At 47.4% G+C, this 144,179-nt stretch overlaps 4 protein-coding genes across 6 annotated transcripts in view; all 4 read right to left on the bottom strand.

The window, feature by feature from the left end:
* The window catches only part of LOC145337106 (GRB10-interacting GYF protein 2-like), a 137,597-nt gene extending 131,651 nt beyond the window's left edge, over positions 1 to 5,946 (bottom strand). The window contains 1 exon segment of the mRNA XM_080181863.1: positions 5,926 to 5,946. The gene's annotated coding sequence lies outside the window, so the exon portion shown is untranslated.
* A 35,719-nt stretch (positions 5,947 to 41,665) lies between these two features.
* On the bottom strand, positions 41,666 to 47,321 carry ufsp1 (UFM1-specific peptidase 1). Of its 2 annotated transcripts, none has more exons than XM_080181815.1 (3): positions 47,251 to 47,321; positions 44,038 to 44,124; positions 41,666 to 42,489 (listed from the first exon to the last, which is right to left on the bottom strand). In XM_080181815.1, the coding sequence occupies exon 3, from the start codon at positions 42,472 to 42,474 to the stop codon at positions 41,824 to 41,826; it is 651 nt and encodes a 216-aa protein (XP_080037941.1). In that variant the 5' UTR covers positions 42,475 to 42,489; positions 44,038 to 44,124; positions 47,251 to 47,321; the 3' UTR covers positions 41,666 to 41,823. The 2 variants fall into 2 exon arrangements, with proteins under 2 accessions (XP_080037941.1, XP_080037942.1); XM_080181816.1 differs by lacking the exon at positions 47,251 to 47,321 and adding an exon at positions 45,545 to 46,330.
* A 12,810-nt stretch (positions 47,322 to 60,131) lies between these two features.
* Positions 60,132 to 133,554, bottom strand: LOC145337098 (chloride channel protein ClC-Kb-like). Its single transcript, XM_080181851.1, has 23 exons — positions 133,266 to 133,554; positions 131,200 to 131,328; positions 124,626 to 124,754; positions 119,843 to 119,982; positions 116,020 to 116,097; positions 114,097 to 114,175; positions 109,635 to 109,760; positions 106,007 to 106,091; positions 104,908 to 105,009; positions 101,083 to 101,167; positions 99,751 to 99,930; positions 97,811 to 97,880; positions 89,012 to 89,122; positions 88,044 to 88,257; positions 84,885 to 85,018; positions 81,262 to 81,398; positions 79,216 to 79,249; positions 77,845 to 77,909; positions 74,122 to 74,190; positions 70,806 to 70,844; positions 65,319 to 65,423; positions 61,735 to 61,821; positions 60,132 to 60,251 (listed from the first exon to the last, which is right to left on the bottom strand). The coding sequence occupies exons 1-23, from the start codon at positions 133,498 to 133,500 to the stop codon at positions 60,132 to 60,134; spliced, it is 2,553 nt and encodes an 850-aa protein (XP_080037977.1). The 5' UTR covers positions 133,501 to 133,554.
* A 9,695-nt stretch (positions 133,555 to 143,249) lies between these two features.
* pop7 (POP7 homolog, ribonuclease P/MRP subunit) overlaps positions 143,250 to 144,179 on the bottom strand; it is a 7,493-nt gene continuing 6,563 nt past the window's right edge. Inside the window, exon 3 of one of the 2 annotated variants that reach the window (XM_080181849.1) lies at positions 143,250 to 143,727. The gene's annotated coding sequence lies outside the window, so the exon portion shown is untranslated. The remainder of the gene's footprint in view (positions 143,728 to 144,179) is intronic. The other variant, XM_080181850.1, reaches the window with a different exon arrangement.

Raw genomic sequence — 144,179 nt, 5'->3', positions numbered from 1 at the left:
ACTGCATACTATCGCTTGGCCCCTACTTTAGGGAGCAATGGTTTTGATAAAATAAAACAAGTGTTTCACAAGTCTTAGATTGCTATGTGATTGCATGTGGTTCCATAGTGGCTAGGGAAAACTCTCAAAGAACAAACAACATTATAGCACAGGAACAGGCCCTTCAGCCCTCCAAGCCTGCACCAACCATGCTGCACGAATGAACTAAAACCCACTCCTCTTCTGGGAACAGAGTCCCTCTACTCCCATGCTATTCAAAGGGCGGCATGGACAAGTTGGGCCGAAGGGCCTGTTTCCATGCCGTAAACCTCTATGACTCTATTTGTGTATTTGTCGAGATGCCCCTTAAATGTCATATCATATCTGTTTCGTCGACCTCCCCCGGCAGTGAGTTCCAGGCACTCACCACCCTCTGTGTAAAGAACTTTCCTCATACATCTCCTTGCCCCATGCACCTTAAACCTGTGCCCCCCTAGTAATTGACTCTTCCACCCCGGGGAAAAAGCTTCTGACTATGCGGTCTATCCATGCCCCTCATAATCTTGTAGACTTCTATAAGATCACCCCCGCCCTGCCAACCTCTGTCATTCCAGTGAGAACAAACCAAGTTTCTCCAACCTCTCCCCATAGCTAATGCCCTCCATACCAGGGCAACATCCTGGTAAACCTTTTCTGTACCCTCTCCAAAGCCTCCACATTCTTCTGGTAGTGTGGTGACCAGAATTGAACACTATATTCTAAGTGTGGCTTAACTAAGGTTCTATAAAGCTGCAACATGACTTGCCAATTTTTAAACTCAATGCCCTGGCCGAGGAAGGCAAGCATGCCGTATGCCTTCTTGACTACCTTCTCCACCTGCGTTTCCGCTTTCAGTGACCTGTGTACCTGTACACCCAGATCACTCTGCCTATCAGTACTCTTAAAGGTTCTGCCATTTACTGTATATTTCCTATCTGCATTAGACCTTTCAGAATACATTACCTCACATTGTTCGGATTAAACTCCATCTGCCATCTCTCCGCCCAAATCTCCAGCCGATCTCTATGCTCTGATGGTCCACATCATTATCTGCAAATCCACCAACTTTTGTGTCGTCCGCAAACTTACTAATCAAACCAGCAAGAATTTAACAGCCGGGTGGCGTAATTGGTTTTAAAGGGAAGTTGAAGATTGTTTTTATTCCATTCGGGTTGGAAAATGCTTGAAGGAGTGGCAGAGGCTGAACTCCTCAACGCTTTTATAAAAGACTTTGATATGCACTTGAAGTGCAGGGCTACCGACTTAAGAGCTGAAAGTAAAGTTTATTTATTAGTCACAAGTAAGGCTTGCATTAACACTGCAATGAAGTTAGGTCTCAAATGGCCTCTCCTCTGCTGTACTGATTCTAATTGGAGTTACCCTCCCTCTGTTGATTTCCTACCTTATCCAATCATAGGATCATAGGCATCTAGAGCACAGGGGGTAGGCCATTCTGCCCATTAGGTCCAGGCCAGTTCTACATGGAACTATCAGTCCCATTCCCCCATCTGCAGCTCTAAAGCTTATTTATTTTGCGTCATGGGTCAGCTTACATTAACACTGCACTGAAGTTACTGTGAAAATCCCCTAGTCGCCACACTCCGGCGCCTGTTCGGGTAACACTGAGGGAGAATTTAGCCTGGCCAATGCATCTAACCAGAATGTCTTTGGGACTGTGTGAAGAAACCAGAACGCCCAGAGGAAACCCACACAGACAGGGGGGAGAACACGTAGACTCTTCACAGACAAGTGACCCAAGCCAAGAATCGAACCTGGGCCCTGGCACTGTGAGACAGCAGTGTTAACCACTGTGCCACCAAGCCACCCAAGAACTGAACAGTGAAATTGGGCTGGATAACTTTTGGCCGGCATGGTCTCAAAATAGCCTCTCCTATGCCATAATGATTTTAATTCTCTTCGAATTGTCCGCCCTCTGATTTTGAATCATAGGATCCCAGGCATTTAGAGCACAGGAAGAAGCCATTTTGCCAATTAGGTCCAGGCCAGCTATAAATGGAACCATTAGTCCCATTCCCCACCCTCAAGTTTAAAGCTTATTTATTTTGTGTAATGTCGATGAGCCAAATGGCCTATCCTGAGGTATAATAATCCTACCTCTATTGGAGTTGCTGCCCCTCTGAACTATCATAGGATCATAGGCATTGAGAGCACAGGAGGAGACTTTTCTACCCATCCAGGGCGGCTCTACCATCAGTCTCATTGACCTGCCTGTAGCCCATAGATAAGCATTCTTTCTGGTTGTATCACAGCTTGGTATGGGCTCCTGCTCTGACCAAGAATGCAAGAAACTACAAAAAAGTCATGAATGTAGCCCAATCCATCACGCAAACCAGCCTCCCATCCATTGACTCTGTCTACGCTTCCCACTGCCTTGACAAAGCAGCCAGCATAATCAAGGACCCCATGCACCCCAGACATTCTCCCTTCCACCTTCTTCTGTTGGGAAAAAGCTGCAAAAGTCTGAGGTCATGTACCAACTGACTCAAGAACAGCTTCTTCCCTGCTGCCATCAGACTTTTGAATGGACCTACCTCGCGCTAAATTGATCTTTCTCTGCACACTAGCTATGATTCTAACACTATTATAGAAAGGATATTAAATTAGAAAAAGTGCAGAAAATATTTACTAGGATGCTACCAGGACTTGATGGATTGAGTTATAAGGAGAGGCTGGATAGACTGGGACTTTTTTCTCTGGAGTGTAGGAGGCTGAGGGGTGATCTTATAGAGGTTAATAAATAATGAGGGGCATAGATCAACTAGATAGTCAATATCTTTTCCCAAAGGGAGGGGAGCCTAAAATTAGAGGGCATAGGTTTAAGGTGAGAGGGGAGAGGTACAAAAGTGTCCAGAGGGGCACTTTTTTCACACAGAGGGTGGTATGTGGAACAAGCTGTGTGGAATAAGAGGTAGTAGTAGAGGCTAGTACAATATTGTCTTTTAAAAAGCAATTAGATAGTTACATGGGCACGATGGGTATAGAGAGAGATATGGGCCAAATGCAAGTAATTGGGACTAGCTTAGGGGTTTTAAAAAAGAAAGGGCGGCATGGACAAGTTGGGCCAAAGAGCCTATTTCCACGTTGTAAACCTCTAAGACTCTATGACTACATTCTGCACTTTCTCCTTTCCTACTCTACAAACGGTATGCTTTGTCTGTATAGCACGTAAGATACAATAATTTTCACTGTGTGCCAATACATGTGACAATAATAAATCAAACCCTTCACCCCTATGTACTCTATGAATGGTATGCTTTGTCTGTAGAGCACTCAAGAAACAATACTTTTCATTGTATCCCAATACATGTGACAATAATAAATCAAATCCTTCTCCCCTGTATACTCTATTAACAGTATGCATTGTCTGTATAGCACTCAGGAAACAATACTTTTCACTGTATCCCAATATATGTGACAATAATAAATCAATTCAAACCCTTCTCCCCTATGCACTCTATGAATGGTATGCTTTCTCTGTATAGCGTGCAAGAAACAGTACTGTATCCCAATAATGTGACAATAATAAATCAAATCCTTCTCCCCTATGTACTCTATGAACAGTATGCTTTGTTTGTATAGCACACAAAAAACAACACTTTTCACTGTATCTCAATACTGTGACAATAATAAATCATCAGGTGAGCTCTGACTGTAGCATACCAGTCCAGCGCTGGCATTTTCACATCAATAATAAATCAAAAATAACAAATGGAACAAGTTTGATGGGCCGAATGGGCTCTACTTCTGTTTAAGTTCTATGTTCAGTGTTTTATTTGGGTGAGGGGGAACTTGGCAGAATTATAATGCTCCCAAATGTTGTTCAAGAGGGTGAGGTGACCACACCAAACTGCCTCAAGACTTTTCCCAGGTGACCGAGACAGATACACAGGGTGGGGGTTGGGGGATAAGCATTGCCCATCAGGGTCACGGGGCTTCTGACGAAAATAAAATATAAGGACTTAATTTGCTCCAGTGTTTGTGTTGATTTAGAGTGCTGGGGGAAGGAAGAGTTTTGCAGCTTCTCTGAGCGGCTTGGGGAAAATGGGGTGCGGGGGGGGAACCATCTGCAGCTGAAGGAACAAGCCTTGGCGATTGCTGGTGAGGAAGGAGAGGGTTAATGAGGACAGCTTAAGGTAGATATATATCTATAAGGGTGGGGGAGGCTTGGTTTCGGCACCGTGAGCCAGGCCAGTGGACGAAGGCAAGGTGCTTAGACTTGCGACATCTTTTCTACACGGTCCGCCTTCTCCCCGTCTCTACGCGGTCCGCCTTTTCTCTCTCTCTCTCTCTACGCGGTCCGCTCCTTCACCTTACACGGTCCGCCTTCCCAGCGCACGCGCACATTTGAAAGCTGCGCGAGGCGGCTGGCTCAACGGCCGTTGCCGTGCGCGGGGGGTGGGGGGAGGGGCTGGCGGCGCCCAATGCAGGCCCTTCCTCTCAGATAGCCCAGTGATCCCAACCACTTGACCTTTGACCGCCCTCCCTCCCTCTCTCTCCTCTTGACCGCCTTCCCTGGACCGCCCTCCCTCGACTGCCCACCCTTGACCACCCTCTCTCGACTGTCCTCCCTCCTCTGGGCCGCCTTCCCTTGACTGCGCTCCCTGGACCATGCTCCCTTGACTGTGCTCCCTCAACCACCCTTCCTCGACTGCCCACCCTTGACCGCCGTCTCTCGACTGCCCTCCCTCCTCTGGGCCGCCCTCCCTCTGCCGCCCTCCCTCACCACCCTTCCTCCACCGCCCTCCCTCGACATCCTCTTGACCACCCTCTCTCAATTGAATTCCCTTGACCACCCTGCCTTGACCTCCTTCTCTTCACTGCTGTCCCTTGACTTCCCTCTCTTGACCACATTCTCTTGATCTCCTTTCAACCAGCCTCCTTTCAACTGCCTTCCCTTGACCTCCTCTTGAACTCCTTCTCCCGACCGTCCTCACTTGACTGGACTTTTGTCACTTGACTTCCTCCTGACTGCCCTCTCTCTCTCAATTGAATTCCCTTGGCTGCGCTCCCTTCACCATCCTCCCTTTAACTCCTTCTCTTGACCACTGTCCCTTGACCTCGTTCTCTCGACTGCCCTCCCTCAACAACCCTTCCTTGACTTCGTCTTGACCGCACTCTCTCAACTAAATTCCCTTGACCACCCTCCCTTGACCACATTCTCTTGACCCCCTTCTCTCGACTGACCTCCCTCGACCGCCATCCCTTGACCTCCTTCTCTTGGACTCCTCCCGACCGCCTCTCTCGACCACCCTCTCTTGACTGGACTCTTGTCACTCTGCCGGAGGGTACCTCTCTTTCTATCCACCTGGGTGTGTAACCATCACATGCATGTCCAACCCCCTCCTCCCCACCAACCCCTCACTGTGTGGGGTTATCACTCTGTGTGAGTCCCCCAACCCCACCTTCCCTCACGCGAGGCCACTGCTTACGTTTGGTTCTCCGGCTCAGGCTGTGATTGTGGTGGTGACCATTTTTCTTGAGTGACCCATGGTGGATGGACCTTCCCCCACATTAGAATATAATATTACCAATTAACAGTCTCTAAGAAGCACCCCAACCGAACCTACTCCCCGTTTTCGCAGAACATCCAAACACTTGTGAACTTATAGTGGTGGAAAGGGTGGAGGGGAAATTGCCCCATAGCTACAGGGGTCAGTGTCTATTAAATCAGGGTTGGATCCTAATGTTGACATGGTTGATGAGATGGATGGCTTAACTTTGTACAGATCAGAATTTAAACCCTCCTGTCCCTGTGACCTCACATTGAGTGCTACACTCACTCATCTGAGCTATTCTTGTCACCTTTTATAATAAATAAAATACGCTTGCTTAAAAAAAAACCCTCAGGAGTTGATCCAAAGCCAACTTTGATCCAGCTGGTCCTACCTGCAGATTACTGTACCATGTGCGACTTGGCAAGCAAGTTTAGGATGTGGGTGGAGATTGGTAACTTGCCATTGTCCTTTAGACTCCTGGTGCTGGTACCTCCTCTCATGATGCAACTCCTCGCCTTGCCGACTTTTTGACCAAGAGATGGAAGGCACCGATCGTGTCGCCGAGACCGACGTTAGGGCTTCTGACAGTGTCCCGGCCAACAGTGCCAGTCCAAGCCAAGGCAGTTGTAGCCCACCTGAGAAAGAAGCCAGCCTCGCTTGTGCACGGGCTGGAGGCAAGTAATTCCACTTATTTTTTTTTGATCCGCAACAGACTGTCCACGGAGATCTTGTGACATGAGCAACAAACTGGAGCGTGACAGCTGGAAAAAATAGTTCCTTTTTTAAAAAAAATACTTCCTGAAGTGTTTGTCCTCTCCTAATGGTTATGGCTCATGTCGTTTCCATGGGCACCAGTAACTTGGCCATTCTTCAAGAATGAGTTTAAGAGTGAGTGTTGCCAGCCTATTCAACTGTAGAGGGCATCGCACCTGAGCATACCCTTAGCTGCACTTATCAGCAGGGACTGAGGTGAGGACCCTCGTTACTTGGGCACCGACTCCTAATTGTATCAATGATTGCTGATATCAAGCAACTCAGTACAGCCAAGGGCGTTCAACCCTGGTCCATATTGTTCAGTATCGCAGCAGCGGGTGCTTTGGCCCTTAGGGCTGCCCTGCGAGTTAATGGACAACTTTGTGTCTGTTTTGACACGGTCGTACACGAAGAGGTGTTTACCAGGGGAGGCAAGGTGGCACAGTGGGTTAGCACTATTGCCTCACAGCGCCAGGGGCCCAGGTTCGATTCCCAACTTGGGTCACTGTCTGTGCCAGGTCATAGAAGGCCTGGAAACAGGCCCTTCGGCTCAATTTTGGCTAATCCCAATTGCCCACATTTATACCCATATCCCTCTATACCCATTGTGTCCCTGTAAGTATCTAAATGCTTTTTAAAAGGCAATATTGTACCTGCCTCTACTACTACCTTTGGCAGCTCGTTCCAGACACTCACCACCCTCTGTGTGAAAATATTGCCCCTCTGGACACTTTTCTGTGTCTCCTCTCTCACCTTAAACTTATCCCTCTAGTTTTAGACTCTCCTACCTTTGGGAAAAGATATTGACTAGCTAGCTGATCTGTGCCCCTCATTATTTTATAGACCTCTATAACATCACCCTTCAGCCTCCTACGCTCCAGAGAAACAAGTCCTAGTTTATCCAGCCTCTCCTTATATCTCAAACCATCAAGCCCCGGTAGCATCCTAGTAAACCTTTTCTGCACTCTTACTAGTTTAATAATATCCTTTCTATAAGTCTGCATGTTCTCCCTCCCTTGTCTGCACGGGTTTCCTCCGGGTGCTTCTGTTTCCTCCCATAGTCCGAAAGACGTGCTGCCCGTGTTAAATACTCCCTCAGTGTTACCTGAAAGGTGCCAGAGTGTGGCCATTAGGGGGATTTGACAGTGAGTTCATTGCAGTGTTCGTAACTAATAAATTTACTTTAAACTATTTCCAAAAGAGAAAATGCTGGAAAATCTCAGCAGGTTTGGCAGCATCTGATAGGGAGTGGGATAGCTTGACCTTGGGTTTGGACATAGCTTGGCACAACTTCAAGGGCTGAAGGGCCTGTACTGTACTATACTGTTCTATGTTTTATAAGAGAAAAGAGCTCATGTTTCAAGTCCAGCTGACCCTTTGTCAATGCTGAATTTTCTTAAGTCGCTTCAATGTTTCCAACATGTCAGGGAGCCCCTTATCGGAAAGCATTGTGATTTTTGGTGCGCCTGTTTTGAATGAATGGTATGTCAGAATTGGAACTATCTGGTATAGAATCAAGAGATCACCCCTTTTGTAATTTCTAGCTGAACTGCATCACTCAATGCTTTTTTTTAATTTTGAATTTCTGCCCACAGTTTTGAGCGCAAGTTAATTTGGAATTGAAATTTCTCTGTCTGCATTACTGTAGCGGAGGAAAGTCTGTGGAATCGTGAGCTGGCAATGGAAGACGGAAGTTGCAATCGTACCGGGAGCGCAGGGGTTCGAAGCTGGGATTGTCCAGATTCTGCGTCCTCCGAGTCGGATGAATACGTTTCTGATTTGGACAGCGTACTGTCTGACGAAGAACTGAGAGAGGGACATGACTATCTCAGGTATGCCCCCCACTTTCCCCCCTGCAAGACACATCATTCCACCTTCTGCTGTCTTCTAAAGTGCTCTCTGAATCCATACTAGAGAGTGTAAGTTGAGTCAAATATTGGACTGGTTTTGATAGCTATTGTGTGCAACACGCAAGGCATCGCACTGTGTAGATTACTGCCTGATCCATCCCCAGTCTATGGACTGGATTATCTGGACCCGGGAGTTAGTGAGAATCTAAAGACTCAGTGACGGCACCAGAGTTATGCCAACCTGGCATCTGATTTCTGAATGTTTCTCCATTTGTTGCCATACCAACTCATCATTTCAGCTGCGTCCGGACACACAACTTCTTCTGCCGCAGTGAAACTATTTTCCTACCTGTTGCTGATGTGGGAATTGCCAACACTGTACTAATGTTCCAGCGTAATATTCATATTGGACAGCACACACTGGTTAACACTGCTGTCTCACGGTGCCAGGGATCAGATTCGATTCTGGTCTTGGGTCTGTGTAGAGTTTACACACTCTCCTCGTGTCTTGCGTGGGTTTCCTCCAGGTGCTTTGGTTTCCTCCCACAGTCAAGACGTGCAGCTTAGGTGGATTGATCATGCTAAATTGTTCCCTAGTGTCCAAAGAAGTGTAGGTTAGGCGGATTGGCCATGCTAAATTGTTCGTTAGTGTCCAAAGATGTGCAGGATAGGTGGATTGACCATGCTAAGTTGCACCTTAATGCCCAAAGAAGTGCAGGTTAGATTTATGGGCCATGCTAAATTGTCTCTTAGTGTCCAAAGCCATGCCGGTTAGGTGGATTGGCCATGATAAATTGTCCCCTAGTGTCCAAAGATGTGTAGGTTAAGTGGATTGGCCATGCTAAATTGTCCCTTAGTGTCCAAAGATGTATAGGTTAGATTTATTGGCCATGCTAAATTGTCTCTTAGTGTCCAAAGACATGCCGGTTAGGTGGATTGGCCATGCTAAATTGCCTCTTAGTGTCTAAAGATGTGTAGGTTAGATGCTTTAGCCATGCTAAGTTTTTCCTTAGTATCTGTAGATGGGTAGATTAGGTGGATTGGCCGTGTTAAATTGTCCCTTAGGGACTAAAGATGTGCAGGTTAGATTTATTGGTCATTATAAATGCATGTGGTTATGGGGATAGGGCATGCTGTGGGCCTGAATAAAATGCTCTTTTCGAGAGTTGGTGCAAACCTGATGGGCTGAATGGCCTTCTTCTGCACGGTAGGGATTCTGTGGTTCTATGGGATGATATTTTGAAATCTGGTCTTCAGTAGTTGGTCCAGTTACAGGAAAGCATGCATGTTCCATACTGAGGGTGAACGGAAAATATAATGTGGTTCCAACCCTTCGAATATCGCAGTACCCTGGTGAGGCAAAGCATACTCTTCAGCCGCTTGCCAGCACCCAATTTGCCATTCTAGAGGTGAAGAATTGACGTATAGCAATATCCTGGTGATCTGAGAAATTATAATCCACCATTTTCAGGAAAGCAGAGGACCAAATCATAAATTTCCATTGGATATCAATTATTATCCATAGAAACCTTTTGACCTGTAGATTAACAGTGCCTAATGGCTTCACTGCAAAGTAGTTAAATTTGCAGATGGCACCAAGCTTGGGGTGAGGAGAGGATGTAGGAGGAGGGGGAGCATTGGATTTGGAGATCACAGACAGGCTAATATAAAGAAGCTTTGCGTTGCACTGGGAAGTAAAAAAATTGAAGTTTAATATAGACAAACCCGAAAGAAAGCTGGAAAGCATCTGCACTCCATGAACAAAGAGTGAATCAGCTGCAATTCTGAAAATTGTTTACTACATAGAATGTGCAGCACAGAAACAGGCTATTTGGCTCATCTGGTCTGTGCTGGTATCTATGCAGCAGTCGAACCTTCACATCCTCTTCCTCTCATCCCAACAACATAACTCTCTATTCCTTTCTCCAGCTTCCCCTGAATTGTACCTACACTACTCCCCCTAACTGTATCGACACTATTCACCTCAACCACTCCCTGTGGGAGCAAGTTCATCATTCTCAGCACTCTCATAGAGTCATAGAGCTTTACAGCACAGAAACAGGCCCTTCAGTCCAACTTGTCCATGCCATCCCTTTTTTTTAACCCACTAAGCTAGTCCCAATTGCCTGCATTTGGCCCATATCGCTCTATACCCATCACCCATGTAACTGTCTAATGCTTTTAAAAAGACAAAATTGTACCTGTCTCCACTATTACCTCTGGTAGCTCATTCCAGATACTCACCACCCTCTGTGTGAAAAAAATTGTCCGTCTGAACCCTTTAATAACTCCCCCCTCTCCGGCTAATGGAATTTCTTCGGAATTCATAGTACAGTGCAGAAGGAGGCCATACAGCCCATTGAGTCTGCACCGACCCACCTTTATATTTTACCCAGTCCCAATCCCCATAACTCCACATATATACCCCACGAATCTTCAAACCTACACATCTTGGACACTAGGGCAATTTAACATGGCCAATCCACCAAACAGCACATTTTGGGACACCAAGGGGAAATTTAGCATGGCCAATCCGCCTAACCTGCACATCTTTAGACAACAAGGGATAATTTAGCATGGGCTAATCCACCTAACCCGCACACCTTTGGACACTAAGGGGCAATTTAGCATGGCCAATTCACCTAACCTGTATATCTTTGGACGCTAAGGGACAATTTAGCATGGCCAATCCATCTAACCGACACATCTTTGGACTTTGGGAGGAAACCGGAGCACCCGGAGGAAACCCACGCAGATGCGGAGAGAATGTGCAAACTCCACAAAAACAGTCATCCAAGGCTGGAATTGAAATTGGGTTCCTGGCGCTGTGAGGCTGTAGGGCTAACCATTTTGCCGCCGTGCCGCACCAATTCCCAATTGGAATCATTAGTAATGGTCTTTGAGAGAAACAGGAAATGCTGGAATCACTCAGTTGAGTCCAGCAGATCCTATGTTGAGAACCCTTTTGGGAGCAGACTCATTATTACTCTACATGTGTGATAGAGCTAACCAAGTGGTGAGACAGAAGAAACTTGTGGCTGTAGCTTCCTGGTGTCTAGCTATGCCTAAACAATGACGCACAGTAAGAAGCCTCACAACACCGGGTTAAAATCCAACAGGTTTATTTGGAATCACGAGCTTTCGGAGCGCTGCTCCTTCATCAGGCGAGTAGGTTCACAAACACAGCATATATCGACAGAGACACAATTGCAAGACCGTGGTTGGAATGCAAGTCTTTACAGGTAATCAAGTCTTTACAGGTACAGACAGTGCAAGGGGAGAGAGAGATAATCACAGGTTAAAGAGGGGTGAATTGTCTCAAGCCAGGACAGTTCGTAGGATTTTACAAACCCAAGCCAAGTGGTGGGGGTTACAAGTAGCATGGCATGAACCCCAAAATCCTGGTTGAGGCAGTACTCATGTGTGCTGAACTCAGCTATCTGCTTCTGCTCGGCGATTCTGCATTATGAAGCATCTTGAAGACTGCCTTTATTTGATTTGATTTATTATTGTCACATGTATTGGGATACGGTGAAAAGTATTGTTTCTTGCGTGCTGTTCATTGCATACTGTTCATTGAGAAGGAAATGAGAGGGTGCAAAATGTAGTGTTACAGTCATAGCTAGAGAAAGATCAACTTAATGCAAGTTGGGTTCATTCAAAAGTCTGTCAGTAGCAGGGAAGAAGCTGTTCTTGAGTCAGTTGGTACCTGACCTTAGACTTTTTCCTGAAGGAAGAAGTTGGAAGAGAGAATGCCCGGGTTGCGTGGGGTACTTAATTATGCCGGCTGCTTTTCCTGAGGCAGTGGGAAGTGTAGACAGAGTCAATGGATGGGAGGCTGGTTTGCGTGATGGATTTGGCCTACATTTACGATCTTCTGTAGTTCCTTGCGGCCTTGGGCACAGCAGGAGTCCATACCAAGTGTGATACAACCAGAAAGAATGCTTTCTATGGTGCATCTATAAAAGTTGTTGAGAGTCGTAGCTGACATGCCAAATTTCCTTAGTCTTCTGAGAAAGTAGAGGTGTTGGTGGGCTTTCTTAACTATAGTGTCAGCAATGGGGGGACCAGGACAGGTTGTTGGTGATCTGGACACCTAAACTCGTGAAGCTCTTGACCCTTTCAACTTTGATGTAGATGTTGACGTAGACAGGCACATGTTCTCCTCTACACTTCCTAAAGTTGATGACAATCTTGTTTGTTTTGTTTGTTTGTTAATAAGGTTGAAAGAGTGCAGAGAAGGTTTACAAGGATGTTGCTGGGACTTGAGTTATAGAGAAAGGTTGAATAGGTTAGGACTTTATTCCCTGAAGCGTAGAAGAATGAGGGGAGATCTGATAGAGGTGTATAAAATTATGATGGGTATAGATAGAGTGAATGCATGCAGGCTTTTTCCACTGAGGCTAGGGGAGAAAAAAACTAGAGGGCATGGGCTAAGGGTGAAGAGGGAAATGTTTAAAGGGAATATTAGTGGGAGGGGGCACTTCTTCACACAGAGAGTGGTGGGAGTGTGGAATGAGCTGCCAGATGAAAGTGGGCTCACTTATAACATTTAAGAAAAACTTGGGCAGGTACATGGATGAGAGGGGTGTGGAGGGATATGGTCCAGGTGCAGGTCAGTGGGACTGAGCAGAAAAATGGTTTGGCACAGACAAGAAGGGCCAAAATGCCTGTTTCTGTGCTGTAATGTTCTATGGTTGTATAAACACTGATGAGCGATGTGACGGGTACACTGGATTGCTGGATGGGTCTAGGTAGGGAGAGATGAAACCAGGTATTCTGGTGATTTGATTGTTGTCCTTTCTTTCTTTGCTGTAGGTCTCTGTTGCGGATCATTGGAGAACCTCCCCCCTTTCAATACTACACCGAGTTTGAGAATGTTATGAATGGCCCTGGAGAAGGAAGTTCTTTCTCATTCCTGCATGCCGGGGGTAAGAGAATTGATTAGGTCTGAGGGAGGTAGCAACGTGTTTCCTCATCACATATTTATTATCGTTTATATTACTTTTAATCTTGACAAGTGTCACATTTCTTTCTCGCAGGTTGAGTGGGTTGCCAGGGAGGCTATGTTTCTTGTCTATCTCTGGTTAGCCTGACAATATCTCTGTAGTTACTACAGGTGGATTGGCCATGCTAAATTGCCCCTTAGTGTCCAAAGATGTGGAGGTTATGTGGATTGGTCATACTAAATTGCCCCTTAGTTTCCAAAGATGTGGAGGTTAGGTGGATTGACCATACTAAATTGCCCCTTAGTGTCTAAAGATGTGCAGGTTATGTGGATTGGCTGTGCTAAGTTCCTACTTTAGCATCAGGGGGACTAGCTAGGAAGATACATGGAGCCACCGGGTTAGAGACAGGGTGGGATTATGGTTGGTGTAGGCTTGATGGGCCGAATGGCCTCTTCCTGCACTGTGGAGTTTCTATGATTCTTTGAACTCACTCGACTCAGATGCATTCTCAACCCATCGAAGTTGGCTTTCCCCCAGTTGATTATCCCTGTTTTGGATTGTCCCTTGTTCATTTTCACGGCCTATTTAAACCTTATGTTACAATGGTCACCGTCCTCTAAGTGCTCTCTTTGTTCCATATCGGTCAGCGTATTCCCCAGAACCAGGTCCAACAAATCCCAGTTAGATAGCTGGTAGAATTTGAATTCGATAGAAAGAAATCTGGAATTAAGAATCTACTGATAAATCCATTGTCGATTTTCGGAAAAGCCCATCTGGTTCACTAATGTTCTTAAGGGAAGGAAATCTGCCATCCTTACCTGGTCTAGCTGACATCTGACTCCAGAGCTACAGCAACTCTGAACTATCCTCGGGCAAAGTTACGGTTTATTTGTTAGTCATAAGTAAGGCTGACATTAACACTGCAATGAAGTTACTGTGAAAATCCCCCCAGTCGCCACACTGCGGCGCCTGTTCGTGTAACACTGAGGGAGAATTTAGCACGGCCAATGCACCTGAACCAGCCCGTCTTTCGGACTGTTGGAGGAAACCGGAGCACCCGGAGGAAACCCACGCAGACATGGGGAGAATGTGCAGACTCCACACAGAAATTGACCCAAGCTGGGAATAGAACCTGGGTCCCTGGCTCAGTGAGGCAGCAGTGCTAACCCTGTACCTCATTGGTTGTAAAGCGTATTGGGATGTTTGGTGTTGAGAAAGACTATATTTATTTGAGTCTTTCTTTTATCACAAGTTACACTCTTTCAGATCCACATTGGGAGTCATAATTGTTATAGAACTCCTATAGTGCAGAAAGAGGCCATTCGGCCCATCGAGCCTGCACTGACCATGCTGCCCAACTGAACTAAAACCCCCTACCCTTCCGAGGACCATATTCCTCCATTCCCATCCTGTTCATGTATTTGTCCAGACGCCCCTTAAAAGTCACTACCATATCCGCTTCCACTACCCAGCAGCGAGTTCCAGGCACCCACCACCCCCTGTGTATAAAAAACTTTTCTCGTACATTTCCTGCTGCAGAAGATGATCTCAAACACTTGCTGTGCCTCAGTTGGGGTGGGGGGGTTGCTGAGGAGGGCACAGACTCCTGCAGTGTTTCCCTACAGGAATGATAATTTGTGATCCGATATTCTTCGCGGGGGTGGGGGAGGGGTTGATGGGTTCAGGAATGCATTTCGAAGGATTTGCTGAGAAGTTGATTTGATTTATTATTGTCACATGTATTGGGATACAGTGAAAAGTATTGTTTCTTGCGTGCTATACATTCAAAGCATACCATTCATAGAGTACACAGGGGAGAAGGATTTGATTTGATTTATTATTGTCACATGCATTAGGGTACTGTGAAAAGTATTGTTTCTTGCGCGCTATACTGACAAAGCATACCGTTCATAGAGTACATAGGGGAGAAGGATTTGATTTGATTTATTATTGTCACATGTATTGGGATACAGTGAAAAGTATTGCGCTATACAGACAGCATACCGTTCATAGGGAAGGAAAGGAGGGGGTGCAGTTTGTAATGTTACAGTCACAGCTAGGGTGTAGAGAAGGACCTGCTTAATGTGAGGCACTAACTAGGCGTTAGGCCGCAGTGACTCAGCAGCCACAGTCCTTTGAGCCGGCAAATTCCAAAGATTCACAACACTCTAATTGGAGAAATTTCTACTCAGATGCAAACGCTCCACACGGTCACAGCTTTCAGTCCCATAATATATTTTACCTTAAAACAGGAAATCAGAATTTCAAAAGAAGCTGGACTAGATCAGTCAACCTGTAGGATAGACAGTTTATCTCTATTTATTTATTAGTGTCATAAATATGTTTACATTAACATTGGAATGAAGTTACTGTGAAAATTGCCTAGTCGCCACACTCTGGTGCCTGAACAGGCACCACTGAGGGAGAATTTAGCACGGCCAATGCACCCTAACCAGCACATCTTTTGGATTGTGGGAGGAAACCGGTGAACCCAGAGCAGGATGGGTAGCACACTGGTTAGCGCCACTACCTCACAGCACCACAGACCTGGGTTCGATTTCCGGCTTGGGTCACTGTCTGTATAGAATCTGCACGGTCTCTTCCCCCGCTGCCCCACCAACTCCGTGTCTGCATGGGTTTCCTCTGGAAGGCTCCAATTGTGTCATGTTTAACTATTGTTCAATTGTGAAAGGTTAAGCTAATTCATTTGCTATAATTAAACTGTGTTGTTAAATAAAATCTGCTTTAAGTTTATTATTAGTGTCACAACTAGACTTACATTAACACTGTGAAATGTGAAAATCCTCTAGTCGCCACATTGAGGGAGAATTTAGCACGGCTAATGCATCCTAACCAGCACATCTTTTAAACTGTGGAAGGAAACCAGGGCACCTAATGTGGAAAAGTGTGAGATTATGCACTTTGGAAGAAGGAATGGAGGCATAAACTATTTTCTAAATGGGAAAATGCTTAGGAAATCGGAAACACAGAGGGAGTTGGGAGTCATTCTTCAAGATTCTGTTGAGGTTAACGTGCAGGTTCTGTCAGCAGTTAGGAAGGCAACTGCAATGTTAGCATTCATGTCAAAAGGGCTAGAATACAAGAGCAGGGATGTACTTCTGAGGCTGTATAAGGCTCTGGTCAGACCCCCATTTGGAGTATTATGAGTAGTTTTGGGCCGCCCCGTATCTAAGGAAGGATGTGCTGGTCTTGGAAAGAGTCCAGAGGAGGTTCGCAAGAATGACCCCTGTAATGAAGGGCTTGTCGTATCAGGAATGGCTGAAAACTCTGGGTCTGTACTCGTTGGAGTTTAAAGGATGAGAGAGATCTTATTGAAACTTACAGGATACTGCGAGGCCTTGGATAGACTGGATATGGAGAGGATGTTTTCCCTAGTAGGAAAAACTAGAACCAGAAGGCACAACCTCTGGCTAAAGGGACGATCCTTTAAAACAGAGATGAGGAGGAATGAATCTGTGGAACTCTTTGCCGCAGAAGGCTGTGGAGGCCAGGTCATTGAGTGTCTTTAAGACAGAGGTAGATAGGTTCTTGATTAATAAGGGAATCAGAGATTATGGAGAAGAGGGCAGGAGAATGGGATGAGAAACATATCAGCCAGATTGAATGGCAGAGCAGACTATAGAAATGTAGAAAAGACAATATAGAAATGGTGCCTGGAACAAGCTGCCAGAGGTTGTAGTAGAGGTGCATACAATTTTATCTTTTAAAAAGCATTTAGATAGTTACATGGGTAAGATGGGTATAGAGGGATATGGGCCAAATGCGGGCAATTAGAATTTGCTTTGGGGTTTTAAAAAAAAAGGGTGGCATGGATAAGTTGGGCCGAAGGACCTGTTTCCATGCTGTAAACCTCTGACGCTATGACACTAGATGGGCCGAGTGGCCTAATTCTGTTCCGACGTCTTATGGTCTTATTAAGGATATGGGCAAAGGCCTATGATGTTAGGTTGCAGGATCCCAGTGAGTGGTAGAACAGGTTCTGAGGGACTGAATGGCCTCCTCCTGAGCTATATATTTTCTTCAGACTCTGGGGCCTGACAGACCCACTGCATATTGCCTAACGCTTTTCTTATCCTATACCCAAATGCTATGCAGAACCCAGGTAACAATGCTTCCCTTTTTAACCAGGAGAATCCAGCCACGCTGCACTGCCATTGAACAAAGATAAATCCTCAACGTATAGCAGCTTTGAAGAGGCAGGAACATCCAGTTCAGCAAATGCTTCCCAGTATAGAAAGGTTTGAAATTTATTTCTTTCCCTCCCATTTCAATGTTTCCAGCCCAGACCACGGGCTTTCAGAAAAAGGCAAAATATTGCGGATGCTGGAATCTGAAAGAAAAGATTGGTTTGATTTGATTTATTATTGTCACATGTATTGGGATACAGTGAAAAGTATTGTTTCTTGCGCACTATATCGACAAAGCATACCATTCATAGAGAAGTAAAGGAAAGACTGCAGAAGGTAGTATTGCAGTCATAGCTAGGGTGTAGTAAAAGATCAATTTCGTGCGAGGTAGGTCCATTCAAAAGTCTGACGCTAGCAAGAAAGAAGCTGTTCTTGAGTCAGTTGGTACGTGACCTCAGACTTTTGTATCTTTTTCCTGATGGAAAAAGGTGGAAGAGAGAATGTCCGGGGTGCGTGGGGTCCTTGATTATGCTGGTTGCTTTTCCTGAGGCAGTGGGAAGTGTAGACAGAGTCAGTGGATGGGAGGCTGGTTTGCGTGATGGATTGGGCTACATTCATGACCCTTTGTAGTTTCTTGCGGTCTTGGGCAGAGCAGGAACCCAAACCAAGCTGTGATACAAGCGGATAGAATGCTTTCTATGGTGCATCTGTAAAAGTTGGTGAGAGTCATAGCTGACATGCCAAATTTCCTTAGCCTCCAGAGAAAGTAGAAACGGAAAACGCTGGAAATAAGAACATAAGGAGTAGGCCATCTAGCCCTTTGAGCCTGCCCCGCCATTCAATAAGATCATGGCTGATCTGAAGTGGATCAGTTCCACTTTCCCACTTTCTCCCCATAACCCTTAATTCCCCTGTCCATCAGAAACCTATCTACGTGACTTAAATATATTTAGCGAGGTAGCCTCCACCACTTCAACGGGCAGAGAATTCCAGAGATTCACCACCCTTTGAGTGAAGAAGTTCCTCCTCAACTCTGATCTAAACTGCCCCCCCTCCTTATTTTGAGGCTGTGCCCTCTAGTTCTGTTTTCCTTTCTAAGTGGGAAGAATCTCTCTACCTCTACCCTATCCATCCCCTTCATTATCTTATACGTCTCTATAAGATCCCCCCTCATCCTTCTAAACTCCAACAAGTACAGACCTAGCCTATTTAGTCTCTCTTCATAGTCCAACCCCCTCATCTCTGGTATTAGCCTAGTGAACCTCCTCTGCACTCCCTCCAAGGCCAATATATCCTTCCTCAAGTGCGGCAACCAAAACTGCACACAGTACTCCAGCTACGGCCTCACCAGTACCCTGTACAGTTGCAGCAAGACCTCCCTGCTTTTATACTCTATCCCCCTCGCTACAAAGGCCAGCATCCCATTCGCCTTCTTGATCACCTGCTGCACCTGCAGACTGGGTTTTTGCAACTCATGCACCAGGACCCCCAGGTTCCTCTGCAACCTAGCATGCTGCAGCTTTTCGCCTTTTAAATAATAATCCCTCCTACTATTATTTCTGCCAAAGTGGATAACCTCACACTTGCTAACATTATAGTCCATCTGCCAGGCCCTCGCCCACTCGCTCAGCCTACCCAGATCTCTCTGCAGACTTTCCACACCCTCCACGCAATTTGCTTTTCCACTCATCTTCGTGTCATCAGCAAATTTTGTCACCCTACACTCAGCCCCCTCCTCCAGATCATCTATATAAATGGTAAATCGCTGAGACCCCAGCACTGATCCCTGTGGCACTCCACTAGTCACCAACTGCCAACCAGAATAGCACCCATTGATATCAACTCTCTGCTTCCTATTTGACAGCCAATCCTCTATCCACCTTACCCCCAACTCTGTGCACCCTAACCTTGTGTAGCAACCTTTTTTGAGGCACCTTATCAAACGCCTTTTGGAAATCTAAACATTCACCGGTTCCCCTCTGTCTACCGCACTAGTCACATCCTCATAGAGATCCAATAAATTCGTCAAACACGACTTCCCCTTAACGAATCCGTGCTGCGTCTGCTTGATCAAACCATTCTTTTCTACGTGACTCGCTATTTCTTCTTTGATGATGGATTCTTGCATTTTTTCCAACGACAGATGTTATGCTAACCGGCCTATAATTCCCTGCCTTTTGCCTGTTACCTTTTTTAAACAGCGGCGTAACATTAGCCGTTTTCCAATCTTCTGGCACTTCCCTGGAGTCCAGCGAATTTTGATAAATAATTACTAAGGCATCCACTATCACCTCTGCCATGTCTTTCAGAACCCTGGGATGCATTCCATCTGGTTCTGGGGACTTGTCCACTTTCAGTCCCATTAGTCTATCAAGCACTACCTCTCTAGTGACAGTAATCACATTCAGGCCCTCAACTCCTACCATCCTTCTATCTTTAATATCCGGCAAACTATTCGTGTCCTTCTCCGTGAAGACCGAGGCAAAAAACTTACTTAAAGCCTCAGCTATTTCCTCATCGCCCACTGTTAAATCCCCCCTCTCATCCTCCAAGGGTCCAACATTCACTCCAGCCAGCCTCCTCTTCTTTATATATTTAGTGCTAGTTTAGCTTCATACTCTATCTTTCCTTTCTTAATCACCTTCTTAGTCATTCTTTGTTGATTTTTAAATCTTTCCCAATCTTCTAATCGCCCACTATTTTTAGCCACTCTGAACACATCAGCTTTTAACTTGATACTTTCCTTTATTTCCTTCGATAACCACGGCTGGTTATCCCTTCTCCTACAGTCCTTCTTTACCATCGGAATATATTTCTGCTGAGTACCGAAAAAGATCTCCTTAAAAATCCTCCACTGTTCCTCAGCCATCCTACCAACCAATCTGCGCCTCCAATCTACATTCGCCAATTCCACTCTCATCCTATCATACTCCCCTCTGCTCAAACAGAGGACACAGGTTCGGGACCCTACTTTCTCATCCTCCATCTGCATCAAAAATTCAACCATACTATGATCCCTCGTCTCAAGAGGATCCCTCAGAAGAAGATCCCTAATTCTACCTGCCTCGTTACAAAACACCAGATCTAAGATAGCTTGCTCCCTCGTAGGTTCTGTCACATACTGTTCAAGGAAACTATCCCAACAGCATTCCAAGAACTCTTCCTCAAGCCCACCGCGTCTGACTTGGGTCATCCAATCAATATGCAGATTAATATTCCCCATAATTATCGCTGTTCCGTTTCTGCATGCCTCAATTATTTGCTCGTTTATAGCCCGCCCCACCTCCAAGTTATTATTTGGGGGCCTATACGCCACACCCACCAATGTCTTCCCCCCCTTACTATTCCTCATCTCCACTCACAACGATTCCACGTTTTGCTCTTTGGAGCCTATATCTTACCTTACTACCGCCCTAATATTATCCTTAATTAATAGAGCTACCCCACCCCCTTTTTCCTCCCGTTTATCCTTCCTAAACACTTGATACCCCTGGACATTCAGCTCCCATTCCCTGTCACCTTACAACCACGTTTCAGTAATGGCCACCAGATCATATCCATTTGTGCTGATCTGTGCCACGAGCTCATTCACTTTGTTTCGAATGCTTCGTGCCTTTATACCAGCCTTTATCTGGACCTTATTTATAGAAACGCTACTAACCTCCCTCATGCCACCTCCTCCTTTTTATTATTGGGACATCCTCAACATTTTCCTGCACCAGTACCCTCTCCTTCACTTTACATTTTGTAATTTCCCCCACCCCTGCACCCTCTCTCTCTCTCTCTCTCTCTCTCTCTCTCTCTCTCCCCTCCCAGCCCCCTAATTAGTTTAAAGCCCTATCCACAGTCCTAGTTATACGATTCGCCAGGACTCTGGTCCCGGCACGATTCAGACTAAGACCATCCCATCTGAACAGGTCCCATCTGCCTCAATACTGGTGCCAATGCCCTATAAATTCAAACCCATTCCTCCCACACCAATCCCTGAGCCACCCATTCATCTCCTTAATCCTATTTACCCTGCTCCAATTTGCATGTGGTTCAGGTAGTAATCCAGAGATAACCACCTTGTCGGTTCTGCTTTTTAATTTGATTCCCAGCTTTGCACACTCCCTCTGCAGATCCTTAGTTCCTATTTTGCCTATGTCGTTGGCACCCACATGAATCACAATGACTGGATTCTCACCCTCCCACTCCAGGTTCCTCTGCAGCCCAGATGAGACATCCTGGACCCGAGCACCAGGCAGACAACACACCTTTTGGTATTCTTTATCCTTGTCACAAAGGACAGTGTCTATGCCCCTCACTACACTATCCCCAATTACCACTACGTTCCTCTTTACCTCTTCCTCTTTGACCTGTGTCTGCACCACTGTACTGTGGGCAGTTTGCTCGTCAACCTTGCAGCCCTCATTCTTGTCCACACTGGGAGCAAGAATCTCAAACCCGTTGTGCAGATTCAGGGGCTGAGGCTCTTGGGTTCCTCTCACCCTTCCTCCCCACACCCCCCCTCCTTCCTCTCGCCCTTCCTCCCCACACCCCCCCCCCTTCCTCTCGCCCTTCCTCCCCACACCCTCCCTCCTTCCTCCTCCCCTCAGCAACACCCTCCTGTTCCTGACCCTCAGAGTTAGCCAGATTAGGGGGTTTGACTTTGTGTTGTAACCCATTATCCAGGTTACACTCCCTCTCCCTGATGAGCCTCAGTGTCTGAAGCTCAAAGGTCAGCTCATCTACTTTGATCTGGAGCTCCTCAAGCAACGAGCACTTACTGCAGACATGGTCACTGGGAAGGACCTTGGGGTCCACCAGCTCCCACATCATACAGAAACAGCATGTCACATGTCCCTCCATCTCAGTCTCCCAGTGAATTCTAAGCACAGTTAAGAGTTTAGACTTACCTTGCCCTTTTCTCCAAAGCCCTGTGATCCAAAGCCCTTGCAGCTCACTCTGCTTCCCTCTCACCCTGCTGCCCGCTCCCGACACTGCCCGCTGTCTACTGCAAGTCTCAGCAGGTCTGACAACATCTGTGGAAAGAGAGTAGAGCCAACATTTTGAGTCTGGATAACTCTTCGTCAGAGTTCCAGAGTGTTTTTTTTTGCACAACATTCTTTTTCATGCCTCTCTAATTATCACTTTGTAATTAACCCCCAAAGCATATGAAGATAGTTGGATGGTTGTCCCTGGTTCCCATTCTGGGAAGAATCCTGTCTCAGCCCAGTAATTTTTCCTTTAAGAATGGAAACTGATTGTAAAAAAGCATAGACAAAGCCCAGTGTAGTATGTAGTACTTCATGGCAAAAAAAAACTCTGAACAAAGTTGGGGAAGGTGATGGCCTCGTGGTATTACCGCTAGACTATTAATCCAGAAACTGTAATGTTCGACTCCCACCGCAGCAGTTGATGGCATTTGAATTCAATAAAAAAGTATCTGGAATTAAGAATCTACTGGTGACCCATTGTTGGAAAAACCATTTGGTTCCTTTAAGGAAGGAAATCTGCCATCCTTACCCAGTCTGGCCTATATGTGACACCAGAGCCACAGCCAATGTGACTGACTCTGAAATTGCCTTCAGACAACTAGGGATGGGCAAAAGATGCTGGCCAGCCAGCGACATGGTGGCACAGTGGTTTGCGCTGTTGCCTCATGGTGCCACGGACCTGGGTTCAATTCCTGGCCTCGGGTGACTGCCTGTGTGGAGTTTGCATATTCTCCCCATGTCTGCGTGGGTTTCCTCCGGGAGCTCTGGTTTCCTCCCACATTTCAAAGATGTGCAGGTTAGGTTGATTGGCCATGGGACATTGTCCCTTTGTGTCGGGTGACTAGCTAGGGTAAATGTGTGGTGTTGCGGGGATAGGGTCTGGATGGGATTGTTGTTGGTGCAGACTCAATGGGCTGAATGGACTCCTTCTGCACTGTAGGGATTCATTAAAGCCTAGTATAATGTACATTGCTTCGTGGTAAAAAAAAATCTCCGAACAAAGTTGGGAGGGTTGATGGCCTAGTGGTATTATCACTAGACTGTTAATCCAGAAACTCTAATGTTCTGGGGGACCTGGGTTCAAATCCTGCCACGCAGATGGTGGAATTTGAATTCAGTTTAAAAAAAAAAAATCTGGAATTAAGAATCTACTGATGACTATGAAACCATTCTCAGTGAAACTTACCTGGTCCACTGACGTCCTTTGGGGAAGGAAATCTGCTGTCCTTACCCAGTCTGGCCTATATGTGACTCGAGAGCCAAAGCAATGTGGTTGACTCTCAAATTGCCTTCAGACAACTAGGGATGGGCGATAAATGCTGGCCAGCCAGCAACACGGTGGCACAGTGGTTAGCACTGCTGCCTCAGAGCGCCAGGAACCTGGGTTCGATTCCTGGCCCCGGGCGACTAGAAATGTTACATCAAAGAATTCGAGCAAATTATTCAAACGTGATTTATCTTTCATAAAACCATGTTGACTTATAAAGTTTATTTATTCGTCACAAGTAAGACTTATATTAACACTGCAATGAAGTTACTGTGAAATGTCCCTAGTTGCAATACTTTGGCACATGTTCGGTCAACGCACCCTAACCAGCACGTCTTACAGACTGTGGAAGAAACTGGAACTCCAGGAGGAAACCCACGCAGACACGGGGAGAACATGCAAACTCCTCACAGACAATGACCCAGGCTGGGAATCGAACCCAGGTCCCTGGTGCTGTGAGGCAACAGTGCTACCTGCTGTGCCACTGTGTCACCCCCTCGCCCATGTGCGCACGTTCTCCCTGTGTCTGCATGGGTTTCCTCTGGGTGCTCCGGTTTCCTCCCACAGTCCAAAGATATGCAGGTTATGTGCATTGGCCATGGGAAATTGCCCCTTAGTGCCAGGGGGATTAGCTAGGGTAAATATGTGGGGTTACGGGGATAGGGTCTGGGTGGGATTGTGGTTGGTGCAGGCTCGATGGGCGGAGTGGCCTCCTTCTGCACTGTGAGGATCTATGACACCCATGCCCCACAAATGAATTAAAAAAGGATGATGATCCCAGATTTTGTCTTCCATAGAGATTCATTCCCGTGCAGTGTGTGCAATCAGTGCCGGATCCCATTGTTTAATTTTCCATGTCCGGCAGCTGAAGTATCATGAATAATCTTTCTTCCTGATGGTACAGGTACAACTGTATCCCTGGTAGGTGCAACTGTTAAAATGCCAAGTTAGGGCTTTAATCTTTCCCCCCTGTGACTGCACTGCCACCCAATTAGTCTCTGGACAAGGAGGCTTAAACTAACCAACCTTCCCAGAGCCGGACTTTGTGGCTGTTACCATGCTGGAACTCCAGCCTTGAACCAGCGGTTCTGCAAAACAACCAGTTTTATCCAGGCTAACTCCGGGGAGAGACTGTCCGAAGACAACCGTCAATTGTCCTTGTGGAATGCACCCCAAAAAGAAATCCGGGTGAGACAGTCATCCCTTTCTTATCTGATATCCAGTTCATAAAATTCCTACAGGGCAGAAGAGGCTGTTCAGCCCATCAAGCCTGCACCCACTCTTTCCCAGAACCTCTCTACCGTCCTATCCCTGTAACCCCGCACGATTCCCATGGCCAATCCCCCTAACCTACACATCTTTGGCCACTAAGGGGCAATTTAGCATGGCCAATCCACCTAATCTGCACATCTTTGGACAATAAGGGGTGATATAGCATGGCCAATCCACCTAACCCACACACGTTTGGACTGTGAGGGGCAATTAACATGGCTAATCAACCTAACCTGCTCATCCTTGGACACTAAGAGGCAATTTAGCAATACCAATCCACACCACTGCACATCTTTGGACACTAAGGGGCAGTTTAGCATGGCCAGTTCTCCTAACCTGCACATCTTTGGATGAAGCCAGAGGAAACCTACGTAGACACGGGGAGAATTTGCAAACTCCACACAGATGGTCACCCGAGGCTAGAATTGAACCTGAGTCCCTGGCGCTGTGAGGCTGCAGTGCTAACCACTGTGCAGTCCTTTGAATAATTGGGTGGTCTATCTGCAAACAGTCAATGCAATCCTTCGCCGCAAATCATTTTCCCGGTTCAGTTTTGTGTCAGACCTTGGTACTTACAGGTGTGTCTCTTTCTTGCGTTCAGGTGCAGGATTCAGGTGTGGCCGCTCCATTCTCCAACAGAACTCTGTCACATCCCTCGTTCCACTCCTTTTATGCTGCAGTCTCCTCTCAGCAGTCACAGACCTTCCCCGCCGAAGCTGATGACTCAAGATTCGAGGACCAAGATTCTGACTCCAAGGCTGGGCTCACGGTGAAGTCTGAAGCCAGCATCCTCCGTTCCCAGGACATTCACAGTAAGAACAAGTGAAGAACTATGCAATAATGCGATCAAACATGGCAATATCAATTGTATCAGTCGGAGCTGCTGGTATTTAGATTTTATTCCCCAGTATAAGATGTGGCTGAGTGAAATCCTATTTTCCGTTTGGAGATCTCTAGTCTACAACTTCTTGCTTTTTCTTTTCATCTCAATCCTTCTTCACCAGAAAGGAGAAATAGTATTCTTATCCTAACCCTAACCATAACCCTAACCCTAACCCTATCTTATAGAGGTCTATAAAGTAGTGAGGGGCACAGATCAGCTGGATCGTCAACATCTTTTCCCAAAGGTAGGGGAGTCTAAAACTAGAGGGCATAGGTTTAAGGTGAGAGGGGAGGGATACAAAAGTGTCGAGAGGAGCAGTGTGTCTTCAGTAAGAAGTCTCACAACACCAGGTTAAAGACCAACAGGTTTATTTGGTAGGAAATGCCACTAGCTTTCGGACCGCTGCTCCTTTGTCAGGTGAGTGGGGAGTTCTGATCACAAACAGGGCATATAAAGGCACACACTCAGTATTCTCACCCTACGAAGGAGCAGCGCTCCAAAAGCTAGTGCCGTTTCCTACCAAATAAACCTGTTGGACTTTAACCTGATGTTGTGAGACTTCTTACTGTGTTTACCCCAGTCCAACGCCAGCATCTCCACATCAATTTTTTTTCACACAGAGGGGTGGTGAGTGTCTGGAACGAGCTGCCAAAGGTAGTAGTAGAGGCGGGTACAATTTTGTCTTTTAAAAAGCACTTAGACAGTTACATGGGTACGATGGGTATAGAGGGATATGGGCCAAATGCGGGCAATTGGGACTAGCTTAGGGGTTTAAAAAAGAGAAGGGCAGCATGGACAAGTTGGGCTGAAAGGCCTGTTTCCGTGCTGTAAACCTCTATGAATCTGCTCACTTGGGGCTTTTCTATGAGGCATCGCCATCAAAGTTCAGAAACCACAGATTGCTTTTGAATTGCTCTGTAGGTGGACACCAGAATTTTTTTCTTTTAAGTTTGAAGTTTATTAGTGCTGCAGGTAGGTTTACATTAACACTGCAATTAAGTTACTGCGGCACTAGAAGCAAGCGTAGGCTCACCAGGCCCTTCAAGCCTGCCCCGCCATTCAATACAAGCATGGCTGGTCTATACCGGCCTCAACTTCTTTTCTGGGCCATTTTCCCCTCTATTCCTTGATCGATCAAATATTCATCCACCTCCACCTTAAATACTTCTAATAATCCAGCCTCCACCACCCTTTGGGGTGGAGAATTCTGGAGATTCACCACTCTCTGTGAGAAGAATTTTCTACACATCTCAGAATTAAATGGTTAGCCCTTTATCTTGTGGCTGTGTCCCCTTGTTGGAGAGTCTCTCACTAGTGAAAACATCTCAGCCAGCTACCCTACCAAGCCCCCTCCCCTCTCAGGATCTTTGATTAAGGGCGCTCCTCACTCTTCTAATCTCCAAGGAATACAGACCCAGACTATTTAATCTCTCTTGATAGGACAACCCACTCATCCCAGGAATTAGCCTGGCGAATCACCTTTGGACTGTTTCCAATATTGTTATAACTGTTTTTTAGCTAAGGGGAACAAAACTCTATGCAGTATTCCCAGGTGAGGCCTCACCATCGCCCTGTACAATTGCAACAAAACCTCCCCATTTGTGAACTCCAACCCCTTCACAATAAAGGTCAAGTTGCCGATTGCCTCTTTACCACTCGTTGGACCTGCCTGTGAGCTTCTTGTGATTGATGTACTAGAACACCCAGATCCCTCTGTACTTCACTCACCTGCGGTCTCTCGCTCTCCATTTAGATAATAATCTAATAAAACCTGCATGCAAGTTTTCTCTCAAAATTCATTCTCTTCCTTCTTATCAGCTCTGTAGTCCTTTGCTGGTGGATCTTAAAATCCTCCCAGCCCTCTGGCCCACCGCTACCCCTTGCCACTTTGTATATCCTGCTTTTCAGTATAACATCATCCTTAACCTCCGTAAACCATGGATTTTGCCACCTTCTTGTGGAAGCCCTCTTTTTTGATTGGGATAAACTCCTGCTGAACATTTTGGACCAGCTGTTGGACTATCTGCCACTGTTCATCCACTGAACTGTACCTTAGCTTGTTTACCCAGTTCACAGATCCTCCCTCATACCATTATAATTGCCCTTATTTAAGTTGAAGACACTGGTTATGGATCCATGGCGTTCACCCCTCAAAGTGCATCTGGAATTCTATCATATTGTAGTCACAGAGGTTTACAGCATGGAAACAGGCCCATCAGTCTAACTTGTCCATGCCATCCTTTTTTTTAAAACCCCTAAGCTAGTCCCAATTGCCTGTGTTTGGCCCATATCCCTCTATATCCATCTTACCCATGTAACTATCTAAATGCTTTTCAAAAGACAAATTTGTACCCGCCTCTACTAGTGCCTCTGGCAGTTCATTCCAGACACTCACCACTCTCTGTGTGAAAAAATTGCTCCTCTGGACACTTTTGTATCTCTCCCCTCTCCCCTCTTTTTCTGACAACGAAGGATAGTCACCGTTACTGAGACTGGTTTTCAATTCCAGATTTTATGAATTGGATTTAAGTTCCACTAGCTGCCATGGTGGGATTCGAACCCTCTGAAGTCCCCATTCAATGGAAGTGCCACAACATCACCAACTAGCCCTAAATATGAATATTGAAAAAAGACCATAAGACATAGGGACAGAATTAGGCCACTTGGCCCATCAAGTTTGTTTTGCCATTCAATCACGGTTGATATTTTTCTCATCCCCATTCTCCTGCCTTTTCCCCATAATCCCTGATCCCCTTATTAATCAAGAACCTATCTATCTCTGGCTTAAAGACACTCAGTGACCTGGCCTCTGCAACCTTCTGCAGCAAAGAGTTCCACAGATTCCCCACTCTCTGGCTGAAGAAATTCCTCCTCATCTCTGTTTTAAAGGATCGTCCCTTTAGCCTGAGGTTGTGCCCTCTGGTTCTAGTTTTTCCCACTAGTGGAAACATCCTCTTCACGTCCACTCTATCTGGGCCTCGCAGTATCCTGTAAGTTTCAATTAGACTCCCCCCTCACTCCCCCATCCTTGTAAACTCCAACGAGTACAGACCCAGAGTCCTCAACCGTTCCTCATACGACAAACCCTTCATTCCAGGGATCATTCTTGTGAACCTCCTCTGGACCCATTCCAAGGCCAGCACATCCTTCCTTAGATACGGGGCCCAAAACTGCCCACGATATTCAGAGCCTTATACAGCCTCAGAAGTACATCCCTGCTCTTGTATTCTAGCCCTCTCGATGTGAATGCTAACATTGCATTTGCCTTCCTAACTGCTGACAGAACTTGGACATTAACCTTAAGAGAATCTCGAACAAGGACTCCCTTGTTGTGAAAAAAAAACTCCACATTTTGGGTTTTCTTTGATTCTCTTTGAATTTTATCTGACACAAAAGATGTTGTTTAAATTCTAGGCCAGCTCTAGACAAAGAAAAAGTCTAAAGACATCACCTGTCCACTTTTCTGTTTCAGTGCCAGCCATCCACCAAAGTGAGTTCTTCTACACGGACCCGGCGCTGCCATCTGGTTACCGTGTTTACAATCACCTTTCGCTTCCCACACGCCAGGTAATGAGCTAAAGGTTGGAGAGTGTAGGTGGCTCGGATTTAGCCTTTTCATCAAGTGTCTTCATGGGTTCCCACTCGGCACAACCCTGCCATCTTTACCATGTTCAAGAATCTATCCAATTCCTTTTTGAAAATTCCGAATCAATCTGCTTTCACCACCCTGTCAGGCAAAATCACAATTCATAGAATCACAGAATCCTTACAACGCTGCAGGAGGCCATTCAGCCCATCAGGTCTGCACCAATGTCACAACTAGTCCAATCCTGCAACCTATCTCCGTAACCCCATGCATTTTATCCCACTAATTCCTGAATCTACGCACTAAGGAGCAGTTTAGCTTGGCCAATCCACCTAACCTGCACTTCTATGGGCACTAGGGGACAATTTAGCATGGCCAATCCACCTAACCTACACATCTTTGGACACTAAGGGACAATTTAGCATGGCCAATTCCCCTAACCTACAGATCTTTGGACACTAAGGGGCAATTTAGCATGGCCAATCCACCTAACCTGCACATCTTTGGGCGCTAAGGGGCAATTTACTAGTGCTTGGGCAAATGGGATCAAAGCTTGTGGGGAGAAAGCAGGCTATTGAGTTAAATGGGTGGGACAGTGGCACAGCGGTTAGCACTGCTGCCTCGCTGCACTAGGGACCTGGGTTCGATTTCCAGCCTTGGTCACTGCCTATATGGAGTCTGCACGTTCTCCCACCGTGTCTGCGTGGGTTTCCTCCGGATGCTCCGGTTTCCTCCCACAGTCCAAAAATGTGCGGGATAGGTGCATTGGCCATGCTAGATTGCCCTTTAGTGCCCTGGGATGTATAGGTTAGAGGGATTAGAGGGGTAAATTTGTGGGATTTGGGGATAGAGCCTGAGTGGAATTGTGATTGGTGCAGGCTCAATGGGCTGAATGGCCTCCTTCTGCACTGTTGGGTTCTATGATTTCTATGAATAGTTGATGTCAGCTCACCGAGCACAGCTCAGGAAAGATGAATTTTATTAGTGGCACAAGTAGGCTTACATTAACACCGCAATGAAATTACTGTGAAAATCTCCGAATCGCCACACTCTGGCGCCTGTTCAGGTATCACTGAGGGAGAATTTAGCATGGCCAATGCACCCTAACCAGCACATCTTTCAGATTGTGGAAGGAAACCCATGCAGACATGGGGAGGATGTACAGACTCCACAATGACCCAAGCTGGGAATTGAATCCGGGTCCCTGGCGCTGTGAGGCAGCAGTGCTAACCACTGTGCCACCCTGTCACCCCCAACATAACTCTGCTTATGTTAGCACTGCAGCAAAGTTACTGTGCAAATCCCCTTGTCGCCACACTCTGCTGCATGTTTGGGTAACACTGAGTGAGAATTTAGCACAGCTAGTCGAGACACAGAGTCGCCACAGTGCAGAAGGAAGCCATGCGGCCTATCAAGCTTGCACCAACCACAATCCCACCCAGGCTCGAACTCCATGGCCCCACTTAATTACCTAGCTAGTCCCCTGACACTAAAGGAGCAATTTAGCATCTTTGGAGTGTGGGAGGAAACTGGAGCACCCAGAGGAAAGCCACGCAGACACGGGGAGAATGTGCAAACTCCACACAGACAGTGACCCGAGGCTGGGAATCGAACCCAGGTCCCTGGCACCGCAAGGCAGCAGCCCTAACCCACTGCGCCACCGTGTCGCCCTATGCCAACTTCTGCGGATGTGTGGTTCCGTTCTTTCAACAGTTGTCACCTGCTAAGGGGTGTGGATCTAAGTGGGGTTTGTCACAAAGAACGAGAACAAAGAACAAAACAGCACGGGAAACAGGCCCTTCAGCCCAACAAGCCTGCGCCGCCATTTTAACATTGTGAGTGCCCTCCCCTAATGACCTTTGTCTACGCCTATTGGGGAAGATTGAGGGAAGACTAATTTAGGGATAATTTGTTACACCAATCAGCCTAAGAGCACGTTTTTGGGGTGTGGGAGGAAACAGGAACACCCGGAGAAAACCCACGCAATCACAGGGAGAATGCGCAAACTCCTGCAGAACTGGCCCAAATCCATGTATCTACACAGCAAACAGTGATAGTCACTGAGCTGTCATGTTGCCCGTCAGATGATCCAGTTTAAGTGTAACTAATGACATGAAGCACTAGGCAAGTCCCGAACCCGAGTGAAAGTTCTTTGTAATTGGGTTTGATTTATCTTGGGTTATTTCATGGCTACTTGGTAAATCCATGTGACTAACAACCCTACTGATTCTGCAGGTGCTCCAAGGTTTAAGACTCAATACTCCTCCTCCCATCATGTCTGCATGCGTGGCTCCAAGCATTCAGCGAGAGAATCGCACTCCCTCCAGTCACGCTCCTCGCGCTTTGACTAGTTGCCAGGAGCAAAGCGATCGTGTATCTAAAGCAGAGGGCGATGCCATCAGCAGTTTGCTGGAGCTTAGCCAGTCGGACAGCAGGGGGGCAGAAGCCCTGCAGCCTGCGCACAGCAGCAGTTATCTACACCAGCAATCAGGAGATCTCCAGGGAAGGAACGGCATGAGCTTATCAGCTGGCTCAGGAGACTGGAGTGTAAAGGACACCAATCAAAGGCACATCCCGCTTCTTAACAATCCCTCGTCCGAGCCTCCTCCAAACACCGAGCTCTATAAAACCTGCTGCAGGGTCGAGCCTGAACATGAACACTCTGCTTGGCAGCACCATCCTACTCAAACATCTGCAACGTCGCCCGAAGGTAGACCATCGAACGCTCCCTCGGACCCCGAGATTCAAACACACGACTCTGCAAGGCCGTGTGCTGGGGCAGAGTGTGTAGCCCCTGCGGATATTGTGCCCGAGACTGAAGTCAGCAGTTACGGTTTTCCGACTTAATTTTGGATATTATGGGAAAGGCTTTGGAAGAAGAAATGAAACAGCATAATTGTACACGGAGCAGGGGCAGGGACGGGAGCAAGGGTCAACAGCTAAAGGCTCCATCTGCTGTTGAAATAGTTTCAGAAATTCAACGTTGATCTCTTCCCTTGTCAAGTTGTGTCCCTCAAAGCTGCCCCCCCATCTCCCTAGTGATTATTGGGGTGAAGTGGAACAGTTACGCTTAGAGTTGACGTAACACAGCCAAGAAACTTCGAGGGTGCTCAGAGTTGTGACCCTTCTTTCTGAAGGGGGACTGAGCCACACCAGAGACCTACAACTGGGGAATCGGCTCGTAAATGTCGGTCGTGGCACTGAATCGAATTCTACCGGTTAAATTCTCCGAGAATTCACTCTCCAAGTCAGAAAGTTGATCAGTAAGTGACCAGATAGAAATGTTTCTACTCATGTGTTTGCACGATAGAGGTCGGGGACTTTTGGTGCAAGGTTTTAACATGTTGAAGAATTCAGATTGGTTTATAAATCACCTCTGAAATCGGGGACAACGCAAACTGGGAAATATCTCCGAGGTTAACCTTTTAACGGAGGAAGCATCAAAATATGTTTGAGTTTGAAACAATAACTCCTTCTGCTTTGAGTGTCTCCAGTTGGTACGGTGCGGAGGTTATCCATGATGTGGAGATGCCGGCATTGGATTGGGGTGGGCACAGTAAGAAGTCTCACAACACACCAGGTTAAAGTCCAACAGGTTTATTTGGTAGCACAAGCTTTCGGAGTGTCACTCCTTCAGGTGAGCGCGGAGCTGTGTTCACAAACAGGTCATATATAGACACAAACTCAATTTACAAGATAATGGATGACCTCTAATCAGGACTTAAAGGTACAGACAATGTGAGTGGAGAGAGGGTTAAGCACAGGTTAGAGAGATGTCTGTTGTCTCCAGCCAGGACAGTTAGTAAGATTTTGGGCTTGCAAAATCTCACTAACTAACTCCTGGCTGGAGACAATACACACCCCTTTTAATCTCACAGAAACCCTGCAGTACAGAAAAAGGCCATTTGGCCCATTGAGTCTGTATTGACCACAATCCCACCCAGGCCCTATTCCCATATCCCTGCATATATTTTACCCACTAATCCCTCTAACCTATGCATCTCAGGACACTAAAGGGCAATTTTACACGGCCAATCAACCAAACCCGCACATCTTTGGACTGTGGGAGGAAACCCATGCAGACATGGGGAGAATGTGCAAACTCCACACAGACAGTGACCCAAGCCGGGAATTGAACCTGGGTCCCTGGAGCTGTGAAGCAGCAGTGCTAACCGCTGTGCTACCCTGTGCTTAACCCTCTCCCCACTCACACTGTCTGTACCTTTAAGACCTGATTATCTGTAAAGACTTGCATTCCAACAATATTTTGTAAATTGAGTCTGTGTCTATGTATGCCCTGTTTGTGAACACAACTCCCACCCACCTGAAGAAGGAGCTGAACTCCGAAAGCTCATGCTACCAAATAAACCCGTTGGACTTTAACCTGGTGTTGTGAGACGTGTTACTGTGGAGGTTGTCGGCAGGGCAAACCATTCCCCCACCCCCACCATTCGACAGCACTGAATCACGTCTTCTGTTTAAAAAAAAGATTGGGACACGTTTCTCAAAATACCAGCTGCCCTGCGAAATCTTGTTGGAACTTATTCAGCTGTGGCAAAAACCAAATGGCATTACTGATGAGGCTTAATTTTTGTGATAAGCGCAAAAAAAAAGCACTTTTTATGCAGTTTACAGAAAGCACCGCACCCTTCAGACTGAAGTGAGGATGGTGGAGGTGGTTTTTTTTTTGTTAAGGTTTGGGTTGGGCTTTTCATTCACGTCAGGCAGTTAAGTCCACACTCGAATGATAGCACCATGAGATTCACTGCCTGGAGATGTTTAGTTATGTTCAAAAGGAGAATTTATTTATTTTCTTGTCGAGTACAATGTTTACATTAGGTTAGAGACACACAGGCCATCAATCCCGATGGGTTGCGTAGCCAACAACGAGAGGTGAAGGAAACCATCTTACGCCATGGCAGCGCCATGATGGACTGTGATAAGCAGCTCCCAACTCGTGACCTGAAAATAAAAGGATATTTGACCACAGTTTATTTATTAGTCACAAGTTGCCTTACATTAACACTGCAATGAAGTTACTGTGAAAAATCCCCTAGTTGCCACACTCCGGCGCCTGTTCAGGTAAAAATGAGGGAGAATTTAGCACGGCCAATCCACCCTAACCAGCACGTCTTTCGGACTGTGAGAGGAAACTGGAGCACCCGGAGGAAACCCACGCAGACACGGGGAGAACGTGCAAACTCCACACAGTGACCCAAGCTGGGAATCGAACCCGGGTCCCTGTGAGGCAGCATTGCTAACCCACTGTGCTGTCCCCAAACTTTCTCTTTTGGCTTTTTTCGTTATTACATGGGACCAGCTCACAGATGGTTGATCAGTCTTCATATCGTCCATCCTTTGTTGAATTTGGCTGGTGCTACCACAGCCCAGTGTGCTTCCCTGCCACTAAAACCCACCATTTATCCAGGCTGGGGACTGGCACTGATAACACACTGACGATGGGGTGGCACAGCAATGAGCACTGCTGCCTCACAGCTCCAGGAACCCGGGTTCGATTCCTGGCTTGGGGTCACTGTTTGTGCGGAGTTTGCACGTTCTCCCCATGTCTGCGTGGGTTTCCTCCCACATTCTGAAAGACGTGTTGGCTAGGTGTATTGACCCGAACAGGTGCCGGAGTGTGGCAACGAGGGGATTTTCACAGTAACTTTGTTGCAGTGTTATTGTCATGATGCGGAGATGCCGGGGTTGAACTGGGGTAAACACGGTAAGAAGTCTCACAACACCAGGTTAAAGTCCAACAGGTTTATTTGGTAGCAAAAGCCACTAGCTTTCAGAACAATGCTCCTTTGTCAGGTGAGTGGAGAGTTCTGATCACAAAAGGGGATGTACAGAGACACACGCAGTTTACAGAATACTGATGCAAGAATGCACTGATTACAGAATGCAAGTCCTTACTACTAATTAAGTCTTAAAGGTGCAGACAATGTGAGTGGAGATAGCATTAAGCATAGGTTAAAGAGATGTGTACAAACAGGACAGTTAGTGAGATTTTGCAAGCCCAGGCAAGTTGTGGGGGTTACAGATAGTGTGACATGAACCCAAGATCCTGGTTGAGGCCGTCCTCATGTGTGCAGAACTTGGCTATCAGTTTGTGATCAGAACTCTCCACTCACCTGACGAAGGTTCAGAGGCCTGAAAGCCAGTAGCTTTCGCTACCAAATAAACCTGTTGGACTTTAACCTGGTGTTGTGAGACTTCTTACTGTGTAAATGTAAGCCATACCTGTGACACTAATAAATAAACTTTTACTTTATTTTTCTGTGTCCTGGAGTGGTACACATCCACGGTCTTCCATCATAAAGCCAGGAGCACAACTAACTGTGCAGTTCGAGCTCCCAGACATGGTACTTTACAAACAAAATTTGAATATATTTTGTTAATTTCTAGCTCTTAAAACGGGAGAGAAAGTTCAACTCTCGTATCTGGCTACGCAAAACAGTTTGTATCTTCAAGATGAACAGGTCAAATGAAAGTTGAGGCCCGGTGTCAACAAATAAACACCTTTAAAGTTATTGTCAACTTTAGTTTGTGTCTCTGGTTCTTCTCAGCTGGGCTGACTCATGCTAGATCAAGTTTTGGTCTCCTTGTGATTTTAGAATCCCTACAGTGCAGAAGGATGCCATTTGGCCCATCGAGACTGCACCAACCACAATCCCACCCAGGCCCTATCCCGTACCCCACACATTAACCCTGCTAATCCCTCTAACCTACAACGATCTGAGGTCACAAACCAACCGACTCAAGAACAGCTTCTTCCCTGCTGCTGTCAGACTTTTGACTGGACCTACCTCACAGTACGTTGATCTTTCTCTACATCCTAACTATGACTGTAACACTACATTCTGCACCCTCTCCTTTCCTTCTCTACGAACGGTATGCTTTGTCTGTACAGTACACAAGAAATAATACTTTTCACTATATCCCAATTCATGTGACAATAATAAATCAAATCAAATCCTTTGCCCCTGTGTACTCTACAAATGGTATGCTTTGTATAGTGCGCATAAAACAATACTTTTCACTGTATCCCAATACATGTGATAATAATAAATCAAATCATCCTGGGACACTAAGAGGCAATTTACAAGGCCAATCCATCTAACCTGCACATTGTTGGACTGTGGGAGGAAACCAGAGCACCCGGAGGAAACCCATGCAAACACACGGAGAATGTGCAGACTCCACACAGACAGTGACCCTAGCCAGGAATCGAACCTGGGTCCCTGGCATTGTGAGGCAGCAGCACTAACCACTGTGCTGCCCAACAGGGTAAACACATGGGCCTGCAGGGATAGGGCTTAGGTGGGATTATTGTCAGTGCAAACTCAATGGGCTGAATGGCCTCCTCCTGCACAGTTGGGATTCTGTAATTCTATCAGAATGTGCAAACTCCACACAGACAGTGACCCAAACTGGGAATCAAACCCAGGTTTTAAGCCTCAATTCCCCTCACTGATTGAGAGTACGCTTACCCTCTTATTCTTCCCAATCTAAATGGATAAAGGCCCAATCTTTCATCAGAAGATAATCTCTTTATCCCAGAAATCAGTTGAATGGACCTTCCCTGCACTGCTTCTAATATAATCATTTCTTAGGGTGGCACAGTGGTTAGCACTGCTGTCTATTGAATTCAAATTCCACCGTCTGCTGCAGCAGGATTTGAACTTAGGACATTAATCAGCTCTGATGAAGGGTCATCTGGACTCGAAACGTCCAGCTTTTTCTGTTTTTGTTTCTCAGAACATTAACTGAATTGTTGGATTAATAGTCTAGCAACAATAACACCAGACCATTGCCTTCTCTAATATTTTTAAGGCGAAGTTAGGTAGATGCTTGTCCGGACAAGGGTGTCAGGACTTTAGGGAAGAACATAAGAACTAGGAGCAGGAGTAGGCCATCTGGCCCTTTGAGCCTGCTCCGCCATTCAATAAAATCATGGCTGATCTTTTCGTGGACTCAGCTCCACTTACCTGCCCGCTCACCATAACCCTTAATTCCTTTACTGTTCAAAAATCTATCTATCCTTGCCTTAAAAACATTCAATGAGGTAGCCTCACTGGGCAGGGCAGATTCACAACCCTTTGGGTGAAGCAATTCCTCCTCAACTCAGTCCAAAATCTGCTCCCCTTTATTTTGAGGCCATGCCCCCTAGTTCTAGTTTCACCTGCTATTCTAAACAACCTCCCTGCTTCTATCTGTTCCCTTCATCATGATCTTATACGTTTCGATAAGATTACCCCAAGTAAAGAGCACAATCAGACAAGCCACAATCTGACCATGACGGCAGAGCAGGTTTGAATGGCCTGCCTCTAATTCTTTTGAGGCACAGTTCTATCGATCCAGGGCATCTTCCAGAATGTCAACTTTTCCTGTCCAGGCTAGCGAGTGTTTATGTGCACCTAATGAAAGGGACAAGTACAGCTGACATCCAGGGAACACCTTGTTCCGAAATTCCTAGGCCCCGGCACTTCAAGGATAAAGGTATTGACTCAGGGTCAGATTAAGCGAAGCAAGTATTCACAGGACACATTTAACAATGAGTACAAGATAGGGGGAAACAAGACGACCAGAACGAATATTGATTTCTTTGGAGAGTTTGGAATTCAATCGAAATGCTGTCACAGTATCTTACAGCACAAAAGAGACCCTTCAGCCCATTGAGTCTGCACTTACACATGAAAGGCCCTGATCTGCTCACCTAATCCCACTTGCCAGCACTTGACCCATAGCTTTGAATGTTATGGCGTGCCAAGTGCCAATCCAGCTACTTTTTAAAGGATGTGAGGCATCCCGCTCCACCACTCTCCCAGGCAATGCATTCCAGACCCTCACTACCCTCTGGGTAAAAATGTTTTTCCTCAAATAAACCTCCCACTCCCTCACTTCTAACTTGTGTCCCCTTGTAACTTCTCTTTTATTCATTTGTGAGAGATGGGTGTCTCTGGCTGGGCCAGCACTTATTGCCCATCCCTAGTTACCCTTGGAGGGCCTTGGCAGGCTTGTCCTCCATGCCCGTCCTGAGTTACCTGTGGACTCCCTACCAAAGACCAATAAAATGATATCTCCAGTTACCCTGTGATCTCTGCAACCTCTCTCCAGTAATGTTAAACAAGGGAAGGCACGGTGGCACAGTGGTTAGTACTGCTGCTTCACAGCACTAGGGACCCAGGTTTGATTCTTGGCTTGTCTGTGTGGAGCCTGCACATTCTCTCCCAGTGTATTTCCTCCGATGCTCCAGTTTCCCCTCACTGTCAGAAAGATGTGCCAATTAGGTGGATTGGCTATGCTAAATTGCCCCTTAGTGTCTAAAGATGTGCCGGTTAGGTGGATTGGCCATGCTAAATTGTTCCTTGGTGTCTAAAGATGTGCAGGTTAGATGAATTGGCCATGCTAAATTGTCCCTTAGTGTCTAAAGATGTGCAGGTTAGGCAGATTAATTATTGTAAATTCGCAGGGTTTAGGGAATAGGACGGAGGGGAGGGCCTGGATGGAACGCATTTTCGGAGAGTCTGAGTAGACCTGATGGGACTGTCTTCACCCATGGTGATTGTGTGTGGAATTATAGTGGGGGAAATATGTGAAGTCAACCTCAAGTTACTGACAGGTCCAAGTGACAATTCACAACAGAACCTCTTTACAAGTAGAAGAATGTGCGCTATTTTGTGCTCCAATTGCATCTCTCCCACTCAGCAGTCAGAACAGTGAACATTTTTTGAGGTGTCCAGATCACCAACAACCTGCCCTGGTCCCCGCCATGCCGACACTACAGCTAAGAAAGCCCCACCAACTTTGTCGGAAGACGAAGGAAATTTGGCATGTCAGCTACGACTCTCGCCAAATTTTACAGCTTGTGAACAAAACCCAGCCCATCACGCAAATCAGCCTCCCATCCATTGACTCACTTCCCGCTGCCTCGGGAAAAGCAGCCAGCATAATCAAGGACCCCACGCACCCTGGACATTCTCTCTTGCTGCGGCTGTATAGGGCATTGGTGAGGCCGCAGCTGGAGTACTGTGTGCAGTTTTGGGCACCGTACTTACGCAAGGATATTTTGGCCTTGGAGGGAGTGCAGAGGAGGTTTACTAGGCTGATGCCGGAGTTGAGGGGGTTGAGCTATGAGGAGAGGCTGAATAAACTAGGCTTGTACTCGTTAGAGTTTAGAAGAATGAGGGGAGATCTCATTGAGACGTATAAGATGATGAATGGGATGGATAGGATAAAGGTGGAGAGACTCTTCCCGCTCAGAAAGGACAGTAGGACTAGGGGGCACAGCCTCAAGATAAAGGGGGGGCAGTTTAGAACAGAGTTGAGGAAGAACTTCTTCACTCAAAGGGTGGTGAATCTCTGGAATTCTCTGCCAGTTGAAGTGGTGGAGACTACCTTGCTAAATATTTTTAAGACACGGGTTGATGGGTTTGATGAGAGGGGATTAAAGGTTATGGGGAGAGGGCGGGAATGTGGAACTGAGCCACAACAGATCAGCCATGATCTTATTGAATGGCGGGGCAGGCTCGAAGGGCTAGATGGCCTACTCCTGCTCCTAATTCTTGTGTCTGATTGTGGACAAGTCCTCAGGACCGGATGGAATGCATCCAAGGGTTCTGAAAGAAATGGCGGAGGTGATAGTGGATGCCTTGGTGATTATTTTCCAAACGTCGCTGGATTCCGGAGAAGTGCTGGAAGATTGGAAAACGGCTAATGTTACGCCGTTGTTTAAGAAGGGTGGCAGGCAAAAGGCAGGGAATTATAGGCCGGTTAGTTTTAACGTCTGTTGTAGGTAAAATGTTAGAATCCGTGATCAAGGAGAAAATAGCGAGACATCTTGAGGAGAATTGTTTGATCGAGCAGACGCAACACGGTTTCGTTAAGGGGAAGTCGTGTCTGACGAATTTATTGGAGTTCTATGAGGATGTGTCTAGGGCGGTGGATAGAGGAGAGCCGGTGGATGTGGTGTTTCTTGATTTTCAGAAGCGTTTGATAAGGTGCCTCACAAGGGGTTATTACAGAAGGTCGGGGGCATGGAGTTAGGGGTAGGATGTTAGCGTGGATAGGGGATTGGCTGTCAAATAGGAGGCAGAGTGTGGGGGTCAATGGGTGCTATTCGGATTGGCGGTTGGTGACTAGTGGAGTGCCCCAGGGGTCGGTGCTGGGGCCTCAGCTATTTACCATTTATATAGATGATCTGGAGGAGGGAACCGAGTGTATGGTGTCGAAATTTGCTGATGACACCAAGATTGGTGGAACAGCAAATTGCGCGGAGGGTGTGGAGAGTCTGCAGAAGGATCTAGATAGGCTGGGCGAATGGGCCAGGAACTGGCAAATGGAATTTAACGTTGGCAAGTGTGAAGTTGTCCATTTTGGTAGGAATAATGGTAGGAAGGACTATTACTTACATGGTGAAAAACTGCAGCATGTGACGGTGCAGAGAAACCTCAGGGTCCTTGTGCATGAGTCGCAAAAACCCAGCCTGCAGGTGCAGCAGGTGGTCAGGAAGGCAAATGGGATGCTGGCCTTCATAGCGAGGGGGACTGAATATAAAAGTAGGGAGGTCTTGCTGCAGCTATATAGGGCACTGGTGAGGCCGCAGCTGGAGTACGGTGTGCAGTTTTGGTCGCTGCACTCATGCAAGGATATTTTGGCCTTGGAGGGAGTGCAGAGGAGGTTTACTAGGCTGATGCCGGAGTTGAGGGGGTTGAGCCATGAGGAGAGGCTGAATAAACTAGGCTTGTACTCGTTAAGAGTTTAGAAGAATGAGGGGAGATCTCATTGAGACATATAAGATGATGAATGGGATGGATAGGATAGAGGTGGAGAGGCTCTTCCCGGTCAAAAAGGACAGTAGGACTAGGGGGCACAGCCTCAAGATAAAGGGGGGGGCGGTTTAGAACGGAGTTGAGGAGGAACTTCTTCACTCAAAGGGTGGTGAATCTCTGGAATTCTCTGCCCGAAGTGGTGGACGCTGTCTCGTTAAATATATTTAAGACGCGGGTTGATAGGTTTTTGATAGGCAAGGGGATTAAGGGTTATGGGGAGAGGGCGGGAATGTGGAACTGAGACACAACAGATCAGCCATGATCTTATTGAATGGCGGGGCAGGCTCGAGGGGCTAGATGGCCTACTCCTGCTCCTATTTCTTATGTTATGTTCTTCCACCTTCTTCCATCGGGGAAAAGCCACAGAAGTCTGAGGTAACATACCAAACAGCTCAAGAACAGCTTCTTCCCTGCTGCTGTCAGACTTTTGAATGGACCTACCTCGCATTAAGTTGATCTTTCTCTACATCCTCGCTATGACTGTAACACTACATTCTGCACTCTCTCGTTTCTTTCCCTATGAACGATATGCTTTGTCTGTGCGTAAGAAACAATACTTTTCACTGTATCCCAATACATGTGACAATAATAAATCAAAGGAATGATCATGTTATAATAAACCTTGCAGTTGGTGTATATTTCACCAGCTCTTTGTTTTAATTCAAGCATCGATTGTGTGATAAATAAATGACAATACAAGGGAGGGGCAGACACACAAGGGGGGTGGCTTTGGTCCACAATTACAGTGTGCTCTGTCGGGTGGTAGGCTCACACACCCTTCCACTGAGGGAGGCAGAAGTTATAGAACGAATTTTGGTCAAACAGGTCCAGTCTCTTCCAGGCCACCCAGCCTTGCCTCTGGGCGCATTCCTTGTCCAGGGTCTTCCCGGAATAGTGGGGATCCAGGACGAGGAGGTAGTGGTTCTCCGAGCCTGTGCACATGCCCAGGATCCCCTTGGAGGCATTGTCACTGTCACCCCCCATCATGGCGGGGGAGCCCAAGGTGTCAAAGTGCAGGTAAAGCTCCTCCACCTTCTGCAGCAGTTCCCCCCCGCGCCGCACATGGACCAGCTTGCACGGCACGTCGTAGAACTTGTCCACGCACAGCGAGATCTCGAAGGAGCCTATCCAGGTCTTGGAACCGACAAAGTTTGCGGGCTTGTCCTCCATGGCCACCAGCGCCTCCTGCACCTCACGCAGGGTGGGCACCCGCCGCTGCTTTACGTTGGCCTGCTGCAGGATGAGCCAGGAGCAGAGGGTCTGCAGGGTCCGGTAGCCACAGCCCCACCCGCAGTCGTCCGTGCCGTCGCAGCCGTAATGGTAGTAGAGGTAATCGCCCCGCACCAGCGACAGCCGGAGGATGTCTGACTCCGGTTCAGGCAAGGGAAGGCCAGAGTGCACGTTCTTCACCAGCTCCATACCTGACCCCACCACCTGGAATGGAAAGAACCAGTCTATTACGCACAATTCTCCCCCAGTGTTACCCTGAGTATGGCGCCTGTTTGGGTCCATCCAGGGCATGCACGCGAGCACTACACAGCTTTGAGAATCAAATCCAGCTGGCACCAGAACTCCACATGCAACATCTCTCATTCTATCTGCAAAGGATTCTGACTGACCCTCAATGTAACTCTGCCGTCGACAACAATCATGGGGGAAAGGACGAGGCAACAGGATCAGAGAGTAGTTTTTAAGGCAGAGGTAGATTGGCACAGTGGTTAGCACTGTTACCTCACAGCGCCAGGGACCCGGGTTCGATTCCCAATGGCACAGTGGGTTAGCACTGCTACCTCACAGCACCAGGGACCCGAATTCGATCCCCGATGGCACAGTGATTAGCACTGCTACCTCACAGCGCCAGGGATCCGGGTTTGATTCCCGATGGCACAGTGGTTAGCACTGCGACCTCACAGCGCCAGGGACCCGGGTTCAATTCCCAGTGGCGCAGTGGTTAGCACTGCTACCTCACAGCACTAGAGACCCAGGTTAGATTCCCGGTGGCACAGTGGTTAGCACTGCTGCCTCACAGTGCCAGGGACCCGGGTTCGATTCCCGATGGCACAGTGGTCAGCACTGTTGCCTCACAGCGCCAGGGACCTGGGTTCAATTCCCGGCCTTGGGTCACTGTCTGTGTGGAGTTTGCACATTCTCCCCGTGTCTGTGTGGGTTTCCTCCCAGTCTGAAAGATGTGCTGGTTAGGGTGCACTAACCGTGCTAATTCCTCCCTCTGCACCTAAACAGTAGCCAGATTGTGGAGACTGGGAGATTGTTTTTTTACAGTAACTTCATTTGCAGTGTTAATGTAAGCCGTCTTGTGACTGATAAATAAACTTTAAACTTTTTCTGTTACTTTAAATTATTGACAGACAAGGGCGCCAAAGGAAATGGGGCAGGTTTATCCTGAGGGAAATCAGCTGAGAAAAGGGTTGGAGAGTCAAAGTGACTACAGGGAAGTGTGAGGATGGGGTGATGGGGAAAGGCGCAAGTGAGGGATTGAACGCATAGGGACAGCGCACACCAGTGTGTGCTAGAAAGACTGAGTGTGCTGAGTGGGCGAGAGGAGAGCTCCGAATTAGGAGTTCCCCTTTCAGAAAGGAATGATCCAATTTCCTTTTTGAAGGGTTCCATCAAATCCAGTGCTGTCTGGAGCAACCCAGGGCCAAAATATCTTCCCGCTCGCACTCCCCAGATCATCCATTCCTTCCCCAGCTTCACCTACCTAGCACCGAACGGGAAGAGCAAGCACCCTCTTGATTGTGGGTCCCTCCCGCTAACTGTCCTCTGTCGCTGTGCCACGATAACCCGCTCGATGGCACTGCAGAACGAGGTGGCTGCCGTGCACCGTGCTAACATCCAGAGCACTGGACTGAAGCTGCTGTAACTGGAGATTTCGGTCTCTCCATCACGTTATCCCCTCCTCCCTCCCTTCATCGTCATTCAACTCTGACAAAGACAACCGTTTAACGCGATACGTTTACTCACGTCCGCTTGTGACTCAGCAGCACTCGTTCTAGATTCCTTTTCCGGGAGCCATGGGTCTTGTTTCCGCTAACGCCCAGGATGAACGCACTGTTAAAGGGGGAGATCAAACACATACACTGCACATCATTAATGATGAAGCACACCCTCTTCAGATTACAGGATGTACACAGCAGTCAATATTTAATATCCTGGCACCAATCTGACCGAGGGACAGTGACGTGGCTTTTTGAGCTGCTGAGTTTATGTGGCAAATCAGGGGTCCCAAATATCACCTGCACCCTCTGCAATTGGTAAACCAAGCAGCAGCGACAGACGTTACCTTCTTAGTACTTATTGGTGAAAGACAGAGAGAGAGAGATGAAGATTTTATTTCTTGAGGGCTCTACTTTCTCAGGGTGGCACAGTGGTTAAGCCAGGGCTCCAGGTTCGATTCCCGGCCTTGGGTCTGTGTATGGAGTTTGCACATTCTCCCCCATGTCTGAGTGGGTTTCTGACTGGAAAAATCGCATGGAGTTTCTGATTGGGTCCTTAACACAGGGTGAGTAACAACAGCTCCTTCACCCTGGCCGTTGGAAAGCGCATTTGTTCTCTCAGGCCATGTGGGCAGTGAGTGCACTCCTCAATCCCATACCCCATATCACACACATGCACACCATGTCCGCTACGACTCTCACCAACTTTTACAGATGCAGCACAGAAAGTATCCTTTCTGGTTGTATCACAGCTTGGTATGGGCTCCTGCTCTGCCCAAGACCGCAAGGAACTACAAAAGGTCGTGAATGTAACCCAATCTATCACACAAACCAGCCTCCCATCCATTGACTCTGTCTACACTTCCCACTGCCTCGGGAAAAGCAGCCAGCATAATCAAGGACCCCACACACCCCGGACGTTCTCTCTTCTACCTTCTTCTTTCGGGAAAAAGATACAGAAGTCTGAGATTATGTACCAACCGATTTGAGAACAGCTTCTTCCCTGCTGCTGTCAGACTTTTGAATGGACCTACTTCACATTAAGTTGATCTTTCTCCACACCCTAGCTATGACTGTAACACTACATTCTGCACCCTCTCCTTTCCTTATGAATGGTATGCTTTGTCTGTATAGCACAAGAAACAATACTTTTCACTGTATCCCAATACATGTGACAAAAATAAATCAAATCCTTCTCCCCTATGTACTCTATGAACAGTATGCTTTGTCTGTATAGCACGCAAGAAACAATACTTTTCACTGTGTCCCAATACATGTGACAATAATAAATCAAATATGCACATTCTCTCTCACACACGCCAATCCAAGGATGTGCAGGTTTTGATGGATTGGCCGAGCTAAATTGCCCCTTAGTGCTGGGGGATGAGCAATGTAAATATGTGAAGTTAAGGGGATGGGGCCTGGGTTGGATTGTTGTCGGTACAGACTTGATGGGCTGAATGGCCTCCTTCTGCACTGTAGGGAATCTATGAACAGACACACAGGCACATACTTGCGCACACACTCCAAGCTACCTGTCTTTTGTTCTCAAGGTTGCCAATCTCTCACTGCTCCAGTTTCATACCCAACACATTTCTCCCTCCCTTCAGTTCTGATGAAGAATCAACTGGGTGACACAGTGGTTAGCACTGCTGCCTCACAGCGCCAGGGACCCGGGTTCGATTCCCAGCTTGGGTCCACCATCTGTGTGGAGTCTGCACATTCTCCCCGTGTCTGCGTGAGTTTCCTCCGGGTGCTCCGATTTCCTCCCACAGTCCGAAAGACGTGCTGGTTCGGGTGCATCGTCTGTGCTAAATTCTCCCTCAGTGTTACCCGAACAGGCGCCGGAGTGTGGTGACTGGGGGATTTTCACAGCAACTTCATTGCAGTGTTAATGTAAGCCGACTTGTGACAACTTTAAACTGGAAACGTTAACTCTGTCTCTCTCCCTCTCCCCCACCAGATGCTGCCAGACCCTCAGGAATTTTTCCAGTATCCTCTAGTCTCCAAACCATTGCTGAGTGAGTTTAAACAAAGATTATTGAGCTGAAAAAGATGGCAGATTGGTGTAAATTCTGGAAATAAACAAGCAAGAGACAGAGGGAGACGAGGACTGCTGGATGTTAAAAAGGAAATCCCAGCAGGAAGACTAAGTTAATTTAGTTCAATGTAAACACAAACACCATCCCACTGACAGGCTTTAAAAAAAACATAAGGCACTAAGTTAGAAACAAGGGAGAAAAATCCCAAACATATTCAACTCCATGGTTTTATTTAACCAACTAAAGCATTAGGGGATCAACTGGAACTCCCCCTGCTCCCCAGCTCGGAGCTCTCTCTCTGTCCCCCTGCTCCCCAGCTTGGAGCTCTCTCTCTCTCTCTGTCCCCCTGGTCCCCAGCTCGGAGCTCTCTCTCTCTCTGTCCCCCTGGTCCCCAGCTCGGAGCTCTCTCTCTCTCTCTGTCCCCAGCTCGGAACTCTGTCCCCCCCGGTCCCTAGCTCGGAGCTCGCTCTCTGTCCCCCTGGTCCCCAGCTCGGAGCTCTCTCTCTCTCTCTGTCCCCCTGGTCCCCAGCTCGGAGCTCTCTCTCTCTCTCTCTGTCCCCCTGGTCCCCAGCTCGGAGCTCTCTCTCTCTCTCTGTCCCCCTGGTCCCCAGCTCGGAGCTCTCTCTCTCTCTCTCTGTCCCCCTGGTCCCCAGCTCGGAGCTCTCTCTCTCTCTCTCTGTCCCCCTGGTCCCCAGCTCGGAGCTCTCTCTCTCTCTCTCTGTCCCCCTGGTCCCCAGCTCGGAGCTCTCTCTCTCTCTCTGTCCCCCTGGTCCCCAGCTCGGAGCTCTCTCTCTCTGTCCCCCTGGTCCCCAGCTCGGAGCTCTCTCTCTCTGTCCCCCTGGTCCCCAGCTCGGAGCTCTCTCTCTCTCTCTCTCTCTGTCCCCCTGGTCCCCAGCTCGGAGCTCTCGCTCTCTCTCTCTCTCTGTCCCCCTGGTCCCCAGCTCGGAGCTCGCTCTCTCTCTCTCAGTCCCCCTGGTCCCCAGCTCGGAGCTCTCTCTCTCTCTGTCCCCCTGGTCCCCCATCTCTCCCCTCCCACCACCCCCCGGTCCCCATCTCTCCCCTCCCTCCACCCCCCTCATCTCTCCCCTCCCTCCTCCACCCCATCTCTCTCTCTCTCCACCCCCCAATCTCTCTCTCTCTCTCTCTCTCCCCCACGCTCCCCAGCTCGGAGCTCTGTCTCTCTATTTCTGGATTTTTACCTTCTCTCTCTCTGGTCTCTTCACAAAATGGCGGCCGATGGCAGCCACGTCACCGCTGTAACCCCGCCTCTCCTGACGTCACCCAGTGGACCCGCCCTCCGACGTAACCCTCTGTCGCTGCCCCTTCCTGACGTCACCTTTCCTCGCCCCCTCCTGACGTCACACTCTCTCCCCGCCCCCTCCTGACGTCAACTCGTCTCCAGCCGCCCCGGGGGCGGCTCCATCCTATGAGCCCGCCCACTATACGTCTGCCGTACTAACCCTGACCGTTCTTTACGTGACTCTCCCGCTCCGCCCCCCCCCCGTGAATGTCTTCCACCCTCATATGTCACGACACCCCTCTGACCCCGCCCATCTAACGTCACCATGCTGACCCCGCCCCTTCTGACGTCTCCCGCCCGTTGGCCCCGCCTCCTCTATGGCCCCGCCCCTTTCTCCGATCACCCCCTTGGCCCCCGCCCCTTTAAGACGTCACCCTCCTCTGGCCCCTCCCCCTCACCCCGTCACTGAGACTCTCCCCTCACTACCCCCCTCACAACCTGCTCCACCCCCCTCTCCGACCCCCTCCTCACCAACCCCACTGCCCCTCTCACTGACTGCACCTCACTGGCCTACCCCCACAGCCCCTACCTCACTGCCTTCCCGCTCACTGCCCCCCCACAGCGCCTCCTCACCGCACTCCCCTCACCACTGCCCCCCACTCAATGAGCCCCCCCTCACCACCCCCCTCCTGAGCCCCCCTCACCACCCCCTCACTGCCCCCCAGCAACCCCCTCACTGACCCCCCACCACCCCCTCACTGCCCCTCCTCACCGCCCCTCACCAACGACCCTCACTGCCCCCCCCACCGCCTCCCCCCTCACTGCTCCCCTCACAACACCCCCTCACCGCCCACCCCACTGCCTCCCTTCACTGTCCCGTACTGTCCCCCCACCACCCCTTTCACTGACACCCCCCTCACTACCCCCTCATCGCCCACCCCCACCGCCCTCCCCTTGCCGACCTCTCCTTACCGGACCCCCCACCAACCCCCCTCACTGTACCCCCACCCCTTCCACTCACTTCCTGCCCCCTCTCACCACCACCCCCCTCACCAACCTCCTCTCACCACCCCCTTCTCACTGCACCCCCCCCTCACCATGCCCTCTCACCGCCCCCCCTCACTGACCCCATCACCGACCCGCTTACCAGTCACCCTCCCCATCGCCTCCCTCTCCCCTGTTACCGCCCCTCCATAGCTCCCCTCCCCCCTCACCACCTCCCCCCATTCTCCTTCACAGCTCCCCCCTCACTGCCCTCCCCACTCACTGCCTCCCTTCACTGACCTCCCTCAGATCCCCCTCACTGTCCCCCCATCATCTCTCACCGACCTCCCCTCACTGTCGCACCTCACTGCCCCTCCTCACCACCCCCACCAACCCCCACACTAATGAATGAATATTTACTATAAGTCAGGCATCTGGCCATGAAGGCATGACTGAATCTACAATCAAGTTGGGATGGTAAGGATGATTTGTAATGATGATCATTTAGATCAGCTAAGCTTTACACTGATCGGATGTTAGATCTGCACGCATTGAGATTGGTTTTTAACATTTGTATCCTATGCATGATATAAACCTAATCAATAGTTGTGAGTGGACATAGATAGCTCTGATGCCAATGTACGTCCTCTGATTGGTATATGATAATTACTTGTAATCCAATCCAGAAATATATCTGCTTGTGCAAATCTGTGCTGGCGGATCTGGCTCACCACTCCGTTTTATTCATTTGTGGGACATAGGCATCGCTGGCAATTTATTGCCCATCCCTTGAGGGGCAGTTGAGAGACAACCACATTGTTGTGGTTCTGGAGTCACCAGCTCAACAGCAAATGCCACAACCTGGAAACCAAGATAGAGTTTATGTTCTCAACTTGTGCTCAGGCCGCAGACCAGCTAAGGAACGCTGCCATGCGGGTGAGACAATGGAACTACGCTATCTACATCTACACGATGAACAGGAAACTTGGCATCACCACCAGCAGCAACCAAGCCTCCCCCGGTACCACAGTAGAAAACAGTACCACTGCAGGGAAGTCCATTGTCAACTTGTCAGACTATACACTTCAACCAGAAGGAATCGAAGTTCTCAGCCGAGGGCTCAATTTCTGCCACCACCAAAATGGACCCCATCAGTCTCGCAGCGGACACAGAGAAGGCATCTCCACATCACGGCCTCATGTAGGCCAGACCAGGGTAAGGAGGGCAGATTTCCTTCCCTAAAGGGAACCAGATGGGTTTTTTCCGACAAGGGGTCATCAGTAGATCCTTAATTCCAGATTTTTTTTATTGAATTCAAATTCCACCATCTGCCATGGTGGGATTTGAACCCGGGTCCCCCAGAAAATGAGCAGTGTTTCTGGATCAGTAGTCTAGCGATGATACTTCGAGGCCATTGCCTCACCTGACGTACTAGGCTCCCTGCTATTGTGAGTAATAAACAGCTGATTTAAAACTCCAAAACTGGGTCTGGTTACTTGAAGGAACAAATTCTAAAACAAGCGAAAAGGCTGAACACCCACAGCCCTCATCACTCTGTCCTCATCTCTACCTTTCCCTCTCTGTCCATCTCCAACTCTGATGGAAATATGGACACTAATAGAGATGGAAACACACCCAATATCTGGATTGTTCTGCTATCTGTCGATTCCTTTCCTAATCTCAGGAATACTCCCAGTGCTATGTGCCACTGAGGCTAGAAATAGAAAAATAGTGCAGCTCAACACATGACTAAACAGCTGGTGTAGGAGGGAGGGTCTCAGACATCTGGGCCATTGAGATCTCTTACGGGATGGGTAGGACCTGTATAAGAAGGAAGGGTTGCACCTAAAGTGGAAGGGCATAAATATTCTGGCCAGGAGGTTTGCTATTGACACGTGGGAGGATTTAGACAAGTTTGGCTGGCGGGGTTTGGGGGGGAGGGGGTGGATTCAGAAAACCATAAGACTATAAGACATAGGAGCAGAATTAGGCCACTCGGCCCATCAAATCTGCTCCACCATTCAATCATGGCTGATATTTTTCTCATCCCCATTCTCCTGCCTTTTCCCCATAACCCCCTGATCCCCTTATTAATCAAGAAACTATCTATCTCTGGCTTAGACACTATATGACTTGGCCTCCACATTCTTCTGTAGCGAAGAGTTCCACAGATTCCCCACGCTCTGGCTGAAGAAATTCCTCCTCATCTCTGTTTTAAGGGATTATCCCTTTAGCCTGAGGTTGTGCCCTCTGGTTCTAGTTTTTCCCACTAGTGGAAACATCCTCTCCACGTCCACTCTATCCAGGCCTCGCAGTGTCCTGTAAGTTTCCATAAGATCCCCTGTCATAACATAAGAACATAAGAAATAGGAGCAGGAGTAGGCCATCCAGCCCTTCGAGCCTGCCCCGCCATTCAATAAGATCATGGCTGATCTGTCGTGGCTCAGTTCCACATTTCCGCCCTCTCCCCATAACCCTTAATCCCCTCTCTTATCAAAAACCCATCAACCCGCGTCTTAAAAATATTTAGCGAGGCAGCCCCCACCACTTCAACGGGCAGAGAATTCCAGAGATTCACCACCCTTTGAGTGAAGAAGTTCCTCCTCAACTCCGTTCTAAACCGCCCCCCCCCTTTATCTTGAGGCTGTGCCCCCTAGTCCTATTATCCTTTCTGAGTGGGAAGAGTCTCTCCACCTCTATCCTATCCATCCCATTCATCATCTTATACGTCTCAATGAGATCTCCCCTCATTCTTCTAAACTCTAACGAGTACAAGCCTAGTTTATTCAGCCTCTCCTCATAGCTCAACCCCCTCAACTCCGGCATCAGCCTAGTAAACCTCCTCTGCACTCACAGACCCAGAGTCCTCAACCGTTCCTCATACGACAGGCTCTTCATTCCAGGGATCATTCTTGTGAACCTCCTCTGGATCCTTTCCAAGGCCGGCACATCCTTCCTTAGATACGGGGCCCAAAACTGCTCACAATATTCCAAATGGGGGTCTGACCAGACCCTTATACAGCCTCAGAAGCTCATCCCTGCTCTTGTATTCTAGCCCTCTCGACGTGAATGCTCACATTGCATTTGCCTTCCTAACTGCCGACTGAACCTGCATGTTAACCTTAGGAGAAACTTGAACAAGGACTCCCAAATCTGATGTCCAAAGAATTTCCCCATTTGGAAAATAGTCTATGTCTCCATTCTTCCTTCCAAAATGCATAACGTCACATTTTTCCACATTGTATTCTATCTGCCATTTCTTTGCCCACTGTCCTAACCTGTCCAAGTCCTTCTACAGCCCCCCTGCTTCCTCAATATTACCTGAACCTCTACTAAAGTAAAGGTGAATTAACTGAATGGGAACTAGAGAGTAAGACCGGTAAGACTCAGAGGAAGAGCAGGCAGGGTGGGGTTACAAATCAAAGAGGGTCTGGTGGACTGAAGTACATTTGTTTCAATGAGAGAAGTGTAACAGGTAAGGCAGATGAACTTAGAGCTTGGATTGGTACTTGGAACTATGGTTGTAGCTATTATTGAGACTTGGTTGAAAGGTGGACAGGATTGGCAGCTTAACGTTCCAGGATACAGATGTTTCAGGCAGGATAGAGGGGGATGTAAAAGGGATGGGGGATTTGCACTACTGGTTAAGGAGAATATCACAGCTGTTGTGCGGGAGGACACCTCGGAGGGCTCATACAGTGAGGCAATATGGGTAGAGCTCAGGAATAGAAAGGGTGTAGTCACAATGTTGGGGTTTAACTATAAACCTCTCAACAGCCAGCAAGAAATAGAGGAACAGGTACATAGACAGATTTTCGCAAGATGTAAAAGTAACAGTTGTTGTGGTGGGAGATTTTAACTTCTCCTATATTCACTTAGTGCTAGGGGTGTGGATGGGGTAGAGTTTGTAAACAGCATCCAGGAGGGCTTCTTGAAACACTATGTCGACAGTCCGTCTAGGGAAGGGGCCATACTGGACTTGGTATCGGAGAACGAGCCTGGCCAGGTGGTTGATGTTTCAGTAGGGGAGCAGCTCAGGAACAGTGATCACAACTCAATAAGCTTTAAGGTACTGATGGATAAAGATAAGTGTAGTCCTCAAGGGAAGGTGCTAAGTTGGGGGAAAACTAATTACAATATTAGGCAGCAACTGAAGAATGTACATTCGGGGCAGATGTTTGAGGGTAAATCAACATCTGGCATGTGGGAGGCTTTGAAGTATAAGTTGATAAGGATTCAGGACGGACACATTCCTGTAAGGACGAAGGATAAGTATGGCAAGTTTCGAGAACCTAGGATAACGAGGGATATTGTGAGCCCAGTCAAAGAGAAAAAGGAAGCATTTGTTAAAGCTAGGAGGCTGGGAACACACAAAGCAAGTGTGGAATCCAAGGAAAATAGAAAGAAACTTAAGGAGTAAGAAGAGCTAAAAGGGGTCACGAAAAGTCATTGACCAGTGGGGTTAAGGAAAATCCCAAAGCTTTTTATACACATATAAAGAGCAAGAGGGTAGCCATGGAGAGTGTTGGCCCACTCAAAGACAGGGGAGGGAATCTATGCTTGGAGCCAGAGGAAATGGGCGAGGTATTAAATGAGTTATTTGCGTCAGTATTCACCAAAGAGAAGGACTTAGTAGATGATGACCCTGGGGAAGGGGGTGTAGATAGTTTGAGTCATGTTGAGATCAAAAAAAGGAGGAAAGTATTGGGGTTCTTGAGAAACATTAAGGTTGACAAATTCCCCAGGGCCTGATGGGATATACTCCAGAATACCGAGAGAGGCAAGGGAGGAAAATTGCTTGAGGGAAATCTTGATATCCTCATTAGCTACAGGGGAGGTTCCAGAGGATTGGAGAATAGCCAATGTTGTTCCTTTGTTTAAGAAGAGTAGCAAGAATAATTCAAGTAATTACAGGCCAGTGAGACTTACATCAGAGGTAGCGAAATTACTGGAGAGGATTCTTCCAGATAGGATCTACTCCCACTTGGAAATAAGTGGACGTATTAGTGAGAGGCAACATGGTTTTGTGAAGGGGAGGTCGTGTCTCACTAACTTGAGCAAATGTTTTGAGGAAGTGACGAAGATGATTGACGAGGATAAGGCAGCGGATGTTGTTTATATGGACTTCAGTAAATCTTTGACAAGGTCCCTCATGGCAGACTGGTACAGAAAGTGAAGTTGTGTGGCATCAGAGGTGAGCTGGCAAGATGGATACAAAACAGGCTCGGTCATGGAAGACAGAGGGTAGTAGTGGAAGGGTGTGTTTCTGAATGAAGGGCTGTGACAAGTCGTGTTCTTCGGGGATCAGTGCTGGGACCTTTACTGCTTGTAATATATATAAATGATTTGGAGGAAAATGTGGCTGGTTTGATTAGTAAGATTGGTGGATTTGCAGATAGTGATGAGACCATTAGAGGATACAGCAAGATATAGATCAATTGGAGACTTGAGAGATGGAAGATGGAGTTTAATCTGGAGGTAATTTTGGAAGGATTAATACAGATAGCAAATATATAGTGAATGGCAGAACCCTTAAGAGTATTGATAGGCAGAGGGATGTGTGTGTGTATGGGTCACTGAAAGTGGCAATGCAGGTGGAGAAGGTAGTCAAGAAGGCATACGGCATGCTTACTTTCATTGGCCAGGTCACTGAGTTTAAAAATTGGCAAGTCATGTTGAAGCTTTGTAGAACTTTAGTTAAGCCACGCTTGGAATATAGTGTTCAATTCTGGTTGCCGCACTACAGAAGGATGCGGAGGCTTTGGAAAGGGTACAGAAAAGATTTACCAGGATGTTGCCTGGTATGAAGGGCATTAGCTATAAGGAGAGGTTGGAGAAACTTGGTTTGTTCTCACTGGAACGATGGAGGTTGGGGGTGGGGGGGTGGGGCGACCTGATAGAAGTGTACAAGATTATAAGAGGCACGGACAGAATGGATAGTCAGAAGCTTTTGATCCAGGGTGGAAGAGTCAATTACTGGGGAGGGGGGCACAGGTTTAAGATGCGAGGACCAAAGTATAAAGGAGGTGTACAAGGCTAGTTTTTTTTACACAGAGGCTGGTGGGTACCTGGAACTCGCCGCTGGGGGAGGTAGTGGAAGTGGATATGATAGTGACTTTTAAGGAGCATCTGGATAAATACATGAATAGGATGGGACTGGAAGGGTATTGTCCTCGGGAATGCAGGGGATTTTACTTCAGTCGGGCAGCAGGGTCGGTGCAGGCTTGGAGGGATCGAAGTACCTGTTCCTGTGCTGTAATTTTCTTTGTTCTTTGTTCACACTGGGACGACACAGTGGTTAGCCCTGCTGTCTCACAGCGCCAGGGCCCCAAGTTCATTGCCAGGCTCGGGGAGGGGCGGGGGTCACTGTCTGTGTGAGTTTCCTCCGGGTGCTCTGGTTTCCTCCCACAGTCTGAAAGACGTGCTGGTTAGGGTGCATTGGCTGTGCTAAATTCTCCCTCAGTGTTACTGGAACAGGCACCAGAGTGTGGTGACTAGGCGATTTTCACAGTAACTTCATTGCAGTGTTAATGTAAGCCAACTTGTGACACTCAGAAATAAACTAATCACAGCTGGTAATCCTATATTCCCTGTAATCCTTCAACTAGTGATTTTAAATCTCTGCCCCCTGGACACTAACCTCACTTCTAAGGGAAAGAAATTATTTTCATCCAGTCAATTTTCCATTGACTCTGTCTACGCTTCCTGCTGCCTCGGGAAAAGCAGCCGGCATAATCAAGGACCCCACACACCCCGGACATTCTCTCTTCCACCTTCTTCCATTGGAAAAAAGACACATAAGTCTGAGGTCACGTACCAACTGGCTCAATAACAGCTTCTTCCCTGCTGCTGTCAGACTTTTGAATGGACCCACCTCGCATTAAGTTGATCTTTCTCTACACCCTAGCTATGACTGTAACACTACATTCTGTGCCCTCTCCTTTCCTTCTCTATGAGCAGTATGCGCAAGAAACAATGCTTTTCACTGTATCCCAATACAAGTGACAATAATAAATCAAATCAAATCCTTCTCCCCTATGTACTCTATGAACAGTATGCTTTATGTGTATAGTGCACAAGAAACAATACTTTTCACTGTATCCCATACATATGACAATAATAAACCAAATCAAATGTATTAAGTTGATCTTTCTCTACACCCTAGCTATGACTGTAACACTACATTCTGCAGTCTCCTTTTCTTCTCGATAAACGGTATGCTTTGTCTGTATAGTGCGCAAGAAACAATACTTTTCACTGTATCCCAATACATGTGACAATAATAAATCAAATCAGAATTGTAGATTTCCACGTTTTTAAATCCAGTACTTCATTATTCAGTGGAAAATTAAACAGCTGTCCATTTCCTTTCATGTCTGCTGCAACATAATCATTTTTCACATTTAAATATAATTTTTATTAACTGGTCAGGATTTTGTACATCTCAGGTTTGCAAAACGAGCTTAAAATCAGAATGACAGGTCGAACTTAGAAGCAGCCATCATTTCTGTTCATCGTGTCTGGAGACTCTGAGGCTGTAAGTGATTGTGTTTTTGTTGTATTAAGGATCTACTTTCCATTTTGCACTGAGCTGGGCAGCACAGTGGTTAGCATTGCTGCCTCACAGTGCCAGGGAACAAGGTTCGATTCCTGGCTTGGGTCACTGTCTGTGCAGAGTCTGCACATTCTCCCCGTGTCTGCATGGTTTCCTCCGGGTGCTCTGGTTTCCTCCCACAATGTGAAAGACGTGCTGGTTAGGGTGCATTGGTCGTGTTAAGTTCTCCCTGTTACCCAAACAGATGCCGGAGTGTGGCAACTGGGGAGATTTTCGCAGTAACTTCATTGCAATGTTAATCTTACTTGTGACTAAAAATAAACTTTCCTTTTGCTGCAGAACTCTCCCTGCATTTACCAGGAGCCCTTGCTGTGGCTTTATTTATTGGTGCATTGGTGTCTTTTAAATAGACTCTGGAGACAAGGGAGAAACTAACCACTTCCCTTTCAAAATTCAATGGTGTAACCGCTGCTGAATGCTACACCATCAACATCTTGGTGCAGGTGGGGGGAAGGGGTAGTCACGTTCAACCAGAAACCTAACTGGAGTAGCCATATGGGCAGCACGGTGGCACAGTGGGTTAGTACTGCCGCCTCACAGCACCAAGGACCTGGGTTCAATTCCCGGCTTGAGTCACTGTCTGTTTGCACATTCTCCCCGTGTCTGCATGGGTTTCCTCTGGATGCTCCGGTTTCCTCCCACAGTCCAAAGGTGTGCAGGTTAGGTGGATTGGTCATGCCAAATTGTACCCTTAGTGTCCAAAGAAGTGTAGGTGAGGTGGACTGGCCATGCTAAGTTGCTCCTTAGTGTTCAAAGATGTATAGGTTAGCTGGATTCGCTATGCTAAAGTTGCCCCTTAGCGTCCAAAGATGTGCAGGTTAGGTGGATTGGCTATGCTAAATTGCCCCTTAGTAGCCCAAGCTGTGCAGGTTAGGGGAATTAGTAGGGCAAATGCTGGGGTGGTTCTGATCGAAACAGGCCTGATGGGCCGAATGGCCTCTGTCTTCACTGTAGGGATTCTATGATTCAATTGAGGAACGCACAGTGGGCGAGCACTGCTGCCTCACTGTGCCAGGGACCCGCGTACGATTCCCAGCTTGGATCACTGTCTGTTAGGAGTCTACACTGTGTCAGCGTGGGTTTCCTCCGGGTGCTCCGGTTTCCTCCCATATTCCAAAGATGTGTGGGTTAGGTGGATTGGCCATGCTAAATTGCACCTTAGTGTCCAAAGATGCGCAGGTTAGGTGGATTGGCCATGCTAAATTGCCCCTTAGTGTCCAAAGATGCGCAGGTTAGGTGGATTGGCCATGCTAAATTGCCCCTTAGTGTCCAAAGATGCGCAGGTTAGGTGGATTGGCCATGCTAAATTGTCCCTTAGTGTCCAAAGATGTGCGGGTTAGGTGGATTGGCCATGCTAAATTGCCCCTTAGTGTCCAAAGATGCGCAGGTTAGGTGGATTGGCCATGCTAAATTGTCCCTTAGTGTCCAAAGATGTGCAGGTTAGGTGGATTGGCCATGCTAAATTGTCCGTTCGTGTCCAAAGATGTGCGGGTTAGGTGGATTGGCCACGCTAAATTCTCCCCTAGTGTCAGGGGGAACTCGTAAATGAGCATCATGGGATTGTGGTCACTCCAGACTCGATAGGCTGAATGGCCTCCTTCTGCTTTGCAGGATTCTACGAGGACAGTAGATTTCCTTCCCTAAAGGGAACCAGGTGGGTTTTTCCGACAATGGGATTCTTAACTCCAGATTTTTTTTATTGAATTCAAATCCCACCATTTGTTAACGGCAGCCTACTTGTGACCCAAATAAATAATTATTAAACTTTATGTGGCCACAGAAGCAGGTCAAAGACTGGGAACAGAGTAACTATGGGAAGATGGTGGATTAGTCCTAATGTCACTGGACCCGTCATCCAGAGGCCCCAGTTAATTCCCTGGGGAAGTAAGTTCGAATCCCACCACAGCAGCTGGTGGAATTTAAATGCAATTAATAGATCTGGAATTATAAATCTAGTCTCAGACAATCGACTGTCATTAAAAGCCCGCTTGGTTTCACTAATGGGCCCTTTGGAGATGCAAACCAGCCTCCCATCCATTGACTCCATCTACATTCCCGCTGTCTTGGGAAAAGCAAACAAGGCACCCCGGACATTCTCTCTTCCACCTTCTTCCATCGGGAGAAAGATACAAAAGTCTGAGGTCACACACCAACCCACTCAAGTACAGCTTCCTCCCTGTTGCCGTCAGACTTTTGAATGAGCCTGCCCTGCACAAGAGGAACTGTGGCCCTCCCCCCTCATTCTTGACTCCCCCACGAGGGGTGGGGAAACATTCTCTTGGTATCGAACCTGCCAAACACCTCTTGGAATTCTGCAAGACAATAAAGAATGCTCTCGCAAAGAGCTGGCACCGATATGATGAACCAATTGGCCTCCCATGCTGCATGATTAGTTTATTCCCAGTTCGCACTGGCATCATTTGGAAGATCAGAGTTGGCAGAAAGAAATAGCCCACCCAAAAATAACATTCAAATGATAAATGCCCACCATTTTAATGTGATGTTTTTCATCTACAGAAAAAGTTGCTTGTTTCCATCACACTCCTGACTTGTGTCCTTGTGGATGGTGGACAGGCTTTGGGGAGGGGGGGGGGGAAAAAAAATCAGGAAGTGAGTTACTCTCCACAGGATTCCTAGCCTCTGACTTGCTCTGGTAGCCACGGTACGTATACGGCTGGGTCCAATTTAGTTTCGGGTCAATGGTAATCCCCAGGGGGATTCAGCCATTAAATGTCATGGGACGTTGGTTAGATTCTGTATTATTTGGGGTGGTCATTGCCTGGAACTTGTGTGGCACGAATGTTACTCGCCACTTGTCAGCCTAAACCTGGATACTGTCCAGTTCTTGCTGCATTTGGACATGGCCTGCTTCAGCACCTGAGGAGTCGCGGGTGATGCTGAACATTGTGCAGTCATCAGCAAACATCCCCACTTCTGACCTTATGTTGGAGGGAAGGACATTGGTGAAGCAGCTGAAGATGATTGGGTCCCAGACACTAACCCTGAGGAACTCCTGCAGTGATGTCCCAGATCTGCACGGCGGCACAGTAGTGAGCACTGCTGCCTCACAGTGCCAGGGACCTGGGTTCGATTCCCGGCTTGGGTCACTGTCTGTGCGAAGTCTGCATGTTCTCCCCGTGTCTGCGTGGGTTTCCTCTGGGTGCTCCAATTTCCTCCCACAATCTGAAAGACGTGCTGGTTAGAGTGCATTGACCATGCAAAATTGCACCTCAATGTCTAAAGACATGTAGGTTAGGGGAATTAGCCATGGTAAATGTGCAGAGTTATGGAGATAAGGCAGGGGGTAGACCCTGGGTACCCTACTCTTTCAGAGAGTCAGTTACCTCCCGCACTCCAAAGATGTGCAGGTTAGATGGATTGGCCAGACTAAATTGCCCTTTAGTATCTAAAGATATGCAGGTTAGGCGGATTGGCCATGCCAAATTGCCTGTTTGGGTCCAAGGATGTGCAGGCTAGGGGGTAAATACAGGGTATTACGGGGATAGAGCCTGGGTGAGACACTGTCAAGAGTCGGTGCGGATCCGGGAGTCTGAATGGCCTCCTTCTGCACCTTCGGGGTTCGATGTTCGATCTGGAGAATTAGGGATCCTGTTGCAGTGCTTTGGAGGGAACAGTGCCACCATGTGGATGGAGTAAGAATGGCAGGCCACTACAACAACAACCTACACCTCACAAATATCTCAGAGCAATTCAAAACAATCTCAGGGCATTTAGCACTCTCAGATGGCTGAAGGCACAACTGTCGGGCCCAGGGTTAGATAGGTCTTTGGCAGGGGGAAGGTGGGGGGGTGGAGGGGAGAGGAGGTGGGGAGATCTGCGCTGTAATGTTCTATGTTCTATGATCAAAATGAATGGTGGAGCAGGATGGAACGGCTGAATGGCCCACCCCGTTTCTAATTTCTTTGAGGGGAGGGTTGGGGGGGGGTGCAGAGGAGGAAGGGGATGTTTAGGCGGGAGGGTGGCTGTCTCCAATTTGGAAGAGAATACAGACATGGGGTTTGAAATGAGCAGTGCTGAAGAGCGAAGCTATCCAAAGGTGAGCTACAGATCCATCACAAGATGGTTTGTCTCTGGCTTTTTTGCCAGTTGCTCGTGCCAAAGAGAGGGCTCATTGATGTTGAGGCAGTGGGGGCACCGAGGGCAGACTGCCAGGCAGATTCCAGCCTCCGGTAACCTCCGCATTCACCCCCAACTCCAGCGCCCCCCCCCCCCCACCGGCTTCAGTTCTCCTTGGCCCCTTCGTTGTGCATCAGGGTGATGTTCTGAGAGAGGTCCTCATCCCTCGCTGAGCTCCCCCTGGTGGAAGTCCCCTTCACACAACTCTCAACTGCCGCCTTGAGCTGCCGAGGGAAAAGAAGGCAGGTGACAAAATGCCAGGCCCTCTGGTACACGGCGCTTTAAAACATTGGGGTACAGTACTGGTGGGGACGGGTCTGTCACTGTATAACACTGGGGTACAGTACTGGTGGGGACGGGTCTGTCACTGTATAACACTGGGGTACAGTACTGGTGGGGACGGGTCTGTCACTGTATAACACTGGGGTACAGTACTGGTGGGGGTGGGTCCGTCACTGTATAACACTGGGGTACAGTACTGGTGGAGATGGGTCTGTCACTGTATAACACTGGGGTACAGTACTGGTGGGGGCGGGTCTGTCACTGTATAACACTGGGGTACAGTACTGGTGGGGGCAGGTCTGTCAGTGTATAACACTGGGATACAGTACTGGTGGGGATGGGTCTGGCACTGTATAACACTGGGGTACAGTACTGGTGGGGGCGGGTCTGTCGCTGTATAACACTGGGGTACAGTACTGGTGGGGACGGGTCTGTCACTGTATAACACTGGGGTACGGTACTGGTGGGGACGGGTCTGTCACTGTATAACACTGGGGTACAGTACTGGTGGGGACGGGTCTGTCGCTGTATAACACTGGGGTACAGTACTGGTGGGGGCAGGTCTGTCGCTGTATAACACTGGGGTACAGTACTGGTGGGGACGGGTCTGTCGCTGTATAACACTGGGGTACAGTACTGGTGGGGACGGGTCTGTCGCTGTATAACACTGGGGTACAGTACTGGTGGGGATGGGTCTGTCACTGTATAACACTGGGGTACAGTACTGGTGGGGATGGGTCTGTCGCTGTATAACACTGGGGTACAGTACTGGTGGGGGCGGGTCCGTCACTATAACACTGGGGTACAGTACTGGTGGGAACGGGTCTGTCACTGTATAACACTGGGGTACAGTACTGGTGGGGGCAGGTCTGTCGCTGTATAACACTGGGGTACAGTACTGGTGGGGATGGGTCTGTCACTGTATAACACTGGGGTACAGTACTGGTGGGGATGGGTCTGTCGTTGTATAACACTGGGGTACAGTACTGGTGGGGGCGGGTCCGTCACTGTATAACACTGGGGTACAGTACTGGTGGGAACGGGTCTGTCACTGTATAACACTGGGGTACAGTACTGGTGGGGACGGGTCTGTCACTGTATAACACTGGGGTACAGTACTGGTGGGGACGTGTCTGTCACTGTATAACACTGGGATACAGTACTGGTGGGGATGGGTCTGGCACTGTATAACACTGGGGTACAGTACTGGTGGGGATGGGTCTGGCACTGTATAACACTGGGGTACAGTACTAGTGGGGACGGGTCTGTCACTATAACACTGGGATACAGTACTGGTGGGGACAGCACTGTGGCTGTATAACACTGGGATACAGGCTTTCTGGCTCTTTAACACATAGGGCTCAAAGCAGACCCTCTGTGAGAGTCACAGGCTGGCAAGGGATACAGAAGGTGGACTCCCCGTACCTCTTTCAGTGCGACCACACCAACCAATCTTCCAGTGGAGGTCACATACGCAATCCGCAGTCCCAGGAGATTGAAGAGGTCATAACACTGGAATGAAAGAAGTCCTCTTATATTTACTTATTCTGTTTTTAAAAATAGTTTGGACTATTCAGAATCTGTGCGTGACACGAATTGACTCTTGTAGACTACCTCTGGGACTGTGCCGAAAAGTACTTGGCTAGTCTTCCATCTACAACCCAACCCATCAGTCTGGCTCATCCAGGACTCTGCTGCCTTTTCCTGGCACCACCACCCCCCCCCCCACCCCAACCATTGACTCATCACCCGTTTACTGACCCCGCACCCCCTCCCCTCGTCTCCTGATCTGGGAGCATTCTCATACTTGCTTCCAAATCCCTCCTTGGCCTGTCCTCGCTCCCAATCTCTGTAACCTACTCAATCCCATCTCTGCGACTATATCCTGAACTTCCAAACCCACAGACCACGATCAGGAGGGATAGGCAACAACACCTCCTCCACAATCATCCTCAACACGTTATGGTGTCCCATAAGGCTGTGTCCTTAGCCCCCTACTACACTCCTTATACACCTACGACTGTGCGGCCAAATTCCGCTCCAACTCAAGTTTGCCGATGACACCAACGTAATGGGTCGGATCTCAAACAACGACGAGACAGAGTCCAGGAATGAGATCGAGAATCTGGTGAACTGGTGCAACAATAATCTCCCCCTCAAGGTCAATAAAACGAAGGAGATTGTTATCGACTTCAGGAAGTCGAAAGGAGAACATGCCCCTGTCTACATCAATGGGGTAGAAATGAAGTAGAAATGGTCGAGAACTTCAAGTTTTTAGGTGTCCAGATCACCAACAACCTGTTCTGGATCCCCCCCATGCCGACACTATAGTTAAGAAAGCCCACCAATGTCTCTACTTTCTCAGAAGACGAAGGAAATTTGGCAGGTCAGCTACGACTCTCACCAACTTTTAGAGATGCACCATAGAAAGCTTGGTATGGTTCCTGCTCTGGCCAAGAATTCAAGGAGCTACAAAAAGTGGTGAATGTAGCCCAATCCATCACGCAAACCAGCCTCCCATCCATTGACTCTGTCTACACTTCCTGCTGCCTCAGCAAAGCATTCAGCATAACGAAGGACTCCAGGCACCTCATATTCTCTCTTCCACATTTTTCCGTTGGGAAAAAGGTACAAAAGTCTGGGGTCACGTACCAATTGACTCAAGAACAGCTTCTTCCCTGCTGCCGTCAGACTTTTGAATGGACCTACCTCGCATTAAGTTGATCTTTCTCTACACCTGAGCAATGACAGTAACACTATATTCTGCACTCATTTTCTTCTCTATGAACAATATGCTCTGTCTTTATAACACACAAGAAACAATACTTTTCACTGTATCCCAATACATGTGAAAAAAATAAATCAAATAAAAAAGGTCAGGTCAGTGAAACTCAGCAGAGAGGGGAGAATATCAAACCTCTCAGATCCTGAAATTGTACAGTAGGTGAAAGCAGTGTACAGTTGATGTACCCTGAGCAAGCTGTCTGCTGCATTGCCAGACATACTGTTATATCTTTTGGTTAAAGTGACCAGGAGGTACTGAGGTTAACCCAGTCTCTCGAAATGCAAAAGCATTAAAGAAAGATAAGCTCCACTCCTCCGGGTGCTCTGAGTTCCTCCCACAGTCCAAATATATGCAAGTTAGGTGCATTGGCCGTGCTAAATTCTCCCTCAGTGTTACCAACAGGTGCTGGAATGTGGCGACTGGGGGATTTTCACAGTAACTTCATTGCAGTGTTAATGTAATGTGATGAATAAATAAAACTTAACCCAGCTTGCAGGTGCAGCAGGTGGTCAGGAAGGCGAATGGGATGCTGGCCTTCATAGCGAGGGGGATTGAATATAAAAGTAGGGAGGTCTTGCTGCGGCTGTATAGGGCATTGGTGAGGCCGCAGCTGGAGTACTGTGTGCAGTTTTGGGTGCCGTACTTACGCAAGGATATTTTGGCCTTGGAGGGAGTGCAGAGGAGGTTTACTAGGCTGATACCGGAGTTGAGGGGGTTGAGCTATGAGGAGAGGCTGAATAAACTAGGCTTGTACTCATTAGAGTTTAGAAGAATGAGGGGAGATCTCATTGAGACGTATAAGATGATGAATGGGATGGATAGGATAGAGGTGGAGAGACTCTTCCCGCTCAGAAAGGACAGTAGGACTAGGGGGCACAGCCTCAAGATAAAGGGGGGGTGGTTTAGAACGGAGTTGAGGAGGAACTTCTTCACTCAAAGGGTGGTGAATCTCTGGAATTCTCTGCCCGTTGAAGTGGTGGAGGCTGCCTCGCTAAATATTTTTAAGACGCGGGTTGATGAGTTTTTGATAAGAGAGGGGATTAAGGGTTATGGGGAGAGGGCGGGAATGTGGGACTGAGCCACGACAGATCAGCCATGATGTTATTGAATGGCGGGGCAGGCTCGAAGGGCTAGATGGCCTACTCCTGCTATTTCTTATGTTCTTAACATTAACTTTCTTTTCCTAAGATAGGAGAGTCTAAAACTAGAGGGCATAGGTTTAAGGTGAGAGGGGAGAAATACAAAAAATGATCCAGAGGGGCAATTTTTTCACACAGAGGATGGTGAGTGTCTGGAACAAGCTGCCAGAGGTAGTTGTAGAGGCAGGTACAATATTGTCTTTTAAAAAGCGTTTAGACAGTTACAATGGTACAGAACGCCTGCAGCACAGAAGCAGGCCATTTGGCCCATCAGGCCTGCACCAATTCTCCAACAGAGCACCCCACCCAGACCCTATCCAATGTAACCCTATGTATTTACCCCACTAATCCCCCTAACCAACACATCTTTGGACACTAAAGGGAAATTTAGCATGGTCAATCCACATAACCCACACATCTTTGGACTGTGGGAGGAAACCAGAGCACCCGCGGAAACCCACGCAGACACGGGGGAGAATGTGCAGACTCCGCACAGACAGGGACCCAAGCCGGGTATCGAACCTGGGTCCCTGGCGCCGCGAGGCAGTTTTATTTATTCATCACATTACATTAACGCTGCAATGAAATGACTGTGAAAATCCCCTATTGCCACACTCCGGTGCCTGTTCGGTTAACACTGAGGGAGAATTTAGTGCAACCAATGCACCCTAACCTGCATATCTTTGGACTGTGGGAGGAAACCGGAGCACCTGGAGGGAACCCACACAGACAGGGGGAGAACATGCAGACTCCACACAGACAGTGACCCAAGCCGAGAATTGAACCCAGGTCCCTGGCGCTGTGAGGCAGCAGTGCTAACCCACTGTGCTGAACAGAACAGGTAAAATGGGTATAGAGGGATGTGGGCCAAATACGGACAATTGGGACTAGCTTAGTGATTAAAAGAAAAAGGGTGACATGGACAAGTTGGACCGAAGGGCCTGTTTCCATGCAGTAAACCTCTATGACTGTACGAGTCCAATGCCGGTAGCTCCACCTGTTCAGTCAGCCAGAGGAAAGTGTGACGTTGGGAGGAGAGGCAGATGATCATTACCACCCAGCTGGAACAAGACCCAACACGTTACCTCGTGCAGTGTTTCCTTCTCCACTAGTCTGAAGGGAGCTGGGTCAATCACACACTCATCCAGGTTAATCACCTCTTGGAGCTGGGCGTACTCCCAATCATCCACCTGCAGCCAAAAGAACAAAGCAATAAACACAGCCTTATTTCAGTCTCAGGACAAAGGCAATCACGGACAGTGGAGTCTCCAACCTGCACTCGATAGACAGGGTGATCACACACCAATTACAGCAACCTTCAGTAAAACATTTTCATCTGAATTTTATTCCCAAGCTGAGGCTTGCAACAGTTCCCATTTTACACAACACACGGTTTGGATACAGATCCATCAAACACTCCCAGGACAGGTACAGCACGGGGTTAGATACAGAGTAAAGCTCCGTCTACACTGTCCCCCCATCAAACACTCCCAGGACAGGTACAACACGGGGTTAGATACAGAGTAAAGCTCCCTTTGCACTGTCCCCCCATCAAACACTCCCAGGACAGGTACAGCACGGGGTTAGATACAGAGTAAAGCTCCCTCTACACTGTCCCCCCATCAAACACTCCCAGGACAGGTACAGCACGGGGTTAGATACAGAGTAAAGCTCCCTCTGCACTGTCCCCCATCAAACACTCCCAGGACAGGTACAGCACGGGGTTAGATACAGAGTAAAGCTCCCTCTACACTGTTCCCATCAAACACTCCCAGGACAGGTACAGCACGGCGTCTGGTACAGAGTAAAGCTCCCTCTATAAAAGCAGCTGGGACAGGACAAAACAAAACATAATTAAAAAGGTCACTGGAATCTTAGTTTTTATCTCCTGTGGGTTGGAATACAAAGGGGTAAAAGAGATTTTCAGTTTCCATTAAAGCTTTGGACAGACCCTATCTGGAGAAATGGGTTCCATTCGGAAAACCGTAAGCAAGGAAGGACAAGTAGGCCTTAGGCAGTGGGGGAGTTGGGGGGGGGGGACACTGCAGCACACGTTCATCAGAATTACCCTGCATTATTAGGGCCACATTATGAGGCTGGGCTCATCATAGAATCCTTACAGTGTAGAAGGCGGCCATTCGGCCCATTGAGCCTGTACTGACAACAATCCCATCCAGACCCCATTCCCATAACCCCACATATTTTCAGTGCATCACAGAATCCCTACAGTGTAGAAGGAGGTTGTATTCCCCTGCGTGTGGAACATTAAAGGGGAACCACAGATCGCTGTGGGGTTTAATGGGGTTAAAGGATTTCATTTAGTGATTTTTGATGTTGACAGATTCATTGACAAGATATGGGCATTGCTGGCTAGGGCCAGCATTATTTGTCAATTCTGAGAGGGGCAGCACAGTGGTTAACACTGCTGCGTCACAGCGCCAGGGACCCGAGTTTGATTCCCTGCCTTGGGTCATCGTCCGTGTGGAGTCTGCATATTCTCTCCGTGTCTGTGTGGGTTTCCTCCGGGTGCTCCGGTTTCCTCCCACAGTCCAAAGAAGTGCGGGTTAGGTGGATTGGCCATTCTAAATTACCCCTTAGTGTCAGGAGGCTAGCTAGGGGTTAAGGGGATAGAGCCTCAGTGGGATTGTGGTAGGTGTAGAGTTGATGGAACAAATGGCCTCCTTCTGCACTGTAGGGACTCTATGATTCGATAATTCTAATTGCCCCCTTGAGAAAAAGTTAAAGTTTATTTGTTAGTCACAAGTTGGCTTACATTAACACTGCAATGAAAATACTGTGAAAATCCCCTCATAGCCACAGTCCGTTGCCTGTTCGGGTAACACTGAGGGAGAATGTAGCATGGCTAATGCACCCTAACCAGCACGTCTTTCGGACTGTGGGAGGAAACCCGAGCACCCAGAGGAAACCCACACAGACACAGGGAGAACGTGCAAACTCTGCACAACAGTGACCCAAGCCGGGAATTGAACCCAGGTCCCTGGCGCTGTGAGGCAGCAGTGCTAACCACTGTACCATTGTGTCACCCTAAAACGTACTGAAGGCAGCGGGTGAGCTGCCTTCCTGAATCCGCTGCTGTCCCCCTTGTATAGGTTCTTCTTGTGTAGTGCTGTTAGGGAGTGAGTTCCAGGATTTTGACCCATTGGCAGTGAAGGAACAGCCGATATATTTCCAAAACAGGATGGCGCGTGACTCAGAGGAGGAACCTCCCGGTGGTGGTGTTCCCAGATATCGACTGCCTTGTTGTTCTAGTCAGGAGTCTCACAACACCAGGTGAAAGTCCAACAGGTTTATTTAGAATTACAAGCTTCAGAAGCGCTGCTCCTTCCTCAGGTGAGTGGAGAGGTAGATTCACAAGCACAGCACATATAGAGGCCAACACACAATTGCAAGATCATTGCAAGGTGCTTGAAGGAATAAAGTTAAATCTTGTGTTAGTTTTCAGTATTGTACTTATGGGTCCCCAAACCTCAGCTTTTATTCACCCAGACCTAAATTCTCTCTAGTTTTTGACAGAGTGTTCTGTTGCGGACTGTGTCTGCAGCAGCAGAGTCTGCCCTAGTTTAAATTCACACTATCTTGTGATTCATAACACACAGTGACAAATTTCCTTGTGGATTGGGTCTGGATATGGAGACAAAAAGGTTCCTTCAGACATGGTGGCAGAGTGGTTTGTCCTGCTGCCTCACAGCATCAGACACCCAGGCTCAATTCTGGCCTCGGGTCTCTGTGGAGTCTGCACATTCTCCCCCATGTCCATGTGGGTTTCCTCTGGGTGCTCAGGTTTCTTCCCACAGTCCAAAGATGTGCAGATTAGGTGGATTGGCCGAGCTAAATTGCTTCTTAGTGTCAGGTGGTTTAGCAGGTTAAATACATAGAGTCACAGATTGCCCACAGTGCAGAAGGAGGCCATTCAGCCATCGAGTCTGCACCAACCACAATCCCACCCAGGCCCTACTTTCATAAACCCACGTATTTACCGTGTGTTAACCACCTAACATTAGGGTCAATTTACCATGGCCAAAGATGTGCGCGTTAGGTTGATGGGAGTGAGGGAGGAAACCAGCAGACTCGGAGGAAACCCTTGCAGACACGGGGAGAACAGGGGAGCTTCTACTTTCTCAAAAGACTCAGGAAATTTGGCATGTCCGCTGTGACTCTCACCAACATTTACAGATGCATCACAGAAAGCATCCTTTCTGGTTGTATCACAGCTTGGTATGGGCTCCTGCTCTGCCCAAGACTGCAAGGAACTACAGAAGGTCACGAATGTAGCCCAATCCATCACGCAAACCAGCCTCCCATCCATTGACTCTGTCTACACTTCCCGCTGCCTCGGGAAAAGCAGCCAGCATAATTAAGGACCCTATGCACCCCGGACATTTTCTGTTCCACCTTCTTCCATCGGGAAAAAGATACAAAAGTCTGAGGTCACGTACCAACCAACTCAAGAACAACTTCTTCCCTGCTGCCGTCAGACTTTTGAATGGACCTACCTCGCATTAAGTTGATCTTTCTCTACACCTTAGCTATGTCTGTAACACTACATTCTGCACTCTGTCCTTTCCTTCTCTATGAATGGAATGCTTTGTCTGTATAGCTCACAAGAAACAATACTTTTTACTGTATCCCAATACATGACAATAATAAATCAAATCCTTCTCCCCTATGTGCTCTGTGAACAGTATGCTTTGTATAGCATGCAAGAAACAATACTTTTCACTGTATCTCAACACATGTGACAATAATAAATCAAATCAAATCAAAAACATGCAAACGCCACACAGATAGTGACTTGAGACCAGAATTGAACCTGGGTCCCTGGCACTGTGAGGCAGGAGTGCTATCCACCGTTTACCGCACTGCTAAATAGGTGGGATTACGGGAAAGGTCGTGGTGGGATTGTTGTTGGTGCAATTTTGATGGGCCAAATGGTCTTCTTCTGAATTGTAGGCATTCTAGGAATTGGAGGAAGAGGAGGGGAGTTTGTCTTGTTCCCCCTCTCTTGGCCAGTATTCCTCCCTCAACCCAAGAGACAATGAGTTATTGTGGGATCTTTACTATGCACAACTTTAGGTGTCAAAGTAACCCCCATGACAAAAAATTAGTAGGTTGTGAAGTGCTGAGGGGGACGCAAGCCACAGAGCGCCACTTTGTTCTTTTGCGATAATACTGTTGTGTTTTGATATATTTTGTGTTGAGATGGGGCTGCTCAAAGTGCTGGTGTTTTGTCACAAGAGTTCCACCAGCAGGAGCTAAAGATGCAGGCAAATTTTAGCCAAGGCACGTGTAACCTTGTAGAGTTAGAACCATAGAAAATTACAGCACGAAAACAGGCCTTTTCCTGTCTGTGCCGAACCATTTTTCTGCCTAGTCCCACTGACCTGCACTTAGACCATATCCCTCCACACCCCTCTCGTCCGTGTACCTGTCCAAGTTTTTCTTAAATGTTAAAAGTGAGCCCGCATTTACCACTTTATCCGGCAGCTCATTCCACACTCCCACCACTCTCTGTGTGAAGAAGTCCCCCCACAACATTCCCTTTAAACTTTTCCCCCTTAACCCGTGTCTTCTAGTTTTTTTTCTCCCCTAGCCTCTGGAAAAAGCTTGCTTGCATTCGCTCTATCTACACCCATCATAATTTTATACACCTCTATCAAATCTCTCCTCATTCTTCTATGCTCCAGGGAATAAAGTCCTAACCTATTCAACCTATCTCTGTAACTCAGTTTCTCAAGTCCCGGCAACATCCTTGTAAACCTTCTCTGCACTCTTTCAACCTTATTGATATCCTTCCTGTAATTAGGTGACCAAAATTGCACACAATACTCTAAATTCGGCCTCACCAATGTCTTATACAACCTCACCATAACTTTCCAACTCTTATACTCAATACTTTGATTTATAAAGGCCAATGTTACAAAAGCACTCTTTATGACCTTATCTACCTGTGACGCCACTTTTAGGAAATTATTTATCTGTATTCCTAGATCCCTCTGTTCTACTGCACTCTTTAGCATCCTACCATTTACCCTGTACGTTCTACTTTAGTTTGTCCTTCCAAAGTGCAATACCTCACACTTGTCTGCATTAAACTCCATCTGCCATTTTGCAGCCCATTTTTCTAGTTGGTTCAAATCCGTCTGCAAGCTTTGAAAACCTTCCTCACTGTCCACTACACCTCCAATCTTTGTATCATCAGCAAATTTGCTGATCCAATTTACCACATTATCGTCCAGATCATTGATATAGATGACAAACAACAAAAGACCCAGCACTGATCCCTATGGCACACCACTAAGTCACAGGCCTCCACTCAGAGAAGCAATCTTCCACTACCACTCTCTGGCTTCTTCCATTGAACCAATGTCTAAACCAATTTACTACCTCCCCATGTATACCTAGCAACTGAACTTCCTAACTAACTTCAAATACAGCAGTGCATGAAAATTTTGTTTATTTAGGTTCTCCTGGGTCTCCCTTTACAATTATACCCTGGAGTTTCTGACCCTGTACCTTAACGCTTTACAATTGATTAAAAAAAACACCATTACCTCCCATGTCGTCATCGTGTCAAAGACTTCCTCTCCATCCTGTAACAGAAGTCAAATGAAGAGTATTTACTGAGACAATCAGTATCATTCAGTTTGAGATTGGGACTTTGGACAACATTCCTCATCTCTCCTTTGCAATGGGTGCCAGGCTTGGTTGGAAAGATTGACATAACCACACTGGAACCCCTTCTTTTCTCCCACTGTTGATCGGTTACCCTGGGGTCCTACTTAGGTCATTTCATTTGCTCGTTCCATGGGATGTGATTATGACTGGCTAGGCTAATGTTGATTGCCCACTCTTAACAGCTCCTTGAGAAGGTAGTGGTGAGCTGTCTTCTTGAGCCATAAGACCATAAGACATAGGAGCAGAATTGGGCCACTCGGCCCATCGAGTCTGCTCCGCCATTCAATCATGGCTGATATTTTTCTCATCCCCGTTCTCATGCCTTTTCCCCACAACCCCTGATCCCCTTAATAATCAAGAACCTATCTATGTCTGTCTTAAAGACACTCAAATGACCTGGCCTCCAGAACCACTGCAATCCATGTGATGTAGGCACATCCACAGTGATGTTCGTTAAAGTTTATTTATTAGTGTCACAAATAGGCTTACATTAACATTGCAATGAAGTTACTGTGAAAATCCCCTATTTGCCACGCTCTGGCGTCTGTTCAGGTAACACTGAGGGAAAATTTAGCACGGCCAATCCATCTAACCAGCACATATTTGGACTACAGGAGGAAACCGGAGCACCCGGAGGAAACCCACACAGACACAGGGAGAACATGCAAACTCCATACAGACAGTGACCCGAGGCCGGGAATCGAACCCAGGTCCCTGGCACTGTGAGGCAGCAGTGCTAACCACTGTGCCACCGTGCCGCCCAACAACAAACAGACGGTAGTGGGTGAGCCGCTTTCTTGAACCCGCTGCCATCCTTGTGTAGGTACACCCACAGTGCTGTTAGGAAGGGTATTCCAGGATTTTGACCCAGCCACAATGAAGGAACGGCTGATATATTTCCAAGTCAGGATGGTGAGTGGCTCAGAGGGGAACTTTCAGGTTCTCCAGGTATCTGCTGCCCTTGTCCTTCTAGGTGGTAGAGGTGGCGGGTTTGGAAGGTGCTGCCTAAGGAGCCTTGGTGAGTTGCTGCAGTGCACCTTGTAGATGGTACACATGGCTGCGAGGGTGGTGGAGGGAGTGAGTGTTTGTGGATGGGTTGCCAGTTAAGCAGGGCTGCTTTGTCCTGGATGGTGTTGAGCTTCTTGAATGTTGTTGGGAGCCGCACCCATCCAGGCAAGTGGAGAATATTCCACCACACTCCTGACTTGTGGACAGGCTTTGGGGAGACAGGAGGGGAGTTACTCACTGCAGAATTCCCAGCCTCTGTCCTGCTCTTCTGGCCACAGTATTTATATGGCTGGACCAGTTCAGTTTATATTTTGTTTATTAGCATCACAAGTCGCTTTCTATTAACACTGCAACGAGGTTACTGTGGACTGGGATGGGGACAGTAAGAAGTCTCACAACACCATGTTAAAGTCCAATGCGTTTATTTGGTAGCATGAACTTTCGGAGCGCCGCTCCTTCCTCAGGTGAGTGATGAAGGAGCAGCACTCCTAAAGCTCATGCTACCAAATAAACCTTTGGACTTTAATCTGGTGTTGTGAGAGTTCTTACTGTGAAGTTACTGTGAGAATCCCCTCGTCACCACACTCTGGCGCCTGTTCGGGTAAGGGAGAATTTACCACGGCCAATCCAACTAACCAACACATCTTTCGGACTGTGGGAGGAAATCGGAGCACCCAGAGGAAACCCACGGGGGAAAATGTGCAAACTCCAGTATCTTCTCATCCTATGTATTTATCCTGCTAATCCCCCTGATACTAAGAGGAAATTTAGCATGGCCAATTCACCTAACCTACACATCTTTGGATTCTGGGAGGAAACTGGAGCACCCAGAGGAAACCCACGCAGACATGGGGAGAACATGCAAACCCCACACAGACAGTGACCCAAGCCAGAAATTGAGGCCGGGTCACTGGCTTTGTGAGGCAGCAGTGCTAACCACTGTGCCACCCAATGGTAACCACCAGGATGGGGTATCCAGTTGATAAAGGGAGAATGAGTAATGTTTTGAATGTTAGACTTTCTTTCGTTGGAGATAGTCTTTGCTTGGCACATGTGTGATGGCAGCAAACCTTGTCCCAGGTTCCAACTTGCTCAAACCCGGCTAGTTCCAGTCTAGGTCCTGATGATCTGTGCTGATGGTATACCCCATGTCCATAATCCCGTGAGCTGTGTTCCATCCCAAACCTCACTGTCTTATCACCTCCTGGAAAAGGAACCATACCATCAGGCAGAAGTTAAAGCTTCCTGAACAGTAAGGAAGCCAAAAGCAATGTTAGCATTCATGTCGAGAGGGCTAGAATACAAGAGCATGGATGTACTTCTGAGGCTGTAGAAGGCTCTGGTCAGACCCCCATTTGGAATATTGTGAGCAGTTTTGGGCCCCGTATCTAAGGGAGGATGTGCTGACTTCAGAAGGGGTCCAGAGGAGGTTCACAACAATGATCTCTGGAACAAACCCTGTTAATAAACGCCAGCACACTATAAACCTTCTTCCCTGCTCTATCCACTTGAGTGGCAGCCTTCAGAGATCTGTGGATATGAACCCCAAGATCTCTCTGTTCCTCCACATTCCTCAGAACCCTGCCGTTGACCCTGTAATCCACATTCAGGTTTGTCCTACCAAAATGAATCATCTCGCACTTATCAGGGTTAAACCGACACTTTTCGGCCCAGCTCTGCAACCTATCGATGTCTCTTTGCACCGTATGGGGAACGGTTGAGGACTCTGGGTCTGTGTTCATTGGAGTTTAGAAGGATGAGGGGGGTATCTTATTGAAACTTAGAGGATACTGTGAGGCCCTGGATAGAGTGGACGTAGACAGGATGTTTCCATGAGTAAGAAAAACTAGAACCAGAGGGCACAACCTCAGGCTAAAGGGACAATACTTTAAAACAGAGATGAGGAGGAATTTCTTCAGCCAGAGAGTGGGGAATCTGTGGAACTCTTTGCTGCAGAAGGCTGTGGAGGCCAGGTCATTGAGTGTCTTTAAGACAGAGTTAGATGGGTTCCTGATTAATAAGGGGATCAGGGGTTACGGGGAAAAGGCAGGAGAATGGGGATGAGAAACGTATCAGCCATGATTGAATAGCAGAGCAGACTCGATGGGCCGAGTGGCCTAATTCTGTTCCTATTGGTCTTATATAATCGGAGCATCAGGTTTAATGAACATCGGTCCTCGTTACCAGAGTATAACAACGAAATCGCTTCTGCTTGCCAGATTTGGATGGGCGACTTTCTTGTACCACCTTAGTCTGTCAGGAAGGAAAAAAAAAACACACGTGAGAACATTTTTCTTTCAACAGAAACATAGAAGAGAGGAGCAGGAGGAGGCTATTCGGCCCTTCGAGCCTGCTCTGCCATTCGTAGAAACATAGGAGCAGGAGGAGGCCATTCGGCCCTTCGAATCTGCCCCATGATTCATCACGATCATGGCTAATCATCCAACTCAATAGCCTCATCCGACTTTCTCCCCATAACTTTTTATCCCATTCACCCCAAGTGCTATATCCAGCCGCCTCTCTAATACATTCAATGTTTTGGCATCAACTACTTCCTGTGGTAATGAATTCCACAGGCTCACTGGCTGAAGAAATGTCCTAAATGGTCTACCCTGAATCTTCAGACTGTGACCCCTGGTTCTGGACTTCCCCCACCATCGGGAACATCCTCCCTGCATCTACCCTGTCTAGTCCTGTTAGAATTTTATAAGTCTCTATGAGATTCCCCCGCCTCTGAACTCCAGGGAAAACAATCCTAACCTACCTAGTCAATCTCTCCTCGTACATCAGTCCCGCCATCTCCGAAATAAACCTTCGCTGCAGTCCCTCCAGAGCAAGAACATCTTTCCTCAGAAAATGAGACCAAAACTGCAAACAATACTCTTGGTGTGGCCAAGTTGCAATAACACATCCCATCAATTGACTCCTTAATCAGGGAGCTCATACTCCAATAGGCCAACCCCAATGTCCCGACTGAAGCCTCCTGTGCCCCCCCCCCCAGCCTCTGCAGGGAAAGGAAAGTAGGTTAGAGAATATCCAGTAGTGTTTAAGCCACCAACAGAGCTACCAGCATTGAGTGAAATGATTCCAACTCAACTTATAAGCTAACAAAAGGAATACTTAACATGTATCTGAATGCAGTAAAAGATTTAAAATGAGCGATTATGATTTGAATGCACATTTTGAAAATTTTAAATATATTACCTGTATTTTGATGAAGTGATTTAGCCAAGAGCAAGTTATTGCAAGGCCTGATGGAATGGGGACTTATGAGTCAGAACCACATTCTTAGGGAACAATGAAACCTTGGAACATGCAAGTTCTTATTATTTGAGTATTCCCTATTTAAGGGGGAATTGCGAGCAGTGAGTAGAATAAAGTAAAAAAGTAAAGTTTATTTATCAGTACGGCTTACATTAACACTGCAATGAACTTACTGTGAAATTTCCTCACTCTGGCGCCTGTTCAGGTCAATGCACGTAACCAGCACGTCATTCAGACTGTGGGAGGAAACTGGAGCACCCAGAGGAAACCCACGCACACACAGGGAGAACGTGACCCAAGTCGGAAATCAGACCAGCGTCCCTATCACCGTGAGGCAGCAGTGCCGACCACTGCGCCACCGTGCCGCTGAACAGAGTTATTCACTATCTGCATAAGACGATGCCTTCTCAGACCCGAGAATGTGCATTGGTCTGACAATGGGCGACACAGTGGCACAATGCTTAGCACTGCTGCCTCACAGCGCCAGGGATCCAGGTTCGATTCCTGGTTTGGGTCACCGTCTGTATAGAGTTTGCACAAGCCCCCCATGTCTGCGTGAGTTTCTTCCGGGTGCTCCAGTTTCCTCCCACAGTCCAAAAGATGTGCGGGTTAAGTGGATTGACCATGCTAAATTGCCCCTTAGTGTCAGGGGGACTAGCTAGGGTAAATACATGGGGTTATGGAGATAGGGCTTGGGTGGGATTGTGGTCAGTGTAGACTCGATGGGCCGAATGGCCTCCTTCTGCACTGTAGGGATTCTATGACCCAGCCGGTGATGCGGAGAAAACTGGTGGGACTGTTAACTTCAGCGTCTGGGGTGGCTAAGCAACAGAGGAAATTGAGTCAGCGATAGGGGGAGGAAGCATCTGGATTCCACGGACCAATGGAAACCCATCAAGTCAGAGGGTAAAATGCAACTGGCCGAAGTGTATGACAGATGTTATTAATGATTTAAGTGCTTTGAAGTTGATTGATGCAAAGCGAATGAAAGACAGGAGAATTTGATCAGAAAAATGTAAAATTGATCGATTTTAAACTGTATACAAGGAACAGTACGGCACAGGAACAGGCCTTTCGGCCCGCCAAGCCTGTGCCGTTCATGATGCCTGCCTAAACTCAAACGGGATGCACTTAGAGAATCCATTCCCATCCTATTCATGTATTGGTCTAATTGTCCCTTCAATGCCACTATCGTACCTGCTCACACCACCTCCCTGGGCAGCGACTTCCAGACACTCACTACCCTCTGTTTAAAAAAAAACTTGCCTCGCACATCTCCTCTAAAGATGTAAAGATCTCCTCTCTGACAATCAGTATCACAGGCCTGGCTGGGTTCACTGTGTCCTTTGGGATTCAGAGTTACATCTCCTCTAAACTTTTCCCCACACACCTTAAACTCCTAGTTCTTGACTTTTCTACTATTATCCACACTGTCCATGCCTCTCATAATCTTGTGTAAATTAAAAACTTGACTTGTACATCTCCTTTAAACCTTGTCCCTCGCACCTTAAACCTGTGCCCCCGAGTAATTGACTCTTCCGCCCTGGGGAAAAAGCTTCTGACTATCCACTCTGTTCCATGCCTCTCATAATCTTGTAGACTTCGAGCAGGTTGCCCCTTCGTTCCAATGAGAACAAACCAAGTTTCTCCAATCTCTCCTCATAGTTAATATCCTCCAGACCAGGCAACATCCTGGTAAACTTCTTCTGTACCCTCTCCAAAGCCTCCACATCTTTCTTGCAGTGTGGTGACCAGAATTGTACACAATATTACTTGAGAAAGGATATACAAACATGCATCAGAGTTTATTATAGACACCAGGCTGCTCTATGTCTGCAGGGGCCTAGGACTTGTCGATATTCTCTCCCTGTGACTCACGGGTCAAATAATAGTTACGTCTCTAAAATGGGAAGCTGGCTTTCACAGAATCGTAGGATCACAGAATCCCTGCAGAAGGAAGCCATTCAGCCCATTGAATCTGCACTGACCACAATCCCACCCAGGCCCTATCCCCGTAACCCCATGCATTTATCCTAGCTAGTCCCCCTGACACTAGGGTCAATTTAGCATGGCCTATCCACCTAACCCTTTGGACTGTGGGAGGAAACCCACTCAGACATGGGAAGAACATGCGGACTCTGCACAGACAATGACCCAAGCTGGGAATTGAACCCAAGCTTTGAAGAAGTTTATTTATTTGTCACAAGTAGGTTTACATTAACACTACAATGAAGTTACTGTGAAAATTCCCGAATAGCTACACTCCTGCGCCTGTTCGGGCAACACTGAGGGAGAATTTAGCAAGGCCAATGCACCCTAACCAGCATGTCTTTTGGACTGTGGGAGGAAACCAGACCAACCAGAGGAAACGCACGTAGACACGGGGAGAACGTGCAAACTCCACACAGTGACCCAAGCCGGGAATTGAACCCGGGTCCCTGGCGCTGTGAGGCAGCAGTGCTAACCACTGTGCCACCGTGCTGGCCCCTGAATCTTTGTAAAGGCCGAAGTTTAGGCAATAGCTGGGTGCCACGCAAACCCCGCTAACACCCTCCATCTACTGAGGTGGTGTAGCCGGGATGAGTGAACAATAAGCTCCATGCTTTCAGCAACCGCGGGAGAAGCAGCTAAGGCCCGACCTACCTCTTCGTTCTCAAAGTAGATGTTGTCTTCTTGGTAGAATTGTTGGTTTTCAGGAGGATGAGAGTCTGCAACAAAATCCCAATGAGATGGAGGGGGTGAGTGGGCTTTGCAAACATTTCCTGTGTTACATTTCAGTCACCAAGACAGAAGGGAGCATTCAAAAGCAGGCCCCAGAATGACACTGGGATGAAAAGGGTTAAATTAAGAGGCTTGTATGCCTTCGCGTGTACAAGATTCTTAAGGGGCTTGACAGGGTAAATATTAAGAGGATGTTTCCCTTCAGAGGAGATCGAGGACCGTGGGACATAGTCTCAGAATAAAGGGACGCCAATGAAAAATTAAGATGAGGAGGAATTTCTTTCACAGAATCTTAGAATCCCTACAGTGCAAAAGGAGGCCATTTGGCCCATCACTGACAACAATGCCACCCAGGCCCTATCCTCTTAATCCCACGTATTCACCCTGCCAATCCCTCTGGCACGAAGGGGCAATTTGGCATGTCCAATCCATCTAACCTGCACATCTTTGGACACTAAGGGGTAATTTAGCATGGCCAATCCACCTAACCTACACATCTTTAGACACTAAGGGACAATTTGGCATGGCCAATCCACCTAACCTGCACATCTTTTTAAATGTCCACCTGATCAAGGCCTTCCATACCGCTGGGCACCGCAGGGACTAGGATATTTTAAGTTTAAGCTTACTTATGAGTGTCACAAGTAAGGCTTACCTTAACACTGCAATGAAGTACCGACAGCACTGAAACACATAGGACACCATGTTGGTTCGGAAATGTAGTTGGGTCCGTGGTGGCTCCTTTAAGAGGGGCTAGGCCCCTTTGGTAAGCTGATTCATACCACGCCCCCCCCCCCACCACACCCCTCCACCCCATCCCCTGAGCTGGCATCACCTCATCCACACTGGGTCCAAAGAGGAAGCCCTCGAGGCCTTCTTCATGACCGATGCAGGGTGGTGGTTGAGGCGGGGGGGGGGGGGGGGGGGGGGGGAGGAACGAGGGGATCCAACCAGCCTCCACAGCACAGCTTGCCCGCATCCCACCTCTTCCCCAAGTTCCCAGTGTACTTGCTGACCGGAGATGAGATGTGGGCCTCCCGACCTGAGCGGGCAGGTTATGTGTCATTGGCCGGGCTCAGGCAGTAAAAAAGATCACAGCACAGGAACAGGCCCTTCTACCCCGAGACTAAAACTGCACACAACACACCAGCTGTGACCTCATCAACGCCCTGTACAATTGCGGCAAAACATCCCGATCCCAATAATAAATCAGATCAAATCTGTGGGCACAACTAGCACACGGAATGGATTCCCAGGTATGCATGCATGTATGCACAAACACACGTTACTTACCATCAGAGGCAATCCTGTCAGAGTATGGGTTATCCTGGATTAATTAAAACATGAACATAAGTTAATACAACTCTTGGGAGCGACACACATCCTCTTCCAGAACTCACAGGTACACACTGATGTCCTTTTACTTGTGAGGTCTCCAGTTGCTTATGAATGATAAAATAAACTTCGCATTTCACCAAACTCACAACTTTGTCCTGCACGTTTTTCAAATTAACCTTCCCCCACCCCCGATTCACGCAAAAAAACTTTTTATAGTTAGTCGCTATTGCAGCTGCATTGGACAAACAATGTCTTTTAAAGTTTATTTATTGGTGTCACAAGTAAGGCTCATGTTAACACCGTAATGAAGTTACTGTGAAAGTCTCCTGGTCGCCACACTCCTACGCCTGTTCGGGTAACATGGAGGGAGAATTTAGCATGGCCAATGCACCCTGACCATCACGTCTTTCAGACTAGTGGGAAGAAAAGGGAGCACCTGGAGGAAACCCACACAGACACGGGGAGAACATGCAGACTCCCCACAGACAGTGACCCGAGCCGGGAATCGAACCCGGGTCCCTGGCGCTGTGAGGCAGCAGTGCTAATCCACTGTGTCGCCCAAGGAAGGGAGTTCTAGGATTTTGACCCAACGACTGTGAAGGAAAGCCAGGTGATGAAGGAGCAGCGCTCTGAAAGCTCGTGATCCCAAATAAACCTGTTGGACTTTAACCCGGTGTTGTGAGACTTCTTACTGTGCCCACTCCAGTCCAACGCCTACATCTCCACATCAAGATATATTCCCAAGTCAGGATGGTGAACGACTCGGGGAGGGGAGAGGCTACCCTTGTCCGCTTAGATGGCAGCAACTGTCGTACATATTAATCATCACATCATCTTTATTGCTCTCCGCCTGTTCCAAGACAAGGATTGACTTAATGATGGGAGCTGTTTGGGATTGTCGGGACATCACTTCAGGTAACGGGAAAGCTCCAACGTGGTTGTGTGTCCCTGGATGGGGAATTCATCAACAACTCCATACTTTGGGAGGGGGCGAGCAGAGGGGGTCTTAACTCTATTCCTGTCATCTTCTGCCCTCTGGGCTTGAGAGGAACGGCAAGAGCATGGAGTCTTCAGAACAGGCAACTGGGACTTTGCGTTCTGAAGATCCCTCCGACTCTACTGGCACAGTCCAAGTCTGTGATTGGAGTGGGTTCTCTGGAACAATGCCCATTTGACCATTATTCATAGAATACTACAGTGCGGGAGAGGCCCTTCAGCCCATTGAGTCTGCACTGACGCACGAAAGGCCCTGCCCTGCCCACCTAATACCACGTGCCAGCACTTGGCCCATAGCCCTGAATGTTATGGCGTGCCAAGTACCCATCCAGGTACTTTTTAAAGGACGTGAGGCATCTCGCCTTGACCACCCTCCCAGGCAGCGCATTCCAGACCCTCACCACCCTCTGGGTAAAAAAAGATTTTCCTCAAATCCCTCCCTAAACCTCCCACCCCCTCATTTTTAACTTGTGCCCCCTTGTAACATTAAAGTAAAAGTTTTTAAAGCTCATTTAATAGTCACAAGTAAGGCTGACATTAACACCGCAATGAAGTTACTGTGAAATTCCCCTAGTCGCCACACTCCGGTGCCTGTTCGGGTCAATGCACCTAACCAGCACGTCTTTCAGACTGTGGGAGGAAACTGGAGCACCCAGAGGAAACCCACGCAGATACAGGGAGAACGTGCAAACTCCGCACAGTGACACAAGCCGGGAATCGAACCCAGATCCCTGGCACTGTGAGGCAGCAGTGCTAACCACTGTGCTACCGTGCTGCCCACTGATCCTTCAACTAAAGGGAACTGCTGTTCCTTATCCACCCTGTCCATGCCCCTCATAATCTTGTGCAGCTCAATCAGGTCACCCCTCAGTCTTCTCTGCTCCAATCAGTCCAACGCCGGCACCTCCACATCAGAGAAAACAACCCAAGCTTGCCCAACCCCTCTTTTCCAATTCAGTTTGGAAAAAAACCCCTCCTCTGCCCTGTCCCGTCTCCTGGACCCACCTCCTGATGGGATAACACCTCCGCAGGTTGCCTGGATTGTTCGAGAATGTACCTCAGCCTCCTCTCTGGACTCAGCTGTTCCGCGAGGAGCTTGGCCAGGTTCTTGCGCTTGATGGATCCCAGCAGGACCTTGGACTCTGGAACAAAACCAAAGGAGGTTTTAACTTTAGGTCCGCAACAGCCGTCTGTTCATTATACTCTGTCCACTCCCTAGTGATTGTTTTGTAAGAAATTTGCTTGGGGTTTTAAGTTACATTCTCTTCCTTTCCACGTGCTTCACCCTTGAAAACATCGGTCCCCTGTTGGGGCTGTATTCCAAGGGCAAGCGAGGTAGATGAACAGTTCCCTTGCAACATACAGAGCTGCCTAAGGGATACGGACCATCACAAAGGATTACATCAATAGCCAATGCCCCTGTCTATATCAAGGGGACAAGTGGAAATGGTCTAAAGCTTTAGGTTTCTAGGTGTCCAGATCACCAACAGCCTGTCCTGGTACCCCCCACCATGCCGACACTATAGTTAAGAAAGCCCACCAACACCTTTACTTTCTCAGAAGATGATGGCAACCTGGGATGTCAGCTACGACTCTCACCAACTTTTACAGAAAGCATTCTTTCTGGTTGTATCGCAGCTTGGTATGGGCTCCTACTCTGCCCAACACTGCAAGGAACTACAAAAGATTGTGAATGCAACCCAATCCATCATGCAAACCAGCCTCCCATCCGTTCACTCCATCTACACTTCCCGCTGCCTCGGCAAGACAGCCAGCATAATTAAAAGTTAATTTATTTGTCACAAATAAGGCTTACGTTAACATTGCAATGAAGTTACCGTGAAATTCCCATAGTCGCAGCAGTCCAGCGCATGTTCGAATCAATGCACCCTAACTAGCACGTCTTTGGGCTGTGGGAGGAAACCGGAGCACCTGGAGGAAATCCATGCAGACATGGGGAGAACATGCAAACTCCACACAGACAGTGACCCAAGTGGAGAATCAAACCCAGGACCCTGACACAGTGAAGCAACAGTGTTAACCACTGTGCCCAACACCCCACGCAGCCCAGACGGTCTCTCTTCATCTTCTTCCATCAGAAAAAAGATACAAAAGTCCTCCAGGTGCTCTGGTTTCCTCCCACAGACCAAAGACGTGCTAGTTAGGGTACATTGATTCGAACATGCGTCGGACTGCTGCGACTGTGGGAATTTCACAGTAGCTTCATGGCAATGTTAACGTAAGCCTGACTTGTGACAAATAAATTAACTTTTAATTATGCTGGCTGCCTTGCTGAGGCAGCAGGAAGTGTAGATGGAGTCAATGGTTTGCATGATGGATTGGGCTGCATTTACAACCTTTTGTAGTTCCTTGCGGTCTTGGACAGAGCAGGAGCCCATACCAAGCTGTGATACAACCAGAAAGAAGGCTTTCTATGGTGCATCTGTAAAAGTTGATGAGAGTTGTAGCTGACACGTACCAACTGACTCAAGAACAGCTTCTTCCCTGCTGCTGTCAGACTTTCGAATAGACCTACCTTGCACTGAGTTGATCTTTTTCTACATCGTAGCAATGACCGTAACATTACATTCTGCACTCTCCCCTTTCCTTCTCTATGAACAGTATGCTTTCTCTGCAGAACGGGCAAGAAACAATACTTTTCACTGTATCCCAAATACATGTGACGATAATAAATCAAATCAAATCCTTCTCCTCAATGTACTCTATGAACGGCATGCTTTGTCTGTATAGCGCAAGAAACAATACTTTTTAGTATATCCCAACACATGTGACAATAACAAATCAAATCCTTCTCCCTTGGGTACTCTATGAATGTTATGCTTTGTCTGTATAGCGCACAAGAAACAATACTTTTCACTGTGTCCCAATACATGTGACAATAATAAAGAAGCTGCGGTTTGGGAAACAGATTTGGTTACAACACCTTCTGAGTTTCTTCACAAGGGGTTTCCAGCACTTAACCCAGGAGGCTGGATTTCTGTAACCAGTGGGTTTTAACCGATGCTGTATTGTGCTTATTTGGAGGGTTTTGTGTTTTGAATGTTGGCTTTCGTAGAGAAACTTCCTTAAGAAATTATTCATTATTGCGGTTGTTGTGTCTCGTTTGTAATTGTTGAAAGTTCTTGCTCAGTGTCTTACTACACATGTCAACAATATTCTTAATTTTTCTTTAGATAAAAGCTCCTCGTGAGTCAATTGAATCACACTTGGAGTGTAATCTCTCATGCTCATCCTAGCCAAATTCAACGTAAAACATTATAGATCAGGCAAGCTTCATAGGACATCTTGAAGTATCTGATCTGATTTGTAACAGATTGATGTCCATTCTGTGCCGAGTGGACCATAAGACCTCAGAGCAGAATTAGGCCACTCAGCCCATCCAGTCTGCTCTGCCATTTAATCATGGCTGATATTTTTCTCATTCCCATTCCCCTGCCTTTTCCCCATAACCCCTGATCCCCTTATTAATCAAGAATTGATCTATCACTGTCTTAAAGACACTCAATGACCTGGCCTCCACAGCCTTCTGTGGCAAAGAGTTCCACAGATTCACCACTCTCTGGCTGAAGAAATTCCTCCTCATCTCTGTTCTAAAGGATCATCCCTTTAGCCTGAGGTTGTGCCCTCTGGTTCTAGTTTTTCTTCCAAGTGGAAACATCCTCTCCACGTCCACTCTATCCGGGCCTCGCAGTATCCTGTAAGTTTCAATAAGATTCCCTCCCTCATCCTTCTAAATTCCATCGAGTACAGACCCAGAGTCCTCAATCGTTTCTCATACGACAAGCTCTTCATTCCAGGGATCATTCTTGTGAACCTCCTCTGGACCCCTTCCAAGGCCAGCACATCCTTCCTTAGATACAGGGCCCAAAACTATTCACACGAGTATTGTTGATCTAACCGTTCAGGGCAAGTAAAATTCCAGTGTCCCACCTTCAATCATGCCTGCTGGGTTATGCATCCACCGTTCTGTACTTGTTGCCCTTTCTACGAGGCTTCCCAGCGAAGGCCTTCGCTCTCCTTCCTGCCTTGACATATCTCATCGCAAACACGACTGGTGCTTCCCAGTGTGCCTTCCTGCGCTCAGCTAACAAGAAACGGGAGCAGGAGTGAACCATTTGGATGCTCAGGCCTTCTCTGCCATTCCGTGCCCTCAAGGCTTATCTTGGACCATCGACTCCACTTCCCCGCTCACTCCCTACATCGCCCAATTCCCCAAATCTGTCAACCCCAACTTTAAACATCTCCGGGCGCGTCAGACAACGTTCCTTCCTCATGGGAAAGACACATGGGCAGCTCGGAATGGCAGGGAGCTACTTCTGTTTCTGAATCTGCGATCAGATTCCAACGGATTTGTATCTGAACTTCATTTACCCACCTTGGTTTCGTAACTTTCGATAGCCTCAGCAAAACCCAGCAGTCTCCAGTTTGAAATTTTCAGACTGTCGTTGAGGGAACCGTGGTCAGAACCAGACTTTGTCACAATTGACCCTGTCAGCTGTGGGAGTACTTGCTTAATATGCGGGAGTACCTGAGAGAGAGTGCGTGTGTGTGTCTAAAGCTATTCTATGCGAAGGCCTTGTTTTACAGGCATCATTTCACAGAGTTACCTGTGGAGTCGACCAGGGGGAACTGTTTCAGCTCGGTATTTTTCAGCAGATTGCGGATATCCTTATATTTCAAATCTTTTGCCAGATATTTCAGGTCTGTCACCATAAAGTCCTCTGCGTAGATATCGTGGGCTCTGGAATGAGAAACCTAAAATTCAGCAGGGAAGTGGGGACATTCACAAACAGAAGTTGTTAAAGTTTATTCATTAGTGTCATAAGTCAGCTTACGTTAACACTGCAATGAAGTTATTGTGAAACTCCACTAGTCATTAAACTCCAGCACCTGTTTGGGTAACACTGAGGGAGAATTTAGCACGGCCAATGCACCCTAACCAGTGCGTCTTTCAGACAGTGGGAGGAAACCCACACAGACGCAGGGAGAACATGCAGACTCCACACAGACAGTGACCCAAGCTGGGAATCGAACCCAGGACCCTGGCGCAGTGAGGCAGCCGTGCTAACCACTGTGCCACCGTGCCACGAACAGGAACCTGTTTCTTTTGTCTACTCCACTCCGGAAGCACTGTCTCTCAGGGCGTTACAGATCGTCTCCGATACAGCGGAGGAATGGTCACCTACTGAACTCTGACAGACCAACGCGGTCCGGCGATTTGATCGGAAGGTGCCTTACAGCTGAATCTGAGAATGTCCTCACCGACCCTCTACGGGCAATTTTAGACAACATTGTACGCACAGGCAAACGCATGCACGCTCACTCGCTCATTCTTCCACTCTCTCATCCTCGCACATGGGTTTGATTCCTGGCTTGTGTGACTGTGCCGCCGCTCCCCCCACCCCCGCCTGCATGGGTTTCCTCCAACAGTCCGAAAGACGTGCTGGTTTGGGTAAATTGGCCGTGCTAAATTCTCCCTCAGTGTTACCCAAACAGGCGCCAGAGTGTGGCGTCTGTGGGATATTCACAGTAACTTCATTGCAGTATTAATGTAAGCCTACTTACGACAAACAAATAAATTAATTAAATCTGCTTCCCTCCCACACTTCTAGTTTCACCCGCCAGTGGAAACAACCTCCCTTCTACTATCTTATCTACTTCCTTCATAATCTTACATGTTTCTATAAGATCTTCCCCACATTCTTCTGAATTCCAGTCTCTCCTCATAAGCCAACCCTCTCAACTCCGGAATTAACCTAGTCAATCTCCTCTGCACCCCGTCCAGTGCCAGTATATCCTTTCTCAAGTAAGGAGACCAAAACTGTACACAGTACTCCAGGTGTGACCTCACCAGCACCTTATACAGCTGCAACATAACCTCGCTGTTTTTAAACTCCATCCCTCCAGCAATGAAGGACAAAATTCCATTTGCCTTCTTAATTACCTGCTGCAAACCAACTCCTTGAGATTCCTGCACAAGGACACCCAGGACCCTATGCACAGCAGCCTGCTGCAATTTTTTAACTATTTAAATAATAGTCCATTTTGCTGTTATTTCTACTAAAAAGGGGGGGCCTCACTTTCCCAACATTGTACTCCATCTGCCAGACCCTCACCCACTCACTTAGACTACCTATATCCCTTTGCAGACTTTCAGCGTCCTCTGCACACTTTTTTCTGCCACTCATCTTGGTGTCACCTGCGAATTTTGACACACTACACTTGGTCCCCAACTCCAAATCATCTATATAAATCATATGAGGGGAGATGGTGGTGCAGTGGTATTGTCACTGGACTATTAATCCAGAGTCCCAGGGTAATGTTCTGGGGACCCAGTTTCGAATCCCACCATAGCAGATGGTGAAATTTGAATTCAATAAAAATCTGGAATGCAGAATGTACTGATGACCACAAAACCATTGTCGATTGTTGGAAAAAGCCCATCTGGTTCACTAATGTCCTTTAGGGAAGGAAATCTGCTGTCCTTACCTGGTCTGGCCTACATGTGATCCGGAGCCATAGCAACGTGGTTGACTCTTAAATTCTCTCAGGGATGGGCAATGAATGCTGGCCTGGCCAGCAATGCCCACGTCACATGAATGAAGAAACAACTGATTCTAACACTGATGCCTGAGTCACATCACTAGTCACTGATCGTCAACCAGAAAAACGCTTACTTAGCCCCACTCCAGCCCAACAACGCCTCCACTTTCTCAGAAGACTAAGGGAATTTGGCATGTCGGCTACGATTCTCACCAACTTTTACAAATGGACCATCTGTACACAGTAGGGCGGCACGGTAGCACAGTGGTTAAGCACTGTTGCTTCACAGCTCCAGGGACCTGGGTTCGATTCCCAGATCGGGTCACTGTGCAGAGTTTGCATGTTCTTCTCATGTCTGCATGGGTTTCCTCTGGGTACTCCAGTTTCCTCCCACAGTCCAAAGATGTGCAGGTTAGGTTGATTGGCTGTGCTAAAATTGCCCCTTAATATTCTGAGATGCATATGTTAGCGGGATTAGGGGTAAATATGTAGGTATATGGGGTTAGGGCCTGGGTGGGACTGTGGTCGGTCCACACTCGATGGGCCAAATGGCATCTTTCTGCACTGTAGGGTTTCTATGATTCTACCATAGGAAACATTCTTTCCGGATGTATCACAGCTCGGGATAGCTCCTGCTCTGCCCAAGATCGCAAGGAGCTACAAAATGTCATGAATCCAACACACAAACCAGCCTCCCATCCATTGACTCTGTCGACACTTCCCACTGCCTTGGGAAAAGCAGCCAGTATAATTAAGGACCCCACACACCCCGGACATTCTCTCTCCCAGTTTCTTCCATCAAGAAAATGATACAAAAGTCTGAGGTCACGTACCAACCGGCTCAAGAACAGCTTCTTCCCTGCTGCCGTCAGACTTTTGAATGGACCTACCTCACATTAAGTTGGTCTTGCTCTACACCCTAGCTATGACTGTAACACTACATTGTGCTCACTCTCGTTTTGTTCTCTATGAACGGTATGCTTTGTCTATGTAGTGTGCAAGAAACAATACTTTTCACATTAAGCCAACACATGTGATAATAATAAATCAAATCAAATCCTTCTCCCCATGTACTCTATGAATAGTATGCTTTGTCTGTATAGTGCGCAAGAAACAATACTTTTTGCTGTATCCCAATACATGTGACAATAATGAATCATCACTCTGAAGTTCGGTTGGGTAACTCTCCTATGTACTCTATGAGCAGTATGCTTTGTCCTTACCCGTTCTTGCCCACTGTCAGTTTGGGCAGATATGGCAGCTTCTTCACGATGACAATGCCATCAAAGAAGGATGGCTGGGACCTCTGGCTGATCACGTTGGCGACCAGCACAGCAATGAGGACTGGCAGGATGTGGGACATCTGCCCTGTCAGCTCAAACACCAGCACGGCGGTGGAAATGGTATGGGTGACTGCCCCGGAGTAGGCTGCAGCCCCTACAGAGAGAGAGAGAGAGAACACAAAGAAAATTACAGCACGGCCCTTCGGCCCTACCTGCACCGACCATGCTTCCCAACTGAACTAAAACCCTCTACCCTTCTGGGGACCATATCCCTCCGTTCCCATCCTCTTCATGTATTTGTCCAGATGCCCCTTAAAACTCACTATCGTATCTGCTTCCCTTGGAAGTGAGTTCCAGGCACTCACCACCCTCTGTGTAAAAAACTTTCCTTGTACATCTACTTTAAACCTTGCCCCTCGCACCTTAAACCTGTGCGCCCCTAGTAATTGACTCTTCCACCCCTGGGAAAAAGCTTCTGACTATCCACTCTGTCCATGCCTCTCAATCTTGTAGACTACTTTCAGGTCGCCCCCTCAATCTCCGTCGCTCCAGTGAGAACAAACCAAGTTTCTCCAACCTCTCCTCATAGCTAATGCCCTCCATACCAGGCAACATCCTGGTAAATCTTTTCTGTACCCTCTCCAAAGCCACCACATCTTTCTGAGAGACAGGGAGGGGCAGCGGACAGGGAGGGGCAGCGGACAGGGAGAGTTAGAAAGCAGAAGAGAGAAAGAGAGGGGAGAGAGAGAGAGGGAGTTAAAGAGCATAAGAGAGAGAGATAGAGAACAAGAAAGAGAGAGAGAGGGATAGAATTGGTGCTTCAGATTGAATCATCATTTGTTAGCCCAGGATCAAGTGCCCCGTACAGCTTGACAGAACAGAATACAGTATAAAATCTGGCCAGTCACCTGCCAACGCATATCCTGAAGGAGTAATTTTGATGTGAATTCCTTCTGAAATGATTCCTTCCGGAAAGATCTTTGCCATGATCTCCCCGTACAACCGGCCAAGTCCAGCACCTGTGGAAAGAGGGAGAGCTTCTCAAACTTTGCTGATGAACTGAAAGCTTGAGACATTCCATCACTGATAGAATCCAACAGTGCAGAAGGAGGCCATTCGGCCCATCAAGTCTGCACCAACAATGATCCCATCCTGTTCCTATCGCCATAACCCCACATATTTACGTTTCTAATCACCCTGACAACCTTTAATACTAACCAGCACGTCTTTCGGGCTGTGGGAGGAAACTGGAGCACCCGGAGGAAACCCACACAGACACAGTAGGGGAGAACGTGCAAACTCCACACAGACAGTGACCCAAGCCGGGAATCAAACCTGGGTCCCTGGCACTGTGAGACAGCAATGCCAACCACTGTGCACCCTGCCACTCCCAGGACAAATACAATATGGCGTTAGAAACAGTGTAAAGCTCCCTCGACACGACATTTCCAGGACAGGCACAGCATGGGTTGAGATACAGAGTAAAGCTCCTCTACACTGTCCCCCATCAAACACTCCCAGGACAGGTACAGCATGGGGTTAGATACAGAGTAAAGCTCTCTCTACACTGTCCCCCATTAAACACGGACATTCAACCTCTGATCTTCGGGTAAGCGTTCTCCAAGGCAGCCTTCACGAGACACAACAGCGCAGAGTCGCTGAGCAGAGACTGATAGCCAAGTTCCGCACACATGAAGACGGCCTCAACCGGGATCTTGGGTTCATGTTGCACTATCTGTAACCCCCGTGACTTGCCTGGGTTTGCAAAACCTCACTTACTGTACTGTCTGGAAACAATACACATCTCTTTAACCTGTGATTAGTGCTCCTTCCACTCACATTGTCGGCCACCTTAAGACTTGAATAGCAGGTGAGGTGTAAAGATTCACATTCTAATCAGTAATGTGTAAATTGTCTGTGCTTTATATGCTCTGTCTGAAGCCAGAACTCTCCATTCACCTGACGAAGAGTTTAACCTCGAAAGCTTGTGAGTTTACTATAAAATAAATCAGTTGGACTTAAACCTGGTGATGTTAGACTTCTTACTGTGTTTCCCATCAAACACTCCCAGGACAGATACAGCACGGGGATATATACAGATTAAGCTCCCTCTACACTGTTCCCCAATCAAACATTCCCAGGACAGGTACAGCACGGGGTTAGATAGAGTAAAGCTCCCTCTACACTGTCCCCATCAAACACTCCCAGGACAGATACAGCACGGGGTTAGATACAGAGTAAAGCTCCCTCTACACTGTCTCCCTTCAAACACTCCCAGGACAGGTACAGCATGGGGTTAGATACAGAGTAAAGCTCCCCCTACACTGTCCCCCCATCAAACACTCCCAGGACAGGTACAGCACGGGGTTAGATACAGAGTAAAGCTCCCTCTACACTGTCCCCCCATCAAACACTCCCAGGACAGGTACAGCACGGGGTTAGATACAGAGTAAAGCTCCCTCTACACTGTCCCCCCCAATCAAACACTCCCAGGACAGGTAGCGTACGGGGTTAGATACAGAGTAAAGCTCCCTCTACACTGTCCCCATCAAACACTCCCAGGACAGGTACAGCACAGGGTTAGATACAGAGTAAAGCTCCCTCTACACTGTCCCCCCATCAAACACTCCCAGGACAGGTACAGCACGGGGTTAGATACAGAGTAAAGCTCCCTCTACACTGTCCCCATCAAACACTCCCAGGACAGGTACAGCACAGAGTTAGCAACGCAAGCGCGTGCCAGCTATCAGGGCAGCTCTGATTGGAGGAGGAGGGGGAGGAGCGAGCCAGGGGGCGGAGCATTGAGCTGCCGATCCTCCCCGCCCACCAAAGGCTGGTCTCGGGAGTGCGCGGGATAGAAGCGAGGCTCTAATTGGAGGAGAAGGCAGCGCGGGAAGAGCGAGAGCGGAGCCTTCAAACCGCCCCACCCCTTTCTTTCCCAGCCGTTCAAACGAAGCACGAACAGCGCAAGCGCGCCAGCTACTCCGGCCTTTCCGGGGGCGGGGGCGGGGGCGGGGAGGAGAGCTACGATCGGAGGAGCGGGTTTCAAAGCGACGCTGAACGTCACATAGGCCGCGCCCTCTCCCTTTGCCTCCCCTACACGGGGCACGCGGTGGCTCCTGCACCAATCAGGTCGCCGCTTTCCTTTCCCGCCCGAGCCGGGCGGCACGTGCTTTGGCCGTTAACGGTTTGTTTGTTTGAAGCTGAGCTCGAGCGGGCCGCTTCAAGCGCCCCGGTCTGCACCATGGCAGTGTACCCTCCTCAACACTGTCCTCAAACATCTTCGCCACTCAGAGAAATGAGAGGGGTCCACATGCAACAGCCAGTTGTGGGGAGGGATGGGGTGGCAGGGAGTTCCCCCCACTTGACCCCCCCCCCCCCCCCGCCCCATCAAGTGAAAGGAAGCAAAAAGGAACTCAGAATACAGAAAAGGAAAGAAACGGTTGAGGGGAAAGTTGTGGGAATCTCCAATGGGGAGACCAAATCTCAGCACAACTTGCACTGAAGGGACCCAATTCTTGCTTCTCGGACCACCTGTGACGCAAAGTGGAGTGCCTCAGCGTGGGGTGAGGGTCGCTGGTGGCCAACCCGGCAAGTTCCACCATCCGGAAGACTCCTTGAAAGTGGAGCCACAGGCGGACAGAGTGGTGAAGAAGGTATTCGGCATGCTTGGTTTCATCGGTCAGAACATTGAATACAGGAGTTGGGACGTCTTGTTGAAGTTGTACAAGACATTGGTAAGGCCACACTTGGAATACTGTGTACAGTTCTGGTCACTATTATAAAAAGGATACTATCAAACTAGAAAGTGTGCAGAAAAGATTTTCTAGGATACTACCGGGACTTGACAAATTGAGTTATAAGGAGAGGCTGGATAGACTGGGACTTTTTTCTCTGGAGCGTAGGAGGCTGAGGGGATGATCTTATAGCCTAAAAATAAAGGGTATTGGTTTAAGGGGAGAGATATCGAAGTGTCCAGAAGAGCAATTATTTCCCTCTCCCCACAGCCCTGTATCAATCCCCAAACTAATCCCACTGCCCCGCTCTCTCCCCATAGCCCTGTATCAATCCCCAAACTAATCCCACTGCCCCACTCTCTCCCCATAGCCCTGTATCAATCCCCAAACTAATCCCGCCGCCGCGCTCTCTCCCCATAGCCCTGTATCAATCCCCAAACTAATCCCACTGCCCCGCTCTCTCCCCATGGCCCTGTATCAATCCCCAAACTAATCCCACTGCCCCACTCTCTCCCCATAGCCCTGTATCAATCCCCAAACTGATCCCACTGCCCCACTCTCTCCCCATAGCCCTGTATCAATCCCCAAACTGATCCCACTGCCCCACTCTCTCCCCATAGCCCTGTATCAATCCCCAAACTAATCCCACTGCCCCACTCTCTCCCCATTGCCCTGTATCAATCCCCAAACTAATCCCACTGCCCCGCTCTCTCCCCATTGCCCTGTATCAATCCCCAAACTAATCCCACTGCCCTGCTCTCTCCTCATAGCCCTGTATCAATCCCCAAACTAATCCCGCCGCCGCGCTCTCTCCCCATAGCCCTGTATCAATCCGCAAACTAATCCCACTGCCCTGCTCTCTCCTCATAGCCCTGTATCAATCCCCAAACTAATCCCCCTGCCCCGCTCTCTCCCCATAGCCCTGTATCAATCCCAAACTAATCCCACTGCCCCACTCTTTCCCCATAGCCCTGTATCAATCCCCAAACTAATCCCACTGCCCCGCTCTCTCCCCATTGCCCTGTATCAATCCCCAAACTAATCCCACTGCCCTGCTCTCTCCCCACAGCCCTGTATCAATCCCCAAACTAATCCCACTGCCCTGCTCTCTCCTCATAGCCCTGTATCAATCCCCAAACTAATCCCGCTGCCCCGCTCTCTCCCCATTGCCCTGTATCAATCCCCAAACTAATCCCACTGCCCTGCTCTCTCCCCACAGCCCTGTATCAATCCCCAAACTAATCCCACTGCCCTGCTCTCTCCTCATAGCCCTGTATCAATCCCCAAACTAATCCCGCTGCCCCGCTCTCTCCCCATAGCCCTGTATCAATCCGCAAACTAATTCCACTGCCCTGCTCTCTCCTCATAGCCCTGTATCAATCCCCAAACTAATCCCCCTGCCCCGCTCTCTCCCCATAGCCCTGTATCAATCCCAAACTAATCCCACTGCCCCGCTCTCTCCCCATAGCCCAGTATCAATCCCCAAACTAATCCCACTGCCCCGCTCTCTCCCCATTGCCCTGTATCAATCCCCAAACTAATCCCACTGCCCTGCTCTCTCCCCACAGCCCTGTATCAATCCCAAACTAATCCCACTGCCCCGCTCTCTCCCCATAGCCCTGTATCAATCTCCAAACTAATCCCACTACCCCGCTCTCTCCCCATAGCCCTGTTTCAAACCCATAATTTCATAAAATCTCTTCAATGCAGGAGGAGGCCATTTGGCCCATTGAGTCTGCCCTAACCACAATCCCACTCAGACCCTATCCAGATAACCCAATCACTTAATCCTAGCTAGTCCCCTTGACACTAAGAGGCAATTTAGCACGGCCAATGCACCCTAACCAGCACATCTCTCGGACTGTAAGAGGAAACCGGAGCACTTGGAGGAAACCCACACAGACATGGGGAGAATGTGCAGATTCCGCACAGACCGTGACCCAAGCTGGGAATCGAACCCGGGTCCCTGGCGCTGTGAGGCAGCAGCGCTAAGCCATGGCACCACTGTGCCCTGAAGTGATTGGCTCAAAGGTGGGAGAGTTTAAAACTACAGGGCATAGGTTTAAGGTGAGACAGGAGAGATACAAAAGTGTCCAGTGGGGCAATTTTTTCACACAGAGGGTGGTGAGTGTCTGGAATAAGCTGCCGGAGGTAGTAGTAGAGGCGGGTACAATTTTGTCTTTTAGATAGTTACATGGGTACGATGGGTATTAAGGGCCAAATACAGGCAATTGGGATTAGCTTAGGGGTTTTCAAAAAGAAAGGGCGACATGGACAAGTTGGGCCGAAGGGCCTGTTTCCATGCTGTAAATCTCTATGACTCTGTGATATTGTCTGTGGAGCAGGCTCGAGGGTCCAGATGGCCTCGTCCTGCTCCGAGTTCTTTACTAAATAATCTAATAAACTTGAATATATCCAGTTGGTAGTTTTAGCCTGTTGTGGCATTGTGACTCCAGGTTGGAGTCAGGTTACGGTGTGCTCAACCCCAGTGAGTAATTTCTGGCGATCACAGCTAATGGTTTAAGTGGCAGGGATCAGAAAGTGCAGAGTCTCGCCAAGCCTGAGAGAGTCTGCACCAATAATACTGTACTGAAATGACGCTAGGTAGCTACACATTTCACAACAGTTAACTATTTATTAGTGTCACAAGTAGGCTTACATTAACATTGCAATGAAGTTACTGTGAAAACCCCCTAATCGCCACACTCTGGCATGTCCAGGTAACACTGAGAGAGAATTTAGCATTTAGAATTTAAAGACAATAACTCTGTATCTGACCCAGTGCTGTACATGTTCTGGAAGTGTTTGATGAGGACAGTGTAGAAGGAGCTTTACTCTGTATCTGACCCCGTACTGTACCTGCCCTGGGAGTGTTTGATGGGGACAGTGTAGAGGGAGCTTTACTCTGTATCTAACCCCGTGCAGTATCTGTCCTGGGAGTGTTTGATGGGGGACAGTGTAGAGGGAGCTTTACTCTGTATCTAACCCCGTACTGTACCTGCCCTGGGTGTGTTTGATGGGGACAGTGTCGGGGGAGCTTTACTCTGTATCTAACCCCGTGCAGTATCTGTCCTGGGAGTGTTTGAGACTGGAGGGGCTGATTGTGGACAAGTCCCCAGGACCGGATGGAATGCATCCGAGGGTTCTGAAAGAAATGGCGGAGGTTATAGTGGATGCCTTGGTGGTTATTTTCCAGACGTCGCTGGATTCCGGGGAAGTGCCGGAAGATTGGAAAACGGCTAATGTTACGCCGTTGTTTAAGAAGGGTGCCAGGCAAAAGGCGGGGAATTATAGGCCGGTTAGTTTAACGTCTGTGGTAGGTAAAATGTTGGAATCCGTCATTAAGGAGGAAATTGCGAGGCATCTTGAAGGGAATTGCTTGATAGGGCAGACGCAACACGGTTTCATTAAAGGGAAGTCGTGTCTGACAAATTTACTGGAGTTCTATGAGGATGTATCTAGGGCAGTGGATAGAGGAGAGCCGGTGGATGTGGTCTTTCTGGATTTTCAGAAGGCGTTTGACAAGGTACCTCACAAGAGGTTATTGCAGAAGGTCAGGGGACATGGAGTTGGGGGTAGGGTGTTAGCGTGGATAGAGGATTGGTTGTCAAATAGGAGGCAGAGAGTGGGGGTCAATGGGTGCTATTCGGATTGGCGGATGGTGACTAGTGGGGTGCCCCAGGGGTCGGTGCTGGGGCCTCAGCTATTTACCATTTATATAGATGATCTGGAGGAGGGAACCGAGTGCAGGGTGTCGAAATTTGCTGATGACACCAAGATTGGGGGAAAGGCAAATTGTGCGGAGGGTGTGGAGAGTCTGCAGAAGGATCTAGATAGGCTGGGCGAATGGGCCAGGAAATGGCAAATGGAATTTAATGTTGGCAAGTGTGAGGTGGTCCACTTTGGTAGGAAGAATGGTAGGAAGGACTATTACTTACGTGGCGAAAAACTGCAGCAGGCGACGGTGCAGAGGGACCTCGGGGTCCTTGTGCATGAGTCGCAAAAACCCAGCTTGCAGGTGCAGCAGGTGGTCAGGAAGGCGAATGGGATGCTGGCCTTCATAGCGAGGGGGATTGAATATAAAAGTAGGGAGGTCTTGCTGCAGCTGTATAGGGCATTGGTGAGGCCGCAGCTGGAGTACTGTGTGCAGTTTTGGGCGCCGCACCTGCGCAAGGATATTTTGGCCCTGGAGGGAGTGCAGAGGAGGTTTACTAGGCTGATACCGGAGTTGAGGGGATTGAGCTATGAGGAGAGGCTGAATAAACTAGGCTTGTACTCGTTAGAGTTTAGAAGAATGAGGGGAGATCTCATTGAGACGTATAAGATGATGAATGGGATGGATAGGATAGAGGTGGAGAGACTCTTCCCGCTCAAAAAAGACAGTAGGACTAGGGGGCACAGCCTCAAGATAAAGGGGAGGCGGTTTAGAACGGAGTTGAGGAGGAACTTCTTCACTCAAAGGGTGGTGAATCTCTGGAATTCTCTGCCCGTTGAAGTGGTGGAGGCTGCCTCGCTAAATATTTTTAAGAAGCGGGTTGATGGGTTCTTGATAAGAGAGGGGATTAAGGGTTATGGGGAGAGGGCGGGAAAGTGGAACTGAGCCACGACAGATCAGCCATGATCTTATTGAATGGCGGGGCAGGCTCGAAGGGCTAGATGGCCTACTCCTGCTCCTATTTCTTATGTTCTTATGACAGTGTAGAGGGAGCTTTACTCTGTATCTATCACCTTGCTGTCCTTGTCCTGGGAGTGTTTGATGGGGGGACAGTGTCGGGGGAGCTTTTCTCTGTATCTAACCCTGTGCTGTCCCTATATCCTGGGAGTGTTTGATGGGGGACAATGTAGAGGGAGCTTTACTCTGTATCTTCCACCGTGCTGTCCTTGTCCTGAGAGTGTTTGATGGGGGGACAGTGTAGGGGGAGCTTTACTCTGTATCTAAGCCTGTGCTGTACCTGTCCTGGGAGTGTTTGATGGGGGGACAGTGTAGAGGGAGCTTTACTCTGTATCTAAGCCCGTGCTGTACCTGTCCTGGGAGTGTTTGATGGGGGGACAGTGCAGAGGGAGCTTTACTCTGTATCTAAGCCCGTGCTGTACCTGTCTCAAGAGTGTGGTTCATAGCCACTTTCCCAATCATTGTTATCTTTTTATTACTGTCACAAGTGAGGCTTATATTAACATTGCAATGAAGTTACTTCGAATATCCCCTAGTCATCACAATCCGTCTGTTCGGGTAACACTGAGGGAGAATTTAGCACGGCCAGTGCACCTAAGCAGTGGGTGGCACAGCGGCACAGTGGTTAGCACACAGCGCCAGGGACTCGGATTTGATTCCCGGCTTGGCTTGCAATCTGTGTAGAGTTTGCACTTTCTCCCTCGTGTCTGTATGGATTTCCTCCGGGTGGTCCAGTTTCCTCCCACAGTCCGAAAGACGTGCTGGTTAGTTTTTTTAAGTTTATTGATTAGTGTCACAAGGAGGCTTCATTAACACTGCAATGAAGTCACTGTGTAAATCCCCTAGTCATCACTCTGGCGCCTGTTCGGGTAACACTGACGGAGAATTTAGCACAGCCAATGCACCCTAACCAGCACATCTTTCGGACTGTGGGAGGAAACCAGTGCAGACACGGGGACGGAAGGTGCAGACTCACAGACTGTGACCCCAAACCGGGAATCGAACCTGGGTCCCTGGTGCCGTGAGGCAGCAGTGCTAACTACCAGGCTACTATCTGCACACATCCAAGGCTGGAATCAAACCCGGATCCCTTGCGCTGTGAGGCAGCAGTGCTAACCACTCTGCCACCCATATGCCAAGCTTGATAGGAACCAACTACCGGACATCAAAGCTCAGAACCTTGCCAGACACGCACGGCAATTAGGGATGGTCAACCAATTCTGGCCTTGCCCAGCCACGCCCATGTCCAACGTAGGACAAAGTTTCATTCTTTAAGTGTTCAATTCTTGAGTACTTACCGTAAACAAAAACTGGGAGGAAGTATCCTGCAGGAAGAACCATTGTCGTGGCCAGTAGCAGCATGAAAAACTATCGGGGGGAAACAGACAAGGATAATAATGAGACAAATTTTCCTCACCTTTCCCGTGAGGTATTGGATCCTGGCTTCCTCACCTCTGAGTCAGAAAGCTGCGGGCTCAGGACACACTTGGCTGGCAGACCCATTGGGAAGTCTAAAACACGGTGGGGGGTGGCGGGCACGGCCTCAGGATTAGAGGGGCAGCCCTTTTTTGGATTGAGATGAAGAGAAACGAATTCACCTCAAAGAGTTTGTAAATCTTTGCAACTCTGCACCACAGAAGGTTGTGGATGCGCAAAAGGAACCATAGCGTATAGTGCAGGAGGCCCATTAAGTCTGCACCATCCACAATCTCACCCAGGCCCTATCCCCACAACCCCATGTATTTGCCCCATTATTCCCACTAACCTATGCATCCCGGGGCACTAAGGGGCAATATAGCATGGCTAATCCACCCAACCTGTGCATCTTTGGACACTAAGGGGCAATTTAGCACGGCCAATCCACCTAACCTGCACATCTTCGCATACTAAGGGACAATTTAGCACGGCCAATCCACCTAACCTACACATCTTTGGACACTCAGGGACAATTTAGCATGGCCAATCCACCTAACCTACACATCATTGGACACTAAGGGACAATTTAGCATGGCCAATCCACCCAACCTGTTCATCCTTGGACACTAAGATATTATTAAACTAGAAAGAATGCAGAGATTTATGAGGATGCTAGCGGGACTTGATGGTTTGAGTTATAAAGAGAGGCTGGATAGACTGGGACTTTTTTCTCTGGAGCATAGGAGGCTTAGAGGTGATCTTATAGAGGTCTATAAAATAATGAGGGGCACAGATCAGCTAGATAGTCAATATCTTTTCCCAAAGGTAGGGGAGTCTAAAACTAGTGGGCAAAGGTTTAAGATGAGAGGGGAGAGATAGAAAAGGGTCCAGAGGGGCAATTTTTTTTACACAGAGGGTGGTGAGTATCTGGAATGAGCTGCCAGAGGTAACAGTAGAGGCGGGTACAATTTTATCTTTTAAAAAGCATTTAGACAGTTACATGGGTAAGATGGATGTAGAGAGATATGGGCCAAATGTGGGCAATTAGGACTAGCTTAGGGATTTAAAAACAGGTGGCATGAATAACTTGGCCGAAGGGCCTGTTCATGCTGTAAACCTCGATGACTCTATGACTGCATGATTTGATAAGGTCAGAGAGACGATCCTTTAAAACAGATGAGGAGGAATTTCTTCAGCCAGGGAGTGGTGAATCTGTGGAACTCTTTGCCGTAGAAGGCTGTGGAGGCCAAGTCATTGAGTATCTTTAAGACAGAGATAAATAGGTTCTTGATTAATAAGGGGATCAGGGGTTATTGGGGAAAAGGCAGGAGAATGGGGATGAGAAAAATATCAGCCATGATTAAATGGCGGAGCAGACTTGATGGGCCCAGTGGCCTAATTCTGCTGCGATGTCTTATGGTCTTATAACCTGCACATCTTTGGACACTAAGGGGCAATTTAGCATGGCCAATCCACCTATCCTGCACATCTTTGGACACTGAGGGGCAATTTAGCATGGCCAACCCCCACTAACCTGCGCATCTTTGGACACTAAGGGGCAATTTAGCATGGCCAATCCACCCAACCTACACATCTTTGGACTGTTCATTGAACATTTTTACATCTTGTGTTTTCGGACTCTCAGGGAATGAAGGGATAGGGGCAGAGGACTCAAGTCAGCCAGGATAGTATTAAATGGCGGAGTGGACGCAAGGCACCAAATGGCCTCCTGCTGCTCCTATTTCTTACGTTCCTCAGTTTCGATTGAATTCAATGGGCGTTCTTTTCCAACCCGCAATTTTCAAAAATAAGAAGTGATCACCTTTAGTATAATGAAGAAAGTCAACATTTCCAACGAGGAAAGTCTTGTGTGGGTCCACTGGAGCCAATTAGCATTGTAGGTGGGGGCAGGAGGCTGCCTGGTCTTGTTCTCCAGCATCTGCTCATCTGAGCCCCAGGTACGGTTGTCGAAGAATGTCTCCAAGTGCTCCTTCATAGAGAGCTGCGGTGAAAGGATTTGTAAAACAGAGAAGCTATTTTAGCCATACCCAGGATTCGATTGAACCTCGCTATATTGATATAGTAAAGGTCTACTCCCAATCAATATTTCCCCGTTGTAAATTTGGACGCGTTGCGACAAATGAGCATGGTTATTCCCCCTAACCTGCGCCCCTTTGGACACTAAGGGGCAATTTAGCATGGCCAATCCACCTAACCTCCACATCTTTGGACGGGAAGGGGCAATTTACCATGGCCAATCCACCTAACCTGCATATCTTTGGACACTAAGGGGCAATTTACTATGGCCAATCCACCTAACCTACACATCTTTGAAAACTAAGGGGCAATTTAGTATGGCCAATCCACCTAACCTGCATTCCTTTGGACATTAAGGGGCAATTTAGCATGGTCAATCCACCTAACCTGCACATCTTTGGACACTAAGGGGCAATTTAGCATGGCCAATCCACATAACCTGCATGCCTTTGGACACTAAGGGGCAATTTACCATGGTCAATCAACCTAACCCACACATCTTTAAGTCTGTGGGAGGAAACCCATTCAGACACGGGGGGAACGTGCTGACTCTGTACAGTCACCTGATCGAACCTGGTTCCCTGGTGCTGTGAGGCAGCATTGCTAACAACTGTGCCACCCAGACACCCACAGTGAAGTTACTGTGAAAATCCCCTTGTCGCCAGATCCATTGCCTATTTGGGTAACACTGAGGGAGAATTTAGCACAGCCAATGCACCCTAACCAGCACGTCTTTTGGACTGTGGGAGGAAACCGGAGCACCTGGGGGAAACTTACACAGACATGGGGAGAATGTGCAGACTCCACACAGACAGTGATCCAAGCTGGGAATCAAACCCAGGTCCCTGGCACTGTGACACAGCAATGCTAACCACCTTGAACCCCTGTCTTGACCTGGGTCTCTGATTTACTCATCCAGTAACATCACCACAACGCCATCATCTCCCCACCAATCCTGTGCATGACTCGCATTGGCTCCCATACTGATGGGACTGAGAATTGATGGAGATTTATCCTTCTTCAGTGTTACTGCATCTGGATTGGAATAATGCATCTATTTGACACTAGGTACTGATACTGCATCATTGTCATTGCTGAAGGCGTGTTCACTACTCACCCTGGAACCGATGTACTGGCCCACCCCATGCGGAAAGGTTATGCTTGCCAGGACAAGAGCTACGACTCCGGCGAACAGAATCTTACTGTAGAAGCAAAAACATTTTGTTTTCCAGTTAAAGATATTGAGTGTTTCACATTCACCTGGACAGGCGGGCGAGAGTTTAATTACAAAGTCTCATCCGAGAGGTGACACCTGTGTGTAAGGGTTAACCATTTGGCCATTCCAAGCTTGTCCGGAGGCCTTGTGGAGATGCCGGTGTTGGACTGGGGTAAACACATTAAGAAGTCTCACAACACCAGGTTAGAGTCCAACAGGTTTATTTGGTAGCAAACGCCACAAGCTTTCGGGGCTTTTCCCCTTTGTCAGGTGAGTGGGGAGCACAGCAGGGTTAGCATCCCTGCCTCTGAATCCAGAAGTTCCAGGTTTGAGTCCCTCCCTCCGACCTTTAGATTTGATTTATTATTGTCACATGTATTAGGATACAGTGAAAAGTATTGTTTCTTGTGCGCTGCACAGAAAAAGCATATCATTCATCGAGAAGGAAAGGAGAGGGTGCAGAATGTAGTGTTACAGTCATAGCAAGAGTGAAGATCTACCTAATGCAAGGTAGCTCCATTTAAAAGTCTGATGGCAGCAGGGAAGAAGCTGTTCTTGAGTTGGTTGGTACATGACCTCAGACTTTTGTATCTTTTTCCCAATTGAAAAATGTGGAAGAGAGAATGTCCGGGGTGTGTGGGGTCCTTGATTCTGCTGGCTGCTTTTCCCAAGGCAGCGGGAAATATAGACAGAGTCAGTGGATGAGAAGCTGGTTTGCGTGATGGACTGGGCTTCGTTCATGACCTTTTGTACTTTCTTGTGGTCTTGGTCAGAGCAGAGCAGTATTCAAGCTGACCTGACGGCCAAACAAGATGCATTCATAACATGGTTAAACCGGTTAAGTACATTGACCTGTAAAGCTCTTCCAAATAAGTCAATGGCTGGTGGTAAGAGCAGAGAGACTCCTGGTTAGCCATGCCTAATGTGGTGGTTCCCCTTCAAGCTGCAAATCACTGGCAACAAGAATTACTAGCTATGGAAACAGACAAGGGTACACCACTAGTTAAGGGAGTCAAAAACTAGAGGGCATAGGTTTAAGGTGAGAGGGGAGAGATAGAAAAGTGTCCAGAGGGGCAATTCTTTTCACGCAGAAGATGGTGAGTGTCTGGAATGAGCTGCCAGAGGCAGTAGTAGAGGTGGGTACAATTTTGTCTTTTAAAAAGCGTTTAGACAGTTACATGAGTAAGATAGGAATAGAGGGATATACAAAACCCAAAAGGCAAGTATTTCTGTAAAAAGACATAACATTTCTTCAAATGGGCAATTGGGACTAGCTTAGGGGTTTAAACAAAAAGGGCAAAATGGACAAGTTGGGCCAAAGGGCCTGTTTCCATGCTGTAAAGGGCCTGTTTCCATGCTGACTAGGTGCGGGGAGAGAATTGGAATGCAAACTCCTCCACTATTTCGTAAGATCACAACCAATCAGCCATCCTCACTTCAGTTTGTTGTCTGCTTCCCACATCCTTTGTGTCAGGAAGGCTTGGATGTACGCATCTCCCGGATAGAGAATTCCAAATTCCCAGGAGTGAGGAATTGGAGGGAGGGATGTGAGAATCCAGGGGAGGATATGGAGGGAGGTTTACCAGAACGGTTCGCAGGACGAGGAGACTTTAGCTCCAAGGTGAGGGCTGGAGAAGCTGAGGTTGTTCTCCTTGGAGTGAAGGAGATTAAAGAGAGGTTCAAGAAGGGTTTACGAGGTAATGACAAGTTTACAGGAAGAAGAGAAAGAGGAACTATTCCTGTGGCTGATGGTGTAACTTTATACGCTCTGTTTGTGAACTGAAATTCCACTCACCTGATGAAGGGGCAGCATTCTGAAAGCTAGTGGCTTTTTCTACCAAATAAACCTTTAACCTGGTGTTGTAAGACTTCTTTCTGATGGTATAAGGAGCAGGGAGATTCCAATGTAAGGTCTTGAGTAACAGATGCAGAGTGGTGGGAGGGAGTGATATACAGAAGCGACAATCACTGTCCACGAGGAGGGTGGAAGCAGACAAGGACTAATTTCCAAAGAATATCGGATAGACAATTAAGAGAATTGAGCTTGGAAGAATTACTCTGCTGTTTAACCAAGTGTGCCTGTGGCCTGAGAGTGAGATTGTCTACTTATAAACATACAGGCATTAGGGATTAGGAGCAGGAGTAAGGCCACTCGGCCCCTCCCAGCCTGCTGCCCCATTCAATATGATCGTGGCTGATCTGATTGTAACCTCAACCCCACATTTCTGCTGACCCCTGGTAATCTTTAATTCACGGTTATTTTAACCCCTGATAACCTTTCACCCTGATAACCTTTCACCCCCGATAACCTTTCACCCCGATAACCTTTCACCCCGATAACCTTTCACCCCAATAACCTTTCACCCCGATAACCTTTCACCCCCGATAACCTTTCACCCCCGATAACCTTTCACCCCCGATAACCTTTCACCCCTGAAAACCTTTAACCCCCGATAATCTTTCACTCTATAACCTTTCACCCTGAATATTTTTCATCTCCCTTACCCCCTTGTTAATCAAGAATCTATCTTGCTCTACATCTGAAGAACTGTACGATATTGGTTTCCCTACTTAAGGAAAGGTGTGAATGCATGGGAAGCAGTTCAGAGAAGGTTGACTCAATGACTACTAGGAATGGGCAGTTGTCACATGAGGACAGGTCGGAAGGGTTAGCCTCGTATTTGCAGGAGCAAGACGCAACTTGATGAAAACCTTTGGGGGGCATTGACAGGGTGGGATGGGGAGAGGATGTTTCCTCTTGTGGGAGAGTCATGGTTTATAAATAAGTAAATAAATAAATAAAAAATTTATAAATAAGTTATAAATAAGTAGGGGGGGCCATTTGAGATGGAGACGGGGGGGGCGGAAATGTTTTCACTCAGAGGGCGGTGAGTCTCGGGAGCTTTCTTCGAAAGGCAGTGGGAGCAGAGTCTGGGAATAATCTTAAGGCAGAGCGAGATAGATTCTGGAATAAAAGTGGGGGAGTGAAAGGTTGTCAGGGGTTAAAGTTTTTTGGGGGGGTAGGTGGACTTGTGATTACAATCAAACTGAATGCAGCATTCCAAATATGTACAGTTTTGGTCTCCTTACTTGAGAAAGGATATACTGGCACTGGAGGGGGTGCAGAGGAGATTCACTAGGTTGATTCCAGAGTTGGCTTATGAGGAGACACAGAGTAGACTGGGGCTACACTCATTGGAATTCAGAAGAATGAAGGGAGATCTTAGAGAAACATGTAAGATTATGAAGGGAACAGATAAGATAGAAGCAGGCAAGTTGTTTCCACTGGCAGGTGAAACCAGAACTAGAGGGCATGGCCTCAAAATAAGGGGGAGCAGATTTAGGACCAAGTTGAGGAGGAACTTCTTCACACAAAGGGTTGTGAACCTGTGAAATTCCCTGCCCAGGGAGGCTACCTCATTGAATGTTTTTAAGGTGAGGATCGATACATTTCTGAACAGTAAAGGAATTAAGGGTTATGATGAGCGGGCGTGTAAGTGGAGCTGAGTCCACAAAAAGATCAGCCATGATCTTATTGAATGGTGGAGCAGGTTCGAGCAGCAAATGACCTACTCCTGCTCCTAGTTCTTATGTTTGTTTGGATAACTCCCTTGTTTTCTTGGTTTCAATCACAGTAAGGGGTGAGGGGAGGGGCAGAATTGAAGGAATGATACCCTCTGGGGTGACGCAACAGAAATGAAATTGTCCTTTTCCCAGAACACCTACTTGTCTGCCATGAATTTGGAAATTTTCTTGTGGTTGGTCATAAACATCGTGAGATTCCGGTGGCAGAACAGGTAAACACAACACAGGCATCCGCACATGACCCTGGAGAGAGGTAAAGAAGAGGCCATTTCTCGCGGCGTGGACAGTTGAACTTTGTCTTACTTAAGCTAACTTTCATCACCAAATCTCTTCTTGTACATAGCACGAAGATGTCAAGTCCACTTGTGCAAGGGGCAGTACAACAAGGTCCACTCTCGTAACCTTGGCCCTTTGTGTCGGCTGGCTGTTTAACTGTGGGTGGCATCACAATTTTACTTTTATAGTTTTGTTATTAGTGTCGCAAGTCGGCACACATTAACACTGCAATGAAGCGACTGTGAAAACTACCCACACTCCTGTTTGGGTAAAACACTGAAGGAGAATTTTGTACCTTGCCAGTAGGACTTTCGGACTGTGGGAGGAAACCGGAGCACCTGGGGGAAACCCACGCAGTCACGGAGACAATATGCCTTTCAGATGAACGATTACACCAATAGACCCTCACTGTTGGGCACAAAAGATCCTGTAACATCCTCCGAGGAAGAGAAGGCTGCTGTCTCCGACGATAAGTAGAGAAAATGTGGTCATTGTTGTCAGTGGAATCTGCTGTGCACAAAATGGCTACCAGCTTTCCACATACCATGAAAAGCTTTGGGGTCTCCTGAAGTTGTGGAACTTGCTATACAAATGATAGAATCCCTATGAAGGAGACCATTTGACCCATTGAGTCCGCACTGACAACAATCCCATGCAGGCCCAATCCCCTGCATATTTGCCCTACTAATCCCTCTAATCTACACACTCCGTGACACCAGAAGGCAATTTAGCACGGCCAATCAACCCGCACGTCTTTGGACTGCGAGAGGAAACCAGAGCACCTAGACAAAACCCAGGCAGACACGGGCAGAATGTGCAGACTCCGCGCAGACAGTGACCCGAGCACGGGAATCAAACCCAGGCATTGCAAGGCAGCAGTACTAACCCACTGTGCCACCATGCCGCCGCCCCCAAGTGCTAATCCTTTATCTCCTTACAAAGAGCCATCACTCTTCTGACTTACCCAAGGATGGCGAAGGAAAGGAACTCTGGCAGGTCGAAGGGGAACTCCACCCTCCAGTTTGTGGTGAACAGGACAGCCACTGTTTCTGAGGGAGCAGCGAGAAAAGAGAATCAGCCCGAGGGTTCAACGCACTCGAGGCACTGTGCACTCAATGTTCCTATGGGTCACAGTCTGAGGATTCGTGGTAGAGACCATTTAGGATGGAGGAGAGGAGACATTTCTTCACCCGATGAGCCTGTGGAATTCATTCCCACAGGAAGTACGTAGAACATAGAACATTACAGCGCAGTACAGGCCCTTTGGCCCTCGATGTCGCGCCGACCAGTGGAACCAATCTAATGACCCTCCAACCTAAACTATTCCAATGTTATCCATATGCCTATCCACTGACCATTTGAATGCCCTTAAAGTTGGCGAGTCCACAACTGCTGCAGGCAGGGCATTCCACGACCTTACTACCCTCTGAGTAGTTGATGCCAAAACATTGAATGTATTCAAGAGACGGTTGGATATAGCACTTGGGGCAAACGGGCTCAAAGGGAGAAAACAGGATTAGGCTGTTGAGTTGGACAATCAGCCATGATCGTGGTGAAAGGCAGAGCAGGCTTGAAAGGCCGAATGGCCTCCTCCTGCTCCTACCTTCTATGTTTCTATACCAGGGACTGCTGCTATCAATACTGGGCAAGTTCTGAAGGATAACACATTGAGGTTCAGCTAAGATAGGCAACTCAAAACCCTATCTTGGCTCACCAGATGCTGTGTTGCCCATAAGCAGGGATGCCAAACTCTGCTGGTCCGTGTCTGTGTAATGTTTTATCGGAGGGGTATTCCTGAAAGGAGGACACATGAAGCACACGTTGACAGCCAGAAGAACAAAACAAAGAACAAAGAACAGTACAGTACAGGTAACAAGCCCTTCGGCCTCCAAGCCTGCGCCGATCATGTTGTCCTATTTAGACCAACTGCCTGTATCCCTCTATTAGAATAGAACAGAATCCCAACAGTGTGAAAGGAGGCCATTCAGCCCGTCGGGTCTGCACTGACCACAATTCCCAGGCCCTATCCCCGTAACCCCATGCATTTACCCTAGCTAGTTCCCCTGACACTAGGGGGCAATTTAGCATAGCCAATCTACCTAAGCTGCACATCTTTGGACATCAAGGGGCAATTTAGCATGGCCAATCCACCTAACCTACACATCTTTGGACGCTAAGGGACAATTTAGCATGGACAATCTGCCTAACTTGCACATCTTTGGACACTAAAGGGCAATTAACATTGCCAATCCACCTAACCTGCACATCTTTGGACAGTAAGGGACAATTTAGCATGGCAAATCCGCCTATCTTGCACATCTTTGGACATTAAGGGGCAATTTACCATGGCCAATCCGCCTAAACTGCACATCTCTAACCTCTAAGGGACAATTTAGCATGGCCAATCCGCCTAACTTGCACATCTTTGGACCCTAAGGGGCAATTTAGCATGGCCAATCTGCCTAACCTGCACGTCTTTGGACATTAAGAGACAATTTAGCATGGCCAATCCACCTAACCTGCACATCTTTGGATTGTGGAAGGTAACTGGAACACCTGGTGGAAACCCACGCAGACACGGGGAGAACATGCAAACTGCACACAGACAGTGACTCAAGCCAGGGATCGAACCCAGATCCCTGGCACTGTGAAGCAGCAGTGCTAAACACTGTGCTGCCCCATCTGTTCATGTGATAAGTCTTAAATGTGGCTAATATATCTGCCTCAATCACCTCACTTGGCAGTGCATTCCAGACTCCACCTCCCTCTGTGTAAAAAGAATTTCCCCCACACATCTCCACTGAAACTTCCCCCCTTATCTTGAACTTGTGTCCCCTTGCCAGGTGCTCCCTCTGTTGAAGTTTAATACTTTCATTTATTAGCATCACAAGTAGGGTTACATTAACACTGCAATGAAGTTACTGTGAAAATCCCCTAGTCGCCATACTCTGGCGCCAGTTCAGGTAACACTAAGGGAGAATTTAGCACGGCCAATGCACCCTAACCAGTATGTCTTTAGAACTGTGGGAGGAAACCGGAGCACCCGGAGGAAACCCACACAGACACGGGGAGAATGTGCAAACTCCACACAGACAGTGACCCAAGCCGGGGAATCAAACCTGGATCCCTGGCATTGTGGGACAGCAGTGCTAACCACTGTGCCACTCAGCAAGTTCTAGGTACACAAGTTAGCGTTGAGCCACAGGCCAGAATTTTACCGACCCGCCCTACAGGAATTGGAGCGGGCGAGGAGTGGGATCTTACAATTTCGAAACGAATGAGATCATAAAATCCCACCCACAGAATTTTACAACATGGAAAGGGGCCCTTCAACCCATCAAGCATGTGCTGGCCATCGATCCCCTATCCTAATCCCATTTTCCAGTGCTCAGTCCCTGGCTTTGTGTGCTAGGGTTCATCTAAAAGCCTCTTCAATGTTGGAAGGGTTCCCGCCTCTTTCAACCTTTCAGGCAGCGAGTCCCAGATTCCCACCACCCTCTGAGTGAAAAAGTTTCTCCTCAAATCCCCCCAATATCTCCTGCCCTGGGCGACAGTCTTTGTTAGAACAATAGTGAACATGGGTGAGTGTGCTTTTTAATGTTACTTGTGATTTTTATCATAGAATCCCTACAGCACAGAAGGAGGCCATTCCGCCCATCAAGTCTACACCGACCACAATCCCACCCAGGCCCTATCCCTGTAACCATACATATTAATCTTACTGAACCTACTTGACAAGAAGGGTCAATTTAGCATGGCCAATCCACCTAATCCACACATCTTTGGACGCTAAGGGGTAATTTAGCATGGCCAATCCACCTAACCTGCACATCTTTGGACACTAAGGGGCAATTTAACATGGCCAATCCATCTAATTTACACATCTTTGGACACTAAGGGGCAATTTAGCACAGCCAATCCACCTGACCTGTATATCTTTACACACTAAGGGGCAATTTAGCATGGCCAATCCAGCTAACATGCACATCAATGGACTATGGGAGGAAACCAGAGCACCAGGAGGAGATCCATGTAAACATGTGTAAACTTCAAAGACAGTGACCCAAGTTGAAATTGAACCTGGGTCCATGGCACTGTGCCACTGAGCCAACATAAGGAAGTAGACAGAAATGTTTCATTTGTTTTTACCATTACAACTGGATGACAGTTAATATTGAAATGGTTCAGTATTTTTAATAACTCATTATGGAATGTTCGGTGTGTAGTAAAGGTAATTTAATCTAATTTATGGGGTCACGTTGAGAGAACAACACTGATTTTGATCTAGCGGTTCAATGAGATGAAGGAGGACCCCTCGTGCAGCCTACTCATAGGCCTCGGTCACCCATCATTGCTCTGGACTACGTTCTGCACCACCCAGAGAAACAAGGGCAGCAAGCAGATGGCCACACCACCGCATATAAGATCCCCGGCAAGTTTCCTCATCCACACAGCCCAGTAACATGGGAATTTCCTGTCCCAGTAACATGGCAGTTCCCTGACTCCCACACTAACTTGCCGCATTCTTCCTGGTTTTATTAATGGACGCGCATGGTATAGGGTGGGGGCTCCTGGAGAAGTTAATGCAGTACCATGTTCATTATTCACCACCGCCAACACCCGGAACATCAGAGCAGCGCAAGTGGCCGCGAAAAACCCTCTCCAGTAATTCCGCACGGCAAAGTGTGTGGCTGTTGTCTCCACGCTGAACAGGACGCCTAGAAACGAGAGGGCGGGGAGACAAAGGCAATTAGATGGGTCTTGCGTGAGAATAGTTACGAACATTTCACCACATTACGCAGTGCGTATCTTGCTTCGCCTCTTATGGGACTAGTACAGCACAGATGGAGGCCCTTTGGCCCATCCTGTCATGCTGAGTTTTAGTAAGAACTAGTCTCACACCTCTCTCCACAGATCTGTTTTTTTACCAGCTTCCCCTTGTGTATTTTTGTTATTCATTTATGGGCGTCACTGGCTGGCCAGCATTTATAGAACATTACAGTGCAGTGCAGGCCCTTCAACCCTCAATGTTGTGCCGACCTGTGAAACAAATCGAAAGCCCATCTAACCTACACTATTCCAATATCATCCATATGTTTATCCAATGACCATTTAAATGCCCTTAATGTTGGCACGTCCACTACTGTTGGAGACATAGCATTCCATGCCCTTACTACTCTCTGAGTCAATAATTTATTGCCCATTCCTAGCAGCCCTTGGAGGGCAGTTGAGAGTCAACCACATTGGCTGTGTCTCTGGAGTCACATGTAGGTCAGACCGGGTAAGGACAGAAGATTTCCTTCCCTAAAGGGGACATTAGTGAACCAGATGGATTCCCCCAGCTTTTATTGCCCATTCTTAGTTGCCCTGGAAGGGGCAATTGAGAGTCAACCACATTGCTGTGGCTCTGAAGTCACATTTGATTTGATTTGATTGGATTTATTATTGTCACATGTATTGGGACATCGTGAAAAGTATTGTTTCTTGCGCACTGTACAGACAAAGCATACCGTGCATAGAGTACATAGAGGAAAAGGATTTGATTTATTATTGTCACATGTATTGGGATACAGTGAAAAGTATTGTTTCTTGCCCACTATACAGACAAAGCGTACCGTTCATAGAGTACATAGGGGAGAAGGATTTGATTTGATTTATTGTTGTCACATATATTGGGGTAACAGTGAGGAGTATTGTTTCTTGCGCACTATACAAAGCGTTACCATTCATAGAGAAGGAAAGGAGAGCATGCAGAATGTAGTGTTACAGTCATAGCTAGGATGCAGAGAAAGATCAACTTAATGTAAGGCAGGTCCATTCAAATGTCTGTTGGGAGCAGGGAAAAAGCTGTTCTTGAGTCGGTTGGTATGTGACCTCAGACTTTTGTACTTTTTGCTTGATGGAAGAATCATAGAATCTCTGTTGTTCGTCCATCGTCGTCGATAAGGACCTCGACACCATTAGTAATTTTGAGGCTGGTTGCAGTGTGTCCGAAGATGACTGATTAGGCCAGTTCGGGCACGGAATATCCTGGCACATATTGGACAGACTTGTGTAGACACTGTAGTTGTTGCACTGGTGGCTGTGGACTTGCGCAGCTCGTGCTTAAGTTGTGCTTCGGCAATACACCTTGTTTCGTGAGCTTGACAGCCTTTGTGGATGGGGCAGCGCCAGGTAGGACGGTTTTATGCCAGCGTTTCCCAGGTGGTTGTGTCAATGTCAAGCGACTTCAAGGAGGCCTTGAGCATGTCTTTGAAATGTTTCTTCTGCCCTCCATGTTTGCGTCTTCCAGCAGAGAGGTCCCCAAAAAGGAGCTGCTTGGGTATGCGCTTGTCTGACATATAGATGACATGACCTGCCCAGCGGATCTGCGCTCTCATCAGCAGTGTGTGGACTGATGGTAGACTTGCTCTAGAGAGAACTTCAGTGTCTGGTACTTTGTCTTGCCAACGGATGTGTAATATTCTGCGAAGACAAGTCATGTGGAAATGATTGAGCTGTCTTGCATGCCTTCGACACACAGTCCGCGTTTCACAGGCATACAGGAAGGTAGTGAGTACTGCGGCACTGTAGACCTTCAGTTTTGTTGCTGGGCTGATTCCTCGACATTCCCATACAGTGGAGAGCAGTCTTTGCTATTCTGCAGTTAACTTATCTATCAATAGTCATTGCTTGGGAGAGGGTGCTGCCAAGATAAGTGAACTGGTCCACTGCCTGTAGTTTCTGCCCTTCGATTGTGATTATGGGTTCTGTGTACGGTGCATGAGGAGCAGGATGGTGCTTGACTTTGGTCTTTTTAATATTTATGGTGAGTCCAAAGTTGTCACAAGCCGTGGGAAATTTGTCCATACTGACTTGCGTCTCTGACTCTGAGCCCGCATGTAGGGCTCAATCATTGGCAATCTCTTAGAACAGTCTCTTTCACTTTGGTAATAGCTTGAAGTTTCCTCAGGTTGAAGAGCTTCCCATCCACTCTGTACTTGATTCCAGCAACACTGTCCTGGAAGGCATCATTCAGCATGGCAGTAAACATCATGCTGAACTGCATGGGTGCAAGCACACAGTCCTGTTTGACGCCATTGGTAACTGGGGATACCTCAGAGGATTTTCCGCCATCCAGTACTCTGGCCGTCATGCCATCATGGAACTGGCGTACCATCTGAATGAATTTGGGAGGGCAGCCAAACTTTGACATGATCCTCCAAGGCCTTGTCAGCTTACAGTGTTGAAGGCTTTCGTGAGGTCAGCAAAGGTTGTGTAGAGCTCGCGATTCTGCTCCTGAAGTTGGCACGCAGCAAAAATCATGTCAGTAGTACCACGACCTTTGTGGAAGCCACACTGTGACTCTGGAAGCAGGCCCAGCTCCAGATGAGTGACCAGACAATTTAGCAGGACTCTTGCAAGGGTTTTTCCTGTGATGGAGAGCAGTGAGATTCTTCGGTCGTTGTTTCATACCTGCTGATTGCCCTTCCTCTTGTAGAGGTGTACAATGGGAGCATCTTTAAGCTCCTGAGGAATGGATCCTTTCTTCCAAAAGGACTGGAACAACTCGGGGAGCTTCTCGATAAGTGCAGGACCATCAGCTTTATAGATCTCTGCAGGTATGGCATCTGCCCCTGGGGCTTTGCCACTGGATAGCTGGCTGACAGCTTTTGTGACTTAGGCTACTACTGGTGGATCATCCATGACACTGTTGATATCAATCTGGGGAATCCTGTCTACTGCCTCATCATTAATAGATGATAGTCAGTTGAGGATGGCTTCAAAGTGTTCAGCCCATCTCTGCAGGATCTGAGCCTTCTCTGTAATGAGAGTTGTACCACCTGTATTCAGGAGGGGGAACTCCCGAAAGATTGAGGTCCGTAGAGAGTGTTGAGGTCTTCATAGAACTGTTTCAAGTCGTTTCTGTCAGCGTAGCCCTGTGTTTCATCTGCCTTGTCGCTCAGCCAGGCATCCTACATTTTACGCAGTTTATTCTGGACTGTCCTGCGTGCACTGGTAAAAGCATTTTTCTTGGCAGCTGAAGATGGGTTGTTCTGATAGGCCCGATGAAGACGGTGCTTTTCAACAAGTAGAGTGCAGAAGAAGGCCTTTCAGCTCATTAAGTTTGCACCGACCACAATCCCACCCAGGCCCTATCCCTGTAACCACTGCACTTGCCCTAGCTAGTCCCCTGACACTAGGGTCAATTTATCATGGCCAATCCACCTAACCTGCACATCTCTGCCCTGTGGGAGGAAACCAATAATAAATAAAATCAAATCCTTCTCCCCTATGTACTCTATGAACGGTATGCTTTGTCTGTACAGCACGCAAGTAACAATACTTTTCACTGTATCCCAATACATATGACAATAATAAGTCAACTCAAATCCTTCTTCCCTATGTACTCTATGAATGGTATGCTTTGTCTGTCTAGCACGCAAGTAACAATAGTTTTCACTGTATCCCAATACATGTGACAATAATAAATAAAATCAAAACCTTCTCCCCTATGTACTCTATGAACAGTATGCTTTGTCTGTATAGCGTGCAAGAAACAATACTTTTCACTGTATCTCAATGCATGTGACAATAATAAATCAAATCCTCCCCATGTACTCTACGAATGGTATGCTTTGTCTGTATAGTGCGCAAGAAACAATACTTTTCACTGTACCCCAATACATGTGACAATAATAAGTCAACTCAAATCCTTCTTCCTAATGTACTCTATGAATGGTATGCTTTGTCTGTATAGCACGCAAGTAACAATACTTTTCACTGTATCCCAATACATGCGACAATAATAAATAAAATCAAATCCTTCTTCCCTATGTACTCAATGAACAGTATGCTTTGTCTGTATAGCACGCAAGTAACAATACTTTTCACTGTATCTCAATGCATGTGACAATAATAAATCAAATCCTTCTCCCCTATGTACTCTATGAACAGTATGCTTTGTCTGTATAGCACGCAAGAAACAATACTTTTCACTGTATCCCAATGTATGTAACAATAATAAATCAAGGGAGGGAGGGAGAAAGAGGGATATAGAAGGAGGGTCTTTACCTCCAACAGGTGCCACAAAGCAACAGGCCACACCCACTGCGGCACCAGCGATCAGCATTTCATACTTGCGTCCTTTATTCTGCATGGAGGACAAAGAGAAAAATCATGGACACAACGTGAGGAACAGGAGGAGGCCATTCAGCCCTTCGAGCATGTTCTGCTTTTCGAGGCCCGGGATGATCTGTGCCCTAACTCCATATGTCTGCCGTTGTCCCTCATTCCCTCAATACCCTTGATTCAGGAAAGCAGAGATTGTTTTAGGTGTGCTATATTTGTATTGTTAAATGTTTAAAAGAAGGTATAGATTTAAGTGGGTTTAATATAGTGTAAGAGGGGTAAAACTCAAGTTAGATTCACTCTCGACAAAGGTCTTTGTATGTGAGGGGATGTGGCCGGTTCAAACTGCTCTTCAATTGTGCTTAGAGAGGATTACAGCATGAAAAGGAGCACCTAAAGTTGTTGCTTAGCAACCAGGGGCACCTTTAGGGTAGGAAGGCTGTTTGAGTAGTTTTAATCATATAGCAGTGGGAGCAAGGAATTGGGAGGGCAAACAGCTCTCAGCTCTGCTAGGAGAACAAGAGGCATATAATTCAGTGAGGCGCATGGATAAAAACTCCAGGAGAACTAATGGACACCCAGTTCTAGAAACCAGGTAATGGAAAAGAAATCTGGGAATATTGAAGCAAAAAGGATCAAAGAGAAACTGCTTTAGGAGTAGGATACTTTCCATGGAAGATGAAGTCAGAGCTGAAGAGGGAAGAGTCGATAAGCTTGGTTGCAAATACCTTCAGATAACTGAAGTAATCGTAAGGTTTGATATCCTCTTTTGCTTGAATACTTGAAATGATAGTTGGGGACTGAGTACCTGCATCTGTGTAGATGCACATCACAATTCAAGATAAAGGAAGCCTGAGAGGAGAGTCGAAAACCCGGTGCTGGATTCCTTGTTTTAAAATAGGGCAGGTGCTTTGTTGGAAAGGATAGTTGGAAAACTTGGAATGGATACTCAATAAATAGATGACCCCTTGTTTTTAAATATCAAGACATTGGGTGGGATTTTATGGCCTCATTCGTCCTGAAATTATAAAGTCCTGCCCAAGGTTTCCGTGGTCCGTCCCTCACCTACTCCAATTCCCAGGCCATCATTCTGGACATTATTTGAAGTACTTAGCAGCAGCCAGAGGGCAACAGCAGCCAGAGGACAGTGGAACTGCTGTTTGCGAGATATTTTCCGGTTGCTGTACTTGGACAACTCCTGACTTTTCTGCAAAGAATGTCATGGGATCCCTGAGTCCACCTGAGCAGGTAGCTGAGACCTCATTCTGGTCAGTTCAAATTGTGCTTAGATAGGGTTACAGCGTGAAATGTGAAGCAAAAGTTGTTGCTTAGCAACCAGGGGCACCTTCAGGTTAGTCTTTGAGTAGTCTTAAGCAAATTCATAGCAGTGGGAGCAAGGAAGCGGGAGGTCAAACAGCTGGGAGTAGGAGAGGTGTGGAGATGCTGGCATTGGGCAGGGGTGGGCACAGTAAGAAGTCTCACAACACAGGGTTAAAGTCCAACAGGTTTATTTGGTATCACAAGCTTTCGAAGCACTGTTCCTTCATCAGGTTGAACTTGAACCTGGTGTTGAGATTTCTTACTAGGAGGAGGAGAAGAAGGGCCATATAATGCAGTGAGGTACACAGAACAAGCTGATTGTCCCACTGACAGTGTGGCACTCTGGAAGTGTTAGTCTAGATTAGGTACTCTTGGCCCTGGACCCATTGGCACAATGGGATGAATGGGAAATGGATTAGCATATATATCTAAGGAAAGATGTTCTTCTTCTCCTCCTCCCCCATCCCGTTCCCCATGAGGGGAAGCCTTGAATCCGCTTTGCCGGAACCCCCGTCACAGGACAAATTATTCTCAGCGCAAGGTTACCTCTTTGGTTCCCGCGAACTTCACCATGACTTTGCCCAGCAGGGTGGCGAGGATGGTTGCCATATGGACGAAGGGTCCCTGTAAACGTGAAGAAGGAGACATCAAGTATGGCATTTAGCAACCTTGAAGGATAAATTCAGCTTTGGCACACTGAGAATGGTAGATGTCAGGGGAGGGGTGGTGGGGGAGAGGGCAGGGGAGGGGGGCTGGAGGTATCGATAGGAATACAATGCCGTGAATGATTTGACAACTCTGTGGTCCTTTCCCTCTCTGACCTCTGGGAATGGCTGCCTCATTACAGAAAGGATGTGGAAGCCATAGAAAGGGTGCAGAGGAGATTTACAAGGATGCTGCCTGGATTGCATGACATGCCTCCTGAGGATAGGTCGAGGGAGCTGGGTCTTTTCTCCTTGGAGAGATGAAGGATGAGGGGGTGACTTGATAGAGGTGTATAAGATGTTGAGAGATATTGACCGAGTGGATTCTCAGAGGCTTTTTTCCCAGGGCTGAAATGGCTGACACAAGAGGACACAAGTTCAGGGTGCTGGGGAGGAGGTACAGAGGGGATGTCAGGGTAAGTTTTTCACTCAGAGGGTGATGGGTGCGTGGAATCAACTGCTGGCGGTGGTGGTGGAGGTGGATTCGATAGGGTCTTTTCAGAGACTTTTGGATAAGTACATGGAACTTAGTAAGATAGAGGGTTATAGGTAACCGTAGTAGGTAGGGACATGTTTGGCACAACTTGTGGGCCGAAGGGCCTATTTGTGCTGTAATTTTTCTATGTTTCTAATGGCCTTGTTCCGTGTTGTATTATTTTACTGTGGCTGGTACCTCTCTGGAACGAGCTGCTGGAGGAAGTGGTTGAGGCAGGGACATTGACAGTATTTTATTGTAGAATCATAGAATCCTACAGTGCAGAAAGAGGCCATTTGGCCCATCAAGGCTGAACAGACCACAATCCCTCACAGGCCCTCACCCCATAACCCATGCATTTACCCTAACTAGTCGTTCAGCACTAAGGGGCAATTTAGCATGGCCAATCCACCTAACTTGCACATCTTTGGACGCTAAGGGGCAATTTAGCATGGCCAATCTAGGTAGCCCACACATCTTTGGACACAAAGGGGCAATTTAACATGGCCAATCCATCTAACCTACACATCTTTGGACACAAAGGGGCAATTTAGTATGGCCAATCCACCTAACCCACACATCTTTGGACAGTAAGGGGTAACTTAGCATATCCAATCCACCTAACCTACACATCGTTGGACACATAGGGGCAATTTAGCAGAACTAATCCACTTAACCTGCACATGTTTGGACACTAAGGGGCAATTTAGCATGGCCAATCCACCTAACCCACACATCTTTGGACACTAAGGGGCAATTTAGCATAGCCAATCCAGCTAACCTCCACACCTTGGGACGCTAAGGGACAATTTTGCATGACCAATCCCCCTAACCTGCCCATCTTTGGACACTAAGGAACAATTTTTGTATTTAGAAGTGTTTCCTAATTTCTCTCTTGAAAGGTATGCCTCTAATTTTTGACTTTAACCCATAATCCTAGCCTCCCCAACCCACAGAAATAATATTTCCTCTATTGACCCTACTTCTGACACTAAACATTTAAAAAAAAATTCCTAATGCTCCCTTGAACTGAGTGGCAGGAATTTGCCCACCTAGGAATTGGGGCAGGTGAGGCTCGTAGAATGGAATTCTCCCTTGGCCTCGGGCGGGACTTTACAAGCCTCGCCCAATCAAGGTCGTAAAAATCCCACCCAATGTCTCACTTGGTCCTTTCAGAGGGGGCAGTTAAGTCGTTAAGAATCAACCACATTGCTGTCGCCTCGAGTTACACGTAGGCTAGGTATGGATGGTAGATTTCCTTCCCTAAATGAACCAGATGGTTTTTTTTTCCGACAATGATTTCAGTTCAGTACAGTTTAGCTTCTGTTGACAATAATCAAGATATTAAGATATGATGGGTGAGGAGAAGAAATGAACACGGTGATCTCAGGAAGAGTGGAGGAAACCCCACAAGAACAGAGATCACTCACTCCAGCCATTGGCAGGACAGCCTAGACTTCTGCTTCGATCCCAAGCCAATTAGGAAAGTATTGCATTTATAATACTTCTCTTGATAATAGCTTAATTTACAGAATGCAGCATTATGTATGGTTGTGTCCCACCCACTACACCCTGCCACAAGTCTCAGCAGAGGACTAGTAATCCAGCGACACAAGATAACTTTCCCACCATGGCAAATGCTGAAATTTGAATTCAATAAAAATCTGGACTTAAAGGGTCTAACGATGACTGTGAAACCATGGTCAATTGTCATTAAAAACACATCTGGTTCACTAACATCCCTTTTAGGGAAGGAAATCTGCCATCTTTACCTGGTCTGGACTACACGTGACTCCAGAACCCCATAGCAATGTGGTTGACTCCTAAATGATCTATGAAACAAATAGAAAAAGATTTTTCAGATTTAGAATTGTGTCAGGGTTAAACAATCAGTTGGGGACTGAACTGGTCAATACGTTACTCTGCTCCATTGGAACAATTGCTGATGATATTATAGCAGGGCGAGTTAAAGAAACATCTGACAAATTCCAAGAAGAGATTGATAATGATTTTAATTTGCAAAGTAACAAAATATTACAGAAGGCAATTGGGATGGACAACAAACTCTAGCCCAGCCAGTGAAGCCCATATCCCATCACCAAATTAATTTCTTTTATGTCTCTTTTTCTAAGTGTTCTAGGTTCTTAATTAAATAATACCCTTCACCAGTAAGTCTTCAGAATCACAGTATCACAGAATACTACAGTGCAGAAGGGGCCCTTCGGCCCATCAAGTCTGCACTGATGCATGAAATGCCCTAATCATGGTGGCATAGTGGTTAGCACTGCTGCCTCACAGCGCTAGGGACCAGGGTTCGATTCCCGGCTTGGGTCACTGTCTGTGTGGAGTCTGCACATTCTCTCCGTATCTGCATGGGTTTCCTCCGGCTGCTACAGCTTCCTCCCACGGTCTGAAAGAGGTGCTGGTTAGGGTGCATTGGCCGTGGTAAATTCTCCCCCTAGTGTTACCCGAACAGGTGCTGGAGTGTGGCGACTAAGGAATTTTCACAGTAATTTACTGTAAGCCTACTTACAGTAATAAATAATCAAATAAACTAAAACTAGTCCTACCTGCCAGCACTTGGCCCATAGCCCTGAATGTTACGGCATGGCAAGTTCTCATCTGGGTACTTTTTAAAGGATGTGAGGCCTCCACTGCCCTCCCAGGCAGTGCATCCCAGACCCTCACCACCCTCTGGGTAAGAAAAAGTTTTTTCTCAAATCCCCCAAGCTTCCCACCCATCACTTTTAACTTGTGTCACTTTGTGACTGACCTTCAACAAAGGCTCCTTGTCCACATTGTCCATGTGCCTCATCGTCTTGAACACCTTGGTCAGGTTGCCCCTCAGCCCTCTCTGCTCCAGAGAAAACAACCCAAGCCTATCCAAGCTCTTTCCATATGTTCCATCCCAGGTACCATCCTGGTGAATCTCCTCTGCACCCCCCTCCAGTGGGTTCACGTCCTTCCTATAACGTGGCGACCAGAACTGCACACAGTACTCCAGCCGTGGCCTCACCAAAGTGCTACACAACTCCATCGTGACCTCTTTGCTTCTGTAACCTGTACCCCAGTGATAAAGGCGAGTGTGCCTTGTGCCTTATTCGCCACCCTCTTAACCTGCCCTTCGCCTTCAGAAATCTGTGGGCAAATGCGCCAACCATATAACTATAGACAATCGGTGCCCACTTACCACTTTGCCCAGGAAGATAGTGCTTCCAGCTGCCAGGGTGCAGATGACACCAATGAGTTTTGCGACAAAGGTTCGGAAGGTGAAGAACTCGTCCAGCACCAGACCTCGCAGGGTGACTTTTAACTCAGGAATGCCAGACCCTTGTAAGGCAACAGGAGACAGTGAACCAAAAACAGAATCCAGTATTGCAGAACGGCAAGGCAACATTGATGCTGTGTACACAAAACAGTCTGTTATCTTGATAAGTATCTAGATAACAGCGGGGGAGAAAAATATATTCTTACGTGGACCTGAATTGCAATCTCCTACTTGCTGCAACAATAGACACACATGATATGGGTGGCATGGTGGCACATGGTTAGCACTGCTGCTTCACAGCACCAGGGACCCGGGTTCGATTCCGGGCTTGGATCACTGTCGATCTGGAGTTTGCACGTTCTCCCCGTGTGTCTGTGTGGATTTCCTCCAGGTGCTCCGGTTTCTTCCCGCACTCTAAAGATATGTAGGTCAGTGGATTGGCCATGCTAAATTGCCCTTAATGTCCAAAGATGTGCAGGATAAGTGAATTGGCCATGCAAAATTGCCTCTTAGTGTCCAAAGACATGAAGGTTAGGTGGATTGGCCATGCTAAATTGCCCCTTAGTGTCCAAAGGTGTATAGGTTAGGTGGATTGGCCATGCTGAATTGCCCCTTAGTGTCCAAAGACGTGAAGGTTAGGTGAATTGGCCATGCTAAATTGTCCCTTAGTGTCCAAAGACATGCAGGTTCAGTGGATTGGCCATGCTAAGTTGCTCCTTAGTGTCCAAAGATTTGCAGGTTAGGTGAATTGGCAGTGCTAAATTGCCCCTTAGTGTCCAAAGATGTGCAGGTTAGGTGGATTGGCCATGCTAAGTTGCCCCTTAGTGTCTAAAGATATGCAGGTTAGGTGGATTGGCCATGCTAAATTACCCCTCAGTGTCCAAAGATGTGTGGGTTATGTGGATTGGCAATACTAAATTGCCCCTTAATGTCCAAAGCTGTGCAGGTTAGGTGGATTGGCCATGCTAAATTGTCCCTTAGTGTCCAACGATGTTCAGGTTAGGTGGATTGGCCATGTTAAATTGCCCCCTAGTGTCCAAAGATGTGAAGGTTAGGCAAATTGACCATGCTAAATTGCCCCTTTTGTGTCCAAAGATGCATAGGTTAGGTGAATTAGCCATGCTAAAATGCCCCTTAGTGTCCAAAGATGTGCAGGTTAGATGGATTGGCCATGCTAAACTGCCCCTTAGTGTCCAAGGATGTACAGGTTAGGTGGATTGGCCATGCTAAATTGCCCCTTAGTGACCAAAGATGTGCAGGTGAGGTAGATTGGCCATGCTAAATTGCCACTTAATGTCCAAAGATGTGCAGGTTAGGTGGATTGCCGTGCTAAATTATCCCTTAATGTCCAAAGATGTGCAGGTTAGGTGAATTGGCCATGCTAAATTGCCACTTTGGACACTGAGGGGCAATTTAGCATGGCTAATCCACCTAACCCGCACATCTTTAGACTTTAAAGGGCAATTTAGCATGGCCAATCCACCTAACCTGTACATTTTTGGACACTAAGGGGCAATTTGGCATGGCTAATCCCTCTAACCTAGGCAGCCCCAGGATACTAAGGAGCAATTTAGCATGGCCAATGCATTTAACCCGCAAATCTTTGGACTGTGGGAGGAAACCGGACCACCTGGAGGAAACCCACACAAACAAGAGGGAGAATGTGCAAATTCCACACAGACAGTGACCCGAGCCGGGAATCAAACCTGGGTCCCTGGAGCAGTACTAACCACCATGCCACCGTGGCGCCCCAACCAAAGGACTCAATTTCTAATGTCACGTGAACATCAGTCTGTGCTGCGTTAACCCTGTGGAAAGGGTCTTTTGTCTATGGGATTGGTTTGATTGGGACTTGTAGATGTCTTCCTTGAGGGTTAGACATTGTACAATCGTTTCGTTTCTTGTTTGTAATTGATAAAAGTTCTTGCTCGTTTTCTTACTATGCACGTTAACTATATTCTTAAATAAACTTTGTTTGGTAAAAGCTCCCTCGTGGGTCGATTGAATCGTACCTGAAGTGGAACGTATCATGCTTATCCTAGCCAAATTCAAGATGCTAAACTTATGATTCAGGCAGGCTTTATAAAATGCTGTTTCTACCCTGAACCATAACAATTTAAACCACAATACAAAACATTCACCTTTTCCTTTTAATAGAAACAAAGGCACACGTCACAGATATACTGTACACTGTACTTTAAGTGGACATTTAATTCTCTTGGACCAGTTCAAGGCTATTCTTAGCTCCCAAGCATTAACTTTAGTTGTTTTGTCAGCCTGGGAACTTTTAATCTCAGGAATATCTTTTGCAGTGAGATTATTTCCCAGGAGATTCTTCCACTAGCACAAGTTTGGCGAATCTTCCAGCCTCATCTATTCAATCTGAGTGCCTCTTGCTGCCTGTAGTTGCTCTCCCTCTACTGGAACCCACTAGTATCATCTTGCCTGTGAATCTTCTTCCACCTTCCCCTCTCAAAGTCCACCTCCATGGCAATGTGAATCATCTGGACTTTATATCCACGTAGAAATGCTGATTAGCAGTTCTTGAATTCCTAGCTCTCTTTTTATCTTGGAGGTTTTAGTCCCTGTGAAGGAGACTTAATGTAACTTCATATACCACTATGTGATTTTGTGGGTTTGTGAGTTTGATCCTTCGTCTATACTGCACTGATTATGTTCAAACACTGCGTATTACTTCCCAGATGACAAAGTGCAAAATCTTCCATCAGTAGTTAGCTTTGCTGTCCCGCAGGGTCAGGGACCCGGGTTCGATTCCCGGCTTGGGTGACTGTCTTTGCAGAGTCTGCACATTCTCCCTATGTGGGTTTCCTCTGGGTGCTCCGGTTTCAAAGAACGAAGGACAAAGAACAGCACAGCACAGGAACAGGCTCTTCAGCCCTTCAAGCCTGCGCCGATCATGTTGTCCTATCTAGACCAAACGCCTGTATCCCTCTATTCCCCAACTGTTCATGTGTCTATCCAGATAAGTCTTAAATGTCACTATCATATCTACCTCAACCATCTCACTTGGCAGTGCATTCCAGGCCTCCACCGCTCTCTGTGTAAAAAACTTTCCCTGCACATCTCCACTGAACCTTCCCCCCTCTTATCTTGAACTTGTGTCCCCTTGTAATTGTCATTTCTGTCCTGGGGAAAAAACTTCCAACTGTTCACCCTATACATCCCCCTCATCATTTTATAAATCTCTATCAGGTCACCCCTCAGCCTCTGTCTTTCCAGGGAGAACAACCCCAATTTATTCAATCTCTCCTTGTAGCTAATACCCTCCAATACCAGGCTACATCCTGGTAAACCTTTTCTGCACTCTCTCCAAAGCCTCCACTTCCCTTCTGGTAGAGTGGTGACCAGAATTGGATGTGGATGTGCCGGCGTTGGACTGGGGTAAACACAGTAAAAAGTCTGACAACACCAGGTTTAAGTCCAACCAATTTATTTGATAGTACACTCACTAGCTTTCGGGTTAGTCCCATCGTCCAAAGATGTACAGGTAAGGTGAATTGGCCATGCTAAATTGCCCCTTAGTGTCCAAAGATATACAGGTTAGCTGGATTGGCCATACTAAATTGCCCCTTAGTGTCCAAAGATGTGCGGGTTAGGTGGATTGGCCGTGCTAAATTGCCCCTTAGTGTCAGAGGTATAACAGGTTAAATAGTTTGGGTTGTAGGCATGTGTGGGATTGTGGTCGGTGCAGGCTCGATGGGCCAAATGGCCTACTTACACACTATCGTTAATGTTGCTCTTGGCAGGTTGTGAGGAACTGCAAAAGGTCAGCTCCGGGTAAGATGGAGAAACAGACAAAGCTGGAAAATCTCAGTGGGTCCACTGAGGAGAGAGAATGGAGCCAACGTTTTGAGTCTGGACCTCCTCGTCAATCTGGGCCAGGCTAAATTGCTGTCAATCAGTCCCGTCAGTTGTCCGAACCGACAGTCTGCCCTTCTACCCAGACACAGAAGATAGCAGCTGGATGAATCCATTCGGCCCCTTGAGCCTGCTCCTCCATTCATCATGATCGTGGCTGATTGTCCAGCTCAGTAGCCTAAACCTGCTTTCTCCCCCCATAACCTTTGATCCCCCATGTGCTATATCCAGCCGCCTCTTGAACACATTCAGTGTTTTGTCAGGATGGCCCTTCGTCAGAGCTGAAGGCTAGGACAAGATTTGTACTGGGAGGGTGAGGGGAAGAGGGAACCTCTATGATGGGAGGCTCCATTCTTGCCTTTATTCTCCCTGTTCACATTTCCTTTGTCCTTCTGTCTATGGCAGCGCTAGCCACCGCACCCCCCCGCCCCCCACAACCCCCTACCATTCTCCCTTCCTCTCCAGGGACAACCGGCCGTGTACATAGCCCCGAGCAGAGCAGACTTGGGTTGGATGTCTGCCAGGACTCGTTGATAGCAAATTTAGCCAGTCCCACGAGGAGCCGGTTCACGAGGAGGTACACCTCCCCCCATTCCACCATCCGTGCCCCCACCTTTTGCACCGGGTGATGGTAGACCTGTCCGGGTATTGAACCTTCTAACAAATTAAACCCGTTCTCAAGAAGAAAACAATTTGATAAATTCTAACTTCCCGCCACCTCCCCCCACTCCAAGCTCCCATCAAGGCATTAGTAACAATCCCGCAGACACCCAGATGATGGGAGGGGAGGTGTGGGGTGGAGGGGGAGGTGGGGTCTTTGCCGTACCTGCTGCCTGCGGTGAGATGTATTTGGCCACTCCAGCTGACACCATGGTGAGGATGACATGATAAAGGACCCATGAGAAGTACTGCAGATACCGGTAGTTTTCCAGCATGTCGTAGACCCACAGGTTGGCTGGCACAGAGAGAGGAGAATGAACTCGTGAACATACATGGCTTATTTTATATTAACTAACCTCTGCTTCTAGTTAGAGGTTTCCCCAACCTTCCCCACTTGGAGAGATACTTATCTCCTCTGCCCTTTTGCATTTGATTTGATTTATTATTGTCACATGTACTGGGATACAGAGAAAAGTATTGTTTCTTGCATGCTCTACAGACAAAGCATACCGTACATAGAGTACAGAGGGGAGAAGGATTTGATTTGATTTATTATTGTTACATGTATTGGGATACAGTGTGAAGTATTGTTTCTTGCACGCTATACAAAGCATACTGTTCATAAAGTGCATTGGGGAGAAGGATTTGATTTGATTTATTATTGCTACATGTATTGAGATACAGTGAAAAGTACTGTTTCTTGTACACTATACAGACAAAGCATACTGTTCATAGAATATATACGGGAGAAGGATTTGATTTGATTTATTATTGTCACATTTACTGGGATACAGTGAAAAGTATTATTTCTTGTGCATTATACAGACAAAGCCTACTGTTCATAGAGTACATAGGGGAGAAGGATTTGATTTGATTTATTATTGTCACATGTATTGGGATACAGTGAAAAGCATTATTTCTTGTGTGCTATACCGACAAAGCATACTGTTCAGAGAGTGCATAGGGAAGAAGGATTTGATTTATTATTGTCACATGTATTGGGATACAGTGAAAAGTATTGTTTCTTGTGCACTATACAGACAAAGCATGCCATTCATAGAGAAGGAAAGGAAAGGGTGCAGAATGTAGTGTTACAGTCATAGCTAGGGTGTAGAGAAAGATCAACTTAATGTGAGGTAGGTCCATTCAAAAGTCTGACAGCAGCAGGGAAGAAGCTGTTCTTCGGTTGGTACGTGACCTCAGACTTTTGTATCTTTTTCCTGACAGAAGAAGGTGGAAGAGAGAATGTCTGGGATGCGTAGGTTCCTTGATTATGCTGGCTACTTTTCCTGAGGCAGCAGGAAGTGTAGACAGAGTCAGTGAATGGGAGGCTGGATTATGTGATGGATTGGGCTACTTTCTCGACCCTTTGTAGTTCCTTGCGGTCTTGGCAGAGCATGAGCCACATCAAGCTGTGATACAACCAGAAAGGATACTTTCTATTGTGCATCTTTAAAAGTTGGTGAGAGTCATAGCTGACCTGCCAAATTTCTTTAGTCTTTTGAGAAGGTAGAGACGTGGGTGGGCTTTCTTAACTATAGTGTCAGTATATTCTAATCGATAAATCCAGTTCCCACTTACTAACAAACAATAAAAATGAATTTCTAGTCACTCTCAAAAGATAACCAGCTTTTATCTTCTAGAATCTTCTATCTTTTTCACTGACTTCCTCTGTCTTCACTGTCTTCTGTTGGTACCTTTGCGATTGAGATGACGCTTTCTTTTAGGACACAAATGTGACTGTTACACTAGCAGAGTCAGCTGCTCATTGTCTTTCTCTCTCTGTCTTTCTCTGTCTAGCTGTGAGCTGTGGCAGAGGCAGTTGCTGTCTGGCTCTCTCGAGCTGGGAGGCTTTTATACCTCTGATGATGTACAAAGATCCCCACAGTAGGATTGGTTTACCAGTTAGCAAAACATCAAATTCAAATCTGATAGGCTGCTGCTATTGAAATGCGTGGTTGATTGGTTAAAATTCAAAAAACACTGGGTTGTCCCAGTAGCACCACTGCCTAGATTTGTGATAAAATGTTTTACTCTGTGTTCTCTATGTACAGCATTCACGCCTGCATTGCTTTTAACTCTTTAGACATGGCAAAAAGTTATCTTTTTTTAACAAGCCATACAATTTTACAATTCTTCGCATTTTAAAAGTATTTTATATACATAATTTTATTAATACTAACATCACAACACCGATATAACCAACACTCCCAGAGCTTCAAGGGCGTCACTCCACCTCAAGAGTGGCTGACCAGGAGTCTCCCTGCTCGCACCACGAGATATTGGTGAGCTGTGATGGATTTACAGATTTGACATTCACCCTGTTTGGCCGCGTGATCTGGGGTGGGACTTGAACCCAGAGTTTCTGGCTCAGAGGCAGGATGCCACCCACGTCACCACCAGACCCATTAGTGTTCGTTTACCTCAATACTCTCCTCAGCGATTGGCTGACTGAATCATACAGCATGTTTCTGTGGGTGAGAGTTATAGAGCGAGGACAGAACATACTCATCTAGGATGCACCCTCAATGCCCCAAAGCAAGACAAAGAACAAAGAAAATTACAGCACAGGAACAGGCCCTTTGGCCCTCCAAGCCTGCACCAACCATGCTGCCCGACTGAACTAAAACCCCCTACTCTTCCAGGGACCATATCCCCCTATTCCCATCCTATTCATGTATTTGCCCTGTAAAAGTCACTACCATATCTGCTTCCACTACCTCCCCCGGCAGCAAGTTCCAAGCATCCACCACCCTCTGTGTAAAAAAACTTGCCTCGTACATCTCTCTTAGACCTTCCCCCTCACACCTGAAACTATGCCCCACAGTAATTGACTCTTCCACCCTGGAAAACATTGACTATTACATGCAATCCCTCAGTTGGGCAGCATCTGCTGAACAACACTGAGTACGCTAATAGCTATACTGACAACCAATTTAAGAAAATCAGTCAAGCTCATATTGTGGCTTACTTATTCTTGATAAAAGTGACATATATTTATAAACATGGGGAAAGTTTTTTTTAAGTTTAAAGTTTATTGAGTCGTGTCACAAGCTTACATTAACATTGCAATGAAGTTACCATGAAAATTCCCGAGTCAACACACTCCGACGCCTGTTCGGGTAACACTGAAAGAGAATTTAGTATGGCTAATGCACCCTAACCTGCATAATAGCAAATTCCTATGGATGCTGGAATCTTAAACCTGCTGGAAAGTCTCAGCAGTCTGACAGCATCTGTAAGGAGAGAAAAGAGCTGATGTTTCGAGTCCGGATCACCCTTTGTCAAAGCGAAAAGGCAGAGAAAGTAGAAGATATTGAAGAGGGAGGGAATGAAAAATGAGTTATAGCCACAGGAACCAGGGGAAAGGCTGCTAATGGCAGTCCATAGAGAGGAGGTGTGAATGGCCAATGGCAGAGAGGGTAAACTGTGACAGATAAAGATGTTGGGGGAGGGGACAGAGGTAAAATTTGGAAAAGGGGAAGCAAAGAGGGAGAAAAGGTAAGGGAAGGGGGAGGGAGTAGGGGGAAAGAGTTGGGGGGTGTGGAAATGGAGAAAGACAATAAAGAAATAAAAGGTAGAGATTAATAAAAAATTAAGCAAAATAGAATAAAATCAAGGGGTCGAGGTGGGGTAGAACAAATCATCTGAAGTTGTTGAATTTGATGTTGAGACTGGAAGGCTGTAAAGCACCGAGCTGGAAGATGAGATGGTGTTCCTCCAGTTTGAGCTTCACTGGAACATTGCAGCAAGCCAATGACAGACATGTGGGCACGAGAACACCTAATGAGCACATCTTTCAGACTGTGGGAGGAAACTGGATCACCTGGAGGAAACCCACGCAGACACGGGGAGAATGTGCAAACTCCATACAGACAGTGACCCAAGCCGGGAATTGAACCGGGATCCCTGGTGCCGTGGGACAACAGTGCTAACCACTGTGCCATCGTGCTGCTGGGAATTGAACCCAGGTCCCTGGCGCCTCTGCAAATGTTCTCTGAAAACAAAAGGAATATGTCCAAGCCTCGGGCTTTTTCTGAATTACTCAGGAGGTTGGAGAGCCTGTAGTGCCCTGTCGTTTTCTTCATGGCAACAACTCAGACGATCAGAATCCATGTGCCAACAATCACCTATTTCTCCTGTAGTATAAATTTGCTGTGATTGTTTGCTGTTTGACATTCTTGCATTTGTCCTGATGAGTGCAAGATGAAAAACTTCGACAGCATGCCTCTTTTCTTCCTTTTGTTCCAAAATTCCAACGGAACACATTTCTTAAGCTTTCTCAATGTCATGCCAGCTTTAAGGCCACAGACCTTAACAATACAAGCGGACTGCGTGATAACGCACCTAACTGAAAGTCTAGGGCATCAAATCCCTGAGATAGATGCCTGGATGAATTAATGGGTTAGGGGAATGCTTCTCAAAGAAAGGAAATAGCATCTCACAGGTGGTAAAATTAATTTCAGGATACCCATAACATAAGTTGTCAACCTGTAGTCTGGTGGCCACACGCGGCCCATCTGAGTGCCTAACAGACATTTTTATTGACCGTTGGCAATGCACTGGGTTGCCACATTCCGCTGATTCCCGTCTGTGCAGCTTTTTCTTTCAAGCCAGTCTGGCTGAAACGATGTGCACGTAAAACAAGGTTTGATTTGATTTTATTTATTATTGTCACGTGTATTGGGATACAGTGAAAAGTATTGTTTCTTGCACGCTATACAGACAAAGCATACCATTCATAGAGTACATGGGGAGAAGGATTTGATTTGGTTTATTATTGTCACATGTATTGGGATGCAATGAAAAGTATTTTTCTTGCACACGTTACAGACAAAGCATACCATTCATAGAGTACATAGGGGATACAGACAAAGCATACTGTTCATAGAGTACATAGGGGAGAAGGATTTGATTTGACTTATTATTGTCACATGTATTGGGATACAGTGAAAAGTATTGTTTCTTGCGCGCTATACAGACAAAGCATACCATTCATAGAGTACACAGGGGAGAAGGATTTGATTTAATTTATTATTGTCACATGTGGGAAGTATTGTTTCTTGCGCTATAAAGACAAAGTATACCGTTCATAGAGAAGGAAAGGAGAGGGTGCAGAATGTCATAGCTAGGGTGTAGAGAAAGATCAACTTAATGTGAGGTAGGTCCATTCAAAACTCTGACAGCAGCAGGGAAGAAACTGTTCTTCAGTCGGTTGGTACTTGACCTCAGACTTTTGTATCTTTTTCTCGATGGAAGAAGGTGGAAGAGAGAATGTCTGGGGTGCGTGGGGTACTTGATTATGCTGACTGCTTTCTCCAAGGAAGTGGTAAGTGTCGACAGAATCAATGGATGGGAGGCTGGTTTGCGTAATGGATGTTTAACCATAAAATCTATAATCTAATTTAATGTCAAATTGAAGAGTTAACTAAAAATAATGGCAGTCTTGATGTCTTTTAAGGGGGTGGATCCAATTTAGCACCATTCTGGGAGACAGATTCTTAATTTTGATTCCTTGTGTCATTTACCATGGGAAATCAAAGAACAATATCGCACAGGAACAGGATCTTCAGTCCACCAAGCTGGTGCCAAGAGGTCGTTTCTATCCCTCTATTTGCATCTCCGTCATGGATTCATTTTGAATAGAAGGATATGGGCCAATTTGGACAAGTTTAGTAGTTGAAAAAAAAGGGTGGCATGGACAAGTTGGGCCGAAGGGCCTGTTTCCATGTTGTAAATCTCTATTATTTTGACATTGCTTAATGTGTCTGCTTCCACTGCCAGTGTGATCCAGGCACCCACCACATACAGAAGTATGAAAAACTTTCCCCTGAAGACTCCCTTAAATGTCCCACCTGGGTGGCATGATGGTTAGCACTGCTGCCTCAGCGCCAGGGATCTGGGTTCTAATCCCAGCTTGTGCCACTTTCTGCATGGAGTCTGCACATTTTCCTCCGTGTTTGCGTGGTTTTCCTCTGGGCGCTCCGGTTTCCTCCCATCCCTCCTGAGGGAGAATTTAGCACCTAACCAATACATCTTTGGCGTGATCTTTGAGAGGAAACCAGAGCACCAGGACGAAATTCACACAGACACAGGGGAGAAGCAGCAGACTCTGCAGTTTCAGTGACCCATAGCCAGGAATTGAACCTGGGTCCCTGCTGCTAATCTCCCTGACACTAAGGGGCAATGTATCATGGCCAATCCACCTAAACTGCACATCTTTGGACACTAAGGGGCAATTTAACATGGCCAATCCACCTAACCTGCACATCTTTGGACACTAAGGGGCAATGTAGCATGGCCAATCCACCTAACCTGCACATCTTTGGACACTAAGGGGCAGTGTAGCATAGCCAATCCACCTAACCTGTACATCTTTGGACACTAAGGGGCAATTTAGCATGGACAATCCTTCTAACCAGCGCATTCTTTCAGACTGTGGGAGGAAACCAGAGCACCCGGAAGAAAGCCACGCAGAGAATTGGGGGGGGGGTGCAGAAGGTGAACTCTGCACAGGCAGTGACTCACAGCCGGGAATCAAACTCGGGTCCTTGGCGCTCATGAGACAGCAGCGCTAACCGTTGTGCCACCCTCATTGAAGATGCTAACACATGGGAGATAGGCCGAATGACTGCGTGATTCAAGATCAGAGTGAGTTTTGAGTTTACAGCTGTTGTGATACTGCAAATGGCAATGAGATGAAGAGCACTATTTTTGTCTGGCAGGAAGTATTTTGTTACCTCTTTGGAACTTTGAAGTGATGACATCCAAGCTGAAACTAATGGTGGCCATGAACATACCCAGCAGAAACAGGAAGATCCAGTCCTCTCCAAACTTCAGGATCTGGTGTCGCACAGACAGTATGAATGCTGTAATTAAACAAGGATATCAGGCTGAAGCCCCCAGACTGTGACCAACCTCCTAGTCAATTTAAATGTAAAGTTTATTTATTAATGTCATAAGTAAGGCTTACATTAATGCTACAATGAAGTTAGTGTGAAAATCCCCGAGTCGCCACATGCCTGTTCAGGGAGAATTTAGCACGGCCGATCCGTCTAACCCACACGTCTTTCGGACTATGCGATGAAACCAGAGCACCCGGAGGAAATCCACGCAGACACAGGGAGAATGTGCAGACCCCACACAGACAGTGACCTGAGCTGGGAATCGAACCCAGTGTCCAAAGGTGTGCAGGGTAGAAGCCATACGATCCCGACAGTGCAGGAGGCCATTCGGCCCATTGAGTCTGCACTGATCAAAATCCCACTCAGGCCTTATCCACATAAACTAATCATTTAACCCTAGCTAGTCCCCCTGACATAAGGGCGAATTTACCACGGCCAATCATAAGAACATAAGAACATAAGAAATAGGAGCAGGAGTAGGCCATCTAGCCCTTCGAGCCTGCCCCGCCATTCAATAAGATCATGGCTGATCTGTCGTGGCTCAGTTCCACTTTCCCGCCCTCTCCCCATAACCCTTAATCCCCTCTCTTATCAAGAACCCATCAACCCGCTTCTTAAAAATATTTAGCGAGGCAGCCTCCACCACTTCAACGGGCAGAGAATTCCAGAGATTCACCTAACCTACACGTCTTTGGACACTAAGGGACAATTTAGCATGGTCAATCCACCTAACTTGCACATCTTTGGATACTAAGGAGCAATTTAGCATGGCCAGTCCACTTGACTTGCACATCTTTGGACACCAAGGGGCAATTTAGCATGGCCAATCCATCTAACCTACACATCTTTAGACACTAAGGGTCAATTTAGCATGGCCAATCCACGTAACCTGCACATCTTTGGACACTAAGGGGTAATTTAACATGACCAAGCCACCAACCTACACAACATTAGACACTAAGGGCAATTTAACATGGCCAATCCACCTAACTTTCGACTGTGGGAGGAAACCAGAGCACCTGGAGGAAACCCACACAGAGAAGGGGAGAGTGTGCAAACTCCACATGGACAGTGACCCAAGCTAGCAAACAATTGCAAGAGACCTCTCTCTCTCCAACAAATGAGTTTAATCGATGCAGCTTAAATAAATGTCATCATAAATGTCTTCAGATTGGGGACCAGCTATCAGGACAGAATCTCATTGTGAAATAGCCAGAATTCCTTGCAAAGATCAAACTGAGATTAAGGCGAGGAAGCTTTAACAGGCTGATTCCATTCATGCAGAATGATAAGGTACAGCAGCGCAATGTGAGTATTTTAGGTTTCGAACGGGATAGATGTAGAGCAGTGGGATCAGTCTGGGGATTGATACAGGGCTATAGGAAGAGAGTGAGGCAGTGGGATTAGTTTGGGGATTGATACAGGGCTATGGGGAGAGAGCGGGGCAATGGGATTAGTTTGGGGATTGATACTTGGCTATGGGGAGAGAGTGGGACAGTGGGATTAGTTTGGGAATTGATACAGGGCTATGGGGAGAGAGTGGGGCAGTGGGATTAGTTTGGGAATTGATACAGGGTCTCGGGAGAGAGCAGGGCAGTGGGATTAGTTTGTGATTGATACAGGGCTATAGGGATAGAGCTGGACAGTAGGATTAGTTTAGGGATTGATACAGGGCTATGAGGAGAGAGTGGAGCAGTGGGATTAGTTTGGAGAGTGATATAAGGCTATGGGGAGGGAGTGGGGCAGTGGGGTTAGTTTGGAATTGATACAGGGCTATGGGGAGAGAGCAGGACAGTGGAATTAATTCTCGATGCACGAAGCATCGACACAATGGGCTGAACGGCCTCTCTGTGCTGCGGAATTCCAATCCATTAATCCCACTCGCCAAGCATTCCACTTACGCTTTAAGATCTTGAGCATCCTCTGTGCCCTCTTCCGGGCAGTGCTTTGGCCTTCCTCTGTCGCAAAGTAGCGCTTGTATGGCTCATGTCCCTCCTCAACGCCTGGCTGCTCCAGCTTCCTGCCCTCCCTCTCCGCCCTGCTGACCTGCGAGGGGCTGCCGGCTGCCTCGCCTTCCGTCCTGGCTGCCTCCTCCTCCTCCTTGTCCAGGTCATTCTTCTCGGAGTAGGGAGGCATCTCCGAGCCGGAGCCCAGGATCTGGGAGTCAGCTGCTTGCTGTGACTGGCCTGGGTCCTGGATTTCCACTTGTTGCTTACTCCGGAGTCCGTCTTTTATATAAGGCAGGCTTGATCTTCAAACTCTGGATCAAACCAGCCTGGCCTGCCTATCATGACCTGCACATCTTTACTGTTATGTTGTCATTGTGTGTGTGTGTGTGTGTGTGTGTGTGTGTGTGTGTTGTGTGATGTATCTGAATTACAAAATATTCCTGTAAAGAAGTTAACAGCAAGTCAGGAGTCTCTGCTGATTAACTGGCTCCGGAGGGTAGGGAGGGGATGGTGGGTGGGTGGGGAGTTAAGTCAAGTACGTTGCTGAGCTATTTTGATTTTTTTAATTTCGACTGGGTTCATAAAGGGCCCTCCACCGTGATAATCCGAACAGCAACGGCTGCCAACGCAACGGCAGTAGAGAACAGGCTGACCCCAATGAGAGAAGGTGCTGGAAAATCTCAGCAGGTCTGGCAGTGTCCGGAAGCAGAGAGAAAAAGAGCTGACGTCTCGAATCCAGGTGACCCTTTGTCAAAACTCAGACAAAGCATACTGTTCATAGAGTGCACAGGGGAGAAGGAAAGGAGAGGGTGCAGAACGTAATGTTACATTTATAGCAAGGATGTAAAGAAAGATCAACTTAATATTTGATTTAGTATTGTCACATGTATTGTGATACAGTGAAAAGTATTTTTTTTGTGTGTGCTTGTACAAAGCATACCATTCATAGAGTCCATAGAGGAGAAGGATTTGATTTGATTTATTATTGTGACATGTATTGGGATACAGTGAAAAGTATTGCTTTTTGAGCACTATATAGACAATGCATACCGTTCATAGAGTACATAGGGGAGAAGAATTTGATTTGATTTATTATTGGCACGTGTATTGGGATACAGTGAAAAGTATTGTTTCTTGCGCACTATATAGACAATGCATACCATTCATAGAATCCATAGGGGAGAAGGATTTGATTTTATTATGTCACATATATTAGGATACAGTGAAAAGTATCGTTTCTTGCGCACTATATAGACAATGCATACCGTTCATAGAGTACATAGGGAAGAAGGATTTGATATATTAATGTCACGTATTGGGATACAGTGAAAAGTATGTTTCTTGCGCGCTGTATTGGAATATAGTGAAAAGTATGTTTCTTGCGTGCTATACAGACAAAGCATACTGTTCATAGAGTACACAGGGGAGAAGGATTTGATTTGATTTATTGTCACATATTGGGATACGGTATTATTTCTTGCGCGCTATTCAGACAGAGAATATCGTTCATACAGAAAAAGGAGAGAGTGTAGTGTGTAGTGATACAGTCATAGCTGAGGTGTATGTTTTCTGCCTTTTAGCTTTGACAAAGGGTCATCTGGTCTCAAAATGTCAGCTCTTTTCTCTCCTTACAGATGCTGCCAGACCTGCTGAAATTTTCCAGCATTTTCTCTTTCGGTTTCAGATTCCAGCATCCGCAGTAATTTGCTTTTATCTTTTTGATCCCAATGAGGCCTGGTGATAGTATCATAGAATCTTACAGAGCAGAAGGAGGCCCATTGCATCTCCACTTGTCCACAATCCCTCCCAGGCCTGTTCCCGTAACCTCATATATTTACACTGGCGTATCCCCTTTACACTAAGGGGTAATTTAGCACAGCCAATCCACCTAACCCGCACATCTTTGGACACTAAGGGGCAATTTAGCATGGCCAGTCCACCTAACCCGCACATCTTTGGACACTAAGGGGCAATTTAGCATGGCCAATCCACCTAAACTGCACATCTTTGGACATAAGGGACAATTTAGTATGGCCAATCCACCTAACCTGCACATCTTTGGACACTAAGGAGCAATTTAGCATGGCCAATCCACCTAACCTGCATCTTTGGACACTAAGGGACAATTTAGTATGGCCAAACCACCTAACCTGCACACCTTTGGACACTGAGGAGCAATTTAGCACAGCCAATCCACCTAACCTGCACATCTTTTGGACTGAGAGGAAATCGGAGCACCCGGAGGAAACCCACACAGACAAGGGGTGAATGTGCAGCTCCCCGCATAAACAGTGACTGAAGCTGGGAATCGAACCCAGGTCCCTGGCACTGTGAGGTAACAGTGCTAACCATGCCGCTCCCTAAGTGTCCCAAGTTGGGCTGAATGGCCTCCTTTTCTGCATTGTAGGGATTCTACGATTCCCTAGTCACCACATTCCAGGTGCCTGTTCAGGTAACACTGAGGGAGAATTTAGCACGTCTTTCGAACTGTGGGAGGAAACCAGAGCACCTGGAGGAAAACCACGCAGATGGGGAGAACATGCAAACTCACACATAGATAGTCTTCAAATTGCATTTGGGCAGCATTGCTATTGTAACTTAAATGGACACTTCTTTATTTGCTTAACACATTTCCACTCCTTTTAGCATTTCAGCCAGGGGAACTTTTGTCATTCCATCGCTCCTGCTGTAATCCAACCCGATCACAGACATGATAATTTGCCCATCCTGTCCTTCCAGTCCTACACTGGGTCATTGTAGTTGCATGTTCCTTTAAGGGGTGGAGGGCGGTGTTGAATTTACGAGGGCCACATGTTCGGAGAGGACCTTGTGATCCATCCTGGTGGAAAGCTGAGCCAAAGGTACCACGGGTCAAGGGTGGACTTGCAATTGGAATTGTGCAGAGCAGTCCCAGTATCTTTTAGTCTGACCTTATTTGGCAATTAATATGAGCCACGCTGAGTCTCCCTCGATCTATCGCAGTCATCAACCATAAGAACATAAGAAGTAGGTGCAGGAGTAGGCCATCTAGCCCTTCGAGCCTGCCCCGCCATTCAATAAGATCATGGCTGATCTGAAGTGGCTCAGTTCCACTTTTTCGCTTTCTCCCCATAACCTTTAATTCCCTTGCCTACCAAAAACCTATCTACCCGTGTCTTAAATATATTTAATGAGGTAGCCTCCACCACTTCAACGGGCAGAGAATTCCAGAGATTCACCACCCTTTGAGTGGAGAAGTTCCTCCTCAACTCCGTTCTAAACTGCGCCCCCCTTATCTTGAGGCTGTGCCCTCTAGTCCTGTTGTCCTTTCTGAGCGGGAAGCATCTCTCCACCTCTACCCTATCCATCCCCTTTATTATCTTATACATCTCTATAAGATCCCCCCTCATCCTTCTAAACTCCAACGAGTACAGACCCAGTCTATTTAGTCTCTCTTCATAGTCCAACCCCCTCATCTCTGGTATCAGCCTAGTGAACCTCCTCTGCACTCCCTCCAAGGTCAAAATATCCTTGCGCAAGTGCGGCGACCAAAACTGCACACAGTACTCCAGCTGCGGCCTCACCAGTGCCCTGTACAGCTGCAGCAAGACCTCCCTGCTTTTATATTCTATCCCCCTCGCTATAAAGGCCAGCATCCTATTCGCCTTCTTGATCACCTGCTGCACCTGCAGACTGGGTTTTTGCGACTCATGCACAAGGACCCCCAGGTCTCTCTGCACCGTAGCATGCTGCAGCTTTTCACCCTTTAAATCTCCAACTATTATTTCTGCCAAAGTGGATAACCTCACACTTGCTAACATTGTACTCCATCTGCCAGGTCCTCGCCCACTCGCTCAGCCTATCTAGATCCCTCTGCAGACTTTCCACACCCTTCGCACAATTTGCTTTTCCACTCACCTTCGTGTCATCAGCAAATTTCGACACCCTACACTCAGCCCCCTCCTCCAGATCATCTATATAAATGGTAAATAGCTGAGGCCCCAGCACCGATCCCTGCGGCACTCCACTCGTTACCAACCGCCAATCAGAATAGCACCCATTGATACCAACTCTCTGCCTCCTATTAGACAACCAATCCTCTATCCATGCTAACACCTTACCCCCCACTCCATGCCCCCTAACCTTCTGAAGCAACCTTTTGTGCGGCACCTTATCAAACGCCTTTTGAAAATTGAGAAATACCACTTCCACCGGTTCCACTCTGTCTACCGCACTAGTCACATCCTCATAGAATTCCAATAAATTTGTCAAACACGACTTCCCCTTGACGAATCCGTGCTGCAGCTGCTCTATCAAACAATTCTTCTCTAGATGCCTCACTATTTCTTCTTTGATGACGGATTCAAGCATTTTTCCAACAACAGACGTTAAACTAACCAGCCTATAATTCCCTGCCTTTTGCCTGCTACCTTTTTTAAACAGCGGCGTAACATTAGCCGTTTTCCAATCTTCCGGCACTTCCCCGGAATCCAGCGAAGTTTGGTAAATAATCACTAAGGCGTCTACTGTCACCTCTGCCATTTCCTTCAGAACCCTGGGATGCATTCCATCCGGTCCTGGGGACTTGCCCACCATCAGTCCCGCTAGTCGATCAAGCACTACCTCTCTAGTGACAGTAATCGCATTCAGGCCCTCGACTCCTACCATCCTTCTATCTTTCCTTTAAGACCTTTAACTCTGCTCCTCTCCATGGAAGCTGTTTGAACTGCTGAGTATTTGCTGCAATCCCTGATTATGTTCTGTCTTACAGTACCCCCCCGCCCCCACACACACACACACATACGCTCACACTCACACACACACGTGTACACAGTCTCTCACACACACACCCACTCACACTCGCACACTCACTCACTCACACACACCCACTCACACTCTCACTCACTCACACACACACCCACTCACACTCTCACTCACTCACACACACACCCACTCACACTCTCGCGCACGCGCACACAGACACACACACACACACCCTTGCATACATACACTCTCACTGCCTTGTCCCTGGCTGATTAGTTGTCTCTCTGCCTAGAACCATCTCAGTGTGCCTCAGTATCCCTCAGAGAGAAGGGGTGGGTGGGGGGTGCGGGAATAAGCAATGGAAAAAATCTCTTTTAAAGCAATTTAGAAGGCAGTGGATTTTGTGGGGAGTTTTGACAGGGGTTCATTGTCTGCCAAGAAAAAGCATTTTAATTCTCAATTTATTGCAGTTAAGAAAATGGAAAGCAGGATTAAGGCCTGTTTGACTTTCAGCGAATGAATTCCAGTCATTTAACCTTTGCAGCTACAGAATGGCCAGGAATTCAGACTGACCTTTCCGTTTGATGTGCTGGAGTCCCTGTTGCTCTCTCTCTCTCCCCCCAGTGGTTTTACCTCTTTCCCCGGGCTACTGCTCCGTGACTGCCACTTGCCAGCTTGCTCAGGGCTCAGGACTCAGTCCCAGCCTTGGCAGTTGAGCGTTAGGGCTGTTGGAGAAGGGAAGGGTCCACGCAGCCCAACCACTGAGACGAACAATGGGTGATACGGTGGTTAGCACCACCGCCTCACAGCGCCAGGGACCCGGGTTTGATTCTTTGCTTGGGTCACTGTCTGTGTGGAGTCTGCACGCTCTCTCCCCGCGTCTGCGTGTGTTTCCTCCGGGTGCTCCAGTTTCCTCCCACACTCCAAAAGTTTGTAGGTTAGGTGGATTGGCCATGCTAAATTGCTTTTTAGTGTCTAAAGATGCATAGATGAGAAGAATAGGCCATGCTAAATTGCTCCTGTAGTGTCCAAAGATGTGCAGGTTAGGTGGACTGGCTATGCTAAACTGACCCTTAATTTCAGGGGGATTAGCTGGGTAAATTGTGGGGTTATGGGAATAGGACCTGGGTGGGATTGTGGTGGGTGCAGATTGATGGACTGAATAGCCTCCTTCTGCACTGTGGGGATTTTACGAGAAAAATATTGGCCGTGATCAAATGGTGGAGCAGAACTGATGGGCCGAGTGGCCTAATTCTGCTCCTACATCTTATGGTCTTATAATAAATCAAATTAACCTTTCGCATTCACAGCCTTTTGTGGCAGAGAATTGTAGATTTCCTCAGTCCTTTGTGTGATTTCCACCTGGACTCGAACTTTAAAATGTGTTTGTAAAATTTTTTTCCCTAAAAAAGTAGACCTCAAAACTTTCACTTTGGATCTCAGTTGCCGTGGAAAGAGACTAGACTATTCTGGCTGTGAGTTCACACTCCTGGCCATGACCAGAATAACACAGAGTGCTTTAAGGAGTTAAAGAGAAATGGTTCCCATGAGGCTGATGAATTGCCACAGGGAGAGCTACTTAGATTCTTTCAGGGTGGCTAAGATCCTGCATTCAGAGCAAGATGTAGCGCAACGCATTCATTCCACCAACGCGAGGGATTAAAATATTAATTTCTCCCTAGAGCAGCTTATCTTCTGAGTGCTGGCTCTCTCTCACTTGTCCTGTTGCCACCAGTAATACCACTGCCAGTACCTGCTTCACAGCTCTACCTTATTCAGGTGAGTCCAGGTAGGGTGGATTGACCTTCCAGGTCCTTGCATAAGGTGGAAGAGAAAAAGGGCAGCACGGACAAGTTGGGCTGAAGGGCCTGTTTCCCTGCTGTAAACCTCTATGACTCTGTGACAACATGTCAACAAAATGAAGAAGATTGTCATTAACATCAGGAAGAATAAAAGAGAACATGCCCCTGTCTACATCAACAAAGTAGAAAGGGCCAAGGGCTTCAAGTTTTTAGGTGTCCAGGTCACCAACAACCTTTCCTGGTCCCGCCCTATGCCGATGTTATAGTTAAGAAAGCCCACCAATGCCTCTACTTTCTCAGAAGACAAAGGAAATTTGTCATGTCAGCTGCAACTCTCACCAACTTTTACAGATGCACTACAGAGAACATTCTTTCTGGTTATATCACAGCCTACTGTGGCTCCTGCTCTGCCCAAGATCGCAAGGAACTACAAAAGGTCGTGAATGTAGCCAATCCATCGTGCAAACCAGCCTCCCATCCATTGACTCTGTCTACACTTCCTGCTGCCTCAGCAAAGCAGCCAGCATAATCAAGGACCCCACGCATCCCAGACATATTCTCTTCAACCTTCTTCCTTTGGGAAAAAGATACAAAAGTCTGAGGTCACGTACCAACCAACTCAAGAACAGCTTCTTCCCCACTGCCCATCAGACTTTTGAATGGACCTACCTCGCATTAAGTTGATCTTTCTCTACACCCTAGCTATGACTGTAACACTACATTGTGCACTCTCTCCTTTTGTTCTCTAAGAACGTATGCTTTTTCTGTACAGCACACAATAAACAATACTTTTCACGTATCCCAATACATATGACAATAATAAATCAAATCAAATCCTCCTTCCCTATGTACTCTATGATCACTATGCTTTGTCTGTATAGCGTACAAGAAACAATACTTTTCACTATATCCCAATACATGTGACAATAATAAATCAAATCCTTCTCCCCTATGTACTCTATGAACAGTATGCTTTGTCTTTATAGCGCACAAGAAACAATATTTTTCACTGTATCCCAATATGTGACAATAAATCAAACCAAATCCTTCTCCACTATGTACTCTATGAACTGTAAGCTTTGTCTGTATAGCATGCAAGAAACAATACTTTTCACTGCATCCCAATACATGTGACAATAATAAATCAAATCCTTCTCCCCTGTGTACTCTATGAACGGTATGCTTTGTCTGTATAGCACGCGAGAAACAATACATTTCACTGCGTCCCAATACATGTGACAATATTAAATCAAATCAAATCAAAATCAAATTTGTTCATATACTTATCAAGATAAGACTTAAATGTCACTCATGTAACTGCCTCAACCCCCTCACTTGGCAGTGCATTGTAGGCCCCCACCATCCTGTGAAAAAAACCTCCCCCCCCGGCCTTAACTTGAACTTGTACCTCCGTTGTAATTGTTATTTCTGTCCTGGGAAAAAGCTTCCAATTGTTCACCCTATTCATACCCCTCATAATTTTATAAACCTCTATCAGGTCGCCCCCTCAGCCTCCGTCTTTCCAGGTAGAACAATCCCAGTTTCTCCAACCTCTCCTCATAGCTAATTACCTTCCAAAACCAGGCAACATCCTGTTAAACCTTTTCTGTACTCTCTCCAAAGCCTTCATGTCCTTCTAGTAGTGTGCTGACCAGAACTGGATGCAGTATTCCAAATGTGGCCAAACCAATTGTAACTTAATTTGCCAACTTTATACTTGATGCCTTGTCCGATGAAGGCAAGCATGCCACATGCTTTCTTCGCCACCTTTCCCACCTGTGCTGCCACATTCCTTCAGTCACTGGGTCAGAACCCTGGAAGTCTCTCCCTAACAGCACAACGGGTGTACCTACACCAGGAAGAAACCCACGCAGACATGAGGAGAATGTGCAAACTCCACTGCATTATGCTTCTCCCCAAACAGCAGGAAGTGTAGACTGAGTCAATGGATAGGAGGCTGATTCGTGCGATGCGACTGGGCGACGTTCAAGATTGAGATCGATGTCAAACTTCAGGGTCTGCACCGGCTCAAGAAGGCGACTCACCCACCAACTTCTCGAGGGCAACTGGGGGTGAGCCATAAACACAGGCCAAGCCACGGACGCTCACATCTCAGGAACAAATAATCTATCTGCTCCAGAGCCTTGGGATGGTGTCACCTCAGTGCAAGGTGCCAACCAAGCAACCAACTTAGGGTTGTCAACACTTCAATATGGTCTTCAGGGATTGAAGATTAACTGACAAAGTACAGACAAAGGGATACAGGCTCACATCTGTCTTCTGCAATCTAAGGGAGTATCAAGCCTTGCGCCTTTTTTGAGTTACCCAGGAATTACCCTTTGACTTCCTACAAGACACAGTGGGCGGCACAGCAGTTAGCACTGCTGCCTCACAGAGCCAGGGACCCAGATTCAATTCCGACCTTAGGTGACTGTTTATGTGGAGTCTGCATGTTCTCCCCGCGTGTCTGCGTGAGTTTCTTCTGGGTGCTCCGGTTTCCTCCCACAGTCCAAAGATTTGTAGATTAGGTGGATTGGCTGTGTTAAATTGCCCCTTAGTGCTCAAAGATGTGCAGGTTAGGTGGATTGGCTGGGATAAATTGCCCCTTAGTGTCCAAAGATGTGCAGGTTAGGTGGATTGGCCATGTTAAATTGCCCCTTAGTGTCCAAAGATGTATAGGTTAGATGGATTGGCCATGCTGAATTACTTCTTAGTGTCCAAAGTTGTGTGGGTATGTGGATTGGCTGTGCTAAATTGCCCCTTAGTGTCCAATGATGGGCGGGTTAGGTGGATTGGCAGTGCTAAATTGTCCCCTTGTGTCAGGGGGATTAGCAGGGTAAATACGTAGGGTTATGAGGCAAGGGCCTGGGTGTGATTGTTATTGGTGCAGTCTCGAATTTAGAATTTAGCATGCTCAATCCACCGAACCACAGAAAACTGGAGCACCCAGGGGAAACCCACGCAGACATGGGGAGAAGGTGCAGACTCTGCACAGACAGTGACCCAAGCCGGAAATTGAACCTGGCTCCCTGGGAGGCAGCAGTGCTAACCACAGTTCCACCGTGCCACCCCTGGTATTCACCCCTTCATGTGTGGCTGTGACATAACAGACTGTGGTGACTCGGGGGTTTTCACAATAACTTCATTGCAGTGCGAATGCTAATAAACAAACGTTTTAAAAAACCTTGTGATTCCAGATCCAAGGCAATCTTAAATTCTCCCTTTTATGGCCGAGTGAGCCACTCAGTTCAGGGGGCTATTTGGGATGGGCAGCCTTCATTCCATGATTTGATTTGATTTATTACTGTCACATGTATTGGGATACAGTGAAAAGAATTGTTTCTTGTGCACAGTACAGACAAAGCATACCATTCATAGAGTACACAGGGGAGAAGGATTTGGTTTGATTTATTATTGTCATGTGTATGGGGATACAGTGAAAAGTATTGTTTCTTGTGCGCTATACAGGCAAAGCATACCATTCATAGAGAAGGAAAGGAGAGGGTGCAGAATATAGTGTTACAGTCATAGCTAGGGTGCAAAGAACGATCAACTTAATGCAAGGTAGGTCCATTCAAAAGTCTGACAGCAGCAGGGAAGAAGCTGTTCTTGAATCGGTTGGTACACAACCTCAGACTTTTGTATGTTTTTCCTGACGGAAGGTGGAAGAGAGAATATCCAGGGCGCGTGGGTCCTTGATTACGCTGGCTGCTTTCCCCGAGGCAGCGGGAAGTGCAGACAGAGTCAATGGATGGGAGGCTAGTTTGTGTCATGGATTGGACTGCATTCACGACCTTTTTGTAGTTCCTTGTGGTCTTGGGCAGAGCAGGAGCCATACCAAGCTGCGATACAACCAAAAAGAATGCTTTCTGTGAGGGAATAAAGAGAATTGCTGAGTCGGGTAATAAACAGAGTGTTCAATATCGAAGATCGCGAAGAGATTGTTCGAGTCAATGTGAATGTGGAGATGGGATGATTGGGGGTGGGAATTTCACTTCTGAGAATACGTCCCAGCAACACTCACAGCCCAGCTTTCCTCCGATTCCTAAGTGGCATTGTGGTTAAATAGATGAAACAGCATTCTGAATCCAGGCTGCAGCAAGCAGTCGGGGCTGGTACTGAAACTTGCTTAATCTCTCCTACATTGCCACTGAACAGTAGTGTTATTCGCAGTTACTGTATACAGTACACATTGCCTGACATGCACTTTGCAGAGGATAAATTTTACACACACTTACCTCAGCACTGAACTTAAGTGCACAATCCTGTTGGAAATCAGATAGAACTCAAAAGGTCACTAATCTGCAATGTTAACTTGACA

Source organism: Carcharhinus amblyrhynchos, unplaced genomic scaffold, assembly GCF_965287045.1.
Source record: "Carcharhinus amblyrhynchos unplaced genomic scaffold, sCarAmb.v2.hapA scaffold_43, whole genome shotgun sequence".
NCBI classification, from domain to species: Eukaryota; Metazoa; Chordata; class Chondrichthyes; order Carcharhiniformes; family Carcharhinidae; genus Carcharhinus; species Carcharhinus amblyrhynchos.
This window is presented reverse-complemented; position numbering and strand designations above follow the sequence as displayed.

Coding starts and splice junctions, on each gene's coding strand:
- LOC145337098 (XM_080181851.1), bottom strand. CDS start 133,500: ATGCCTCCCTACTCCGAGAAGAATGACCTGGACAAGGAGGAGGAGGAG. Junction 77,910..79,215: donor TGACAGGATTGCCTCTGATG/GTAAGTAACGTG, acceptor ATTTTGTTGCAG/ACTCTCATCCTCCTGAAAAC. Junction 65,424..70,805: donor ACACGATGACGACATGGGAG/GTAATGGTGTTT, acceptor TTTTGGCTGCAG/GTGGATGATTGGGAGTACGC.
- ufsp1 (XM_080181815.1), bottom strand. CDS start 42,474: ATGGAGCTGGTGAAGAACGTGCACTCTGGCCTTCCCTTGCCTGAACCG.